Here is a 144,179-nt window from a genome sequence, read left to right as displayed (position 1 = left end):
GTGCACTGAAAACATTCATTGGGAACTCAGTGGGATTGTGGAACACTAGAGAGGCCAGCTCCAAGACAGTCGCACAAGTCATCACCAAGTGCAGAATATACCCACGCGATGGAGAGTCTGTACTGCTGTTCAGGATATGGATCGACCCCCTGAACCAGTTCCTCACTACCAGTGGATACAGATATAGATTCAGGAGTGGACCGACCATCAGCCACATCCTGTCCCTGCTGGATATCAAGCTGTATGCCAGGCACAAGCAACACATCAACTGACTGATCCACCTCACCAAGATTTACAGCAAGGACATAGACATGTCATTGTGATTGGATAAGTGTGGCCAAATGGTTGCAAAAAGAGGAAAGATCTAGACTGAATGTCAGAAGGTAGAATAGCCAAGATACAGGAAAGCTACAAGTACCTGGGTATTCCACAGACCAATAAGAATCATGGCGAACGTGTCTGTGAAGGTTCTCAGTCATCCAGGTCATCATAGTCTAAGGAGCTTGGAAAGAGAAGTGCCTGGACTTCTTCAAGTTTCCTTGAAGCTTCTTCAGTTCTAAGAGCAATTGGTGGAGAGTCCCAGATTTACACCAGCCGCCTTAGCACCCACTCACATCCTGGGCTATTTGACCTCAGTAAGTCACATGTTGGGCTAGGTTTCACAATGGGTTCACTTGGGGACACTCCCATAGGGAAGAAGCTTTTCGGATTCAAGGTGAAATGTCTTGAAGGAAGCTTAAAGAATTCCAGATGCTTTTCTTTCCAAGCTCCTTAGACCATGGCAAACATGCAAAAAGGGCAGCCACAGCCAAATTCCTCCAGAAGGCAAGGGAGATGCTGAGAAGCCATCAATGCATACACCCTCCTGGTCATCAGATATCTAGCTGGAATAATAAGCTAGCCAAAAGACGACACTGATAATTCATAAATCCCCAACACCCTTTGCACCACATGCTGGACATGTAGCTGTAACACTTTCTGGAACATCTGTATCAACATTACTGCACTCAACATTCACTGATACCAACACACTTTGATTTGTAATTGTATTGCCTGGAGCCAACTTAATACAAATGAGGAGTGAACAACCTAATTGCTAAAGAATACCGTGCATTGCTTTTTACATAGACAAGGAATGTGAAGTGAGATGACTGTCGTTGTGATTCGACCCTGTACAAATACATTTGAACTGAAACTTAATTGAATGAAAATGGTGGATCTTGTTGACATTTTGCATAAAGGTTGATGTGACCCACTTCTAAATACTATTGAATTTGATAGAGACCTGCTGTGACAAAGACTCTTCTTTATAATAAGACTTGAAGTTCGAAATCCAGAAGAAGTATTACTGCCATAAAAATCTCTTGTAATTGCTGTCAGCTGCCTAATTCTAGTATTAACATACTGCGGAATTGAATTTATTGCTGTTGCTTCAAGTGCAAATGCCCCATAAATTCTCACAAAATATTTGCCCCTGTGTGTGGCTTGGTAGTATACACTTTTTTGTTCAGTATATTTATAAATCTTTTTTTTCTTGCACCACTCTCTTCTGTGTTGTGACACATCTTGGGAGGTTTTATATTTATGGTGCTGCAAATATTTCATAAGAATGAAAGAACACAAATTCTGGCTTGGCTGTTGTGCTTTGTTTGGTAAATGTGTTAAAAAATGAAAAACAATCATGTGATGTAACAACCCAGTGTGCCTCAAACCTGCTTTTATATGATCCCCAAATAAGGACGGCCTTATTGCACCAGGGATTTGTGGCAAACTTTAGTAGATAAAGAATAAATTAAAATGGTAAAAAGTATTGCAAAAGACTGCTGGATTGGAAAGGATTGTGCACAGTGTGAGTGTTTTTAGTGTGTAGATTTGGGAGGTGACTTTGTTTTGAGAGGGTTTATATTCAAACAGCAGAGGAAGAATCACCTACCTCACGCTCTTTGGTAAAATAAGAATACAGCAATAATAAGTAAATAAATAAGTATCCAAAATAATGTTTGGTACAGAACAAGAACAAGCTTTGTTCATGTGTCTGAGTCAATGTGGGAAAGGCTGTTTGCCTTTGCAGATTACCCACATATATATAACCAGTGTTGGTCAAGTTACTTGAAAAAAGTAATCAGTAACTAATTACCGATTACTCCCCCCAAAAGTAATCCCGTTACTTTACTGATTACTTATTTTCAAGAGTAATTCATTACTTAGTTACTTAGTTACTTTTTAAAAACACGATTTACAACCTGACGAGGTGATAAAGTGATAGATCTTTCAGCCCAATTCTACTTTTTCTGCATAATCCATCATACAAAATGTAATCAGATGGAAAAATCTCTTTTTTTAAACTTGTTTTATCAGTTTTAATCTTTTAACTTTATGCATCAAGCAAAACATTTAATTATATGCAACATTCTCTGACTTGAATAAATGAGTTTAACATTTAAACCTATTTTCTGCACATTCCAGCACATAAAATAAAATATTTTTTGTGTTTACACTCACTCTTTCAAATAGATGCAAGTAAAACACAGCAGAAAATAAATAAAGTCAAAGACTCAGCGGTCCTGTTGCTCTATTTTCACCTGTAAAGCAGGAGTTGGGTAGGCGGAGGTTTACCCTGGTGCAGGTGTGCCGCGGTCAGTGGAAGAATCCGCGAGTTTCTCTGTGAGTTTCCCAACACGTCGTTGCACACTCGGTGCTTGCTCGGAAGTTTAGGGTTTTTTTTCGCTGTAAAAAGAAGTTTTCTTCCCACGCACGATGGACGCTAATGTTTTTGTCACTTTTTATGGAATCAAACTCAAAGTAAGGTCAGTACATCCACGCTTTAAACGCTGCACGCTCATACTCTCTCCTGCACTCGATATGTGATCCACTGTTGATCTGCACACAGCTGTTGTCACTAACGGCGCACTCGCTTACGTCACTGTCATGAGACATTCTTGCAAAAAAAAATCACGGTTTTAGTAACGCAGTAACGCAGCGTTCCTACGGGAAAGTAACGTAATCTAATTACCTTTTTTGCAATAGTAATCCCTTACTTTACTCGTTACCTGAAAAAAGTAATCAGATTATAATAACGCGTTACAAGTAACGCGTTACTGCCCATCTCTGTATATAACAATGGTGAACTGTCGTATTAAACATTAAATAATGAGGTCACACAAATAGGAGCACTGTTAGTGAAGTTACTCGAAAAAAGTAATTAGTTACTAAATACTGGTTACTTCTCCAAAAAGTAATTCCGTTACTTTACGGATTACTTATTTTCAAAAGCAAGTAATTACTTAGTTACTTTTTTAAAACTTGATACACAAACTGAATAAGTAATAAAGCAGCAGACCTTTCAGCCCAATTCAATTTTTTCTGCATAATCCATCATATAAAACTGAATCAAATGAAAAAGTCTGTTTTTAAAACTTGTTTTATTAGTTTTAATCTTTTAACTTCATGCGCATTGCATCAACAAAAAATTTAATTATATGCAAGAAGAAATTCATTAACATTTAAACCTATTTCCTGCAGATTCCAGCTTATAAAATAAAATAAAGTTCTGTGTTTACACTCTTTCAAATAGATGCAAGTAAAACAGCAAAAAATAAATAAAAGATTCAGCAGCACTGAGTCCTGTCGCTCTTAAATCTATTTTCACCTGTTTAGCAGGAGTGGGGCGGGTGGAGGTTTGCCCGGTGCCACAGCGTTCATGTCAGTGGGAGGATCCGGGGGTTTCTCAGTGAATGTCACATTCCCGTGGCAGCGTGCTCGGTGCTCGCTCAGACTTGAAGTTTAAGTTTTCACTGTAGAAAGAAGTTTTCTTCCCACGCAGAGTGAACAGCAGACACTAATGTTTTTGGCACTTTTTACAGACTCAAACTTAAAGTAATGTGAGTACTTCCAAGCTTTAAACGCTGCACGGTCGTACTCTCTCCTGCACACCATATTATCCATCGTTGATCTGCACACGTCTGTTGCTGCCACGGACGTCGCACGCTCGTACGTCATTGTCATGAGACACTCTTGCCAAAAAAATCACGGTTTAGTAACGTAGCGTGCTTATGGGAAAGTAACAGTAATCTAATTACTTTTTTTTTGCAAAGTAACCCCTTACTTTACTTGTTACTTGAAAAACATTACAGTAACGCGTTACTGCACATGTGTGTATGTAAATCTTATAAACTAAAAACATCCCATTTCTATTATGTCAGTGACAACATTCCTTACATGGTCTTCTTCATCATTTATCCTCACAAAGAAAAGCAGTGATACAACAACAAATTTTAAAACAGCCCATCTTGAAATATTAGAGAAGCCAGCTCCATGAGCCTTTAACCACTGCCCCTGTCTGAGGAAGTAACAAGGCTACTGCAGAAGTGCAGCCTCAGCAGCTGATGGATTTAGAACCAGCTCTACAGTGGCTGAGGAGGCGATAGAACAGGTATGATAAACTGATTATATCATTATCAGTGCTATGATTTATCAATATTGTACCTACCCTATAAGAGTTTTGCATAGACTAATGTAATGAGACTAATAATCCAAGTCATGGTGTTTTCATTATTCTGTCTAAAGGGACTAAAACCAGTGTAGCTAAAGCCAGAGAGATGAGCTCCTGGGGATACGTTTAGTTAACCTCTTACCTCAACGGTTCTAGCATTAGGCTTTTGTTTTAGCCACGTGTTAAACAGGACATGTTTGAAGAATAAGACTCTGTATTTAAATAAAGTCTGATGATTTGTTTTGGAATTTCTGCAATTCCAGATTTTTCAGCCGGGTGTTCCAAACAGACTGAGGGTCTTTAAAACTAAATCCTAATCCTGACTCTACATTTGAAATGAGAGATGTTAAAAGCTTAATAACCTTGCAGCAAAGTGCAAATTAGAGAGAATACAGTGGGGTCAACTCCAGGACTGTTAAATTCTGATTTGATCCTTGTCATCTTATTTTCCTAACTCATTGTGCATGCTGGTGACGGCTGGAGAGAAAGGTTAGTGATAGTTGTGCTGTTTACCATCTCTAACTGTAACTTCCTGCTTCCTCTCTCTGTCTTGTGTTACGTGGTTTTATACTTTTGTGTTTTTCATTTTTCTATTTTCCAGCTTGGCTTTTTTACTAAGAGCTTGAATTAATTAACTAATCCAATAAAACTGACTCAACTTTAGAAGTCTAAACATTCAAATTCTCCTGAGTTTGAGTTTGATAGTTTTTATTTCCTTTGCAGATACAAGTCTTTTATATGTAAACTCTTAAACATTCAGTTCCCAAAATGCAGGTCATCAGGTACGTTTTTTAGAAGCAAGAGTACGGTACATTTCAATAACCTCTCATGCATTTATTAGCGTGAGAGGTTATTATTTATTATTTATTAGCGTTTCATTTTCGGAAAACTGTAAATTTTATATAAAACTTGGATGTTGGGGGTTAAGCGGCTCTGAGGCTTTGCTTTTGTTGTGTTGTAATTGTTCTTGTAAATCAGCATGTGTGTTGTAAACACTAAGACCACATGAAAAAAAGAACTGTATAGTAAACACGGATCCTGATTAGATGCACTCTCTCTCACCTCTGCCTTTGATAAAACTGTGGATCTGCAGTCTGACTCGGCCCACAGTCCTGGAGCTTTGTCTGCTTTGATTCCTCTGTTCTCCTCCTCCTCTCCCGTCACCCCACTGTCACCTCGCTCTCCCAGGCATTGGTGGTTTTTCTCTTCAGCCCCTTGGCTCTGCTTCTGCTTCCAGTCTGTGCTGTCTGGCTGCCCGGGAGTCCTTACATGTTCCTGCATCTGCAGCTCCTTCTGGGCTGCACACCTCGCCAGGGAGGCTCCCTCCATAAGCCCTCCAGGAAGAAAAACAAATGAAAAAGCAGTTGTTTTCTTTAGGAACTGAATCCACAGTTTTACTGCTTATCAGTCATTCTGCATTTTTTTCAAGCAGTAGTCAGCCACACATGAACACTGAAGCGGATTGCGTTCACTGTAATTCTTCATATTATTCATGCTGGTTGTTGAAAGAAGCTTTTACTCTGATCTTCCTTCTGGTAGGTATTTAAGTTTATCTGGAGCACACATGAGGCTTCAGATGGGTCGGTTAGACAAAGTATGTATCTACAGTGGTGAGGCAGTAAACAACAGTGGGATTTTATACTAAAGAGGCAAGAATTCTGGAGGATAACAACATGAGTCTGCTACAGCCTGAGTTACATCAGGATAAACTTTGAATGGGATACTGCTTGGAACGATTTGTTCCCTTTTACTTATACTACACAAGAAATGCACAACAAAACATTCTCAAACATTCTTCTTCGACACGTCAGAAGGAACCTAATTTGCAGATACTGTTCTGGCTGCATGCGAATCAGCCACATTAACAGATTTTTTATTAAAAAACAACTTTTATATAAAACCAGGTGAACATAAAGAGGTCCCTGTTCAACATGAAGGGGGAGAGGAAGGGTTACAGCAAGTGAAAGCTGGTTCATAAGGGCACCTGAGATTTTACGATGTGAGAAGAAGCATAAATGTGGAAACCAAAGCTCTTTATTCCAGCTAAGTAAAAGCAATAAAACAAGAATTCACTGGGCGATAAAAAGATTTTTTTCCAGTGGGCGTGCCCATTCTTGTGCCACACACAGATAAATGTGCACATCTGTTATATGCATTTGAGGATATGACTACAATTGAAATGAAAATGTTTTTAACCTGGCAAGCTCTGTGGTCCACAGCTACCTTTTTTATCAGTGCCACTAGCCTGGTAGAGATGATAACAAACTACAGGAAAATCCTATTAGCGGTAAACAGATGCAGACAGCTACCATGTGTCTGAACCTCTGTGTCAGCGATACAGGACAGGTACAAACCCCTTTACCCAGGAGGCAGTAGCTGGAGGTCAATGAGTGGCAGGCATTTTGTTTATCCTCTGCTCTCTGGGGTGACCTTTAACCCTGTAGCTGTCTGAAATCCCTCAGTCCTTTCATTTAAAAAGCGTGAAAGTATGTGATCAATGCTGCGATGGTGATCAAATGACACTTTCAAACACTGTGGGACACACACGAGTTCTGCATGAAAGCCTGAGAACAGCCCACACGTCACAGCGGAAAAGGACAAAGATGATCAAAAACTGAAGCCATATCGAGTTCTGCTACAGAAACATTTCCAGATGAAACTCCACTGGATTGTTTTCCCTACAATTCAAATCCCTGCTCGCCTAAACATTTGATTCCCAGTAAGTTGTAGGTTTGGGTAATTGTGCGAGCACAGACCAGAGCTCCATATTGCAAATCTGTGAATCTTTAGTGCCACCTAGTGTTGAAAGAGAAAAAATGCAAAAACTGCAATAAAGCATGCGTATGTTCTAGTATTTGTATTTCACCGTATCAGTTCACCTTGTTTTAAAACAATTTGTCAGTTTAAGACTATGTATGACGATACATAACAGAAGGAAGTGGAATATTTTAACAGAATCTTAATTAAATATGACTGTCAAATAAAAGATACTAGTTATACTGTATCCTAATGCCAGATGTTTATCATTTGCTGAGTGTATGTCTGTCAGCTAACCTATATTTTGAATTTAATATTGACTGACATGTCAGTGTCAGCACATTACTTTAAGTTGACTTTAAAGAGATAGGGACAGGTGCAGTTTGGGGACAGCAGGCACTCCTTTCTCATTCCATGTTGTATTTAAATCCACTGTACTGCAGTACGGAGCCAAAAATGATGTCATATTCTTAAACTGCACTGTAGGAAGCAATAATAACATATATGTTACGTAATACATTTAAATAGTGAATTGTACCTGCTGTCTGGCTCTGAATACTTGCACACACAGATGTGTTGTCTTTGCATCTGTCCACCTGGATGTTCGAGGACGCTGAAGCAAAGTGAGTCGGTCTTTTTTCTGAGTGGCGTGAGCTGATTACATCCTGTGATCCATGAGGGGTGATTTCCAATAAAGTTTTGGAATCACCTACAGATCCGACTCTGTCACATCCCATGTTTGTATCTTTGGATGGATTCAAAGTCTCAGATATTGTGGGCTCCACTTGATTACTGCAGTAGATGGATGCTTGTGGGTTTGGCTGTCCCACAGCTTTGCTTTTATTGACAGAAAGTGAAGAGACCGACCCAGAATGTTTATCAGAGCATGCAGGAGAGGGAGAATGGCTGCAGTGCTCTCCACTTTCTAACCTGCTTCCTTTGTATTCGGAGGCCTTGCCCTTAGTTTTCATTATGCTGACATTACATGAGTCGCCCTGATTATTAAGCTTATGTTGGCCTTCTTTGCACAGCAGTTCACTTTTCAAGTTATTGTGATTTTCTGTGCTGGAACAGGGAGAGCTCCTGCTGAGCTTGTGTTGGCCAGAGAGAGCTTGCAAGACGGTTGCACCTTGGCTGACCCTCCGGTCCAGCAAAACCTGCTCCTCAGCACAGCGGTTCAGAGAGAGAGTCTGTTCCTCCACTGAAGTTTGTCGTCTTCCTGACTTTACACCTCCAAGCAGAGCAGAAGTTGACATTACATCACCCGCAGTGCTCTGAGTCTCTGTGACCATGTTTACATGACTGTTTTTGTGTGGGTGTAGTGGCGGAGGGAGAGATTCAGCTGATGCTGCAGCCTGAGTGGAAGTGCTTTGCTGAGCCAGGTGGGAACTTGGCTCTGCTTTCCCAAATTGCAAAGGCACAGAAGTCATTATTCTCTCAGTGGTAAGTGCAGGGAAAGACTCATTTTTGTCCATTTGTTGTCTGGGTTGTGCACTCTCTTTTGCCTCACTGTTGCTTTCAGCAGCAAAAGAGCCCAGAGTTTTGCTTTGGACACCTTCTAAGGTCCCACCTTCAGCGTCCTGTCTCTGGGAGACACTGGTACCCGATAGACGCTCTATCTGGGGTTCGATGAGGGCTAACTGCTCATCAGATATGATCTGGAGGCAGATCTGGAGGTCTGCTGTGTGCACATGGAACACGTTCTGAGCAGCTGGCTGTACCTGGTCAAACGGTACAATGTGACAAGGCACCACGGGGGTGTTTGTGCTAACGTGTGGTACGCTAACAGGATTCAGCAGGTTTGATTGTGCTGAGAGTTGTATGTGAGAGAGTGGAGGGTTAGACTGATCATATGACGCAGCTTTAACGGCAGTGGCAGATGTCTGACTGCTCGCTGTGGTTACGGTAAGTGTAGAAACAGCAGGTGCAACAGGTCTGGGTTGCTGTGCAGACGTCGTACATTTCGAAGGCTGGATCAAAGTGCTGCATAATCCTGCCTGATAATCTTGCAGGCAGCTTGTGGTTATTGTGGTTGCTGCAAATTGTTTGTGCACTACAGCTACGCTGCCTGGCAAATTCTGACTGAGTCGTGATGTTGCAGCATGACAAACTGTTGAGACAAGCTGGTCCTGCGCGGAGCTGAAAGCATTCGTCTTCTTAAGATCACAAGTTAGCCCCAGCTGTGAAGCTGTGGGGTCTTTGCAGTTCTTTACACTCGTTGTGACCGAGGTCACGCTGCGCTCGATGTGAGGAGATGACAGAACTGAGGTGAAAGTGTGGGCTTCAGTTCCTGGTGGTTTATCCACAACTTGTGGTGAAAAAGTTAAATCAGGTTCAGCAACATTGGGTAACTTGAGTTGGTACTTGGGCAGGAAGCTGTTCTTTGCAGCAGGGGGACTAGAAGCAGTTGCTGAGGTGCTAACAGAGGTTGTGTTTGCATTGATTATGCCCGACTTGAATAGAGGCCCTTTGAGCGGAGTATGTTGTGGATTGTTTTTAAGATTGATGTAAGAGAGGTTCGCTTCCTGCTGAGTGACAGAGGGTGTGGGATGAGCAAGCATTGTGTTTGGGTCAGTCTCCATCTGCAGAGGGCAAATTATTTTGTCATCAGTTCTCAGCTTTTTCCTGTCTGAAGGAATATGGGCTCCGCACAGCTGCGATGTGGAAACACTATGTTTTTTGTCTTCGTTCATCAGTCTCCCAGCTTCTGGTCTGTTCACACAGTCTGTTTTGTGACTAACCAGTGAGCCGATAGAAGGTAATGGCAGTACTGACAAAGACAGATTCCTCCTGAGTGGAGCTTTGAGAGCGAGGCAGGATGAATTAAGCGAGTTAGTTTGTAGATTAAAATCCACAGCAGGGACAAAGGAGAGATTGGCAGGAGGGCCAACTGTGGTACCGTTGCTTGTCGAACCTGTTGTCGTTACTGCCAGCGGTGCCCTTTTCTGCAGACCCTGAACAGGCTCATGCTCAGGGTTTGCTGAACATTTCCTGCCTTTGATAACACTGTTATCGCTACTTTTCTCAGCATTGTATAGCTTTTTAAATGTTCCACCCCCGTACATGTACCACTTGTTGTAGGCGAACTTCTGCGCTTTCTTCCTCCGGAACTTTCTGTTGCTCGGTTCTCCACAAATGTCACTGCCATCCCCGTCACAACTGAGGCTGCTGCTCCACGCCTCCTCCACAGATGAATTCCTGATGAGACCGTCTGTTGCGTGGTTGCAGTCTACGGCTGTCTGCCGGACCAGTGGGCGGTGGGTGGATGATTGCTGGTTCGCAGGCTTGATCGTGAAACCTGTTGGGTTGATCTGGCCAGAGCTTCCCCTTCGGACTAGCGTTACATAATCCCTCTGATTGGAGGAGGTTGGGCTGCTTCTCTCGGGCTGCAGGAGGGTGACACTGAAGGGGAGGGAATTGCTGCGAGTCAAGGGGGCATGGTCCATGGTGGAGGAGCGCTGAGTGGGCACAGAGCTGTAAATCCCTGGCTTCTTGTTTCTTTGTGACAAAACATTCTGAGTCTGACCTAATTTCATGTCAAAGTGAAACGAATCCTTGTACGTGTATGGCATGGGAAGGTCGATGCTTCCCTGCTTTGATAAAACCGTCTTGCGTGGCCTCACGTTCTCCAGCTGTTTGTCCTCCACAACAGCTGTATTGTCTGATATCAGCTTAGATATGCGCTCCTCTAGGGCCTTCTGCTCCTGCTCCCTGGCAGAGTCTTTGGACTCCTGTCTGCCGTGATCTGATTCTGTAGGTGTGCGCCTGGTGGCGGGTTCTTCAAGATGCTCTTTGGTGGATTCTGCGACTGAATCCATACTGTGATCGAGCAAAACACTGCCAGGGCTTGGATAGTGGTCACTAGTCTCGCTGAAGCCAGAGTCTGTGCTCTCGTGACTCTGCGATTTCCCTCTTGACACTGAGCTTTCCCACTGTTTGGAAAACAGCGTGGCCTCTTGTCTCTGAAGGGGAAGGTGTCTACTAACACTCGGTGGAAGCTTTTCACTTTCCTTTATTACCGTTTCGCTTCCATTTGGTTTTGAGTTTTGAACTGTGAGGCTCAGCTCGTTGTCTTCCTGCACACAGCGCTGTGTCTTCACAGAGCAGACCTTTGGAGTACTGGCTGGACCGGTGCTTTCAGCAGCAGATAGTGAGGAGTCCTTCTCTGTGCTGCCTGGCTCTTCGACGCATTCCTCCAGAGACAAACTGGAAGTGCAAGTCTCTCTTGAGCCAGACATGCTGTCTAAGCTGCTCTGCTCTGACTCCAGTGAAAGGCGTGCATGTGCCTGGGTACGTCTGTGTTTGTAGAGGTTGCTCTGAGTCTTAAATGAAACTCCACAAGTGGTGCAGGGGTAGGGCCGCTCCCCCGTGTGGCAGCGCAGATGCTTCTCCAGCACGCTGGGCTTCATGCAGTCCCGTCCGCAGTGAGGACACACGTGCTTTCCTGCAGACTTGGGTTTGGCTGCGGGAGCAGCAGCTGCCAGGCTCAATCCCGGCTGAGACTGCAACCCACCAGCAATATGGAGCGTGAGGATGGGAAATGTCTCCTTGGTGTAGAGCGGCGGCATGCCCAGATGGAGTGTGGCTGCTTCTGGAGCAGCTGCAGGCGGCTGAGGGTAAGGCTGCGCGGGCAGCGCAGGTACTGTGTGGATGTAAACAGCCGTCATGGGAGCCTGGACATCCATCCTTTTCTCTGCCTGCGCTGTGACGGAGCTGATGTGCACTGGAGCACTCGCCAATCCTGGCTTGCCAGTCTCCATGGTAACACTGCTGCTGTCGTGATGTACCAGTGGCAGGTCTCTAATTACCTGTAAGATAAGAACAGTTTGCATTAGACCTCAGTTTGCGTTAGATTAAAAGGGGGCAGGAATTTTGCTACAGCTCACTTAAAGAGGAAAATGTGATTACTCTTGGAGTATGTTTTGTTCTTTAACTGGTGACCAGCCCCAAGAAATGAGCACAGTACTGATGACAGATATGCAATATTCTCCAGGACAGATGGCTAATAAAGCAATTAATCCAGTCTGGATTTTGCCTGATAAAAATCCAGGGAGATGTGTTTTGCAATATAAAAGAAAAATGAAAACACACTTGGTTCTGAGTAATATCATTGTGATAATGAGCAATAATATCCACAGTGGGAGCAAAGGCATTTCAAGCTCTCCTTTTTCATTTCAGTGGCAGGTTAAGATGTGCACTGCGTGTGGAAATGTTAGTCGAAACCGTGGAGAGAAATGTGCACATACGCGCATGTAGTGTCACAGTGGTGTGTGTGTGTGTCTGTGTGTTGGGGCGGGCTTTTATCTCGCCAAATCAAGTATGTCTGCTGGCATTAGCTGTTACCTCTGTCACCAGTCTGCATCAATTATAAGGCAAACCTTTGATGTTCAGAGTATCATGTGGCAGCGTTCGGTCCTGACTGACTGTCATATTGGTGCAATAATCAGATCAAATCAAATCAAAGGGGAGCTGTGCATTAGAGTGAGAAAATTTCATTTCCTGTTGCTGTGATGGTGATTTTGCATAATTCACCCACAGAAGTACAGTTGGCACTCGACACGTTCTTTTGTTGGTTGTACAGCATGAGCACGCCCACGTCAGAGACTTTTTCTGGTGCTGTGAACTGAGGAAAGTTGGTCTCTGCTCACATTCGGCTGAGTGAGCGAAGAGCCCCTTGTGAGTGTGTCTTACTTTTACAACATTATTCATGGAGCTCGACCCTCCTGCTGTAATGTGCTTTCACTTCCTTACCGTTATGTAAATATGTCATATGGTGCACATGCTGCAACTTCATGTAGGAAGAGAAATGAAGGGAGCTTTCATCCTATAAGCACGCTTAGTCTAAGTGAGAGATAAAGGTTAGGGTTTAGTGAGCATCCACCTTTCTCATATCTGGAACACCAAGTGGAAAAGCTTGCAACAGCCGACTTAAAACTTGAAGAGTAACAACTTGTAATTTTTGGATATTTCCGTATTTATTATGATGTGTCAAAAAAAAATTAAATTCCAGCCCTAACCCTGGATGGGTTGTTACTGACCAAATGGTTGTTAAGAGGTTAAAGATGTGCGAGTTAGTTTTAAGAAGAAGTTGCGCTGTGCTGAAACACCAGCCTGTGCTTGCACTAAGAACAAAACATCACAAAAATCTCTCGACATGGGGACATAAAGAAGACGTATTAAATGTGTCTGTGGAAAGTGAAAATGTCATTTCCAGTTATGGATGTGACTTTATAAAATGAAAGTTTGAAAAGAGGAAATATCTGACAGTGCTGCCAGCCATCACAGTGTTTAGGTAAGAACAGCACTGCCAGAAACCAGAACTTAGTGTGTTTAACTAGGTCAAAACTCAGGCGCAACAATTGAGAGAAGAAAAAACAGCAGAAGACAATAAAGCAGAAGTCACTTACCGTCTCGCTTTGCACTCCAATCACTGATAGTTATCCAGTCTAAACAGCCGTTCACAGTGAACCGGCCCATCCTCTGTGTACCTGCTCCTTTCGTGTTGCTCTGCCATCTAGCACCTCTCCAATCTGATCTTCTCTCACGGCTCTTTGACATGAACTGTTTCTTGTCACGAGGAAGCGGAAGAAATGCAAATGAGAGAGAAGATGCACTCTGAAAGTGGTGAGGCAGAGAGGAGGGGAGTGAGGGAAGGAGAAGGGCTGGCTGGGTGTGTGTGTGTGTGTGACTGTCAAACAAAGACTTCCGGAGGACAAGTTGAAAACATAGATTATACAGAAAGAGATCAGCGGGAGTGAATGAGCGGTGAGGCCCTAAGCACAGATGGAAGGATACGAGGCTAACACAGTTGGACAGAAAAAAAAAAGTGAAAGCAACGGGCTAGGACAGAGGAAGTGCAGTGACAAAGGCAAGCTTACCTTCAGCGGCTGACTTTACCGTCAACAGTTTGAGGCAGTACCTGACTCCTGGTTCACTTATATGATCGCTGCCCCCCACCTACTTCCTCCCACACATCGTATTTCATACACCCACATACACAAGGGTGCAGCAAAGCTAATGTTGATGTGGCTGCTTGGCTGCACATGTGCTGCTCTCACTCTCTCAAGCATAGAACAAATGGATGAGTTGTGAGAGGTTGGAGTGAATTTCCCTCCTCCAACAACAGCCCCCGTCAGACAGCATGTATTATTGTGCAGAAGTACATGAGTTCACATGCACGTGCTTGTAAAGCAATGTTCGTTTATCCCATTTGGACTCACATAGGTTTGCTCCATATATTGTTACTGGTTTGCTGAGACTGACTGCATATTAAGAGACAGATTGTTGACTGTATTGATCTGTTTCAGACAGAAAATAGTGAGGACAAGGAGTTATTTTTGGCAGTAGCTCTCCTTAGCTTGAACCAGAGTACACTGGCAAAGATAGAATGTGGTGAGTTTGTTCTCAAACAATGCAGTGGAAAACAAGGAGAAATATCTAATGGTGAAATTTCTACCATCGTTAAAGACTCAGACAACAAGCAACACATTAGATCATAGCTCTTTTCCTGTGGCTACACACCTACCCTTCAAATTCCCACATGTGTATGGAAGACTAACAATGCCAAAAGTATGACTCAACGCATGCATCCTTAATTTCTATTATTTTTCATTTGAGATGCATCACTTTTATACATTTATTTATTTATATTTATTTCTGCATTTCGAATAATTAATTTCAGGGTTGGTGACAAAATGCAAAATGCAGGTGGCTTCACACTACTGTACCTATGCTAACAGCAAGAAAATGTCGTTACCATAGCTACGGCACCAGATGATGGAGATGGACACGTACTGCATTTTAAAGGAGCAGTCCAACAAGATGTTAACACAGCCTTCAGTATGCCCACACTCCCTAACAAAGCTGATATGACAGTGGCAGACTACGGACCAGTCATCATTTGGATCCAATCAAACATTTGACCTAACAATAAATGATTTATACTTTTTAACATTAGTATTTATTTACATATATATATTGCCTTAAAATGTTAATGGCAAGCTTATGTGTTCACACTGTGCATGCAAGCATTTACTAGTTCTGCCAGTGCTCTGCAACTGGGCTAACCACAAAAAACATAGGTAAAAGAGAGATGCTAGGAAATTTGCAATTGTGGGTAAAAACAAACTAAATGTGGACAGGTGAGAACAAAAACAGAGTAATGTGTAGTATTTTTAACATCCAGATATCAACAACCTTTTTTTGTATTGTGAATGCTGACAGCACAAACATCTGAATTCACTTCCCACTAAATAATAAGATGCAGCTGATCAGACTAATACATGTGATTTGAATTCATGGTTTTATATTGTTTAAACACTATTGGATGCTGTGATCGGATAAGTCAAACCTGTCCTTTATTAAAGATTGTTCACTTGTCCTCTTTTGTTTCATTCTGTCTTCACTTTACAGTTCTGTATCTTTGGTTAGGTTTAGTTAAAACAATTCAGTATAAAAATGCAAACTAATGTTGTTTTATATGTTTAAGTTGTTCTCAGGCGTCAGATTTTTATGAGTCTACTGGCCAGTTTCACAAAAAGTGACGATGCAGCCCATGTATTTAATTACAGGCCGTGTTGGGCCTTTCATGAATTTGTTACTATGACGATGAATACACACAAGCAAATCGATCCACTGTTAACACAAAACTATTAACTACACATATATTCAGTTTCTCTATTTGTATCTTAATATATATTTAAGCAACCAAAAACATCTCTAATGTTGCCAGTTTGGGCCCCGCCCAGCAGCTACTCAAACATTCTGTTTGCAAGAAGCAGCCAAACAGAACAAAGTTGGCCTTAACAAAGTGGGAGGGAAACTAAAATGGCATGTTTCATAATATATAACATAATATAAACTACATTAAGGCCTGCTATAAGACAGACACTTTTTTTTAAAAATGGGAATCTTATAGACTCCAAGAATAGAAAGATGGAGTTGGAAATTAGCAGAATATGTCCCCTTTAATGAAAATCTTTCTTTAAATGCTTTAATTTTGCTGTCAAATCCTTACTGCTGTTATTCTGAACATGATGTCATCACGTGGGATCAGCCGTGTAATTATCAGATGACATCTGCTGTTAAAAAACAAAGTGTTTTTCTATCATTCCACCGCCACAGACTCTAGCTGGTCTCCAAGGCAACTAGAGGCCAGTCTGCTAAGAGCATGGTTTGTGTCGACATGGCAACAAGACACCTCCTACCACGCATGTTTTCTACAGTCTGCACACTGCCCTGTAGGGCGGAAGCACAGTTTTAGTGCATGGTTTTAAAGCCCCAGTCAGATGAAACAAAATCACAGTGTGTGGATGTGTGCAGGAGTCTGCTGAAAAAAAGTCAGCAGATGATGTTGATAAATTGTTATTTGGCTGTGTTGCTCAGGTTACTAGGATACAAGGTTGAGTCGAGTTTTACAGCTGATGGTCAGCAGCGACAAGAGACAAACAACATGTTCCTTCTGCTCCTGCTGGCCTCTCAGCTGCCGACGCACAACATAGTTTAAGAGAGATGGTTGTTTGGTGCAATGTAGACTTTTATCCATGTGCGTCCAGCTGCTCTTGGGAGTGTCTGACACATGCTGAGTCACACTGTGGATGTTGGCATAACCACAGTAGTACTAAATACTTCTAGAAACAACATCAGTAACAAAAAATGTTCTTATGCAGCAAAACGTTAAATAGACATTTTCAGCCCCATGTCTTAGGCTACGTTCACACTGCAGGCGAAAGCGCATCAAATCCGATTTTTTGACCCTATGCGACCCATATCCGATCATGCTATGACAGTGTGAACGGCGCAAATCCGATATTTTCAAATCCGATCTGGGTCACTTTCGTATGTGGTACTGAATCCGATACATATCCGATGTTTTAGAAAGCGACTGCTGTTTGAACGGTCAAGTCGCATTAAATCCGCCTTTTACGTCACCGACACAAGACTGAAGCCAATTATCAGCGCCCGAGAAGACATCGCGAACGCTTCCTGGCCATCCAGTGTGGATGTCAGTGAAACTGTTGGGAAGACAACGTAAACATTTTATTTGTACTGTATAATCTGCAGATTCTGACAGAAATCTACAGCTATCCTTTGAAGCACCGCTCCTCTCTTAAACGGCAATAAGGATCATTATTAGGTTATTTACATTATTATGTAAATAACAAAATAACTTAAAGCAAAAATTGGGAAACGTGAAGACCGAAGTCTTTATATTAAGGGCCATCAGTCAAACAATACTGTTGCTCTGGGTCTAAACAGAGCGCGTTGTGTGTGACATCTTCTTTTGCGCATGCGGGCCGCTTTGAGCGTTCACACTAGAGCGCGTTTGCTGTCGCATTTTATTTGTAGTGTGAACGAGCAGACAAAAAAATCGGATTTGATCAAAAAATCGGAATTGAGCTTTAAGACCTGCAGTGTGAACGTAGCCTTTGTGGTTGTAAACAGCAGATCTGAACAGCAGGTAGGTGGGGCTTTTGTGCTCACAGCATGACCTTTGTGCCTGAGTTGACAATATCAGGGATACCTCCTCTCACAGCATACAGAGAGAGTAAAAAACCATCAGAAAGTGTTTCGATCAGTGTGAAGCTCAGACTTCACTCTGAGCTTTGTTATACATGCACCGATTTCATTATTTCAAGCTCTTGCCATGTTAAATATGAGCATCCACCACTGGAGCGGTATAAGAAATGACAGAAAACAATCAGCTTCCTTCAAAATGTACCCGCACTGCAAGGACTGCAAGGTATTCTGCCTATTTCATCGGTGTTTGATGGGGATCATTCAAAAAAGTCTACCTTTTCCATAGCAGGTTTCCACCATCATCCCTGTAATCTGAATGTATTACAGTGCATTTTGTCTCTTTGTTTTTGGCCAGCACTAGCAGTGATGAACCACATTACAGGAAGTGGTAACTGAGCATTAATGTGTGTGCATCTGTACGTGGGTGGGATTTGCTGCAGGCCTATAACCACTTACGTGTTCATCTTCCCAGTAGCTTAAGCACAGCAGCCTCATGTCCCACTCTTGTCCACAACCAGCTGCCATCACTGACACTTTTCTTTCCCTTTGTGTCTGAGATGGTGCTCTTTTGCGCCCTCTCCTGGATCATGGCTGACAAAAAGTCTTGAACCCATAAATAGAACGTATTTGCATTAAAAGTGTTAGAATTGTGTTAATAATATTATTGTTGTTGTTTTTGTTGTTATGCAGAGGGCGGTCAGGATTAGCCATGATGGATGACCTCTTCTCCACCACAGTTTCAAAGTGTCCAGCCAATCACAGAGCCTGCTTTTCTAATCAGTTTATCCAGTTGCCACCTTTGATGTTGCTCTCCAGCACACCAGCACAAATTAGAGACAGAAAATCTCATTTCACTGCAAATTTGGAAGAATCTCACCTTCCTTATGAAATACAGCTTGCTCACCCGTCTTGTTGTATAAAACGTGTTGGTGTTCCAGTTCAGCCTGGTGCCTGAGTGGATCATCAGGTACTTGCATCACATCAACATCCTGTCCCAGAATAGAAACAGACATGTTATGAACGTGCTCACCATCTCTCTCTGGTCTTCACTTGCACCTTCAGAAGCAATAAAAGTACTAACTATAACTTTTGATTGGCTTTTAAAATTTTGCTTTGTTTTTTTTTTTTGCAATATTTCTTTTTACTATTGGTAGTAGTGATATTTTCTCCTCTGGTTGCTCCCTTTCTCATACCAAGTCTCTGAATGTCTTCCTTCATTACATCCATTAAACTCTTCTCAGGTCTTCCTGACTCTGCATATGTCCAAACCGTCTCCGTCTTGCTTCTCTAACTTTGCCCCCAGACTGCTCAACCTGAACCTGAGCTGATATACCCAACTCTGCCACCTCCAGCTACACCTCCTGCCCTGCTGTTAGTGTAACTGTCTCCAAACCACACATAACAGCAGCTAATCTTGTGCATATTTCCTTTCAGTCTTGCTGTTATTCCTCTGTCCCAAATCACCTCTGGCACTCGTCTCTACTGACTCGTCTCTGCCTACACTCTCTTCTTCACCTCTCTTGTGTACTGTCTGTTGCTTTGAATGGTAGAAACCAGGTATTTAAACTCATCTAATTTCACTACCTCTACCCTTTGTATGCTCATCTTTCTATCTGTCTCCCCCTCATTCATACACATGTATTCTGTCTTGTTCCTACTGACTTTCAATCCTCTTCTCTCCAGAGCAGCTCCTCAGGCTCTCTTCCACTTGCTCTCACTACAGATCATGATGTCATCTGCAAACATCATAATCCACTGAGACTCCTGCCTGACCTCATCTGTCAACCTGTCCATCAGCACTGCAAACAGTTAGGGGGTGGATCAATCCCTGATATAATCCGACCACACCTTGAAACCATCTGTCACTGTTACCCCGTCTTACTGTCCTAAAATATTTGTGTAATAATTATGTTTCAAATGTATCAATTCTGCAGATGAATTTGTGAAATTCTGCCGTACAAACTGACTTTGAAATGCAAGATTACTGTCAGACTTAAAATGGCCCAATATAAACTCTTTTTTTTCATTGGCTTCTATCCACAAATGTCTTCTTTGAGAATCCTCACACAAGTCCATCTAAAGCCTATACCATAACTTTCTGATGCAACCCCAACGGGATCTTTGTCTATTAAAAACGGAGTTTGGGGTATATATAACTGTTAATGTATAAGGCATTAGTGAAATGAGAAATATTTTACAATGTGCTCATTTTAATAATTCATAATTCATTTCAATAATTTGCAGGGCACAATGTCAGATATAGTGAACTGACAAACTTAATTTTCAACATCTTTTCAATACATTACTTTATATGTTCTTTTTTATTTAACGTATTCTAATCAGCATTACCTTCATTTGGTTTCAGGGGTCAATAAACCATTAGCTTAAAAGGATTTCTAACTATGATGTATCAAATTAAACGGCTTTCACTAGCTGAACGTTATTCTATTATCATTTTCATTTGAACAACAAAAAGCAGCATAAAGCGTGGTATTTTGTATCGGAATAGGCCAAAACCTTAGCCAGAGCCCCTGAGCAAGATGGCGGCTCCAGAAACGCGTCGCGCGGATATGACGCTTTTCTGTGCGGTGACGTAGTGCGCATAATACGTATTACGTAACGGACGTTCGGATCAAGAAGCGCACTTGGAACTTTTAAGAGGGTTGGTATGTTTTATGTGTTTCAATGTTAAAAACAGATAATTTTTTACAGTTATGTTGTTAAGTAGCATGTGCCGCTTCTTTTGGACAATGCACAGGCTCATGGTTCACAATGGACACATTGTTCTTTTTTAGTTCTGTCATCGCTGTAGCAACAAAGCTAACGTTGTTAGCTGCAAGGCTAACACATTCATTCATTCCTTATAACTGCCACACTGTTAGCATACCTACAGCTAACGGTGTTCGCTAATATTGTGATTTGACATTAACCCAATCCGCTAATATAGACCTGGGGCAGGTTGTTAACATTTTGTTTTCGACTTTAGTTCACACAGTTGTCACGACCCGGTTTAGGTGACAGTGGCCCAACATGTTTCGTCCCAAACCGACTCTGAAGGACCGACAGCACCTGTACAAGCTTATCATCAGCCAGCTGCTCTACGATGGATACACTAGCATCGCCAACAGTCTCATCAATGAGGTGAAGCCACAGAGCGTTGTGTCTCCCTCTGAGCAGCTCATGCAGCTGGCAAAGATAGGTAAGAGTTGAGACCATGTTCTGATCTTGAAAACAGCATCTTGGGGTGGAGGGTGGGGGATACCTAAAAGTATTTTGTGCAATTAAAAGAAACAGCCGACGTCATAGCTTTTGCTTAATTATAAGACGAGCTGTTTTTGAAGTGAAACAAATAATGCTAATTCTGACTTGCTTGAAGAATGCACTCTTCCACTTCAGTAAGACCTTTGGGATCATCTATCAGTCACACTCTTCTCTGCTCTGCATGCGTTGCTTGTTTGCACTGGTCTTATTTTGATTGATTTGATTGAAAGTGAGAGTCATTAGTGTGTGCCATACTGCAGCACCATTTACAGTTGCAGGACTTTTCCCTTTTGCATCCTCCGAAACACTCATGTGGCATAACCACAGTTTCCAGTTAAGTTAAAACTTTTGCAAAGATATGAAAAGAGGCTGACGTAGTAGACATAGCAGTGTGAAATGCCTCCAAACTGCTGACCCTTTGCTTTTAGCTTCCTCCTAATTTTTCTGCTAGGTTAGCTCCAGTCTGCCACCTCTGACTGACATATACACGAAACATGTGCTAAAAAGTCAGCTGTGTCGTAATGGATGCAGCTCACCCTGGACACTGTCTTTTCCCCTCTGCCCTTAGGACAAAGATTCAGGACTATGAAGCTCAGACCGAACACACTAAAACAGCTTGAAAAAGAAAAACATGACTGATTATAGAGTGACTGACTTTCTTTTAGGGCAGATTTTTCAAGTCTTCTACTGGTGCTACTTTTACTGGCTTTATTTATTCTGTCTATCTAGTTATCTAATCTCCTCTATCTGGGGTTATAATCTCAGATTCTCAGGCCTTTGTAGCAGTTGTTTCATCCACATCTTGGTTTTTGTACTGTATGTCTTCAGATCCTAACTACAACCTATAATCCATTACAGGGATGGAAAATGACGATACTGCTGTTCAGTATGCGATCGGTCGCTCCGATACTGTAGCCCCGGGTGTTGGCATCGATCTGGAATTTGACGCAGACGTCCAGACCATGTCTCCAGAGGCGTCAGAGTATGAGACCTGCTACGTCACATCTCACAAGGGCCCTTGCCGCGTTGCTACATACAGTCGAGATGGTCAGCTGATCGCTACAGGCTCTGCTGACGCCTCCATCAAGATCCTGGATACTGAGCGCATGCTGGCGAAGAGTGCCATGCCCATTGAGGTGAGGCAGCTCAGACAGCACAGGCATGCTGGATGTTTTTAAGCCAGTGCACTGACATTTTTTCATTTCTACATACATCAGGTGATGATGAATGAGACGGCGCAGCAAAACATGGAGAATCACCCTGTGATTCGGACGCTGTACGACCACGTCGATGAAGTCACCTGCCTTGCCTTCCATCCCACCGAACAGATTCTGGCATCTGGCTCCAGAGATTACACCCTCAAACTGTTTGACTACTCCAAGCCCTCTGCAAAAAGAGCCTTTAAATATATACAGGTCGGACATATTCAAATCCAAAGTGCCAAAGCTGATGTATATAAATGCAAATCTTTGTAATCCAGTTGTCGCCTTTCGATTTACCCACAGGAAGCAGAAATGCTGCGTTCAATCTCCTTCCACCCCTCTGGTGACTTCCTGCTAGTGGGGACGCAGCACCCCACCCTGCGCCTCTATGATGTCAACACTTTCCAGTGCTTCGTGTCTTGCAACCCACTGGACCAGCACACAGACACCATCAGCGGGGTCAGCTACAACCCCACAGCTAATAGCTATGTCACCTGCAGCAAGGACGGCAGCATCAAGCTGTGGGACGGTATCTCTAACCGCTGCGTGACGACCTTTGAGAAGGCACATGATGGAGCGGAGGTGTGCTCCGCCATCTTTTCCAAGAACTCCAAGTACATCCTGTCCAGTGGGAAAGACTCGGTGGTCAAACTTTGGGAGATCTCAACAGGCAGGACTCTGGTCAAGTACACAGGTAGGGAGGATTTGCTGTTATTCTAAACTATGGCAGTTGAAGCATTCACAGTCACAGGTTTGCTGATGCATAACTTACCTATAGTGAGCTACTTGCAACATTTAAAACCTATAAAAAATAAATATTATAACAAGTTTATGGCAAATTCATATTTAAAATTCTAACACTCAAGAATTACATTTATCTAGTGTGCATATTAGCTGTTCATGCTGAGACATATGACCAGAAATATAGTTTATATAAATGTATTGTTTCTGTCACGAGTGTATAGACTATGAAAAGAGAAAAAAATGCAAGAAATAAAGTAAAACAACACAAACTAACCAACTAAAAAAGTCAGCTCTCTGGCTGTTTTAACAAAAGTTTATTTGGCACGTGCCTGTTGTACATCTATACAACATTCAGCATGGATGTCATTTCTGTTTTTATTCCAGCACAGAAATAAAACTTTAAAAAAAGAACTGAAAGCATCCACACAGCACACACAGCTTCTGACTGAAGCCCAGCTGTTAACACTTTGCTATGTTACTCAGCATCTATATTTCTATATTTCACACACGATTGTGTATCATATTGGCACTATTGAACAGAATTTCACATGGATCATGTGTTTGCCGTCCCTGTGTTGTTTTTTTGTAATGATTTTTAATTCTTAGTTTCATAACTGTGCTGTGGATGGAAGCAGTGGCAAAGCTTACTGTTCTCCAGCTGCTGAACAGGTGGTTTGATTAAAAATTCTTATTAGGATTTAAATGACAGAGGTTGGATAGTACTTACAGTAAGGAGCTTAGCTGACGTCAACGTAATTAAAATGCGCTTTCTCCCACATTGTGTGTGTGTGTGTGTGTGTGTGTGTGTGTGTGTGTGTGTGTGTGTGTGTGTGTGTGTGTGAGAAAATCCAAGAGTGTTATGTTTTGCATTTGTCCCTTAAAATTCCTAAATGGATATATGCAGTGTTTCATCTTGATAAGTGCTAGCGTGCCATGCTTGAGTAAAAAGGGTTTTTACTCCTATTTATCAGCTTTTAGGCACTGTTCTGTAACGTCTCCATCAAGCATGATCATAATGCAGTGGTAATAAGGATCCTATTTGTCAGTCAGCACTAGAGGTCGCCTTAGTTTAAAAAAATCACTTATGATGCCATTTTATCCGCCTTTTAATTTTTTTATAATATTGAAACATTTAATAGTGTTTAATTAAACAAATCAGAAGGAAATAATACAGAAAAAAAGAGCCACGCTCAACACTGTAAAAACCAGAGGAATGAGCTGCAGTTACAGGAGAGACACTAAGATGATACAAACATGAGCTGAATGGACTTAAGCTGGGTGTCACTTTGTCACATGGATCCACAATGCTTTGTAAATTTCACGTGTTATTCTACAGTTTTATGACTTGTGTAATGCTGTGAAAGAGACAAAGCACTTATGGTAGCAGTATTGTAGCATGGGAACTATATAATGTTACAGTAGATCCACAGTCAGTGGAAGTGAGCAAGTGTGCATGGACTTTCAAATCAATAAAAATGGCAGTTTTTTAGAAGTGGCGTCTGAAACTCTTAAGCATAAACTCTGTTTATGCTTCCATATGTGCAACAGTTCATGCTGCAACACTGCTATCTGCACACACGACCCTTTATATTTCTACATCTCCTCACTCTACTGTCATTTCTCTCAACGCACTCTGCAGATACCATCTACACGACATTATAAATATCTAATCTATAGAGGTTTTGCAGGCATGTGACCCCTTATCACTTCCCAACCATTTTAGATGCGTAACATGTCAAGTGAGTAAAAAACCCACTAAACGTCATGGAGATGAGATAAACTATGACAGTTATAAGTAAACAAACAAATGCCACACACTTTATATCATTATGTTATCAACAGTTATACTGGACGAGATCCAACATGGGTGACAGAGTCACTGGACTCTGCCTCTGCAGTCACTGCCTGAACAACTGAACCACGGTCACTGCAAATTTACCTGATGTTTATCATATTAACATATTACCATCTAACATCTGTGACAGTGATACTGAGGCAAGTTGATTGAGGATATCTTCAATTTTCCATCAGTAAGCACTGCTGATTTTACCTTTGTTCACTGCTATTCATGGATGTTACTGAAACTATATATTTATTCTCAAAATGGTCATTTTGTAAAAATGTCAATTAAAACTTCAAGTATTTTTTAAACATTTTTAAGAGATTTTAAAAAAAAAAGTGCCTTCTTGTAAGTGCTACCAGTGTCGGCATTTCAACAGGAAGTGTGTCAGCGTCCTCGTGGCTTAGTGCTGCTCTCTCTGCTGTGTTATCCTGTTGCTGTGACAGTATAACACCGTCTGTGGTGGGCTGTAACATTCTCCCTCTGATAGAGTCACAGGCTGCATGCAGCTTTATTTGGACACTTTAAAATCATGGAACGTTACAAGCATTCTGCTCCTGATTATTTTCATCAGTCAGGAGAGAGACATTTATGATAAGTTTGTGTGGTTAAGTGCGTTTAGTTGAACGTGCTACAAGCACAGTAAAAAGTGCATGAAGTGCTCCTGGATGTGGTTTATGTTGGTCATGAAAACCATTTCTGTAGCATAGAAATGATCAGTGCTGTCATCAAGGAGTTTTTATCACGAGATAAGTTATGCTTTATTTACATTTTTAAAACCACCAGTATCTGTTTCAAGTAATATTTGGCCATTTCACATTGATCATTTAGAGAATAAATATATAGTTTCAGTAAAGCAGTGAAAAGGAGCTAACAGAGGCAAAAACAGCAGAGCTTACTGATGGAAAATCAAAAAAAATCCAAAATCCTCAGTAACTCACGAGAGAAATGACAAGTACAGTGAGGAGATGTAGAAATAAAAGTGTCATCTATGGATGGTGGTGTAGCAGCATGAGCTGTTCAAGATTGTTTAGTTGACACGTGCATAGTTATACAAGTACAACACACAGTGAAATGTGAAGTGTGTGTGTTATTTATTTTTTCTCTCCTAATCTGCCGTTGTTAATGATTTGAAAGTCCATGCCACACTTGCTCCCTTACAGCCTGTTTAGGTTTGATGCTCTTTGGCTTGTGAAGACTACACTGCCCCCTAGCAGAGCAATGCTGAGTTAATGTTTCTAACTGCAGTGAAGAACTTGTTGTCAGCTGATTGGATTACATTTTACTTTATTGCAATAACCAGGTCATCGTGCCTTCACTGGTTTATTTTCTGTGATGCTACATATTACCTGCTGTTGGGACATCAGTGTGATCGAGGTCCACGCTGTGTTTTAAATATACAGTAGCTTTCAGCTGGCAGTGCTGGATCTCAGTAAAAAAAGATTTCATTCCCTACAATCTTCATCACACTGAGTCAGATTATGAGTAATCGTGACTGTTCCGTCTTCAACTGCTGTTCTGATAAAAGTTGCAAAAACTCCTGCCAAATCAAGAGCCTGATGACGCTATGCTGGAGGGTCTGCAGACGTGTTGCATTGCCACTTCCTTCCTCCTTTGTAAGAATGATCATAGTTTCAGATTTTTTTGTGAATGTTTATCTGATAAGAAAACCCTTGTGGCGTGCTTTGAGAATTCGGGGGTGGTGGGTGCAGACACAGTGATGTAGTAATGCGTTGTGCTCAAAGACTGGGGGGATTTTTTCAAAATTGTTAATGTGGTTTTGATTCTTTTCTTAAGGAACCTGTGGGCTTCAATGCCCTGCTTATTTAACAGTAATTAATAACTATAGATAAATGTGTGGCCTATGCACAGGCTACACATTTAAAAAAAGGGTTACCCAGGAAACCAGAGCTTAATTGTATAATTTAGTCTACTAAGTACTAATTGGAAGGTTTCTGTTCGATCCTTGGACAAGATAATAACCCCAAGTAGTTTTCCGATGCATCCAGTGCTGGATTTAGGTGCAGAAAAACATGCCTGTGTGAATAGTTGTGAATGAGGTGAGTTCAGTTAGACTAGACAAATGCTGTATAAGAAGAAGCAGTCCTAACTACACAGCTGCTCATTCACATGCTGGTAGTTATAGTTTTGCTGTCATATAGCAAGTATATTATCTACAATGCTGCCTGCTAACATTCAGCACTTATGCATTTGATATTAGCAGGGAATCAACAACACTGCCGTGATTGCTCTCTGTGAATGTCCTAAGTCTACAAAAAGGAGAAAATTGGGTAACCTGTATCTCAGTATGAGAGAAAAGTACTGTTATTCTTTGTGAGATTACTCTGCAGGCAAAGTTTGGACAAGTCATCACTGCTGGAGATCTTAGTGTTATAGAGATCACATTGATTTCTACTGCTAACGCTCTAGGTTGGAGATGTGTCTGCATCTGTAATGAGATCTGCAACACACATCATCCCTGCAACTTCTAATCTGACCCATAAACACGCTGTCATTTAGCCTGTGGAGAAGATTTCTCCATCTTTGTGATGTTCTTACGGGTACAGGGACAAACCAATAGCATTCATGCATGCACAAGATTGCAGTGTGGTTCATTTTTAGAGTTATGCAATCACCATTCTTATGGTGGCAAATTAACATACATCAGGCAGCTGTAGGCACACAATCAAATGCTGTACTACACGAATAGTTCCTAAAGTCACCAAGTCATCTCCACGTCCACTTCCATCAGTCACTGGAGACAAGAAGAAGAAAAGTTCCCGGCTGCTCAAAGACAAATAGCAGCTAAGTGAAAGTAAACTTTATTGCCATGTACACAGTGTACACACAGTGCAAATAACAAAACATGCTCAGATGCCAAGATTTACAAATATGAATGCAAAATAAATATGTAATCCATAAACCAACTGGAAAATATAAAATATGCAACATATAAATTACATTAGAAAAAGTGCAATAAAGAAGTGCATTAGTGAGTGTTTCTATCAGTCGGTTATTGGAGGGGTGTGGCAGTAAGGAGGATTCTGGTAGGCAGCCTGGTGTTGAGAAGCCTTTCGGCCTTGGGATAAAAGCTGTTGCATAGCCGCTTGTTAACTTTAGCCTTCTCAGGAAGTGTAGTTTCTGCAACAATTTTCTTTGTTGAGGAGATGGTGTTGTTTGTGTGAGACGTCTTCAGTTATATGGACACAGACGAACTTGATCCTCCAACAATCTCAGTTTATGATGAGTGGGTCAGGTCTTCCTGAAATCCAACATTAGCTCTTTAGTTGTGTTATGTCTGTGAAGGTTCTCAGTCACCTTGGCTCAGGCGATTAGAGGATCATCAGGGGGTCCTTTTGTCCCTCTGTGGGGGGTCACTCCCACTAGGTTTATATCTGGGACTCTCCACCATTTGACCTTAGAACTGAAGAAGCTTCTCGGATGAGAGGTGAAACATCTTCAAGTAACTTAAAGAAGTCCAGACGCCTTTCTTTGCAAGCTCCTTTGACCTTTAGTTGTGTTGACGTTGAGAGATTGTTGTCTGTGCACCAGTTTGACAGCTACTGGCTCATCGGCATCTGCGGAATCATCGTTGTTGCTTATCAGTGCTAACGCAGTCGTGTTAGCAACAAACATGATAATGTGGTTGGTGTTATGTGTTGCTGTGCAGTTGTGAGTCAGCTGAGTGAAGAGCAGAGGAATGGGTACACAGCTCAGTGTGATGATGTTAGAGGTGTTGCAACTCATCTGTACTGCCTTTTTTGTGAATGGCAGTCAATGTGACAGAATCATGGCATTCTGTGTGTTGATCACATAAATAACATGTGTACTTTACAAGCCACAGCTGATATTTTGGTGTATCCGTGCAAGCTTAATTCAGTCAGGGCCACCGTAGTCAGAGGTGATTATTAGAGAGCCGTAAAACCCACTATTCTATGTCCACAGTGGGAAAGCAAAACAGTGAAGTAGTGAGCACAGAACAGAGCAGGCATCATGAAAGGAGGAGCTACGTTTGAGGTGGGTTGCAAAGTGGCTTACGGTTATAGTCTGCGCTTTTGGTTATTATTATGCAAACTGTGTTGTCATCATAGTTTACACAACTTGAGGCAAGCTTGACTTGCTGCTCTCTTCTCCTGTGAAAGATTTAAAAAGCTTGCTGAAAAGTTTTCTCTAACTATTGCAGCTCTATTGCTCCACTTCTGCAGTGAGTCATCGTAGAAACACCTGTAGGATCCAACCTGTTCAGTCTCAACAGTTTAGCGGTTCGCAACCAACCAAAATGATAACAAAGCACACCATCCGCCAGCACTCACAGTATCACTTTTGACACTCGCCACATGCATGAGGGCAGTAGCAGTGAGCATAGACTGGCTGGAATCCAGCTCAACTGGCATAAGCTATACAATTTATCAATTACACGTGTTTTATGGTCGCATGTCTCTGAGAGCTGCCTACTCTCAGGAAGGGATGTGCTGTGCATCTAAGAAGATACATACTACAGTGTGTTACACAGATACCACACATGCACAGAGATGCTCATTATTAAAGGCCCAAAGGAAAACCTGTTTGGAATCAGTGTCTGTGATTTTAGGCTGTAATAATATTGTCTATCCTCAGTTCACTTTGTTTCACCATGACATCATTTCACCAATGAGACAGTTTTTTGTTATGTGAAAGTACTGAATTGAAACAGATTCACATCCATCTCTGTTCTAAGGGACAGAAGCTAAAGTGAGCCCAAATATCTTGTTTCTCTGTGAGCGCTTCCTCATCGGTGGTCAGGCTCTGGCTGGCATCTCTCCAACGCTTGACTTATTTTCTGTGTTTGAGTTGGACTGACTATACTTGGATGTTTGTAGAGTAACTCGCTAACACACAATCTGGCCTTCACTGTTATAATTTGAGCACTTTAGTTTTTGGGTATCGGTTGTTAGTACACATGATAGCTGATAAGCATGGGAAGTAAGGACAGCATTTATCAGCTGATATTTACTTGAAAGTACAGTGAAAATGATTACAGCATTTTTTTTTTATGCTCAGTTACTTAGACTGACCTGTCGGGCTCATCTGTTGCAGGCGCAGGGCTGAGCGGCCGTCAGATGCACCGTACGCAGGGCGTGTTCAACCACACGGAGGACTACGTGCTGCTGCCTGACGAGCGCACCATCAGCCTCTGCTGCTGGGACTCCCGCACAGCCGAGAGGAAAAACCTGCTGTCTCTGGGTCACAATAACATTGTCCGCTGCATCGTCCACTCACCAACCAACCCGGGCTTCATGACCTGCAGTGATGACTTCAGGGCCCGTTTCTGGTACCGCCGCACAACCACAGACTGAGCCACAGGAGGATGTCTGACTCTTGTGAAGCCTTCCCTGACCTCAGCAAACACTCAGTCTTCTTCAATCATTTTCAGTTCAATGGAAAGAGGACAGTGGAATCAGAGAGACAGTACTTAGGAGGAAAAATCAGTCATGTGGTTTTCTTTTTTATGACCTATTAAAGAGTGTAGAAACTTCAGTGGTAACACTCTCCTCACATTTCTTAGATATCATTCTGCAGGTTTGATTAGTTTTCCACTTTTATATTTTGTGTATGTCCTTATGTTGTAATTCTGATTTTTAATAAACAACCCAAAGGAAAAATGTCTGTCCTATGAATTTGATGGCGTAAAGTCCCCCTCAGAGCTTATAACACAGTCTCAGTGATATCCTGTCGATATTTTAAGAACACAGTTGTTGCTGCAAAAAGTGAGCAGCAACCTGTCAGGAGCACCAAATGGACACAACACGCAAACAGCCAGAGCCATTTCGCACTTTCTGTCACAGTTAAGCTTAAGAGATCCCTCTACACTTTCTTGGTCTTATCTTCAAAAACAGGAAAGAGGGAAAAAAGAAGCAAACTTCTCAAAGCTCGTGGTTTCCCTTCTCTGGTGTGGCCTTTCACCTCTGCCTGGAAGGTCAGGCTGCCCCATCGCCCCTCTGCATTCCCCGACCCCGCCGTATGTCATTCAGACAACAATAAGGAAAGTCCCAAGAATTTGTGCTTTCAACAGCCACTACCCCCGTTTTCTTGGCTAACCCAACCAAACCAATCAGTCACAAATATAGAGAAATGATCCATATTTAAACATAAAGAGGAAACGCAATAAAAGGCAATGAGAAAAATTCCCTCAGTTAGTTGGAAGGGCAGACTAGTGGTGAGCAGGGTACTTCTGCTTTACAAGAAAAATTGAGGGTAAAAGAAGTGCAGAGTGCCATGAAGATGGGTTAAAACAAAGAAAAGCAGTGGGTGGGGCACAAGTTTGTGTGAGTGTGTGCAGGAGTGTCTCTCTGACCAATGGGGCTGCGGGAAAGCAGCTGAGTTTCTCCGCCCTGTGTAAAACAGCCGGGCTCGCCGTGACAGCTCAGACAATATGCTTGTGAGGCACGGAGGAAGAGGACAGCACGCAGACTTTCCACATACACGCGCTTCACTGAAACTGCGACCCTCGGCAGACGGATTTATTTCTCTGTGTGGATGCAGCTACTTCCTTAACGATCATGGTGAGTGCTGCAGCTGCTTCTGCGCTTCAACAGTTACTCAGCTTTTACTTTGTAATGCAGCATCCACCCTGTTGTGTCCTGCCGTCAGAGGAATGTGCCTGTAGACCACCTGCTCGGCTTTCGCTTTAAGCCGCGGTGTCGGCTACCACCTATTTCTACACACACCCCTGTGACCTGCTCTACTGTAGGCTGTAACCTGAGTCCATCCTGACGCAGCTGAGAGGAAAACTCTAAGAGCCTCATTAACACAAAAGCCTTTAGAAGTTGCTCAGCCGCAGATAACTGAGGATGTGAAGCTGGATATTTTCAGAATGATAAAACCAACAGACACAAGCTCTTAATATTCAAACTATCATCTGATCACCGAAACTTTACGCACTGTGGAAAATCAACTTTCGTGGCTTGATTGCATTGCAACCTCAGCTCACTCATCAACTACGTGTTACAAAAATAGTTACTGCAGCAACTAATGCAGTGGTTTCTAGATATGTTTGTGGTTTTCAAGCCCAAACACTATGATTGTTTCGAATAGGGCTGCTGCAGCTTCAGAACTTAATGATTATCCTCATTTTAAAGAAAATCCCTATAATATTATCCTAATATCGATAGCAAATTACAGAAAATAAGTGTTAGTCAAGTTGTTGATTTGTTTGTTGTCTTTTTTGGAAACTGATTAAACTCCAAATACAAGTGAATGATGAGTCAGTAACCAGAACTGTCATACGCACAAAAAGAACAATTACACAATCATTTATTATTGTAACAGCTCAGGTTGAGCAATTTGGAGGCAAAGTTAGAGGAAAGGCTGAGATGGGTGAGGATGGAGCGGTCAGGCAGGAGGAAGACCACAGAGGAGGTTCACAATGTAGTGAAGGAGGGGATGCTGGGATAGGGTGAGAGGGACGCGGACGATCTCCTGAGAGGATCACATGTGCATTATGACACAGTGTCCTCCATTATCATTTTATTGGAGCCTTTATTTTGTGTGCCTTTATTGTGAAAGGCAGTCACTGTGACATTTGGGAATATGCTGAAAAAGTCTACAGAAATCAAACTTGGTGGAGGGCTTACGCACACTTTAATACTGTAATACCTTTTCTGACGCACACCCGTTTTCACACCTTGGCTCATGTGATTAGGTAGAGGATCAATAGGGGGTCAGTGACCCTCTTGGGGACACGCCCATAGGGCTTAAAATCTGGGGCTCTCCACCAATCGCTCTTAGAACTGAAGAAGCTTCTCGAATGAGAGGTGAAACGTCTTCAAGGAAACTTAAAGAAGTCCAGATGCTTTTCAAGCTCCTTAGACTACGATGAGCTGGATGACTGAGAACCTTCACAGTCATTAATATAGGCCACACCAGTTGGGTAATGAATCCTACCATTTCCCACCGTATCACGGTTGTTACCGTGTATTTTCACCATTCTGCCTCCAGAAACGAGTGTTTGTTGAAGCACTCTGAGAGTCGCGGATCAGGGGAGCACTGCGGCCAACAGCAGATGTGGAAAGCATTAAAGTGAGCTGAGAATTCTGCTCCAGTTGCTGCGTTGGACAGTTCTCAGGCCAGTCAGTGTGTAAGGTCGGGTGGTAGAAAAAGTTTAGAAACCTCTATATGATGAATGAAACAGCAGAGCGCAATCTTCCCAAACCCTATCTGGAGTTACCAGTGGTGGGAAAGGATATGCATCACTCTGACAATCCCCAAGCGAAGCAACCAGTTTGACTGTGCTCATCTTATTCATTTTCCCTTTAAAAATACTGTCTGGCTTGGCTGATGACTAACTCTGTTTAAGCAATCGAACCTTACATGAAGGTTGTTTTATACCCGATCCCTGCCTTTATCAGGATGCAGAAAGCTATTTTGGGCCGCCTAGTGTGTTGCTTAGTGTCTGTTTTTATCATCTGAGAGCAGTAGTCAGTGCACAGTCACAGAGGTTTACACAGCAGGAGGCTGGTGTGGAGAAGTGGCAACAACATCACCCACAAAAGGAAGCTGATCTAAGTTTCTTGAGCTAATTTAACTCCTGTGATCTTCAGTCGTGCGTTTAACTCCTGAGGACTTTTGAGGAAATCATTAATAAAGTAGGTAACCGGATCCTCCTCAAACAGACTACAGTACTTACTAATTACTACAGTAATGATAAATGAGTGGATCCAGCTCATTTAGTGGGAGGTTTATCTGAAAACCATAGCTAACAGATCAAGTTGTTCAAGTTTGTAATAGCAAAAAGGTAATTGTGAAACAAAAAGCAAAAAAACGAACCCATCAGCTACAAACACGAGGAGAATGCTCACGCTCGCTCATTCCTTACATGGCTTTTTTTTTCACATGAGAGGGAATTTTATTGTGTCTTCCAGCTTATTGCTTTGGTTTCTACTCCCATCAGTGAGGAGCAATAAATAAAAGCTTCACTGAGCGCACAGTGTGTTACTGTATGAGCTAAAGAGTTAGATGTGTTTATGAAGTCGTTTGAGGCCAAATTAAGTTTCTCTCACAGCTTGCTGAGCTCCCCCAAGTGACCAAAAAACAGCTTATGCCACTACTAAAGAGATATTATAGTAGCCAATGCAACAGCCCTACCTAGATGCACGTACTGTAAATTGCAATGTTAAAAAATAATTTAAAAATTTCCGAAATGAAGTGAAAAACAAAAGAATGTGAAGAAAAAGACGCTAAAGCAGACGCTCAGATATCAGATGTGTTAGTGTTGGGCTGTACTTTCATGTAATGGAAATTTATACCACAAGAGCGTAACTGAAGCATCCTAAGTCGGACAACAAATAGTTGTTTATATAGAGCCTGACTGATAGAGAATTTCCAAGGCCAATACCAATATTTGGTGATTTCAATATTCAGATATACTGGCCTACATTTCATTTATCTTTAAGACACAGAGAGTATAAATGTCTGCTGTCATAAATGTCAGCAGATCAGCCAACATCTAATATCAGCCTGCCGACAAAACAGCAATTTCATTTTTTAAATCAGACCTTTGAGTTTCTCTTCAAAAGTTTGTTTTGGCTTTTTGAAACATTATCATCTAATACAGGGGTCTCCAACCCCCGGACCAAGGACCAGTACCGGTCCGTTAGTGGTTTGGTACTGGGTTGAGGCTCGGGTGTGAAATTGATGGTTTTCAGGGTTTTTATCGGTTTTTATCGTTAACTCGGTTTCCCTGGGTCTTTTCACGTGTGTTATGAATAAATTTCTTTTTTTGTACCGGTACTGGTTTTATGTTGTTGTATTTATTTATCTGCAACACCCTAAAGGCCGGTCCGTGAAAATATTGTCAGACATAAACCGGTCCGTGGCACAAAAAAGGTCGGGGACCGCTGCTCTAATGAACTGAATATAATGTTAATTTCATAGAAGGTCTCATGAACTCAAGATTGTATAACCTTTGAGGTAAGTATGTCAGTAGCATAGTGAGGGCCCCCCACATGCTCCTTAAACCCTGTGGCTTCTGTGGCATAAAGCTCATGTTAAAGATATATTCTGTCATTTTAGTCCCCCGGTGGGGATTTTTGTAAATAAACTGAGCTATGTTTACTTCCCAGTGGCCATACTTGAGCTCATTCTTGATTTAGGAAACAATATTTTAGTTCCTCAGTTATCAGTGAAGTTACATATGAAGTTTACTACATTTCTGCAAATTTCACCACCAAAGCACATTTAAGTAATCCCTCTGTTTGCATGCACGTCTTTCCCTTTTCGTACTCGAGTGCAAAAAGTAAAGAAAACATGTCGATAACATGAAATGTGAATGTTTGACACCCAAGGGCTACTGCAAAAATGAGCTGATACGGTCGCCTTGCTCTTCACTACTGCAACTGCACTAACGCATCAAAATGATCCCAAAGAAAAAAATATGTTGAACAATCCCGTAGTGAATATCTGTAGTGAGAGAAAATGCAGAAGATGAGCATGAGGAAGTGTGACTATAAATAAAACCAGAGTGCAAGCAATGAGATAAGTTCCTGTCAGGGAAACAGTGGGCCTGCAGCCCGAGTGTTATCTGTAGAAATACTCCTCACTTTGACCAGTCTGTCAACCACTGTTCATGCTACACCTCTGCAGATGAAAGATGCTGTAGTGCATTTGTAAAGCGCTATACAAATACAGGCCATTTACCATTTGCAGTCTGTATCACAGGCGCGCCCTCGCTGATTTTGAGCACAGCCCCACTTTTAGCGTTTTGGTCATTTTAACACTTTGGTTTTTCAGATCCACAAGTGGTTTAGACATGAACTGCTAAGTTATCAGGTCTTTAACTTTAAGCTTTCTAATTAGAACAGTTTGCAAGGTACATCTAAAAACTGCGTCTTTAGACACAGATCGGGAAAAGCTGTTTGGTCACAAGTAAGGAAGGCGCTGCTGGAGAAGCATGATATTCTTGATAACTTTGAATCGCGTTTTAGGAAGTTGCACTCCACAGAAACGGCTCTCCTTAAAGTCACAAATGACCTTTCGATGGCCGCAGATAGCGGTGACTGCTCAGTCCTTGTTCTATTGTCCATATGAGGCTTACTGTTTGTACAGCATGTTCTTGTGTAGACCGTAGCTCAGCCTTTGATACCGGGTTTCCAGATCTGTCGTGAAATGGTTCATTTCAATTCTGGCGAATAGAACACTTTTGGTGTCAGTGGAAACCTTTTGGTCAGATGTAGCTGAATTTTCATGCAGTGTTCTGCAAGGATATGTTTAAGCCCCTTGTTATTCTCATTACATATCCTGCCATTAGGCCTTATTATTATTAGTTTTAAAATCATTTCCTATCATTTGCATGCAGATGATATCCAATTGCACCTCTCTTTTAAACCTTGTAAACTGGATAAACTATCTGTTCTAATGGACTGACAAACAGTTTTCTGCAGCTTAACACAGACAAGACTGAGTGTTGCTGCAGAGAGCATCAAGCCCCAAATTAGACAACGTCTGGGTTCTTACTCGTCCACAAACAACAACTACAGGGAGTGCAGAATTATTAGGCAAATGAGTATTTTGTCCACATCATCCTCTTCATGCATGTTGTCTTACTCCAAGCTGTATAGGCTGGAAAGCCTACTACCAATTAAGCATATTAGGTGATGTGCATCTCTGTAATGAGAAGGGGTGTGGTCTAATGACATCAACACCCTATATCAGGTGTGCATAATTATTAGGCAACGTCCTTTCCTTTGGCAAAATGGGTCAAAAGAAGGACTTGACAGGCTCAGAAAAGTCAAAAATAGTGAGATATCTTGCAGAGGGATGCAGCAGTCTCAAAATTGCAAAGCTTCTGAAGCGTGATCATCGAACAATCAAGCGTTTCATTCAAAATAGTCAACAGGGTCGCAAGAAGCGTGTGGAAAAACCAAGGTGCAAAATAACTGCCCATGAACTGAGAAAAGTCAAGCGTGCAGCTGCCAAGATGCCACTTGCCACCAGTTTGGCCATATTTCAGAGCTGCAACATCACTGGAGTGCCCAAAAGCACAAGGTGTGCAATACTCAGAGACATGGCCAAGGTAAGAAAGGCTGAAAGACGACCACCACTGAACAAGACACACAAGCTGAAACGTCAAGACTGGGCCAAGAAATATCTCAAGACTGGTTTTTCTAAGGTTTTATGGACTGATGACATGAGAGTGAGTCTTGATGGGCCAGATGGATGGGCCCGTGGCTGGATTGGTAAAGGGCAGAGAGCTCCAGTCCGACTCAGACGCCAGCAAGGTGGAGGTGGAGTACTGGTTTGGGCTGGTATCATCAAAGATGAGCTTGTGGGGCCTTTTCGGGTTGAGGATGGAGTCAAGCTCAACTCCCAGTCCTACTGCCAGTTTCTGGAAGACACCTTCTTCAAGCAGTGGTACAGGAAGAAGTCTGCATCCTTCAAGAAAAACATGATTTTCATGCAGGACAATGCTCCATCACACGCGTCCAAGTACTCCACAGCGTGGCTGCAAGAAAGGGTATAAAAGAAGGAAAACTAATGACATGGCCTCCTTGTTCACCTGATCTGAACCCCATTGAGAACCTGTGGTCCATCATCAAATGTGAGATTTACAAGGAGGGAAAACAGTACACCTCTCTGAACAGTGTCTGGGAGGCTGTGGTTGCTGCTGCACGCAATGTTGATGGTGAACAGATCAAAACACTGACAGAATCCATGGATGGCAGGCTTTTGAGTGTCCTTGCAAAGAAAGGTGGCTATATTGGTCGCTGATTTGTTTTTGAATGTCAGAAATGTATATTTGTGAATGTGGAGATGTTATATTGGTTTCACTGGTAAAAATAATTGAAATGGGTATATATTTGCTTTTTGTTAAGTTGCCTAATAATTATGCACAGTAATAGTCACCTGCACACACAGATATCCCCCTAAAATAGCTAAAACTAAAAACTACTTCCAAAAACATTCAGCTTTGATATTAATGAGTTTTTTGGGTTCATTGAGAACATGGTTGTTGTTCAATAATAACATTATTCCTCAAAAATACAACTTGCCTAATAATTCTGCACTCCCTGTAAATAAACAGATACAAGTTGTTCGGATGCGTCACCGCTTTATTGAAGACTCACACCTGATCACGCTTGAAGGGAGTCCAAAATAAATTCACACTTTCATCACCCAATTCTTGTTTAGAGTCATTTAATGGTTTATGCTGTACAAACAGTTAGCCTCATACAGACAATAGAGAAACTGCCGTTTTTGGCACTCTGGAGTTGGCTTCAATCTTCAGCCACAGACGCTGCGCTTGTCAAGTGAAGTGTAGCAGAAAAACCACATCAGCAGCATCGAATTTCCAAATGGTGTTGTTTGTTTCTTATGTATCCGCTTTTAATTTGTAAAAGGAAATGTTTTGTTTCTTACTAGTTTTAATCCTGAGATCAGGTTTAACAAAAGAGTCCAATAGTTATTCCATCAGTAGAATAAGAGTATTGAAACTTTAAATGTCTCTTTTCTTTAGTTCAGTCATAGATCCGTCCACCAAAAGCTGCTTGGAAGTTTTCATTAGTTGAGTTTTTGACATAGTTCTCACCAGTTCCCGTACAGGAAATACCAGGGCAGCTGCAGCGAGTCGGTGTCACTGCCACAGAGTCTGTGTTGACCTCCTCTTGGGTTTGTTTGGGTTGGGGGAAGGTTGACAAAAGTGATTTTCCACGAAGCACATCTGAAGATCATCTAAGATTGAAAAAGTGATTGACCAGAGACAGATTCCACACGTGTCAAATGATAATTTATGGGGATATTACACTTTGCTTTTTCCTCCTTCTGTCTCCATCTGCGCACACACACACAAACACACACAAACACACACACCGCCCCCACCAACACTGTCTTTGTTTCTGTGGGAAATTCTAATATGTCATATTTACAAGCTGACTTCCGTCACACATTAAAGACAGGAGTTGATCTCAGCTATGTCTCATCTCCGGCACTGCACTCCCACCACTCTGCCTGGGAAAAGAATTTTTGTTTCTTAAATCCTAGTGCATCTCTGGTCCTGTGTGACAGATTTGCATTGAAGGTATAATGGATGAGGCTTTGACCTGACCCCGAGTTCGTGTCTTGGTCAACCAAAAGGGGGATGTTCCCACACTAGGAACTGATCCTAAGCTTGTTCATGTTCCACTGGCTCTAAAGGTACACACTACCACATAAATACGACTTGCACGATGCTCTTTGGCTATACAGGAAGAAGAGTTCCAGTTATCTTCCCAGTTTGTAGTACAGTTACAAAATACCCGCTGAATGTGCGTCACTGGTTACAAAATACTTTGGCAGTAGAATTGTGAATAAACACAAGAAGCAACGAGTTTCTATGTGAACTCTCTCACAGCCTGTGACGGACTGCATTTTGACCACCGTGACCTCACTAACAGTTTCTAATAGTAATGAAGATTTGTATCTTCATATGTAGGAAACTTTTACAAAAAGTAAATGGATCACATGAAAACATTGGCCTTGTTAGAGAGGTGAGTTTCGAGAAGTCCAGTAATGGGGCATTGGAGAGCTCTGAGACAGGCCGGTCTTTCTGAAATCCCCTCACTGCTGCAGATGACCCGCCTTCTTTGACTTAGTTTAGCAAAAGACCACTTCCTGTTAAAAAAGAGTTTGTCCTTCCCACAGTCACCATGTGCTTGGCAGCCAAAGACTCAAAGGCCCAATCAACATGACTACAAAAATAAGCCCCTCCCTCCACATGGCACAGCTTTAAGTTCAAGTTGGACACATCATAAGAGCTTCATTATTTGTGTAACTCATGGTTCTACTTTGTGAACCTAAGCCTAACTTTATTGTGCAGTACAAATTTTCACTATGAACCAAATTTTTACCCAGTTGTTTTATACTCGGCTGATTAAAGACAGGTTTGGGTTCAGATATATGACCTGTACTTTTTGACCTAGCTGTCTGTCATTTGTGATTAATCAACCCGGTAGCATCAGCTATGCAACGAGTTGTTTTCCGCATGTGTCTTACAGAGTACTTCAATGGTGCAATGGTAGTACAAATTATGGTTAGCAAGCCAAACAGAAAAAGAAGGGAGCTAAAAAGGGGAAGGAAAGAACAGAGCCGTGTACGCCAAGACCTTTAGCAGTGTCGTCACCGACTTTGCAGAGTGCAGAGTCTGAATGATGACGTTATGATGACCGAGCAGTCTGTGCTTTCGTTGTTAGAAACGACTGAATTGTTACCACCTATGCAGTTTATATGTGCTCATATTTTAATACGTGTGTGTATACATGTAGAAGCTGGTCGATTATAAATAAATGACTGTGAAATTCTATAACTGATCTGTTTGTGAGGACTTGTGGTTTATGAGTTTCTCTCTTTTGTTCCATACTTGCAGTTGTCTTTGTTACATTAGCAAGGCTACACCTGTTTTGGGCTTTTGAACGGCATCGTTGAAGAAGAGTCTATAGCGTAAGCTAAGATCAACGTCCCCTCCCTGACCGCTGACACCGGTTGTTGTCCAAGCTCTGTGTCCATCCTAAGGCCCATCACAGAGATGTGAGCATGTAACATTTGTGTCATATATCTGTGGCGTAACATCAAGAAGTTTCCTTTCCTTGAACTACTTCAATCCTGGACACCAGGCTGTTTGCTTAAATAAATCTAACATGATACCATTTTGAGACAGTGGCACTGTATCACATTTAGTCATGATGCTTCCTGGCATGACAATGACTAAAATAAATGCGGTATTTTTGTGCATTGGTATTGCTGTTGTTGACCTTTTAAAAGAGGTACAATGACATCAGTGTTACCAATTCACTTTCACCTTTTTAACAACACATTAATCTATGCAACTAATATAATAGAAATAAACACATCATGTGAAACGTGTCAGATTTGTTTTTAATCCAGGTCGCTCCGTGAGGTGAGGTTTGGAACAAGACATTTTATCTTTAGAGCGCACGATGTACAACCGCTACAACTCGTTGGCTTCTACACCTGACTTTTAGTAGCCAGTCCTTGCGTTGGTGAGCTGATGTTAATTTGTGAACAGGACAGAGAAGAGATGGGAGAGGCAGAGGCAGCTGTCCAGCTGAAGTGCTGAAGCCCAGCTGTCCACGGGCATGATCTGCACAAGCAGGCGCGTGCAGGAATCCAAAAGAGTCACAGCTGAATCTGACTTTGTCACTATATTCGGGGATCAACACACAGACACAGAACCACGGCCACAAGGCAAGGACGGACGAGTGCATGTGCCGCCCGAGGACGAGCGACCTATAAATGTCAGACGGCGTGTCATTCAAATAAGGGCTATATATGAAATTTGGCCACCGACAATTAGGTCAGTCTTTTTACGTGCATTCATGGGTTATGGGTGTTAAATATAGAGTTTGGATAGTTTATAATGAAGCTCAGCAGTTGTCCTCTCAGGATAATGTGCATGATTATTATAAGGAGAAAGTAGATCGCAGTGCCACGGTGCCTGACTGTCATCGGACCCTGTGTATTTCACTTGCACGTCTGTAGCATGACCCCGAGGATTAAGGAGTTTGCTGAGGCTTGCTGCATGTGTCTGCGCGTGTGTGTTGACAGGAGGCCGTGGTCTGCTGTGGTCAGTGTGCAACACAGGCCCGCATCCCAACAGGTGCTGAGCGTGTTGGTCTCTGATGTTGAATGGGCTCTTTGTTTCAGAAGATTCACCCTCAGAGAGAGGGCAGAGCCAGCAGAGTACCCCTGCCCCAACCTCTCCCCGCACACAGAGTTATCAGCGGCTTTTCAGAAGCTTTTCAGTCACAAGCTAGTGGGAAATGTCTGATGCTGAGAAATTACACCACCAGAAAGACCCCAAAACTGCGCTTCCTCTAGCGGTCATCTGACTCTCAAAAAGCGAGTCGATTCCCATAGACTCTGATGTTTAAACAGCATTAAAAGGAGGTTACAGCAGTGGCAGTGGTATTTTGTGATTTTTACAGAAGGTATGAAAAATGTTCCTAATCAGTGTTAAAAGGATGAATATTACTGCTGCGTATGTTCAGATCATAAGCTCATTTTAAATACTTTAGATTCTGTTTAGTGTCCAGCATTATATTCAATAAATCATCAGTTTGTAATGACCTGTGGGCATCATGTGTCTCTGAAAATAAACAGAAACACAGGCCTGATTTACTGTTTAAAAACAGTAAATTAAAATATACAAATAAAAAAAAAAATCAGCTGAATTAAAAGGCTCGAGCAGTTTGTGACATGCTTAACTGTCGATGTCTACAGTGAATATTATTGAAAAATGAAGGTAAAGTGTGGGCTGCTTAAACGTGTTTCATTCAGTCAGCTAATCTGAAGGTGCTGCTGAGCCGTGCCTGTTTATTACACTAGACCGACAGCTTTCCTTGTTGAAATGCTAAAGAAGTTAACAACTGATCTTCTCTGCATCACATATGCTGACCGAGCTGTTAAGTGAGAGAAAAGTCATCTCTTACACATCACTGAAGCTTATCTTCTTGCTAATGCTAGCTGTGTGTCCACACAAAGCTCATATCACAGCTGATCTCAAAGTAAAGGCTGATCCAGCAGCATCCTGTCTCACCTGCTGCTCTCCCACCAGTTTACCATGGAAACCCAGAAGTTTATGCACAACCTGCATGACCACCAGAAAAAAGTTGTTCTCTATTTTTGTTTAGCACTCAAGTCAGTGTTAACTAGAGACTGATATGATGGTTAAAATATTTTAAGCACTGCTGTATATACGGCCAGTACACTTAACTGCATCAACGCTTTCCTGAGTTTATGGGCTAAATCACAAATTCTGCATGATAACATTTTAAAAAGCTTTATCTATGGTTTGATAATTAGTTAATGACTTGTGAGAGACATGTCGTTAACCAAAAACACTCCTTTTCACATGCCTTTTTAAAAAAATCTTTCAACTTAAAATCTTCGAGTCTTAAAAACATGATTTAAGACACAACCCAATAATGTCAGTAGCAATGTCCACGTCTTTGCTTACAGGCAAATAAATTAGTGGTTTGGCTCTCCATGCTCCTTTCAAAACTGTCGAAGTGAATTAAATTTATAGATGAAAAAACCTTTGATATGCACGATATTCACAAGAATTGAAAACAGAGTTATGAGCTACGTTAGTGCCTGAACTCTTTCCTCTTTTGAGTTGGTGGCTGCACACCATACCACTATTTGCTATGCATTCAACACTGCCCATTGTTTTTGGTTTAGGTGTGTGTGTGTGTGTGTGTGTGTGTGTGTGTGTGTGTGTGTGTGTGTGTGTGTGTGTGTGTGTGTGTGTGTGTGTGTGTGTGTGTGTGTGTGTGTGTGTGACATCTGTGTTCTCATACTGAATGTCTCCCCACAACACGGCTACCACAGAAAACAAGGCTTAAGCTGCAAGAAACTCTCACACACCACATGTTATATATACACATGTCACACATAGAAGAGCTGGGTACTTTTATGGAATCGAGAACTAACGATGGCTAACAATGCTTACCAATGCTTGGCAGTGGTTTAGCTACAAAACATTCACAAGACCCAGCGGCCACTCTTCTTTTAGAAATTGCAACTGGGATTCAAAACAAGTTTAGCAAAATGTATCGCCCACAGGGGAAGCTTTTCTATTTTCCTCTCGATAGGAAGTGCAATCTGGAAGTGAAAGCAAAGAAATATGTCACTGAAAGAAGTTAACAAGTTAATTTATCTCTGGAGTCTAAGTTATTACAGGTAATAATCCTGACCTTCACCATTTCCATCATAATAAGTCATCTTAGTTTCTTTTCCAACTATTGATAATCGGGAAACAAAACGCACGTATGAGTGATGCATATCAGAAGCTGTTAACAGTATTTTTTGCTCATTCCTAAAACACAGGACTATGGCTAGCGTAGGGTTTGCAGCTGGGCTTGGCATTGTTGCCACTGAAGAATTAGACCCTCAATCGGGTTATGATTTTTTTCCCCTGTGAGTCTGACGACTGAGTTCGACTCACATTTTGCAAGAGGAAATACCATTATACGTGACCACAGCCTATTTCCTGTGTGGTAGTACCACATGCAACCTTCTAACCCTTTTTTATTTGTCTCTCTTTTTTTGTTGTTGTTTAGAACCAATTAGCAAAGGCTCTGTATGACAACACAGCAGAGTGTCCAGATGAACTGGCCTTTAGAAAGGGGGACATCCTCACAGTGATAAATCCAAACGTGGCTGGAACCAGTGGGTGGTGGATGTGCTCTCTGTATGGACGACATGGCCTGGCACCTGCAAACAGACTAAAGCTCTTACCGCAGATGGTGACACCAGCAGTGCATGAAGTGCCCAGGTCAACTCATGGTAAAACTGATGACAGTGTGCAAAATATCTACCAGACACCCAGAACCACCAGCAGTCCTGCTTATGAACGCATGGACATGATCTACAAGGTCCCCTCTGCTCACTTATTGGCTTCAAAGGGTCCAGAAGCACCAGGACCCGAAGCACACAAGGTACAAGTCGTTTTTTTTCTATATTTAGAAAATTATTATTTTGCAGTTTTTGGAAAGGAGCTCGTTGTAGCTGATAGCCAGTCTGTTTGTCCGAGGTCAAAGTCATTCATGCTTCTTAGGAAGTGTTAATGCTCATGATTAGAGAAGTAGAAATGTTGTAGAAATGAAACCCCTGCTGACAAAAGAGCTTGCAGATGGAGACCAGGGGCCTCTCCATGGGGACAGGCATGCAGCACTGGGGTCTTTATGGGCCTGTAAAAGCCAAACAGACACAGACTTCAGACACTTTTAACTGCAAACAGCAGCACATGCTGACAGGGACCCCAGAAAAACAGAAGTGTCTGTGCGGCTGCCTTTGCAGCAGAAGGAGGGGGATATATTCCCGCATGTTCACCATTTCCTCTCCTGCTCCAGGGAAGTCCTGTTTCTCTCTACAGTAGCTACCTAATTGTCACTGAACAGCATGGTTTTCATTACAGAGCTGCATTAATTGGCAAGGTGTATGAATAATAGCACTTACAACAGGCTTCAGAGCAAACACTGTCCCCATAAACGTGTTAACGCATGTGTCAGTGGGGAAAAGTGGCTTTGATCAAAGCAGAGCAAATGCTGCCAGTCAACTCCAATATTACAGCCTGACTGTTTTGTCTGCAGCCTTCATCCTTCAGTACAGCATCCAGTCCAAATGGGAAGATGTACGATGTGCCGAACCAACCAAAAAAAGCTTCCTTTTACACTGTAAGAATGTCTCAAAGTCAAGATAACTTTAGATGATACTATTTGATTGGGCTTTAGTCCGACAGCTTCATTTTCTTTCTAATGTGCTATTCGCAGAAGACAACGCCTCCTACACCGATGCCACGAATGCAAGTTCTGGAGAAGGGCCTTAACTCTCCGGAGACTTTAATGTGTAGCAAACCAGAAGACTCTTATGTAAGTTTCAGATGTTTTAGAGGATTCATTTCTACAGAAGAGGATAGAATAGAATAAGCCTTTAATTGTCCCACAAGGGGAAATTTGGTTGTAACAGCAGCCAGAAAGACACATATACAAACAAACAGTACACAGGACACAGAACAGAATCATGCACAATTTATTTCATGCATATTTACATCAAGGACAATGGTTACTATAAACAGTTATTAAATTAAATAAAAGTAACTACAGATAAGAGGCAAACCCAGGTTGTAGTGTGAATCGGTTGATTAAATTATTGCAGTTACAGCGCAGATGTAAACATCTATGAATGCTGGGAGCAGTTTTGATTGTTAGGGCCACTGAGAAAAAAAGTGAGCACATCTTTTTTTTCTTTTCCAGAATTCTGAAAAGAAAAAGGTCAGAATTCCAAGATTAAAGTCAGAATTCTGACTTTTTTCTCAGAATTCTAGAAAAGGGAAAAAAAGACCTGCCCACTTTTTTCCAGTGGCCCTAATCCTCTTCCATAAATTTCTCTACCAAGTCATTCATTTCGTAATATCTTTCAAAGGTTAATATGGTTTAGATTTGGTTAATGTCCATTCTTTCTATAAAGTTTTCACCTGTTTGGAACATGAAGCCTGAGATGTAAAAATGTATGAAGATTTCTTTTGAAATCTAATATTTTGTAACATTTTTTTTTCCTTTGGCATTTGGCCAAAACAAAACTAGCACGGTAGATGTTAAGAGGTTAATGAAGCAAGGATTGGTGCCTTTTATAAATGTGGTCTGTTATTATTTTTAAATACAGAAAATCAGTCAAAACATCAAAATTAACCTGCCTGTTACTCCTTTGTCTAACAAAGTACTGCTGATTATCAGGGTAAGGACATAGATCTGACTTATGGCACTGGGATGTTACCAGCAAATTTTTGGGGTCGATGAAGTGCTAATTTGGGCCTTTATGAGTCAAGTTTGTTCCTGAACATCCAAAAGATGCTTCATTGGATCGGGTTTGGGAAACAAAAGTCCCAGGGCACTAACTCAACTGTCAGGTTTCCCGCAAAACAGATGTAGGACTTGTACTTTAAGTGTTGAACAACTTTGTTCTTGTTCACAGGTGTATCCGGTCCCACCACCCCCTTCTCAGGAGCCAAATTATGACATCCCCATTCCATCAGCCACAGAATCCCGAAATAAAACGATAGATGGATACAACACCCTTCCCAGTTCTCGCAAACCTGAGTTGATCTATGATGTGCCAGTGGGACCTGAGAAACAAAGTCCATCCCGTGGCATCTCTGATACCTTGTCCAGCAAATCAATTTCCAGGCCGATGTATGACACTCTTCCAGCACATCGAAAAGAAAGTCCACCTATATTGCTTTATGATATACCCAAACCAAAATCTCCCGATATCCAGATTAAAACAAAAGTATTACCAAAAGATTACAACAAACTTCCAACCCCGAAGCCAACAGAAGAGTCTGTATATGTGGTTCCAGCCAAGGAGGAACACCTCATCCAAGGTGTCACCGATCAGCCCAATGATCAAAACCCCATAGAGTGCAGGGGTAACTCAAGCAAGGATTTTGAACTCCAAAGAGTGCGTCTGCAGCGGATGAGGAACTTTCTGGTCTGTACAACCTTTCACGGCATTCAAGAAAGCGGGCAAACTGCATTGCGTGAAGATGAGCAAGGTCGAAACAAGCATCTGTCTGCAGCAGATAATCAAAGAATCAGCACGGCCTCCAGCTCTTCCAACAGCTCCTGTGACTCTCTGGCCCTGAGCTCCTCTTCCCCCGAGCTTCTGCGAGAAGTAACACTCGGTCAGGATGAGGCGTGCCGCAAACTGCTGGACTTGCAGGAATCTGTTTGTGAAGCTGTGCCCAAACTCATGCATTTTGTCAGCAGTCATTGGAGGTGTAAGGAACATCTGGAGAAACATCTCAAGGAGATCAAGGAAGCAGCAGAGTTGATTGTTTGTTCTCTGACAGGCTTCCTAAACTTTGCCCTAGATGTTAAAGGAAATGCCCGTCGTTTGACTGATGCCAACCTGCAGACCAGGCTCTTTAAACAGCTTTCCATCATAGAGGATTCAGGTGTGATTTTACAACAAACAGTGAGTAATCTGAATGAGGCCAAATGGCCTCTAAATAAGCTCAGTCAGGAACCGGGGAAGGTCCAGACACCTGACCAATTGGAGCGCTTTGTTATGGTGGCAAGAACTATTCCAGATGATGTAAAGCGCCTAGTATCGATCATCAACGCCAATGGCAAGCTTCTGTTCCGAACTCCTCAGAGAGATCAAGAGTCTGTAAACACCACGGACCCTCCAGAAAAAAAATGTCCTGACAAAACCAAACAAGAAGGGGACTTAGCTGAGGATGACAACGTTTACGTGGAGCTGCAGGTATCAACTTCTGCTCCTCTGTCATAATACAAAGATGACTTTTTAGCCACAAGAAACCCATGCTGAAGTCATTGTGTTTGGGCTTCCTAAAGATCCCAACTTCTCTCTTGACTTTTTGGGACCCCTAACCTCCAATTGCACTTCTTCCATTAAGAGTCTTGGTGTTATTTTTGACAATGCTTTTAAACTTGATAAACAAATCAGCTCTGTAGTTAAGGGATCTTTTTATCATTTGCGGATTTTAGCCAAAGTCAAGTCTTACCTTTGCAGGAACGATCTAGAAAGAGTGGTCCATGCTTTTATTACTTCACGGCTGGACTACTGTAATTCCCTCTATGCTGGCCTAGATCGTTCCTGTCTACATCGCCTTCAACTGGTGCAGAACGCTGCCGCTCGCCTGTTGACCGGTTCAAAAAAAAGAGACCACATCACTCCGGTTCTCTGCTCTCTCCACTGGCTCCCAGTTGCCTTTAGGATTGATTTTAAAATCTTATTGCTGGCTTTTAAGGTTTTAAATGGCACTGCACCTTCTTACCTGTCAGAACTCCTTAGTACTTATCGCCCCAGGAGATCTTTGAGGTCAGCCGATCTGATGCTTTTAGATGTTCCCAGGTATAAATTAAAGACAAAGGGAGAGAGGGCGTTTGCTGTGGCTGCACCCAGACTGTGGAACAGTTTACCTCCTCACGTCAGATTCTCCAAAAGCCTAGAAACTTTTAAAACCGCTCTTAAAACTCACCTCTTTTCATTGGCTTTTAGAAAGGTTTAATTTATTTGTTTTATGTATTTTTATTTTATTTTTATCAGCGAGGTGTTTTACGAAATTGTGTTCTATTGTATTTTTATCTGTATTTACTGTACAGCACTTTGGTCAGCCTTGGTTGTTTTTAAATGTGCTCTATAAATAAACTTGACTTGACTTGACTTATTAATATATTGGCTTTGAATTTTCCTCAGACCAAGAAAGAGGAAAACAAACAGCAGGAAGTGCAGAAGGAACCTAAAGAGAATGTCACACCAAGAACAGAGACGACGAAGGTATGTCTCCTCATTAGCTGACACAGTCCTGTACAACAGACCTTTTAATTTATAAAAGGATTTTTAGTCTGAAGCAGACAAACCAGTCTAGAAGGCATGTTTACCTTTATTCTGTTTCTCCCCTGCCCAGGCCAAGCAACACTCCTCCGACTCTGGCACCGAAGAAAAGCAATTATCTTCCATGTCAGAGCACTGTAGACTTTACTTTGGTGCTCTCCAAAAGGCCATTGGTGGATTTGTGGGAAGCCTTCAGGATGGCCAGCCACCAGAGAAATTCATCTCACAAAGTAAGCTGGTGATTATGGTGGGCCAGAGACTGGTAGACACTTTGTACAGGGAAGCCCATCGTAAAGGGTCTAACCAAAGTCTGCTGTGTAAGAGCAACCACCTGTGCGCTCTCCTGAAGCAGCTAGCTGTGGCCACCAAGAAGGCGGCACTGCACTTTCCTGATAAGCAAGCTCTTCGCGAAGCTCAAGAGTTTGCAACGCAGCTGGCCCAGAGAGCACAGCACTTTCGGCTATCGCTTGAGCTCTGAGGGTGAGCCCACGGTATCAAGCGTACAGATCTATGTGAAGAGGAAGGTTTTATTCATCAGTCATGTAGCTATTTCTTTTTTAATCATGTTTATAGTGTACAACTTCTGAGCCTAACTATGCTGTTGCTTTTGCTGATGAATGCAGGTTGCTGTTTAAATATTAACAACTGTAGAAAAAAGCCGCCGGCACAGGTTATTTCAAAAAGGTATTGCATTTGTACTAAAAGGCAGTATCAATATAAATTGCACATTCGAGATGCTGTAATTAAGCCAATGTTAAAATGCATTTTAAGTACAGAGTATAAAGTATTTTTTTCTAGACTTATGGGAAATGTATATTCTTTGAGTTTTGTTGGTTATCTGTGTTTTTCTTCATTGTTTTTTTACTATATTGTGTATGGAACATATTCTTCTGAGTAGCATGTTGTTACAGTCTACTTTTTGTTAATATCTATGTAAATATTTCAAAAAACATTTGTTATGCATTCCCAAAATTTACTTGACAAAAGACTGAGTACAACATATGTTGAAGTTCTGTTGATATTGAAATAAAAACACAGACACACACAACTGAAAACTTTATTTTTCTGCTTTGTTAATATGTTATAGAAAATAGATTTTTTTAAAAAGGGACTGGAAATGAGAACATTGCACCCCTACAAACTGTTCCGCCGGCTATCTTAGTTCTTGGTATTGAAATGATGCTTTTGCATGAGATCAAAGGGGAAGATTTGTATTCTGTTTCTACCTGTTTGCCTGGATGTTCTTTTCAGTACTTCTGTTTTATTTATTTTCACTTGCTTTCTGTGAGCCAGTTAGCCTGTTTTCTCTGTTTTAAATTTCTGTGGTATTCTGTCATTCAGTCAGCAGAAATTCATGCAGGGCCAAGCACGCAACAAAACACTGTGAGGGATTTACCGGCCATGCATTAGCCCTTTAAAGCATGAAATAAATGTCAAACAGGTTAATGGTATACAGTTAGTGTAAAGGTGAAATTAAATACATGAATATCATTTATATGTGATAAATATCATTAGCTTAAATTCAGATTCAAATATAACTCTAATCATGAGCACCACAGCCACTGAGCACCAGCCCACCACAGTTCTTTACTGAAAATGTACGCAGTACACCAAGCTAACCTGTTACTCCTTCACGAAACCGCCGAGCGTTTTCATGCGACTGCTGAGTAAGGCCTCAGTTTGTTTTCTGCAGGACAGTTCACAATGTGAAAACAACTTCACATCATATACAGATCTGTTATCTGATTTAAAACATCAGGACATTACACGTAAGCTTTAAATTTCCACTTTATCAAATGTCACTGAGCAGTCCTTACCTTACCAAATCGAACCTCTCTTCTTCCGCCCTGTCTTTCCCCTCTCTTGACTCCATCTCTGAGTGAAGTTAGCTCTCTTTCTCCTCTTTCCCTGTGAAACACAGCAGTAACACATTGTGTGACAAACTGCACACAAACAGTTTGTGTGTTTGCTGTTAGCAGATAGAAAGGTTACATTTGAAATGACCTGGCACTTACTCCATTTATGCTCTCTCCTATCTGTAGCGCTGGCTAGAAATTCTAGAAATCTGCACCAAAAACGAGGTTCGGGATCCACTTTAATCCTCAGAATGGTGTCATAAATCAGTTTGATGTTTGAAGGCTTCCAGTGATGGCAAATAAAAACGTCCTTCTAATGTGTTAAACCTAAAGTAAGAAGCTTGTTTTGAAAATGTGGGGAGTAGAAAGGAAAGATATTTGTTTAAAAATGTAGTGAGTGAAGTAAAAAAAGTTTAGAAATGAATAAAAACTCAACCAATTCAGAAAATTCTACCTAAGTACAGTAACAAAGTATTTGTACTTCATTACTTGCCCTCTCTGTGAATGTGTTACACAATCTTCCTAAAAGTATCATCCCAGCTAATTCAGCTCAAACTCAGACGCTGCAATGCTCAGAGGAACTGCAACAAACTCAAAATCAGCTACACTGCATTTAAAACGTTTTATTCCCCACTTCCTGGTTTCTTAGTTACTTTGTTTGTTTGTTTTTTGCATATTTGTCACATTTAAGTGTTTCAAATTTTAATATTAGACAAAGATAACCGGAGCAAATAAGAATTCAGTTTTTAAATGATTTCATTTATTAAAGGAAAAAGCCACCCAGACCTGCCTCATGTTAAAGGTTAAAGTTAGATAAAGACACATATGGGTTGTTTAGAACGGTTGCCAGGAGAAAGCCTTACCGAGGTCATTATTAGGGATGTGTGCAACAGGACAACTGGACTAGTCGCACATAAATGACCAAAAGCCAGTAAATTATTATTTCCTATATGTTATACAGCCATTTTCCGTTAACACTAATAAAATTCGATTATGGGTGATGGAAATGAGCTTTTTCTGAATCATGGACGGGCTCTCCCTTAGTAACAGCGTGAGGAGGTCAGTCATTTGGGAGCGACAGAGTAGAGCTGCTTCTCCTCCACATCGAAAGGAGCCGTCTGAGGCTGTCACCTCCTGGGTCAGAGATGGCATCTGTCGGATGGCCTGGGAACCACTTGATGTTTTTCCGGATAAGCTGGAGGTGGGGAGAGGGAGCTCTGTACTTCCCTGCTTTGCCTGCTGCGTGACCTGACTTCAGATAAGATAAGGAAAATGACTGGATGACGTATGTTTTGTTATTTTAAATTCAAACTTTTATTGAAGTGGTTATTATGACAACAACATGGATCATCTATAATTGACGGTAAGTAGCAAGTAAAGTTCTTTTATGTAGTGCTTTTCACAGACGTAACAGTCACGAACAATTCAAACACAATATCAAAAGAATAAAGGCCCGATTAAACAGAAAAGTTTAGTTGTTTTAAAAAGAAAAAAGACTAAGAGGCTACAAGGAAATATAAAAACATATAAACTTGTTTGAGTGTTTACCAGACAAAGTCACAAAAAATCCTACTGGCTGCATTTTAGGATAGTTGAAGCCGGTGTTTAACCCACACTGGAGATTAAACATCAGGATATTTCAGTCTCTGCTGCTTCAATACTGGACCTCATTTGAAAAATCTATTTTGAGTTTCTTTTCGTTCCGTTTGCGTTACAGTGAAATACAACCATTAATGGCGTAATTGTTCTATTTCTGTCACTGAAGCGTGAAAACATTTTTACACCCTGAAGTGATTGTTAGACATCCGAGTCATTACAGAACAGGAACTGGATTTAGGGTGGTATGCTGTCTTTCCTAACTGTGGACTGTGCACAATAGTTAACCTTTTACCACCCACTCTTCTGCTTGGGTACTACCTTTAAAACTGCTGGTAGTATATAATGTCTGCGGTGAAAAACACAGCACTGCAATGAAATGAATGAACAAAAAGACCTTTAGAGAGGCCACTGTTCAAAAGATGGGGAAGATTATTTTCAATCAATACATGTTTTACATCTCTGTAAGCTTTTGTTTTGGTTGTCTATGAAGTTGGGCGAGCAACAGTTCGGGCAGATTTTCTCACAAATTATGAGATGTTCATTCAAATTTTGCTGATTTAAATTTGATGCATAGCTACAATAATTTTTGATTCTTTTGATACCTGCTGGCTTTTCCTCTGAGGCACTTTTACCTTCTCTATTCTCTTCTCCCAGTTTGCATTGCACTTTTTCTTTTGATCATTTGGCTGGGAGTTAGCAAGCGGTTCCAGACAAGCATGAAGAACTACAGGCAACCATAGAAATCTGCTAGCAAACAAAGCAATCACTGATCAACTGATCTCACCCACCGAGTGCCAACAACCTCCAGAAACAACTGTCAAGCCGTCGGGGAATACACATTTCCCTAGAAACCAGTGGTTGTACCACGTCTAGTATATGGTGGACAAATCTAGAGCTATGTGTGCATCGTATTACACCAGAAACCTTACCAGGTTATGAAATGATTTAACCACATGCAACGCAAGACACAAACGCTTCCACTGTGTCACTGTGTAACAAAAACTAAACTAAAATGGAAAACTGAATGTAGAGCTACCTTTAGCAACAATAACTTGAAGTGTTTTGTGTCAAATGTTTTTGTGAAGGAATTTTGTCCCTCTCGTATTTACATCGTTGCTTCAGTTCATTGGAGCGTGCATGGATAAGGAGGACCTCATGGTCAGCTCAAAGGTCCTGCCTTACTAACCGCGTGCATGCACAAACCTGTGCATAAGTCATGTGTAAGAATGCAAATCAGTGATGTTGTGAGATTTTAAAGGACCACGTGAAAAGCTACAAAGGTTGCAAACATAATAACTTTGTAGTTTTTAGACTTGTGATACGCAGAAAAGACAAAAGTCTCAGCCAAACACAGAAAGGACTAGGCCTGGAATCAGTGGGGTCAATATCAAAAAGTGCTGAGCAAAAAGGAAGAGTATTTATATTCACTCTATTATAAAACTTACAACATATAATATAAAAGAATACCAGGATTACAAACCTCTTAACATCCACCAGGTCGCTGGAAACCCAGGGGTTGAGTTTAGTTAACCACCTGTTTCTACAGTATTTGAACCTTTCTGAAATGTAATGTGTAGGTTCTAATAAAATGCCTGTTTAACATGTGGCTAAAGCAGAGCCACATGTTAACCAGTTAACTTTGTAACCTCTAAGGATTATGGCCACCAAGACCCTAACCCTAACCTGTTGCTGGTCACCTGGTTAAGAGGCTAAGGGGGAGGGGGCTCACAAACGTTTCCAGCTCATCGATAAATAAATGAGTATTATTTACTTGGAAATGCAAGTGAAATTCTCATGCGTGTTTATGACATAAAAGAGTGTATTAACCACCGACAGACTGCTCACACGTGCAGTTACTGATTGGATGCCGCCCTCTGTTGACACTGAACGGAAATGACTTTAATCCCATATTTTGGCTGCTTTTTCACTCTTAACCAAGCGGATATGTTGTGAACATCTGCATTTATACATTTCCGAATCATTGCAACATCATTTAAACGCATGTAATGCTGCAAGTTCTCTGCTTCTTTTAAACCTTTGCTGTAACACCTGTGCATTCTAGAAAGATAAGGAGAAATTCGGGGTTAACTGTTAAGTTAAACCAAGTAGCTCACAAGGCTTCGTAAAACAATGCCATTAAACCCTGTTGTATCATTCATTAACACATTTATTAATGCATTGTTATAACCAGCTGGTGAGAGGGTGGTGGACTTGTCGATAATGAGCTCTGAATCAAATCAAATCACTTTTTATTGTCACATCACATGTGCAGGTACATTGGTACAGCACATGCGAGTGAAATTCTTGTGTGCGAGCTTCACAATATCGAAATAGCTGTCATTTCTAGATCGGTTGTTACTTCTAACACGTTTCCATGTAGCAGATAGAAAACTACCAAACTGCTATTAAGAACACTATTTTTTGCACATTGTACAGAGACTCAACTTTGCACCTTCGCTCACCCCCTCCCTCCACAAATCAGGAAGGAACGCTTTTACACCCAAAGAGTGAAACTTGCCAAGATAGTTCACATCCAACCTTTGCCAGACAGTTCTCAAGGCTAGCTTCTAGCTAATGGGACAGAAGTACTTACTTCTGCAGTAGGTTTTAAAAATGTGAAATTTTGATTCCCAATCTCACTGCTTCTAGCTTTTATACTAAAAAAAAAAGAAAATAATAGCCACACTCATCTACAAACTGGAGTGGTAACCTTAACATAACATCTATCTCTACGCTAAAGTCACAAGATAATGAAACAGACAAACTGCAGTCTGGAGCAACAGCCACAGAGTCATGAAATAAAACAGCCATCAATATATTTGGATTGATATCGCATCTTTTTTCTTTTTTTAAAAATAAAACAGAACTACCTTCCACATCCATATTTTTCACTTCGTGACCAAATCTGATCACAAAACTACAGAGCTAACGGTAGTTATGTTTCATATACAGTCTCTGTATAAAAGGTCTTTAATTTTCTGATTTTATTTTATTTTTTTTAATTCAGGCAAACAACAACAACAACAACAACAAACAAACAAACAGCGAAGCACCGACAGTGTACTCTCTTGCTTCTCACGTGGGCCTCTCGAGCCTACGTGCCTTGCGTCATATCGTCACGTGCTTTCCCTCTCGCTCTCCTCCGGTACAGACTAAGGATCGCAGTCATGGCTTCGTGAAGCGACACATGGCATCTTGAAGCCATGAACCAAATTAATAAACACAACAAACAACAACAACAACTCACCGGAAAGCGGACACATTTAAATAGCAGGCGTGTTTGATTTCATTTGTAATTACAGCAACTCCGGTAATATCTCCAGCTAGCAGTCAGTCACACTGGGGGAGAGGCGCACTGCAACCTCCCCCGGTTTATTTTCCTATGATAGCCAGCTTTCTTTACCGTCACTTTTAAGTTTCCGTCTTTTCTAAGAGAAGCTCGACATGGGTGTGCAAGGTTTCCTGGAGTATATTGAGAAGCACTGTCCCAGCGCTGTGGTGCCGGTGGACCTCCAGAGGTTGGCCCGGGGGAGTTTGGTTGGAGGTGGCCGGCAGAAACCCCCTCAGAGTCCGCTTAGGTTGCTGGTGGACGCCGAGAACTGCCTCCATCGACTCTACGGGGGCTTCTACACCGACTGGGTCTGCGGGGGCCAGTGGAACCACATGCTGGGCTACTTGGCCGCCCTCTCCCAGGCCTGCTTCAACGGGAACATTGAGCTCCTGGTGTGCTTCAATGGCGCCCTGGAGAAAGGCCGTCTTCACGAGTGGGTCAAGCGGCAGGTGAACGAGAGGCAGACCGCTCAGCAGATCATCAGCCACGTCCAGAATAAAGGCACCCCACCGCCCAAAGTCTGGTTCCTGCCTCCCGTGTGTATGGCCCACTGCATCCGACTTGCTCTCCTCAAGTTCCGCGTCGGGGTGAGTGGAAACTCGGCCCGGCAGTGTCTGCCTGTTGAGCTGTGGACACAGCCCGAGTTAGCCTGCTAGCTGCCCACCTTGTCACCACAGCATCCTGACCCACGATAGGATGCTGTTCCCACACTTAGACAAGTTCTAACCTGCTGTGCGAGGGTGGGCAACTGCGGTGGTTGACTAGTATCCAACAGGTTGCTGGTCTGAGTCAGATGCTGGCCCCCCTCTGTCACTGTTTGTCCTCCCATCTGACAGAAGTAAACAGAGTGAACAAAAAGATGTCCAGACAGGTTTGGCATAAACGAACAAGTCCCTGTTTCACTGGAAGAACGTAACTTCATGGCTGAGGTTTAAATGATCTCAAAACAAACAAACTACTAACTGTAAAGATACTTTCTGCTCAGTTAATAAAACGATGAGCTGATGAGATAAAGTAGAAAGTTCTGACAGCGTCTCCGCCTCAGCTGTGAGTCCCATCACACAGCTGCTCGATTTGTTGGAATCTGGTAAATTAATGCAGTACGCCACAACTTCACACTTACATTTAAGACTTGTAGTGTGTGTTCTTTTTAACACACACACCAAAAATAAAGCCCTAATTTTACCTGAGGCACAGACCTGCAGGTCATTGAGGTCAGAAACATGTTCTGTGGCTCTTCAGAGCAATGATAGTGATGTGTTGACAATATGGCTGAACTGTTTATATATTTGTACTAATCCTAATAAAGATGGCATACACAGGATCTTTCTTTTAGTAGCCTGTTCAAGCGTGACCACAAAGCAGGCAGCAAAGTGAACGTGAAAGTGGTTACAGTGATTCTGCTGTAACAGTGAATACAGACAGAAGACTCCAGTCCTACACCAGTACACGTTTATTATAAGGCTGTAACATGACAAAAAGTAATCAAGTTGTGTTTCGTATTGTAATTTTCGGTCTGCCCACAGGATGATAACAGTGAAATAATAAAAACTGAACTCCAGTGTGAAAACTTATACGGGACTTATGAGCAAGGCTCACTCACCAACAGCTCACACGAGTGTGCTCCTCGACTGTAGTTTTCTTCCTGTGCATATTCTTTGAGTGCTTTAGCGTTAGCTCAATTCTTGTCTGTGGCTCTCCTCAGGTTGTCCAGAGTGTGGAGGACCACCACCTGGAAGTGATAGCCTTATGCAGGAAGAGTGGCTTCCATGGTCTGGTGGCTTACGACTCGGATTACGCCCTGAGCAATATCCCATACTACTTCAACGCCCACATCCTCAAACTGAGCCGCAACGGCAAAAACCTCACCACCAGCCAGTACCTGATGCACGAAGTGGCACGGCAGCTCGATCTCAGCCCCAATCGTTTTGTCATTTTTGCATCGCTTTTAGGTTAGTGTTGTAGTTTGAGCAAGTAATGTTGGTGGAAGTGTTTGCCCCGGTGAGGCTGACGGATACACGTTTTCTTTTTAACAGGGAATCACTTACTGCCTGATGAAGACTTGGCTGCCTTTCACTGGAGCTTACTTGGTCCAGAGCATCCCTTAGCATCTTTGAAGGTAAGGACTTTCTCTGAGAGCTGCGAGAGCTGTCGGCCTTGTGCTTAAATATTATGGTTACTGGTCATTTGTTTGCTCGTGCAGTGCACATCCTTGACTGATGGGAAGGAAAAGTGCACATGTTTTGCATTCAAACATATAGTAGCAAGCGCCAGCGACGCCTAGACTGAAGTAGCTACCAGCAACAGCGCAGGATCTCATTGATTGACATATGACCTGGTAGAAAATAGAGGCGTTACCTAGGCAACTGGACCCTGGAATGTCTGCAGGTGACCAGCTGGCAGCTTCAGAGCGATTCAAGATGAGTGAAGTGTTTCCAGTGTGGGCGTTGCTCAGCACACAGACAACCATTCATCCTCCTAGTCACACTTGTGACCAAATTTTAATCACCAGTTATTAGTTCGTCTTTATTGGTACTCGCGTCTATGTGACATCACCCATTTGAGCGCACCCCCACTTCAGACCAGTAGATGTGTTTGCATGGACTCGTGTCCTGGTTATGATAAAGTTTTTGAAGTATGTAGTTGTTTCGTTAGCACATGTAAACATGATCAGAGTATTTAAAAACTTTAATCGTTCTTTTTTGGTTTTATTCAACCTGGATTTGGTAACGGGACTCCAGGTCCAGCCTCCGTCCCTGTAAGTCGGCTTTAATTTGAGCGTTTGGCTCTCAGATTATTGTACATACACTGACCTTTATGTTTAATGGTAAATTAACTAAAACTTCTACTACAAGTCTCATTAACCCAGTCACACACGCATTCATACATATCTAGCACTTACACTCACACCAGAGGCAATTCTGGGTTCACTGTCTTGCCTAAGTGATCAACCCGCTCTGTCACCTGAGCCACAGCCACTCGCCTTGTTTAACATCACTGCTGTCATAAGGAAAAGCACACTTAGGCTCCCTTTTATGATGCTATCCTGGTATCAGTACCAGCAAGTTTCAGCAGCTGCCCTCAGGTAATAGTTATAGGTACATCTACCTATTTGTTTGTGTTTCTCAACATATCACACCTGCCTAAACTAACATCACACAGTTACCAGGATACTAGTATTTATTATGTACACAGGACACGCAGAACCCAAACATCTGTTTTCCGTGTAAACAGCGTTTCGCGTATATGACCTCGGATAAACCTCATACCCGGGTCCATGAAAGTCACAGGAACCACAGTGCTGTGTAGAAATATCCAGAGCATTCACATCCAAAACAGGCATGTGCTTAATGGGTTTCATATCTGTTCTGTCACAAAGCTTGTTGTATTGATTCTGATGGTGTCTGTATGACCGTCCAGATCCCACAGAGTGTTTCAGAGCCATGTTTTGCAGGATTGGAGATCTTCAGTCCATGCACAGTTTGACACGGACAAAACCTCTTTGCTCAAAATAGCAGTCTTCTCTTTCATGTAGTGATGAAGCTGTCAAAATGCTCTCAAGTTGACAGCACAAGACTCAGATTCTGTTTGTGGTGCTGCGGATGGGCGAGTTCACTTGGACGTGTGTGGATGTGCACATGATAAAAGATAACATGCAAAGTTCTTTGTTTGCCGCATAAATGTAAGCAGCCTCACTTTCATTAATTCCAGCTTAAGTGAGTTCATTGTCGTGGCACCAGAGAGTCTAATGAACAAAGTTCACTTGACACTGTTACGGTGGAATGATTCACAACACGAAGCACAATCTAAGCTTTTTGTGCACGAGTGTTACAGTAGTCGACATTTCAGTTTGATGTGGACATACTGCAGACACATCCGAACATGTTCACAAACCAGCAGACACCCCTGAGCCTGAATCCTTCTCAGATACACTTTACTTACAGAGGAAGAAGACACTTTTACTTTTGACTTAAATCATTTGTGCTTGTTGATTCGTAACCTTCCCTCTTATGCAGTGAAGGGTTATATAAGCTTTGGCTGCGTTCAGGACAATCTGTCTTTCACAGGTGCGTGCCCATCAGCTCGTGCTTCCTCCCTGTGATGTTGTAATCAAGGCCGTGGCCGACTATGTCCGCAGCATCCCCGACATCACTGACCTGGAGACCATTGGCAAGGACATCTTCAAGAATTCACAGGTATGAACTTTCCAAAAGCCCTTTGAACAAAGTTTGAATGTTTTGCTCCACCCTGTCATCCCCTCTACCCTTGGTAATGCAAACAGTGAGATATTTACAGATTCAAATGATTTAGCTTCACAGTAAGTGGTTGGACCAGCTAAAACAGTATGCTTGACACTGCATTTGACTTATTTTCGCCTCAGAGCTATAGTTCTGTTACTCACCTTTTCTGAAAATCTTGTGAATGCAATAACGCAGGATTTTGACATTCCTACCATAGGTGTATCTGCTTGGAAGCTGAAGGGTAGCAGTGGCAGTTTCATATGTTTAAAATCCATCCTCATGTAGTTCGCCCTTCTTCATACACAGCCAGTGCTCGGGGGGGGAAAGAAATGATATAGATGAGATAAATGAGCAGTTCTCCCAGTGCAGTCACATTAACCTCGAACCGCCAGGCAGAAATATCATTCTTCTGTTTTCTAGTTCACATCACGTTAAAGTCTTTGTGACTTTGAATTGACTGAGCAAGAAAAAACAGCCGTGAATGGGTCATGGAGCTAGAGCCAGCTAAAGTGATCATGTGACAGTTTTCAGATGTAGTCCTGTTGATTAAAGATGCAGAACGTCCGTGCTCTAAATAAAATCTGTTGATCTGCCAGATGTGCAGGTAGACTGCATGCGCGTGCCTCCTTTAGCATACACTACACCACAAACAATAGAAAGCTTTGGGAAAATTGATTATGAAACAGGTTCTGACAGGTGGTCTCTCTTCATTATGGCTTCAGTTTGGTATTAAATCTAGTTGTATGGCCAGTTTCTGTCCTTTACTCCTTTATTTTGGTGACACCGACACATAAGGGATCAGAGTGAGCTCTGAGCTGTGGCGATAAATATGTAGTCGCAGAGGATCCAGCGGGATGCTCAGAAAATGGGAAGATGATGAAGTGGTCTAAACACATTATTGAGCGTGCAGTGATTGATTCCATTTGAGTTACCTAAGCTATGTATATTATTTTTACTGCATGTTTTAGTAGAAAGTGGTCAAAATCAGGATAAGAGGAATAAAGAATTTGCTTGTTTGAAAGTGAATTTGGAGATTTTTTTATTTTAGACAGAAATACTCTGTTCTCTCATTTTTTTCTTTTAGTCTTGCACTGATGACAAAATCTTCCGCTTCAAGAAGGCAGTGGAGTACTACTCAGTGGCCAACCAGCCCCAACATTTACCTCTACAGTTGGGTGGGTTTTCGCCTCATCTCACCATAAACTGAAAACTCTGGAGTTCGGATCAGCAGCACTGATCCGTCGAGACGCGGCGCTGAGACTCAACACTTTAATATATCATTTATGACATTAACGTGCAGAGTTTCTGCTTTAACTTGAGTTTACATCAAAATGATACTTTTTTTAAAGTTTCCATTAAACTACTTTTGGGTTCCGTCTGTTCGGAGACTCGCTGCTGTGGGGGGATGTACAGTAGATAACATTGAAAAGTATAAACTGTAAATGTTATTTATGGGGAGTTTAACACAAAGTGTTCAAAGTTTAGAGGTTAAAAAGCATAAAACTAAACTGAGTTGATTGGACATGTCACTGCTGACCGAAGCAGCAGGTCAAACGCACTGAACAAATATAAAGGAGTGTTTTCCATCTTTTTATACAGTCTGTTACTCATATTCAGATAGACGTATCAAAACTCACTGGACTAAATTTGATCATTTTAACAGTGAAAGAGCTTCTCAGAATAGACGGCCTGCAGTCCACCTGCTCAGGTGCATTTTCTTTGGCTCTGTGTTCGGTTCTATTTGAAGCTCTTCAAATGCAGTACTGCTCCTACACGGTTCTTTGCCACTTAGTAACCACTATCAAATTTCAGTGTGAATGTGATGAAGCACATAAAATATCTGCGTTTGTAAGTGTAGAAGTTACTTTTCATATGAACTAGAGGTTTTGTGTTTGTTTCACAGTTAGACCAAAACACACGGGGGTGCCAGCTGCAGTGCCATCTCCTAAACTACTCGCCATTCCACAGGCGCCGCAGCCTGACAAACACGGGGTAAGAAATCCAGCCAGTACCACGGCAACGTGCTCCAGCTGCCTCAGCTTTCCTGATGCTTCTGTGTCTCCCCTGCCTTCAGGTCCAGCACTCGCACACAGACGCCGTGGTGGAGGGCAGCCAGTCTGTGGACTCGGTTGAGAAAGCTCTCCCAGAGCAAAAGAGCTGCAGCAGCATTTCTCCTGAAGGGAGGCACACTCCCCTCTATGAGAGATCCTCTCCCATTAACCCCAGGCAAGCCGGCAGCCCCAACCACATAGAGGCTCCTTTCTTCAATGCCTCCTCCACGTCGTCTTCCTCAGAGAACGATGAGAGCTCTGGCACAACTGCCAAGTGAGTAGAGCTCAGCATGTCCTCACTGATGGTGTGCCGATTCATCAGCGGCTACACTGACTGTTTGAGATCAGCAGCAGTGGGAGAGGACAAAGGTGAAGGTAGCTGTAAGCTAGTTTGTGCTTTATTCAGTCAGGACCAATGGACCTGGCCTAGAAATACAGTAAATTTGCTTTTGGCAGCTTTTGGCTCTTTTATGTGAATATGTAGAAATTCAGTAGAACAGCAGCGTGAGCCCAGCATAGAAAGAGCATGCATCGGTGACAGCTATCACATTAAGACAGACACCAGCAGCAGCCAGGGTAGAGTTGGTTTGCAGCTTTTGAAGAACCTGCTCTACCAGTCTGGGTGTCATCTGGATCCACAAATGGGCTTAGGGTTAGAAGGTCAGGGATACAGTTGGGGTTAGAGTGACCTCATGTTTGGGTTTTGTGACCTTTATAGATGGAAGCAAAAGATTCCACAGCAGAATAATCCACAGAGCGGTGGATGGTGTCGGCTGGCTCGCTCTTTCTTCCTATAAACAATCCTGCTGCCATCAGAGAAACACAACACGATTGAGATTCATCAGCCCAGAGCAGATTGTTCGGTCGCTCAGTCCTGTTCTGACATCGATGTGTCGATTGCGGGTTCTTTTGCCAGTGGACTCTGGGCACTCTGTCGGGTCTGTGGTTAAATAGCCACAAACTGCAGTAAACAGACACATTTCAAGTTTTTGACACAGTAGCTTTTTCATGCGATCAGAACACATAAGCCTCCCTTTTGCACATATCACTGAGCCTCTGACTTTGTCACCAGCTCAGGTTTCCTCCCTGGACTGGTTCCAAGATCAAGAACCGCTACGCTCTGTTGGAAATGATGCGTAGGCAGGTAGTACGTGACAAAGTAAAGGGTCAAAGGTTTCTTAGTATGATGTTGTGCCAAAAAGATTCTAGTCATTGTGAATGGCGGTTTATTTGACTTGTGGCTGATTGCTGTAAGAGACAGTAATGTTGAACACTTACCTGTAAATGCAACAAACCTGTTTCCCTGTTCTAGTCACGTGAGCAAGCACACTGAAGAGTGGCACAAAAATGGACATGCTGCTCACGCTTCCAACACACCAGAGAGAGGTGAAGGGGCGAAAGTGAGTCTAGCTTGACCAGTACTACATATTGGTTGATGGGGAATCTGACAATAGACTTGATTGAACATCCCCACACCCCCTTGTGTCCTCAGACTGACCTGTGTGGGACCTCTGCTGTGAACCTGGGGTCACAGGATGGAGATCTCCAAGGCTCGAATGCACAAATCCCCTCCCTGCTCTCCATGCCCACCAGGAACCATATGGACATTACCATCCCACCTCTCCCTGCCCCCGCCCCCGAGGTCCTGCGGGTTGCCGAGCACAGACACAAGAAGGGCCTGATGTACCCCTACGTCTACCACGTCCTCACTAAGGTCATCTAGACTGCTTTTATCTTTGACGTGTTGTATTTGGCATATACAAACTCTGCATGTTGGTAGAATGTGAAGTGCCTGTGTTGAGCGGCCTTTGTCACTGTCCAGCACTGATCTAACAGTGTGCCTTTGCAGGGAGAGATTAAGCTGTCTGTCACCATTGAAGATGAAGCCAACAAAGACCTGCCTTCAGCAGTGCAACTGTTTCGACCTATCCGTCAGTATGTTTACGGAGTGCTCTTCAGCCTGTCAGAGGCCAGAAAGAAGGCTGAGAGACTCGCCATGAGGAAGAACTGCCTCCCTGAGTGTGAGTTATGATCAAACAGCTCCTTTATGTCTGTTTAACACTGTAGTGAAAACTCACGGGCGGGGATTTTGAGATTAGAGCAAGACTGAGAGCAGGGCTCTGCACTTCCACTGTTTTTTCTTTCTTAGGGGTACTGGTTTCAAGTTTCAAATAATGAGGCTGGTGTGAAATGTCCCAACAAACATGCCCGTGTGGGCTCACTGGGGCTGTGTGCACAAGGCAAACCCACACAGGCCCCGAGCGGGTGTGCCCACTTGGGGCCACAGCAGCCAGGGCCCTTAGAAAATAGTCACTGGGACCTTGAGAGGTAAAACTGTTGTTGGGCAGACATGGGCCAGTGAGTGTTTTTGTAGACAAACAGTATGGGTTGCACACAGAATTCCTCCTAGGAGCCCAAAAGGAGCAAAACTGCTGTGGGACACACGGGGGAAACGTTTTTTGTTCATCCACAACTATTGAGTGTGGGCATGCGTGGGGTTGTGCTGGTATCAGACAGAGTATTTTGAACTGAACCATGCAAAGCTACTCTAGTATGTGTAGTCCATAAGGAGAGAGCATTGGGCGGTCGTGGCTCAAGAGTTGGGAGGTCGCCTTGTAATCGGAAGGTTGCCGGTTCGAGCCCCGGCTTGGACAGTCTCGGTCGTTGTGTCCTTGGGCAAGACACTTCACCCGTTCCCTACTGGTGGTGGTCAGAGGGCCTGGTGGCGCCAGTGTCCGGCAGCCTCGCCTCTGTCAGTGCGCCCCAGGGTGGCTGTGGCTACAATGTAGCTTGCTATCGCCAGTGTATGAATGTGTGCGTGAATGGGTGGATGACTGGATATGTAAAGCGCTTTGGGGTCCTTAGGGACTAGTAAAGCGCTATATAAATACAGGCCATTTACCATTTAGCTCTTTTGTTGCATTAGTTTGTTATCTACAGGTGCATCAGTAGCAACTGTGTCGGACAATTCTTAATTCTGATTTGGATTTTTTTTCTGAGAACTATAACTCATAACAGATTTTCTGACTGTTCAAACCGAGGCTGCTGGCTCTGAGCTCCAAACAACTTCAGACACTTTTACTTGGTCAGCTTGTTTAGAATATCCAACGTCAGCAGCTCAAGTGTCTTGTTAAGTTTGTTGCTACAAACCATTTTGTGGTAGTTCTCTGTGACAAAGTGGGTGAGCAGCTGTCACACTTTTATAATTTCATTACAAGTTCATTTTCCACACTACAGAGGTCCTTCGTTTACTGTGGGAGTCGTGTTCCAAAAATAACCAGCGACAGGTGAAATCTGCGAAGTAGCCAGCTTTATTTTTTACAATTATTATAGATGATTTAAGGCTGTAAAACCCGTCACTACACACTTTATACACTTTTCTCAGACAGGCACGAACATTTTCACACTTTTCTCTCTTGTTTAAACTCTCAAAGTTCAAACCTTCGTAGAAAAATCAGTCCAGTATTGTAGAATGAAACCAAGGATCAAACCCTGTTTGAGGTCCAGAACATGGGAACAGAGCAGCTGCCAGAGAATTCAACATAAACGAATCAATGGTACAGAAGTGGAGGAAGCAAGAAGAATGAGCTGAGTAAAGTTTGACTTATCTGACTGTTTTGTTTCGCTCAATGCGCCTTATAATCTGAAAATTATGGTAACTTTACCTTCCTTTAACATGTCCAGAAATCCAACTTTCTGTGCGATGGTTAGCATCTTCCTCTGCCTTCTGGGTGCTACTGCAGCTGCCTTTGACAGTGCAAAACGTTTCGTTGACATTGTTGTGTCTGTTGTGGAGAAAACTTAGAAACATACAGTGCAGCACTTCAGAGTCACACTGCTAGGATCGAAGATTTATGTAAATTTGACAAGCTGAACGCATTCTGTACTGTACAGCCAATCAGGACGCAGAACACAATGCGCCGTAAAAAAATAAAATAAAAAAAAATAAAAATTGCACAAAAGAAAATCCTCAAAACAGCGTTACAGCGAGGGACCACTGTCCATCATGTTGTTTTTTCTACCATACATGTGCGTATTTGCTATAGCTTCACATACTAAACTTGGTTTGTTTGTGTTAGCATTATGTTGCAGTTAATATCAAAGCATGTACAAGTCATAATTATAGTATTATATTGTTATAAATATTGTTCATCCATTCTCTTCCAATTATCCACATCAGGGCGCGCGGGGCTGGAGCCTATCCCAGCTACCACGGGGCGAGAGGCAGGGTAAAGCCTGGACAGGTCGCAGAGCTAACGCAGAGAGACAGACAACCTTTCACACTCACATTCACACCTATGGGAAATTTAGAATCACTACTGAGCCTAACCCCACTAACTGCACGTCTTTGGACTGTGGGAGGAAGCCGGAGAGGAGCCACACAAACACGGGGACAACATACAGACTCCACACAGACAGACCGGCCTTTCTGTGTGGAGTCTGTGAGGCAACAGCGCTGACCACTTGGCATTGTGTTTGTTTGTTCTGAGCCACCATGCAGGTCATTGTTGACATCACTGCGCTAAACCAAGCAGAAGGGTGCTCTACTTGTGTATTTTTCTTTTATAGGGACCCATTTAGCTGTGTTAATGATCTGTGAGTGTTTAGTGACTGTTATGAGATTTTCATATGTACACGTTAGATTTACAGGTTTGAGCTGTTGGTACCGGCTAGACTAATTAGCTGTGAATTGACGCCCTACATAGAGTCAGTCAGAGGTTGTTTCCGGTGAGCAGATGATGTGTGCTGCTTCTTTGTTGTGTTGGTTTGTTTAATATGGAGGTCTAACTTTGTCACAGAGAACACTGTAAATAAACTCCTCACCTCAGAAAACTCTAAATATTATTTTTACCTGCCTGCCCAGACTAGCTTACATTCTGTATTGTTGACTTGGGTTTACTTTGGTGAGCTTTGTGTCTTCTTCATTCAAAGTTAAGAACTCGATTACAGCCATAGCCACATGCTAACCACATCTGGCTGTGAGTGTGTGCGAGTGACCGCTGTGCATGAAAGGGACCAGCATATAATCAGATTTGAGCGATTGACTCGTCACCGGTCTAGGCCAAGATCGGTGAAAATCATCCGATTCTGGTTTCGGTCCGTTCGACCACTGTTGATACCTGTTATGTCTTTAGGTTTGACTGGAACCTTTGAGTCATGATCAACGTGTAAATAACAGCTATTGAGCCCTAATACTGATATAAAGCTGGCTTTTAAACATTTTTTTTACATGCTATAAAAGTACGAATCGCTCACTATTTTTTGTCCTCCTGCAGACACACATGTCATGGTTAAAGAGTGGGCTGCCTACAAAGGCAAATCTCCCCACACTCCAGAGCTGGTGGAGGCTCTGTCCTTTAGGGAGTGGACATGTCCCAACCTCAAGAAGCTGTGGTTGGGGAAAGCCGTGGAGGACAAGAACCGCAGGATGAGGGCGTTCCTGGCCTGCATGCGCTCTGACACCCCGGCCATGCTGAACCCCGACAACGTCCCCACGCCCCTCTTAGTGCTGTGTTGTGTGCTCCGGTGAGTAGCCACAGTCTGACAGCTGGAAGCAGTGCGATGCTAAAGTTTAAGGGAGTGAGGATTGATGAGGACGGGCTCGATCGGTTCCCGCTTTCTGTAACACTGTTAATCTTCTGTGTTTTGCTTCAGGTTTATGTTACATTGGCCAGGAGTAAGAATTTTGCGTCGTTACGAACTTGACGCTTTCCTAGCTCAAGCACTTTCTCCTAAACTTTATGAACCTGACCAGCTGCAGGAACTTAAGGTGATTTTATAGTCTTGATTATATGAGGAGCGTCTGAGAACTGCATCCGGGAATATCTCGGCTATAATCTGCTGCTCAGTCAGCCGTTCCCTTGCTTTGTATTCCACCTCTTTCTCTTCTCTGGACACTCCTCATGTTCCTAAAAACAAGCTCTGCAAAACACTGTTTTGTAGAGCTTGTTGTTACTGAAGCTGTAGCTTTGTGTTAAGAGATGTATTTGTAGAGCTTTGCGGGATTTCAGTGACGTGTGTGGATGGTTTATAAATTCAAGAGAAGCTGGATCGATTTGACCCTTTTTAATTGAACCATCCACATGAGCTGTGCGCTTTCCTCTTTGTGGTCTCTGTGTGTGTAGCTCCCCTCAGCCTGTGTCAGAACATCTGGGTTGTGTGTGTTGGCTTTCTGTCTTGGCTCAATTAGCTTGTTCGTCGCTGTGCTTTAGCAGCTGAGTGTGAATGGGCTGCTTACACCCGCTCTGTGCTTCGCTTTGCAGTTCCCCCGTTTCAATCTGAATGGTCAGCAGGGCTGTTAGGGGTTGCTAGTTTTTTATTTTCATTTCAGCATTTTAGAAGTTTTTCATATTTTGCTTCCACAGATTGACAACCTGGACCCTAGGGGAGTCCAGCTGGCTGCTCTGTTCATGAGCGGCGTGGACATGGCTCTGTTCGCCAATGACGCATGCGGGCAGCCGATTCCCTGGGAGCACTGCTGCCCGTGGATGTACTTTGATGGCAAGCTGCTTCAGAATAAACTCGTCAGGGCCAGCAGGGAGAAGGCCCAGCTCATCGACCTCTGTGACGGTCAGGTAGATTCAGCCGCACCAGTCTCACGTCAGCAAAATACGCTCCAGTATCAAGGTTGGGATAGGGTTTTCTCATGCTTCTAGTGTATTTGAGCCTGCTGTATTTGCCATTAATATTGTTGTTGTAGCTTAATGAGTGATGCTAACTTTACACTATCAAACCTGTGCTGTAGACATTCAGGGAATCAAACAGTTGAACAAAACAAACCCTAAACTGTGTCCTGTATGGGGTTCAAAACATATATAAACAGAATACCATTTGCCCAAAACTCAACCCTCTGGGCTCTATGGTGGCCATTTGTGGCCACGAACAAGCTGAGAGGGAGTTTTTATGTTTTTGCTCTCCCTGCACAAAAATAACAATGCATTATAATCAATGTTGATGTGAATCAATTACATGCCCCAGACTCTACTATTAATAATACAAGAAATTCCAGTAGCAATGCAATTATAGAAAATTGCGAGATGTGATGTTGTCTTCCAGCTAGTGCAGTGGACAAACAAACTGGTGTTTAAAGGGTTAAAAATGTAAAACGTAATAACTATTTTATATTTATGAAAAAAACTAAAGTTAGTTAAAAGCTTTATGCAGAAAAAATGGCAACAAAACATAAAAATGATAAAACTTACAGACCTAATCTGTCGGTGGACACTTTTGGCCTCAAACAAACTGAAAGGGTCGTGATTTTGAACAAACCCAGAGGGATAAGTATATGCGTCCCCGAGTGCTGCTATTGGTTATTTACCTTCATGCTCACATTAGAGTTGGGCAATATGTTCTAGTTTTCCAGCTGAGCATCTTCAGTCCAACAACTGACTGTGGTGTGTGTGCGGAGCCATCCATCCATCCATCCATGGACCTACTTACATGTAAAAATGATTAAAAGACTTACAGTTATGGTTTGCATTAACTCATCGTGAGCAATTTGGGGCTTTAATGATTTCTTTGAACTGTTCTCTCTCCAGGGTGGAATAATTGCATAGCTGCTTTAATGACTTTAAAAAAGGTGCACAATTTAGAATTTTCTGTAATCCACACAGGGTCAAAAATATAAAGAAAAGCTCAGATATTTACATTTGCTCACTGTTTTAATAAGAGAGAAGGCCAAGGCCTATTAACTTCTCGTTAGTGATTATGATCGACTACAACAGGTTGTTTCTCTTAGCCAGCATAAATAGGGTTTGTTTGACAGCATTCATTAGATGGAGCAGTACTCAGAACAGTGGGGAAGGCCAAGGAGCTCAGCGAAGAGCTAAAAGGAGAATTGTAGAAAGGTTTCTCAGTGCCAGTTAAAAAAAACAGTCGTATGTAAGTACAAGTTATTTAAAGTTGTCACCATTATGCCAAAGAAGAAGGCCTAAACTGTGATCCTCAGATGAGAGAAAATTGGTTAGGATTTTCAGGAACAACCCACCAAGGCGTGTCCACGGTGAGTGTTACGTTGCCATGGACTGAGAGGATACAGACCGAGAAAGAATCCCCAGCTTTACATTTAGAAGAGTAAGGATGAGGCTTTCACACCCGAGAACGCTTGGGAAACTGTGTTAACATGGACACGATTGGTTGTTCTAACAGGACACACATCAAACATCATACAGTTTTAGCTTGTTGGTAACAAAAGCACCTGGATAAGGTACAACTTGGCAGAGGTGGGACCAAGTCATTGTTTTGCAAGTCTCAAGTAAGTCTCAAGTCTTTATCCTCAAGTCTCAAGTCAAGTCTCAAGTAATGTCAGGCAAGTCAGAGTCGAGTCTCAAGTCACTGGTGTAAAAGTCCGAGTCAAGTCACAAGTCTGAAACTTTGAATTTCAAGTCCTTTCGAGTCTTTAAAAAAAACAAACGAAAAAATAATGTTGCAGTTATGCTAAATGTAAATATTAGACCATGTAATTTTAAAATCTGTGTTTTTCTCAACACATACAAAATAGTGAACTTAGAAAATATACACAAATTGTGAAATTGCACCTCTTTAAAATGCAGCTCAATTAAACTTAGCTCCAAGAATAATTTTCACCGACAGTTCTGAGATAAGCTGCATGTTACTCTTGGATGCGGTTGTAGGACCGGCTTTAAAATCGCATGACAAAAATATCATACACATTAAAAAAAAAACTGCATCACCAACGTAGCCTGGACAACATTTGCTAGTTAGATGAAGTCAGCTATCTCATCGTAGCATATTTATATGCATATTTATAATCATACGGTTCTTGGAGTGAGTGCATACACTCATGAAGTTTAGTAACTTCAGGTCACTGCAACAAGCCCAGGTACAGTTTACCGCCGGATGGGTACAGGACCTTGAAATGCACCGTGTAGAACGAAAGACCATCGTACGTATCATAAGTTTACCAGTCTCACAAATCGTCGTCATAAATACACATTCGTTAACCGTTTATTAATATAACCTTTGAGCTCAACGGTAATTAATTAGCAGTGGAAATAATTTCTGGTAGCATCACAGAAATGTAGCAGTGACAATAATATTGTATGCTGTAATCGCACTGGGCAATTAGTGATACAAAAAACCTGTTTTATCCTGTGAATAAAAGTATATGTTTTTGTCAATGTACCATAATAACAGAAGCGAAACACAATATTGTGTCAGGACAATTCACTATTTATGCACAATAAACACAGGAGCATAGCGCGACAATTTCTGTTCAGCGCCAGACTTGCTTGTAACCTATATCACCAATTATGTTAAGAAAAATGACGCATTAACTACAACAGCAGACTGACCTTTGTGTAAATGCTTGGAGCAGACTAACCTGTGAGCTGGAGAGTTCTGGGACGTTATATTTGATCTTTGAATGGCTGCAATCCAGGCCACCCGTCGCCTCTTTGTTACTTCGGAAACATGGCTCGAACAATTTCTCTTCCACGACGTAATCCGATAACAACCGATCTCTTTACCCGTCGGCTTCCCGTGGCTGTCATGCGACCGGCTATTGCAGTTAATAACACAACAGCTTCTTGACATTTTTGTGTTTCTTTTTATCGCTGTGTGACTGATTTCAATTGAAAGCCTGCGTGCGCTAGTACCGCTTGCCACGAGTTCCCAGAATCCTTTGCGGTTCTACCCGTGAATGACGTCACATTTTCAATCTCCATATAATATGCGTGTTAAATTTTATATTTGGGGTGAAATATCAAGTCTTTTCAAGTAAACCGGTTCAAGTCCAATTCAAGTCCCAAGTCATTGGTGTAAAAGTCCAAGTCAAGTCACAAGTCTTAGAACATTTTTTCAAGTCAAGTCTAAAGTCATAAAATTAATGACTCGAGTCTGACTCGAGTCCAAGTCATGTGACTCGAGTCCACACCTCTGCAACTTGGTATTGGGTATTTAACTGGATATTATTGTGAAGGTCTGTATATATAATCAATTCAAACCTTTGCATTTTAATCATTAAAGATGTGTGCTGTACAGTTATTCCACCCTGGAAACAGAACAGTTCAAAAGAATCATTAAAATTGCTGTAACATTCATGCCACGAGTGTATGTAAACGTCTGACCACAACTGGAAATGAAAGAGTGTAAAAAATGGGTACAACCTGCTGTTAAACAACGGCAAAGAACAGCTAACAATATTCCAGCATCTTGCCTAGAAAAGCATTCTGCTGTATTTTATTAGCTCTGAAATGTGTCTGAGAAAGGAAGCGTGATTTCCACACTGGTGACGAAGTTCCTTAAACTGACCATAGAGGGCAGGGTCTCTTCAGCAAAGCAGTAGCTACTCAGAAGAGTAGCTACATATGTAGCGATATATGTAACTACTCAGAATGAGAAACAAAATTGTTTTAAGTGACTTCAAACAGGGTTATCAGTTCCAGGCTGGTCTTAGTTGTGTGGGAAGTTTCTGAAAACTATCTCTAGGTTTCACGGAGACTGGTCCAAAAAAGTTCTCTTGATGAAAAAGCCTTATTTATGTCTGTGGTTAGAGGAGAATGACTAGAAGGCTAAAAGCTAAAGGGAAATGTTTTCAATAAGCACTTGTCACAGACGAGGTCTGCAGGAGAACGCACAAATCTCGAAGCAGATGCACTGCAGAGACAGAGAACCACACTGGTTCACTTCTATCAGCTAACAACAGAAAACTGAGGCTCCAGTTTTCACTGGCTCATAAAAATTGGATGAGAAGATTGAGCAGCTTTTGCCTGGTTTGAGCCTCGATGTCTGTTGTGACATTTTGGATGCTAAAATCAGTATTTGGTGTTAGCAGCATGAAAGCATGGATCCATCCTGCCTGTATTAGCAGTTGAGGCAGCTGCTGGTGGTGTGTGGACATATGTTCAGCATCATTTAAATATCGCGGCCAGCCTGAGTATTGTTGCTGACTACGTTCATCCCTTTATGACCATAGTGTACGTATCTTTGATGGCTCCTTCGAGCAGCGTAAGCTCCTATAATTCCAAACTGGTTTCTTGAACATGATGATGAGTTCACTGCACTCAAACGGCCTCGACAGTCACCACAACACAGCAGCTTTAGAGTGTGGGGGTCGTCTACTGAGTGCCTGAAAATAGGGAACTGACTGAAGATGCCTGAGATTGAAGGTAGTCTGCACACATATCATTAATCTTTAAAACTGCACATTTAGTTTAACGCATTCTTAAAAATTTTAAGGCTGTTCCTGTTGTTTTGTTGAAACTACTGTTGAGCACCTGTTGTCCCAGATCTCATGAAAAGGCCAGTTTCATTTTACCGTGATTTAATCAGACACTGAACATTTTCTTGTCAGACGGCGAGCACCGCAGCTGATCTAATGAAGCTGTTAAAGGGAGGCACTGTGTTTAACTGACAGCAGTGTGATATTGATTTTATAGCTGCTGATTCAAGAGGCTGATGACTGCACAGACAAAAAGAGCTCTCTATGTTAAGCCAGTGCTTGTGTGATATCTCTCTCTTCAGGCTGAGCTGGCGGCCAGGGTGGAAAAGATGCGTCAGAGTATCCTGGAAGGCCTCAACTTTGCTCGGCCACCTCATCTGCCTCCTTTCCCCCCACCGCCACCTCTGCCTCCTCACGGGATGCCTTTCTACCCTCCCACTGGTTATTTCTACAACCCGCCTCCAATGACGCCTCCTGCAGGGAGAGGCTGGGGGGTGCCCGGTGAGTTCTGCTCTTTAAAACATGTAGCCCAGATTAAGGTCATTTCTCACAAGTCTTCAGAAACAAAGTGTGGTCTTAACATTTGATGCCAACTTCTCGCTGTTTCTGTAAGGATTGGAAGCAGTCCAAACACAAGGTGGGAAGCTGGAGATCGCCGGCACTGTGGTGGGTCAGTGGTCTGGTACACGACGCAGCCGAGGAAGAGGAGGCATCCCTCTGCAGGTGGTGTCTGTCGGTGGACCAAACAAAGGGTAACAGCAGAAAGATCGAACGTCTCGCTCATATTACTTTGAGAACAGACTTTTCCATCATTTACGTTACACGAGCAAACTAAGAAAACACCACTTTCTTCTTTTTACCACTGTAGAAAATGAGACAGTGTCATTCACATCAGCATATCGCGCCCATAGTGAAGTAATACGGCTCGATGCATGAACTCACACATTTTTCTAGACTTTTCGGATCTGAACTTTGTGTAAAACGATCAGGTTTCTTTGTAATACACTTTATGACTGGTCCTGATATATGGTCTAAGCCTTCCTGTCTATAAGCTCATGTAAAAACTACTTGTTTTTCATGTAGAGATTCAAAATGTGGCAAAAACAGCAGATTAAAATGAATCTACAGTGGAAATCTGTCTGCTTCTTGCAGTCGTCCAAGAGGCGTGATTTCTACACCGCTCATAAGGACGTTTGGTCGGGGAGGACGGTACCACGCCCGAACCTTCAAGAGCCAGGGAACGTACCTGGTAAGTCAGTCATGATTTCATTTTATTTGGAGGGACTGTGCAGAAAAAAACATTATCTATGAAAGAAACAATAACACTGCTCTGGATTTCTAATTCCATCGATGCAGACAGGATCCCCAGCACAACAGATAAACACTAACTGTTGTGCAGTTAGGTCCATATATATTGGACACTGACACAAGTTTAGTTTTTTTACCTGTTTACTGAAACATGTTCCAGATATACTATGGACACAATGTGCAGACTCTCAGCTTTCATTTGAGGGGATCCACATTCAAACTGGATGAAGGGTTTAGGAGTTTCAGCTACTTAACATGTGCCACCCTCTTTTTAAAGGGACCAAATGTAATTGGACAGTTTACTCAAAGTGCTATTTCACGGACAGGGGTGGGCATTTCCTTTGTTATGTCATTATCAGTTAAGCAGATAAAAGGCCAGGAGTTGAAGAAAAAAAAGCAAAAGTGTGGAGAAGGTGTGCAGCTCATGATCCAAAGCATGGCACAGAGGCAGTGTGATGGCTGTGAGCGGCACTGGCACACTAGTGTTTACTAGCATTAAAAAGGAAGAAGCCCAACATCTGAGTTCATCCATGAGTTCAAGACCTCAGGCTGTCATTGCCAGCAAAGAGTTTTCATACAAGTGTTAGAAATGAACTTTTTATTTTCAGTTATTCAATCTGTCCTGTTGCTTTTGAGCCCCTGAAATGAAGAGATTGTGTTCTTTTTGTTCAACCCACTGAATTAAAGCTGAAGGTCAGCACTTCATCATTGTGGTAATGTACAGAACCACAATGTCTGTCCAAATATGTATGGACCTAACTGTACCCCACTGACCTCCATACATACAGGCAGCGATTTGAGGCCAAATTTCACATTTCATTCATCGCTCTATCAGACCTGTTGCCACATCTTCAGTCCAGCTCTTGTGTGGCAAATCCCAGCATTTCATTCTGTTTTCTTTAAGAACAACAGATGAATGTGTTATTTATGAATTAGTGCCGGATGTATCTGTCAGGCCACTGCTAGATCTCTGTCTGCTTTCAGTTTTCTCATCTTTTTGAAGGACACACTGCACTACAGTCCAGTGTAAAAGCTTGTTTATGAGTTTGAAACCTGAATGCTTATATTAATAAGTAATTGTGTTGATCTAGTTTAAAATACTGACCAAAGCAATAGTGACTGTACTTTTGCCATCATTGGTTATTGACCATCATCGACCATTTGAAGCTTTAATCTTCAAGATGATCATCAGTGTCTGAAATTCTCAGTGTTTGTCACACGTGGATTTTGGTACCAGAGAAACGAATAATTCCTAAATTGAAGCTCAGCCTGTAGTTTGCTTTCCCAGGAAGGTACCTCACAAAACTCCCGATGCAGCTGTTGGTTTTTCCACTGTTTAATTACGGTGCAAAACCAGAACACAACCATTGTGTGAGCTTTCAGCATGGGAACATGAGAGGGAACTAAACAGGCTCCCTGCATGTCTCTGGGCTTCCTTTTGCTGCTAATTAACTTCTAAATAACTCTTGAGTCCTTTTGTTTGTTGGCAGGACTTCCAACCCACAAATGCATTTTTCTGTGCTGCACATGATTTTCAATGGACTTTTGTAACATGTGGGCCTTAATAAGCTCTAAATATCCTCTTCTACTGTATCACACCATTGAAAACACACAAGTTATTTTCATTGTTTCTGTGTTTCTAAATGTTTCCGACATTTTCTGACCTATGAAGGTCATCACAGTGCACAGTGCCTTCTGGGTCTTTGACTGGTTGTATCTAACATCTACTATCATCATTTCTACCAGTATAAAAATGGCTGTATTTGACTGTTATCATCTAAAAGAAACAATGAGAGTGATATTTTCTGTCTGATATTTTCTGAGTAAAGAGTAGAAAAATGCTGATATAAAATGACAATCTTCTGAAGACCCACAACTCTGTTTTCAGCACTTCTGGTGTTGAATTTTATGCATGTAGTCCAAGTACTCACAAAACCTGCTGATTTCTTTTAGATATCTTCTCTATCTTATAGTTTGCGTTTTGCTGTTGGTCTCTCTTTTGGCGGCTCCCTTTAGGGGGCGCCATAGCGGATCACCTGCTTCAGCCTGTCCTTATCGTTCTGCTCCTGTCACACCACGCTGTATGTCCTCCTTCACTGCATCCATAACTCTTCTCTGAGGTCTCCTTTGTCCAGTACATTCACTGTCCCTGTTCATGTCTAAGCCATCTCAGCCTTGCCTCTAACTTTGTCTCCATGCTGTCTTCAGCTTAGCCTCCTGTGTCTTTGTCAGTGCCACTGTCTCCAAAATCGATCTTCTTCACCTCGCTCGGTCCCTCCATATTTCTCTCTCCAGCCGTGGCAGATGGCTGTTTGTCTGCGGTCTAGTTCTGTTAGAGACCACTTTCTGTTAAAAGTGAGTTCTTCCTCCCCACTAGAGCAGGGCGATATCACCAAAAATATTTATCACGATATACATTTGAAAACTTGCGATAACGATATAACTGACGATATAATTGACACTAGACAAAAGACTTTACAACTCCACAACTTTATTAGTGCAAAAAAAATAAATCAATGTATTTTCACTTAAACAAGCAGCATTAAAGTTCTATAAAAATTTAACAGTGCAAATGCAAATTCCTCGCTGACAGTTTAACCAAGTGGAAACTGGCCGACACATCCTCAGCATAACCATGTTTAATATCCACAAAACTTGAAAAGAGGTTAAACACACACAATACGGTAATATTATGTTGAAGCACAGTACGTATCACTCCGCGAGGCTGCCTACGATAGCTGTAATGCTCCGACAATCCATCAAGCGGTGCGGCTTCGTGGCTTAGCAAAGTTGTACTAAAACGTGACAGATTTTCGAGCGCCGTGTACATAAAATCGTTTCGAGGTCAGTAAACAACCAGAATTCATACATAAGGCCATTGGATTATAAGGGGCACTGTCGATTTTCAGAAAAATCAAAGGATTGATTTTAAGTGTGACGTATTTTCCAAAAAACACGGTAATAACGACGGCCCGCTAGCATGCGCTACCAAAAATACTGCTTTGTTGTGTATCTGACGGGCGAAAGCTAAACCAGTTCCACACCACTGAAGCTGCAGCATTTTTACAAACCAATTCTGGTTCATCCGTTTCATTCAACGATCCGCTTTCGCCCTCCTCATTCGCCGCCATGCTTTTTCCGCCATGTGCATATGAAAACAAAGGCACTGCGCATGCGCGTTTTACTCATATTCTGTCGCGATATTTCATTTTCGTTGCCCAACATTACACCGGTGTTACCGTGAACGGTATGATATGGCCCAGCCCTTTGCCATGTGCAAGTGATCATTAGATTGCTGGGGCTCTCTCCCTCTCTTAATATTACAGGCTCTTCTTTAGATGACCATTGATGTGAACAGGCACTATATAAATGTAGTATAAACAACAATGGTGAGATTTTTTTTAACCTACCAAACTCAGAAATCTACAGCTTTTTAAAAATATCATATTATAACTGATGACCATCACACCACAGGCTCTACTTGCTTAATCTATTTGAAAGCAGTTTTATAGTGTTTAAACCTTTCTCAATATGGAGATGTTACACGTGGTTAGAGCCATTGGACTGTGCAAAACTTAACAGCTTGCTTCATTTCACAAGTGTCAATGTGCATCATTGACAACACATTAGGCAAAATACAGTAAATAAACAGGGGTGACTTCACTTTTGAAGCAAATTATGTCCCTCAGTTATTTCTATCTATGTAGTCTATAAGAGTCTAAAGATCAAAGAACCAAATGGGTTCTTTGATCTTTTTTCCTAAAAGATTTTAAGTCACTGTAGCCAATCGTGTTCCCTTTCGAGCTTTGCTATATTTTAGGCAAGCTACACAACTGCATGCTGCTGAGCTTTCTCTTCTAGCATAACTAGTTTAAGTAACAGACAGTGTCACCTTTGAGATGGCGTGTAATCCATGCATTTTATCCCTACACTTCACCTGTTTAGAGCTTTGCCTTTTGAACATGTTGCATAGGCACCGTGTCCAAATGGCAATAAATAGAAAAAAGTCTGCATTCTCAGGATTTCTTTGAAGAACCCTCACCGTCATTTTTTCTGTCTGTCTACCAGAGCAAGCCTGCTTACAAGCCTGCTCAAACATCTGGAAACAACCTAGTGAAGGACCAAAAGAAGCCCAAGCAGGAGGAAAAGAAACCTGCACAGCACGGTGAGAGCTTAGCCATGGAGAACGGTGTGGAGGACAAGGAGCCAGAGCAGCTGAACGGAGAGAGAGAGGAATGTGGGGCTCTCATCCAACCTGAAAGTGCCTTTAGCAGTGACTCCAAGACGTGCAATACTAATCCTCACTTAAATGCACTAAATGTAGACAGTGGCTGCCATAGAGATGAAGGTCTAGAGGTCACTGTCTCAACAGAAGATTAAACCTATTTTTCTAGAGAGGGTGAAGGATGAAACATGGAGCAAGGTTAGGAACACGAGGAAATATGGAAAGCTTACATTCATTGTACTTTTTTCTTTTCAAACAAAGAAACGAGATGTAATTCGGATCCCTCTCTCTAAACACACGAGATCCTAACACCGGTAACCTGGAGTCACTCACTCCCTTGTCACTTCAAATCAGAAGGTTACTGCTTGAAGACGCTTTAATTTGAAAATATGAGTTGATCTGTGTTTGACCTGCTTCTAGTACTTACCGTGTGCAGGTATGGATTTTGTGTTGTCATTGTAACCGCTCAGTGAAACAAGTGAGGCATAATCTTGTGCTTCCATCACCACTTTGAGTTGTGTTCATGGTTAAACAGCTCTGTCCCTCACTAGACGTGAGCTCCACGCTGTTTCGCTTATTTAACTGTAAGTAACGCCTCGAGAAACAGCTCGCGAAACAGCTTGAATTGGGGTTTTGAGCTGTACTCAAAGCTGTAGAGCTGTAGTGTTGCCACTTTGATAGAAATCTTCTGCATGGTTCGCAGTCTAACCAGTGTGTAGTTATTATGCATGCTGTCCTTTTTCTTCCATTCTTCCCGGTGCCCAATTACAAATTAATGAAACATCTAATACCAACAAAAGTCCCAAAAAGTAGTTGTTCTAACCTGGAATCTTCTTGTGATATTGACCTCTGTTGCATTAAAAAAAGGTTATTTAGCCACTTTGGAGTAGTGTATTCATGCTATATTGTTCTGTTACTGTTTCCTGTTTTAGTCAAAAAAATGAAACTCACCCTTTGTGTAGCTAAAAGGCTCCACCTTTAAATCAAAACTTTAGCCATTAACCAGTAATCATTAGGGAGATTTCCTTTAGTGTTATTTATACACTTGTAATTCCTCTTCACCAGAATCATCATTTCATGTTTTCACTTAATACTGCCAAAGCTTTTCATCTATCACTAGTGATTGGAGAGATGGTGTAATCTCCTACCCCTGTCCCCCTCGCAAGAGCTAAATGGGTTACCTTCTGTGTAAGTTGATCAGTTTCTGCCTAACTCTTGGATTGTAAAAGAATGAACTGCTGATGGGTTTGGTTGAATGTTCGTGGATTTTGGTGTGGTGTACTTGAAGGCAACTTAGCTACAATGCTTAATAAAACTATATTCTTTTAGTACACACTGTTGGTGGTTTATTGATCTGTCTTAACACTGGGACATGTAGTCATAACACTGTGGTGGGCTGCTAAGTTTACACAAATTTTTATTTTTTTATATCCAAGTGACAGTCAAAAGAAAGATTCTGCACCTACACCCATTGCCTGTCTTCCGCGAGGCTAAGCAGATACACTGCAAAAGCTAGCAAGCTACTGGCACAAGAATAGCAGTGCAATATCACACTTTTTACTCCCCCACCTCCCAACATCATAGGAGGGAAGAGAGCTGGGTACCCCAGGGAGAATGGATGATGCCCAGGATGAAGCTGCCTATTGTACTTTACCTTATTATCTATCATACATAAACTGTCCAGGAGTGGATGATCATATTAAGCATGTCCAAAGTGTCAGATAATAAATTCAGTGTATTTACCATGTGATCCAAAAATGCCCATAATATTAGAGACTGAACAGAGAGCGAGCACCTGGCAACTGTGGGGAGGAAGAACTCCCTTTTAACAGGAAGAAACCTCTGTCAGAACTACACCTGGGGAGGTGCAGCCGTATGCTGTAACTACTTGTTGGGTGAAAGAGAAGAGACCACAAACTGTGGTCCTCTCCCACACAGCTCTGTGTCAAACAAAGTTGTCATCCAGTCTTTAAGTGATGACCTGATGAACCCTGTTTCCAGGTCCAAACTACTCTGCATGTATTAAGGCTGTTGTGTTTTTAACATGTGTTAATACTTTATATCTTCTTCTATTTAATCTGAACAAGCCCCTAAAAAAAGTCAGTGATCACTGTCGGCCTCTCTCGGTTTCTATCATCACTATTCATCTGCAGCATGTTTTAAAGCTCAGTTTTTAAAACCTCACGATGTAACTACAGCCCAGCACATGCAGCAGTACATTAATAACTAACCTCGTATTGTGGATGGATTATCTCAGTTGTTCTCCTGACTGACGTTTGGCCCGTTTACAGCTTCCTGCCATGCGATTGCATTTGTCCCTAACCATCGGGAACCCTCACGTTAACAGCTGTAAGAAAAAGGACGTTTTCTTTGGACTCTATGGAAAAACCTTAGTACACATCCCGTGATTTAATAGCTCGTAGAAGCACTTTAGCAAAAACTTGAAGTAATTATTTTCTGTATGCCATTATCAGTCTCTCACATCGTTCTTGAGAAATTTTGCCCCACTCTTCATTACAACCTTGCTTCATTTCATTGACGTTTGATGGCATTCATTTATATACCGCTCTCTTAGGGTGCCATCACAGCATTTCAGTTCTTGACTTTGGGTGACTGCAACACCTTGATTCTTTTGTTTTCCAGCCATTCTGTTGCAGATTTGTGCTTGACATCACTGTATTGTTGCATGACTCAGCTTCAACCGAGCTTTAGGTGTTGGACAGATGGCCTCATATTTGATGCTCAAGCACCTTGGTAAACAGAGGAGTTTATGGTCAGCTCAATGTCTTCAAGGTACCCAGTTCCTGTGGCTGCACAACAAGCTCAAATCATCACCCCTCCCCACCACTGTGCTTTACAGATGGTATGCAGTATTTATGCTGATATGCTGTGTTGGGTTTTTGGGCAAACTTCTTCGCCTTGGTCTTGTCGATCCAAAGGACATTATTTCAGTAATCTTTTGGTTTCTTCAGATGCAACTTTGCAAACCAAAGCCATGTTGCCATGTTTTCTTTAGAGACAAAAGGCTTTCAGACAAGCCATAGTTGTTTGGTCTTTTTCTAAATGTAACATGTTTAACATGCTAACTGTAGCGTTTGCAGTTTCCCTGAAGATTACATGGTTTGATTGGGGGTGAATTTCTTCTCCTTTCATAGAGGTGAGGCTGCATAGAGAAAACTTTTTTTCACACCACTGTAAAATGGCTTGTTTAATACATAAAAAGGTGCAGACTGAGATTTGGTGTCATGGACAAAACCTCATGCTGGTTTATAATCAGTCAGCCAGGAAGGGCAGTGGACTTGTGAAGAATGCAACATGTGTCTGACAGGGAATCATCTGTTCTTGCAAGCTTATAGTTCAACTACCTTATTACAAAGTGACATTTGATTTCGATTCTGTTTTGCTGAGATGATGTTGAAATATTTTTATGATTGTATTATTATTATTATTATTATTATTATTATTATTATTATTAAATTCCAAATACATGAAATGTAGTAATAATAATAACAACAACAATAATAATAACAACTGTATTTATAGAGAGGATATCATGATGTACGGAAATAGTGTGTAATTTCGTAATAACAGATTATGTAATAATTAAGCAATCATATCTTTCCTAATGGCGGCTAAGAACGCGGCATTTAAATTGTATTCATCGATTAACAATAAACTGTCTGGGAACAGAAAGCGTTTATTTCTCGGCATTTGAGCGTTCCACCACAGGGGAAAAAAATCCGCAAGTCCATTTTAGATCGATCTTTACGCTCATTCATCGGATCTAAAGCTGCTCCCTGACGTAACTTACATTTGTTTATTTATTTACCTCGCAGCGACATCGAGACTACATTTTCTTGTGGCTCCTAATATGAGCGCTTCGGTGCCGCGCTGTCACCAGGGGGCATGCACATAGTAATAATAACAATAATAATGCATTTGAGGAAAGCCTGCTACGACGAGCCTCCATCGTTTCTAGCTCCCCGCACAAACGCCAGCCCGGCCGCGGCGTGATGGAGCTGTGCGCTTAGGTTCATGTGTCCGGCGGGACTGCCCCTGGCTTTTTTTCTGGGGAAGATCATATTGGATCATATTGTTTGCAGGACGTTGTTCCTCCTGCAGCCCCCCCAGTCTATCCCGACGTAGTTGTGAATTGAACATGGCGACTGTACCAGTATATTGCATCTGCAGATTACCTTACGACGTGACCCAGTTTATGATCGAGTGCGATGCTTGCAAGGACTGGTTCCACGGCAGGTAAGTCTCGATTGTTCGCCGTACTGTATTTTGGGGCGGTTTGCATTTGTGGGAAACAAACAAAAATGGCGAGGTCTCGGTTGCGTTTGACAGCTTTGTGGCTCTCAGTCGCCCGTCTACATCTGAAGAGAGGCCGCTTGGAGAAGAAGAAGAAGGCGGAGTTATATATAGCCGACCGGGGTTGTGACATTTTTTCGCGAATAACACAAAACAGATTTCCCTTATTGGAATAAATACGGTGGTTAATGGGAGGATTTCGGTGTGAGCTTCGGCTATTAATTGCACTTAACGGCTCTTTAACATCCCCGCATAGCCCCAGCCTGCCTTCCCGTTGTAAGGAGCGGACGACAGCGGGGGAAGCCTCCGCAAACTCGCCGCTCATTTTTGTGACAAATGCTCGTCCTTCCAGACACGTTAAGGGCAACATTTCGTGCCTATTGCCGGGAAATATTGTCACATTCGAGTCGCTCTTCCAGTTTTCACCGGCCGTGTTAACCGAGCGCGGTGGAAAATCACGACTCGAGTCCGAGCTTCCCGAACTCAGCCCCGCAGCCTTCCTGCCAGGCGGCAGCTATGGCTGACAATAGCCCGTGCTGGATGTCCTAAGCTTCAGCAGCGGAGGGGAAATAATTATTAGTATTGGTTTGACTGGTTTGTCACTAGTGTAGACTACGACTGTTAGGTCATACGTCTCCCCGAGTATAGTGCGAAACGTATCGCCCGCCGCTGCTCATCACTTTCCCTGCTGTACACACACTGTAATGGTCTCAACCAAATCCCAGTTATCATCCTTTCGTTTTTGCCTGCTGTCGTTATATCTGTTCTTACACGAGTCTGTGTCTGGACTGGCCTTTGCTTTGGGGTGTTTAGAGCTGTTCGGCTGCTCACTGCCTGTCTTTTTGTTAACCCGTCATTTGTTAATCGCGTTTCTTTCGGTGAACAAGCCCTTCAGAGCATTGAACAGTATTTACGCGCCTGAACGTTAACCCTTTAATGTTCCTCCGCCGGCCGGCTGCCCGCTGTCTGTATCACACTGTCTAAATCATTCGAGAATTAAGGCATGGCAATAGTCCAAGACCTAGAAGCCAAACCACCAGCAAAATACATGTTGTTTCTCCCCCCGAACATCGTATTTCTGCTTGTGTTATTACCTGCATCACACATTTTCACTTACCTGTCACATTCTGTAAGTTTGTGATCCTGATAAAAAATAGAGCAACTGCATTTTTCAAACCATAAGTATATTTAAAGTGGATTTGCACACACCGTACATTGGCGCTCCAATTATTCAGGCCCCTGAGGTGGACCATCATGAGGAATAAATCAGGTTACTAACATCAGGTTCCCTTAAAAAAAATTTAACAAATGTTGGACCGAGTAATGAATTTCTCCTCAAATTAATATTAGACCACTGATAAATACTTGCATTTTAAAATAATATTCATGTACATGTTCAGCTGTTAGGAGCGGATGTGTTAAGTTCACATGTATCATCAATATAATTATGATTCACAGTCTTAGCATGAGTCCACACATGATGATGTGATGTAACAGAAACGTGAACAAAATCTAATCATTATCATCTAAGTGATCACTGAATCCTCTGGGACTTATACACATGGTGATCCATACATGTATGGGTATCACATATACATTGGCTGTTAGAGTCAGAAACAATCGTTCTACAAAGAGCTGCAGCAGCCTAGCTTTGCCATGTCTGACAACACTCTACTTTCCTACAACCTTTATGCATTCGTTTTTATATCCTGTAGTCATTTTGGTTTGGGCCACAGTTGAGTCACTGCAGTGTTCAGGACAGCGCTTTGGAGATGCTGCTTGCAGTCATGGCACCCAGCTGTTGTTGATCAGGAAACAGTTCAAACGCTAACTGCTCCTAAAACCACACTGTCTGGTTTTCACTGTACATTTCTGTTTTATCTTCATGTTAAATGAACAAAACCAAGTGAGTTAGCCTCGGACTTGTTGCATTTTTAAAATGGCAACTTCTTTTAAAAATAAAAATCAACCTTATAATCAAAGTGTCTTTATTGAGGAAGGCTGCTTTAGTCTGTTTTAGTTCATTATTAATACTCGTGGGAGCTCAGTTTACCACCTGGCTTCAGTCTCACTGCACTTATCAACCTTTGATACAAAAAGCAAGCAGCTGTTTTCAGCAAATAACCTACAATAAACCCACAATTAGTGATAAAGCTAGCTGGTGATGGCTTATCCAAAAAGCAGTAGTTGGAATATTTTTCTCAGGAGGTGGTGATCAGTTGTTAGATAAAAGGGGAAAAAAGTAAAAATAAGGATTTAGAACACGTTGTTACAGTGAAAATAACTGGTTCAGACCTCAGCTAGGTCCTTTCTGCTTAGTTTGTATGTTTGCACTCTGCCCATCCATGGATCTTCTTACCCGTGGATGTGAGCTGGACGGGTGTTCACGTAGAATAAAAGAATACCAAAATTCTGAAAATGCAACATGCCCACCAGCACAGAAAAAACAACACATTGAACAGCAAAAACTATAAGCTGAAGATCGCAACTAGTGCAGCTGTCACAACAACTCTTACAGCCCTGATTTATTGATAAGAAGGGCTGTAAGAGTTATATCAGGAAGTAGTTTGTGTTGTTATCATGAAATACATTTTACCACTTTGTCTGAGACACTTGTCATTGCTGTTGTAAAATCAGTTATGATCCAAAGGCTAAAATGTTTGCAGTGGTTAACATTATATATGCTGAAGCTAACATGACGTAACTAATGTTATGTCTTATAGGATTGTCAGTAGGCTGCCTGTCAGTCATCCTAACATCTCAGTCTATGTTCTGTCAACTGAGTATAATGTTTAAACAAATGGTCTACCAACACCATGTCAGTGGCTTAAATCACATTTTAATAAATAATTATGGCTGAAATCATCTAATTCTCTTCGTACTGGCGCTGACTACAAAATGTTTGATGTTGTGACATTCTGAGTCAGCAAGACTGAAAAATGCTATACAAGGCCATTCCTTTCCAAGACAACTGATATGTTGCTTAACTACAACATTTATGTATTTAAAGTCCGTCAAATTGTAACAAAAGCTGTCTTAACCAAATATATCTGGATAATTCTTTATTAAAATACAACATGTTAATATGTATTTCAAGAGAATAGTGTTTGAACATGGCTGTGATGTGACTTGTTATCAGGTATTGGTAAATAATGTTTAAACTAATACTGTAATACATATTATATATTACCTTATTACAATTTTGAGCAATTGTTCTTCCCACTTGATGTTTGCAGTTATTTTGGCGCTGCATGAATTCACTTTATGCTTGTGGTAATTAGTAACAAAAACGTTCTTTACGTTGAATTTGTGCGTTGACCAGCAGCCACGGTGAGTTAATGCATGTGAATGAGTGAAACACTGGCATTAACCATGCTCTGCATTTTCATGGTGTAGTGAAGTTGTAAATGCGCAGAGGGAAAGTAAACAGAGGACAGCCGTCTTAACTGGCGCTATTCTATTCTACTTTAACGAACGGCTGTCAAACTGGAATAAAACCAAGCAACTGAAACCAGGTGTAACCACATTCTTCACAAAGATGTGTGGACACCAGCACTGAAGAAGCCAAGGCTAGGACTGCTAGCACTGCTGGGGTTAGCTAGCAGACAAAACTAATCTGACACTGTGTGCGTTTGCAAAGTTACACACAGCGTGAAGTGTTACATAACTGAGCGACATTTAAAACATGAATTGTTTAACAGGGAAGATAATTAGTGGTTTCATATAGCCACTAAAATGCACACAGTGTATTTGTTTGGACAATGTTGAACTTTGTCTATTTAAAGTGTGTTTAAACAAGTAGCAAAGCAATCAGCAGGAACATCCGTGACACATGTGTGTTTTTGGCCTACCAGAATTACTCCATGAGTGTATCGACAGCTCATCCAGAAGGTCAGTTACCTCAGTTAGTGTCAGTGGAGTGAAAAGACAAAAGTTCAGGTTTTAGATGTTTGGCATAAAACTAACACAGCATTTCATAAAAGAACATGGGGCGATCGTGGCTCAAAGAGTTGGCAGCTCGTCTTGTAACCGGAAGGTTCGGACAGTCTCGGTCGTTGTGTCTTTGGGCGAGACACTTCACCTGCCGCCTACTGGTGATGGCCAGGGGGGCCCATGGCACTATATGGCAGCCTCGCTTCTGTCAGTCTGCCCCAGGGCAGCTGTGGCTACAACTGTAGCTGCCTCCACCAGTATGTGAGAGTGAAGGAATAGTGGAATTGCAAAGCGCATTGCAATTCCACTATAGTGCTTTTTGAGGGCCCCAAAAAGCGTTATAAATGCAATCCATTATTATGATTATTATTAACATCATGCGAACATCCTATCAGTCATAGTGGTGGTAGTGTGATGGTCTGAAGCTGCTTCGCTGCTTCAGGATCTGGACAACTTGCCGTAATTAATAGATCCATGTGTTCTGCTCTTTACCAGAAAATCTAGAAGGAGAATGTCATCAGCTCAAGCACAACTGGGTTGTGCAGCAGGACAAAGATCCAAAATACACAGTGGCTTAGTAAAAGTCCAACTTAAGTCCTGTCGACATGCTTTGCCATGACCTTAAATAGGTCCTTTATGCTTGAAAACCCTCCAATGTGGCTGAATTAAACAAATTCTACAAAGAAAAGTGAGGCAAAGCGTTGTGAAAGACTCATTGCCAGTCAATGCAAATGCTTGATTAGAGTTCTCGCTATCAATGGTGATTAGATATATGTAAGGCATTTACTTTATCACACAGGACCTGGTAGATTTGGATATCATTTTTCCTTTAAAATGCATTTTGTATTTACTTGTGTTATCGTTGTGCGCATGTTTAAATTAGTATGACAATCTTAACAAATATGGAAAGAAATCAGGAAATCAGGAAAATCAGGAAATCATGTGTTTGTGTTTACAGTGGGGGAAACAGCTTTGCAAGTTTGGTCACTTACAAACAGTCTCAAATTTTATAGTAATGTCATTTTAATGGAAAGAGACAGACTAGCAACCAAACATCCAGAACAAACATGTCACGAAGTTATAAATCGATTTTCATGCAATTGAGTGAAATAAGTATTTGATCCCACAGGATTGGGTGTATGCCACATGGGGACACAGATTACAATCAATCAATCAATTACAGATACTCCTGATCTCAGCTGATGTGTATAAAGCACACCTGTCCACAGAATCAATTTCTTCCATTCCAACCTCTCCACCACCAGCTCAAGACCAAAGAGCTATCAAAGGACATCAGGGACAAGATGTAGACCTGCACGAGCCTGGAAGCACGACGCTTGGTGAGAAGGTGACAACTGCTGGTGCGATTATTTGACAGTGGAAGAAATATGAAATGACCCTCAGTCTGGAGTGCCATACAAGATCTTGCCTCATGAGGATGGACTGAAGTCTCTCGGTGCATGCAAGGCTCCCCTCACTCAAGAAGGCCCATGTACACACCTGTGAACCTGTGCCAGTGAACATTTCAATGATTCAGTGCTATGAATGAAGTGGTTAGATGAAACTAACTCAGCCCATCAGCTTTGGAAGAAGAGAAAAGCAGAGTATGATGTAAAGAACACTATACCTACTGTCAAGTGCTTTGGGGCTGTTTTTCTGCTTAGGGTACAGGATGACTTCACCGCATTAAGAAGTCAGTGGACGAGTCAATGTAGTATTCAGTCCTGGACGTGCACCTCCTTCCCTCTGCACTGAAGATGGGTCGTAGATGGGTACTACCAAGGCAATAAAGGAGTGGCTAAAGAAGAAGCACATTAAGGTCACAGAGTGGCGTAGCTAGTCTGCAGACCTCAATCCTATAGACAGTCTATGGAGGGAGTTGAAGCTTTGAGTTGCCAAGCAGCAGCCAAGCAACCTAAAGGATTTCGAGAGTCTAACGCAGGAGGAGAGCAGCGAAATCCTTCCACAGACGTGTAGAAGCCTGATGACCAACTACAAGACGTTCTTACTGTTGTTCTTGCCAACAATGTTTTTTTCACCAATTACTCAAATACCTTTTTCACTTAATGACATACAAATCATTTTATAACTTTTATGTAATGTGTTTTTTATGGATTTTTAAGCGGATATTTTGTCTCTCTCCATTCAAATAAAGCCACAATAAAAAGTAGACTGTTCATTTCTTTGTAAGTGAGCAAATTCACAAATTCAGCAGGACATCAAATAATTATTTCCCCACTTTTTAAAAAACATTTTCTGATTAGATCTTTATTGTCATTGAACACCGAGCATTGAAATGAGTTAGGAGCTTCAGCAGTCTTCAGCATAAAGTAACATTATAAATTAAAGAAAGAATGTATGGCAACTTGATAATTTAGCAATTATCTGGCAGCTTTTTGAAATCTGATGAATTAATAGCAATTACTTATTAGCCAACATGATTGTTTATACATGTACTTATCGTATTTAATCATTGCTCCCTGCCCTGGCACACACTGACTACACAGCCCTCCAATGCCCTTGAAAACCATCTCTTTCACTTTTTTTTAAATGATTGAAACTTTTTAATCCTTTTTTTTGGGGGGGGGGGGGGGCATTTTGCCTTTATTGGGTAGGAACAATGGAGATAGACAGGAAAGCGGAGAGAGATAGTTGGGAAGACGCAGCGCTGGGTCAGACTCTGGTCATGTGGTAGCAGCCTGCTGACCCAGTAAGCTAAACTGGTGTCCAAATTAGGGCTGAACGATTATGGAAAAGAATCTAATTGCGATTTTTTGCCCCAATATTGATATGCGATTAATTTTTAAGATCTTTGTCTTCTGTATTATTAAACAAAGACAAGCAATACATCATATAGTATGGCCAATACTATATTACATTAATTTTAAACTGTTCTTTCCTGGAAGACAGACCTCTGTTATGATGACATGAGGTGATGCATGAATTGATGACTGACATTTTTATTTAACTTCTTCAATCACAACAGTATATTTGAACATACACAATAGTTTATTTTTAGCTTACAAACATCTGAGCATAAAGTGCTGACAAGGAACCCTGGTGTAAACATTAAAATGAAAGTCAGTGCAATGTGCAGATTGCAGAAATATACATAAAAAAAATCAGTGGCTTTACCACACTCAGTTTTTCGACATCTGTGAAATACTAGACAGTCATTCAATTAAAAAATAATATTAAATAAATAAAACTAATAAATAAAAAATACACACATCTTACTGATCTCTGCAGTCAGTAACATTACACATAAAGTGCAAACATAATAGCAATTGTATAAACACACACACAAACACGCCTTTAAAATTTAAAGGCGTGAAATTGGACGGTCTAGTTCTGATTAGCGTCACCGCTGTCTCGGTGGAGTTTAATAAACTCGGCCGTCTGCTTCTTGCTATCTAAAATATAACCAGACACTGGTGTAAATTCTCGACTGTCTCATACTTCTGTTTAATAAGTTTTCTGTTTGACGTTTAGTCAGCTGTGTGAAAACCAAGGAGGAACCCACCCGGGGGATTAATAAAGTTTTATTTTATCTAATCTAATAACTTTAATCTCAGCCAAACCGATTTACTCACGAACAAACAAAACACTGAAAAAAGCCCAACAATAACATTTTTAGGTTGTCTAAGTGACTTATATATCACGTTTAACCCGAGGAGCGAAACTCCGCGGTGATCTGAAAATGATGTGCCGGGAGTTGTGCCGTTATCGCAAATGCGATATATCGTTCAGCCCTAGTCCAAATGGTTGCAATTTTCCTCAGAGCAAACAAGTCTCAACACTAAAAGCAGGTTTTGATGACTTTGAGCTTTGTTTAACTTATTGAAAACATGCCCTGCAGCAAATCTGCACTTTGTTGGACGATGTTCAGTGTGACGTATTATATGGAACAAGATACAAAACCTTTTTTTGCTTATTAGATAGATGTTATCCTCACAGCGCCAGACACTTTACCTAATAAAAATATATGTTTATATATTTTGATGTACTGTAAGAAAACAGATTCTGCGAGCTGGTGATGGAGACTTGATTTCAAGAACATGCCACCTGTAAACGTTTGCTTTATGATATAACGTCTTCTTTCACAGAATGGCTTCATCAGTGCGTCCTGGCGTTGACTGTGTTAAAGCTTTAACTAAAACCATGGTTTTGGTGTGGTCATTGCTTAGAACCACAGTTGCATTATGTGTCATTCCCACACTAGCCACAGGGGAAGGCCCCCTTTGACCACACTGGGTCCTGGGGAGTTGCTGTACAATAGGTTTATATGAACTTCTTACTGCTGGATTGACTGTGGTAAAATAAATGCACTATTAAAGCTAAACAGAGAGTTCAAACAGGACTAAAGCTCACCGGCTTTACATAGCTGGATGTATGGGGACTTGCATAGTACAGAAACAGTTGTCAGCAAGTCTTGCACATAACACAAGCCGAATTCAACACATCCTGCAACTGCTTCACAATAAAAGCCTGAGGAAATTTGCTGAGCATGCAGGTGGCAGAACATTTAAAGCTGTGCTCTGTGTGGGGAGGGAGACAGAACAAAAGACATGCTGTGGAAGAGAGCCAACGATGAATGATTAAATAATTAATTAATGTTTAAATGCAGAGAGGTGTATAAACACATAGTGAGAAAGGTGACTGGAGAAGAAACACTCAATGGAATCCCCAACAGCCTAGACCAATTCCCGCATAATAAGGGAGGATTCACAGTCACCTGATCCAGCCCTAACTATATCCTCTAGCAAAAAGGAAAGTTTTAAGCCTGATCTTAAAAGTAAAGAGACAGTGTCTGTCTCCTGAATCCAAATTGGAATCTGGAAAAGTGCTCTGACAGCTGCAAGCTATGCCTATAATTCTACCGTTAAATATAGTAGGAATCACAAGTAAAGCTGCAGTCTGAGAGCAGACTGCAGCTCTAATAGGGTGATATGGATATTAAGATAAGACGGGGCCTTCCTATTCAAGACCTTGTATGTGAGGAGCAGGATTTTGAATTCAATTCTGGATTTAACAGGAAGCCAATGAAGGGAAGCCAAAACAGGAGAAATCTGCTCTCTCCTTCTAGTCCCTGTCAGGACTCTTGCTGCAGCATTTTGGATTAATTGAAGGCTTTTCAGTGAGTTTTTAGGACTTTTGATAATAATGAATTACAGTAGTTAAAGTTGGGAGTCATCTGCATAGCAGTAGAAATGTATGCTCTGCCTTCTAATAATAGTGTCTAAGGGAATTGTGTATAATGTAAACAGAATTGGTCCTAGCACTGAACCCTGTGGAACTCCATAACTAACAAATTGGAGTCTATTAGATTGCAGCGCAGTACCTGTAATACCTACAGCGTGCTCTAATCGCTCTAATAGGATATTATGGTCGACAGTATCGAACGCAGCACTGAGGTCTAGCAGGACAAGCACAGAGATGAGTCCACTGTCAGAGGCCATAAGAAGATCATTTGTAACCTTCACTAAAGCTGTTTCTGTGCTGTGATGAGCTCTGAAACCTGACTGAAACTCTCCAAATAAGCCTCTGCAGATGATCTGTTAGCTGTTTGACAACTACTCTTTCAAGGATGTTTGATATGAAAGGAAGGTTGGAGATTGGCCTATAATTAGCTAAGACTGCTGGGTCTAGAGCTACATTCTGTATTACACATAAAGTAAGATGTCGAAAAGTTTATTGGTATTAGAAGATATATAAGACTAAGACAACAGAGAGGAAGCATTTTGTATTCAGAAAATGAATATCACTGGCTTTTTAAATATGTTCAGCTTGATTTCTTAAGGTTACTCTGCAACTCAGAAGAGCAAAGTGTGTAGAATGGGGATGTCAAACTAGTCTTGAACCACATACACCCTGCTTTGGTCTCATGTGGGCTGTATAAAACCCAGTAATGTTTCTGTTATTTAATTGTTTAAAACTTAATTACTTTCATCTTTTATGAATGGCCATGTGTCAGGTCCTTATCAGTAGGAAACATCCAAAATTTATGCCATTCATGCTCACGTTTTCCAATTCCAGTGTGCTGGATTGGAATCTGTGCCAGGACACCCCTCTTCAAGAGTGTAGTTCATTGTAAAGTAGCTCGCTTTTGTTTGTTATACTAAAAAAAAGTCATGACAAAATAATCATAAACGAATGTATTATTTTGTATTTCTTTATCTAACCGTCTTTTTCTTCTTACTAACCATTTAAATGCTTACACATTTCACTTGTCTGGGACTTTGATAACAAGTGGCTGTAGCTCAAGAGGTAGAGCACGTTGCTTCCTAGTTGGAACATTGGTGGTTTGATCCTTGACTGCATGCCAAATATCCTTGGGCAAAATACTAACCCCAAGTGAATGTGCATGAATATCAGTTTGAAAGCATAGAAAAAAGTTCTATTGTGAAAGGGTGACTGAGGCATATTGTATTGAGTGCTCAGGTAGAGTAGAAAAGCACTTTATAAGAAGCAGCTCATATAGTATTTTACTGAACCCTATGCTCATTTCCAGTTTGCTTATTGTAGGTTTTAAGGTTGGGCAATTGGACAAATATATCGACTATCGTTGATGGGCTGCCCTGTCGTTGATAGTTTTTACAAGGGCCATTTATTTATTTATTTGTCCATGAGTAATTTTTTTGATAATGTTGGTTGAAGCCAACAGAAGCAGTCAACAGAAATAAATAATAGCGCTGTTTTAACGGCACCCTCCTCGGAGTGCACTCAAATGCAGCAGTGATTCATTTACTCAAACTCATAACAGAAAAAAGAACAGCAGTAGCCTATGTTCAGAAAAAAAGCCTTTTATTTAAATAAAAACGTATCTGTCACTCGACACACACTCGACCAAACAACAAATTAGCTAAAAATCAAAATGTCTCTTCCAGCAAACATTAAAAAAAAATCTCCAACGTAAACATAAGTCTTTTGTGCGATTTGGCGCATCTCAAATAAATAAATAAATAAATAATCCAAAAAGTAGCTACATTATTACTGAAACAAACAAGAAAAGAAGGTAAAATATTCCCTCCAAACAAAATGCATGAATTCTTTGACAGGAAATCAAGCATGTTTACTTTCTCAGGTTTTAGCAGTGTGCACAGGTGGTTAACAACATTACCAGCGGTGTTGAAGACGCGTTCTGAAAGTGTGCTTGTTGCTGGTACACGCAGATATTTTGGTGCCATGTGTGACATCAATGGGAAACGTTTTTCATTTTCCACCAAACCAGTTGATTGTCTTCTCCATCTATGACCATCTCGCTGAGATAACAGTCCATTTCTCCTCCAGTGTGCAATTTGGTAATTAGTTTGTCCATGTTTGGACTTCTGTGTTCTAAACGCACAAAGTCCATGCATGATTACATTGCTCTGCCCATCGAAAAGTCTGCGCGTGCGCGACTATATGACCTATCGTCGGCTATTGGACTGACGATTGTTGGCTGCAAAATTTTACATATTGCCCAACCTTAGTAGGTTTGTACTAAAATAGCTTTGCATTAATCACACTACACAGTAGGGGTTGATGGTGTCATCAAGCTGCGCCTGTTTTTGCGCCTGTTTTGGCCGAAAGCATTGCAGCGGCTGCAAACAATATCATCTCCAAATAATGCCGGGCGACAGTAAAAGCAAAGAGACGAAACACGTTTTGGAATATGAGAAAAGCCAAAAACTGCACTTCCTCCACTTCCCTACCTTTGATTCATTAATGCTGAAATCTCTCGCAGCTGCTCTATTCCCATGTTGTTGCAGTATATTAATGACTAACCTCGTATTGTGGATGGATTATCTCAGTTGTTCTCCTGACTGAAGTTTGGTCCATTTACAACATCCTGCCATGCGATTGCATTTGTCTCTAACCATCAGGAACCCTCACGTTAACTTTTATCGAGTGGAAAAAAGTTAGTGTTCATCCTCCAGCTTCACTGTGTTTATGTTATGCTAACATAGCTGTGTTGCTAGCAATCACGTAGCACAACATTATATAGCAGCTAGCCCAACTTCAGTAACCCTAAAAAAGTCACTGCTGTTTATTTTTCTGTCTTCTTTTATGTTGGAAGTGATAGCAGAGCTGTACGTTTAATCTTTTCAGAAATCTCTCAGTCAAAACATGGTATGTCATGTTTAGGTGGAAACTAGCGAGCTAACTTCCTGCTAACTTCTAACTCTGTTAAATTTAATAAATTCTGTTTTCATGGATGCCTGGATGTTAAACTTAATTGTTAAACCTGGTAAAGCAGCAACGCTGATGATTTTATTAAAGATGAAAGAATGTAGACAGTTTTTAACTCTCAGTGATGCAGCAGTGTTCGTTAGACTTTGGGACCTGAAGTGGATGGCGTTTTGGACCCAGATTACTCTGCGAGACTGCGATAGCTGTCATGCTCTGACAATCCATCAATCGGTGCAGCTTCGTAGCTTAGCAAAGTCGTACTAAAACAGTTTTAGATAGATTTTTGAGCGCCATGTACCACATAGAGTCGGTTTGAGGTCAGTAAGCACAACCAGAATTCATAAATAAGGCGCACTGTCGATTTTTGAGAAAATTAAAGAATTGTAAGTGCGCCTTATAGTGCGGAAAATATGGTATATAGAAGAAAAGAATATATCACGATATATATCGTTACCGCACATGCTTCAAATTATACCTCAATATGGATTTTAGGCCATATCGCCCAGCCCTACTACACAGGAATCCTTGTTGTCTTATATTCTATATTAAGTATACACTTGACCACAGTGAGATACATACTGTGCACTGAATTGTGTGAACCTGTGGTAAAATGAAGAATGATATTGTAAGCATCAATGCTGTGCCTCACACAGGAGGGTAAAAGGTCAAAGTCAGTTTCAGAACTGCTCAAATACAGCACTCACAAAGAGATGAAAGAACTTTGGTGTAGCTCAGACCTGACCCAGGTTTAAAAATACATCCTGCTCTGTTACAATCACTTTGTAAACTGAGGCAGCAACAGGTAACATGAGTGTGAATTCAGTCTGTCACTGTGAGACGTGTCGATAATTTCCTTTGTTACTGAAAATTGTGCACTTTTCACATTTAGTATGGATTTAAAGCCACTGATGTGAAAATGTCATGAAGAGCCATGTGTCCCTCTGTCCAAACACACCCACCCACTCTTCTGTGTGACTTCAGTGGATGTGAGAGGGCCTGGTAGTAAAGCTGTGGAGCTCCCACAAAGAGTCAAAAGAATACATTGTGTAGAAACTCCCAGTTCACCGAGTTTGAGAACAGCGGCTCCAAACGGGAGGAATTTGGACTTGCAGGAGTTAGAGAGAGAAGGGAAGAGCTGCGCATCACTGTCATCATAACAAACCACACTAATGCTGTCTTGAAATATCTTTCAGTTTTGGTGATTTTTCCTTTGCTGCATTTGAGCTGCAAAACTCTTGTTTTTTTCTTCACTTCAAAAGTGCAACTTTTGCAACAGCAACAGTCATTTTCTCACGACTAGCAGTTTGCCCTTGTGCTAATTCAACCAACATTTCCTTTTACTACAGTCGTGCTACAAACCACAGAGCTACAATATAGACTGCGTCTGCATCTGTGTAGATGGATATTTATAGGCTACTGATACATGTTCCTGTCCTGAGGTCTTGATGGCCCTCTGCTGTCTGTCAGCGTAGACCATGCATCACTTCAAAGGACCATGCTGATGTTCTTTGGTTGGTGACCACGCTGGAGTGTAGATTTTTCTTTCCTCCTCTGTCACTACAAATTCTATTGTAGACGTATACAAAATCGATTTATATGCATATGCTGTTAAAGAGCCAGAAGAAAAGTTTTGAATATTTTTCAGTAATTTAGTAATCAGGTTTTTTCAAAAGGCAGCTTCAAATTTTTTACTTTTAACTGTTTTTTCACTTTTAGTCTTTTTACTGAAAAAGACGCCACCATGAGATGTCATGACCTCACATAGACCTAAGTATGTAATAGATAAATAATCAGGAATTCTGGCATTTTTTAATGTTAACATCTCATGAAATAGCAAAAAATTTCCTTTTTAATTTACTATTTATTTTATCCCGTCTTCTCTTTTTTTACAGTTGAAAACGCTGAAAGCTAAATTTGCTGCACAAGCAGTTTTTTATAATGTGGAAGAACAGACCAGTTGTTGAAATTGTACTTCATTTTTGGAATTAGGATGATTTAATCCTAATTCTTAAAATTTACATTTCCAAGATGAATAATCTACCCAAACTTTTTCCTCACAGCCATTGGCCACAGCCAATCACACTTTTACTTTAGTTCATGTGCAGAAGGCTGTTCCTCGCCATTAAAAAGTATTTCCTCTCTCATTTCAGCTGCGTCGATGTTGATGAAGACGATGCTCCAGACATCGATATTTATCACTGTCCAAACTGCGAGAAGACCCACGGCAAATCCACATGTGAGGAGTTGCACTGATTCAAATGATTGAAATTCGCTGTGGTGTGATCATTCCACATCTTCTCATTTGCTGGAACAATTTAGATTTGATTGCTGTCAAGTTCTGACTGATTCTTTCTGTTTGCTCTCTAGTGAAAAAGAAAAAGAACTGGACCAAACATGACACAGGCCAAAGCACCGATATCAAAGCTGTTCAGAACGGCAGTCAGGTCTTCATCAAGGAGCTCCGCAGCAGAACGTTTCCGAGGTAAAAACACAGAACAACTCCTTACATGAGAACAATCGCATTACAGTTCCTTTTTTCATGTTCTTCCTCTACAGTAAGAAAACTTTAGGCCTCTGTGAGTTCTTTTTTTGTATCTTTTAAATTTATTTTGGGTTACACTTTGTTAAACAGACAAAATGAAAAGTCAGTCTTGACAGTTCCATAAGGAGGGTTAGAAGTGAAACTGTGAAACCAGCTGGTCGACGTTAAGAGATGAAAAAGAAAATGAAAACTTAAAACCAGATGAGTCTGGTGCTGTCGGAGGTTTCTTCCTGTTAAAAGGGAGTTTTTCCTTCCCACTGTCGCCAAAGTGCTGCTCATAGGGGGTCATATGATTGTTGGGTTTTTCTCTGTATGTATTGTTGTAGGGTCTACCTTACAATATAAAGTGCCTTGAGGTGACTGTTGTTGTGATTTAGCGCTGCATAAATAAAACAGAATTGAATTGATTGCTTGACTGTATCTGGCCACACCCCTACTGACCCAGGCATTCATACTATAAAACATCACACATGGGATTTTGCAATGTGAAAAGTGTAAACAAATCAGTGTGTGTCATGTTTATTTTAACCACAGCTTCATAAGACCATCACCTGGTACAGTTTATTGTAAAGAACAAATTGACTTTCTTGCTTTAATGTGTTTGAGACCATCAGATGTGTTGTGCTCAGGTGGTGTTGTAAATATGTGGCTCGACTTAAATAATATGAGATAAAATGGTGAACGTAAAGCTTTCTTTATAATTGAAGTGATCATATTTATGACTCAAACTGATGAAGGAATATTGCGTGTATTGTTCCGGGTTTGAATAACTCCACTAGGGGGCACTGCCTGGTAACATTTCAAAGACCTGCTTTCAGATAGTGTCACATGCTGCTCACATAGAGCTCAGATGTGATTCTGTTTCTTCAGCTTAGAGCACATTAAGGATGTTCTCTCCTCATCTGGCTGTGTGTGCTTATTAGTGCTGATGACATAGTGGTGAAGCTCAGTGGCAGTCAGCTGACCATGGATTACCTGGAGGAGAACGGCTTCAATGAACCAATCCTGGTTCAGAAGAAAGACGGTTTGGGCATGTCCATGCCCGCCCCCACCTTCTACATCAGTGATGTGGAGAACTATGTTGGTAAGAACATCTGTCACCAAACCATACACACTGAAAAAAAGGGATTGGCCAGCTCTTGGATTTATGTAAGCATCTTGCGTGTATTTAACACAATTGCCTCATGGTTTAAAGTTAAGTGTAACTATATAGTGTAGAAACTACATAATATGCAGAGCGGGAAGATTAAATTGTTCATATCATGTTCGAGTGAAGTAAGTCAATAATATAGCAATGTTAAATCTTGCGACACTGCAAGGGATTTCAGTCTTGCACGCTTTGGATCGTGGTTTGAGGAAGGCATCCATCTCAGTCAAGTCGAACAGCTGCCTCTACTTTTTTTGGTAAACCGAAAGAAGTAAATTGGGTGGTTGTTACATTAAAAAAAGTCTACCTTGTAATTTGAACACAAAATTTTCATGTTTCTATCTTGAACGTAATTAAATCATGTAGGATCTGTACGAAATTCAACAACTTAATTTGTTCTTGTTGAGATGACCTGATACAATCTAGTAAGAGTGGTTAGTTGCTGGACTCATGAACATTAACAAGATCACATGAGATTTCAAACTGCAGGAAAATCACTAGAACGTCTTGATGCATTTTCAGTCATCCAGGAAAGTAAATCTCCAAAAGTTGATTCTGTTCATCTGGACGTAGCATTCTGTGGGATGAGTGACGAAATGTTTCTCCCACAAAACGCTACGTCCAGATGAACAGAATCAACTTTTGGAGAAAATCACTAGAGTTACAAGAGGCAGACAACTACACACACACACACAGAACGTGTATGCTATTGCTTTTTATTGTGTTTTAACATGTCAAGGACAAAAACGTACAGAAAATTCTGCATCAAGCCTTGAAATCATAGCTTTCCTACTTATGTCCAGCCTGGATTGGTGACATGGTGGTTAGCGCTGTTGCCTCACAGTAATAAGATCCTGGGTTCAAATCCACAATATGGCTAGTTTGCACTGATTTCTCTCTGGGTATTCTGGTGTCCTCCCACAGTTAAAAGTCATGCAGTTACAAGAGTTAGCTTAGGTTGATTGGTGATTCTAAATTCACCATAAATGTTAATGCGAACGGTTGTTTGTCTCTATGTGATTGACTGGTGAGCTGTCCAGTGTGTACCATGCCTCGTAACCTAGCCCCCCTGCAACCAGGATAATGATAGGAGGATGTTAGTTGTTGTAGACCCATTCAACTTTCATGTTAACCAGACTCTAGACCAGGGGTGTCAAACTCAAATACACAGTGGGCCAAAATTCAAAACTGGAACAAAGTCGCGGGCTAACGTTAATATTTATTGAAATATATTTATTCCTCCAGATATAAGAATGAATCTTTTCTTATGAACTCAAACACATTTTGCTGAAAAACTGAATATGGATCAACCAAAGCTTAATACTAAACAATATATATATTAGCTGTATAATACCAGTAGGCCAGCTCTAATAGGAATTTGGTATGGCTTCGCGGGCCAAATGTAATTAGGCTGCGGGCCAAATTTGGCCCACGCGCCAGAGTTTGACACCTATGCTCTAGACTTTGTTGAACATTATGTAATATGAAGTCAACATGTAGTATTTAAGAGATCAAGTAGTACTGTGGTAAAGGTTATTGAATAGTGTTGACATAAAATGACAAAATTGTGAAGGATTAAAATATTCCAAGAGCTCAACTTACTTCATCTAAACATGTTTCAATCACGTTTCATAAACACAAAATGCACAGGTTTATTGACTATGAATAAGTTGAGTTGATTTAACTCAGTTGTTTAAGTTTCTGCCAAAGCAAAACGTTTGTGTGCAACCAATGTCCACTATTGAATCAAGTAAATCCAACATGGCCTTTTTTTCAGTGCAGTACTATAACTGAAGCTAGTACTAATCCTTCTATAACAACCACTGCATTCACAGTTACTTCTACTGAGGCAGCCGCTATTGCTCTTTCTATTACTTTTCTAACGTCAGCCACTGCTGCTGGTGCATTACAACAGCATCTGTTTGTTACTACTTTATCTGCTCTTGCTGACATACTGCAGTATGTCCTGAAAGTCATATAAAAGAATTATAAGTAAAGATATCTAACAGCCCAGGACAAGTACATGCAAGTCCATGAAGGAGAACGAAAACACAAAGCTTACTGTGAGTACTTGCAAAATACTTGATTAAAACCAAATGGGAAAGAGAAACAAAACAAAAATATGCAAACAAAAAACCGTAGTGTAGTAACATTAAAGGTAATTTAACAGTAATAATGATATTGAACGTGTAGGCTGAGCGTTAACCTTTCAGCTGACACCAGGTTACACATGTCAGAATTGACATTTGAACAAGAAGGTGGACTGCTAAGTTGTCAGCTAATGTTAGCCAGCTGTCTTTGGTGTAATGAACAGCTAACTTAGCTAAGTGCTAAGTAACAGCTAAAGAATACTGGAATTTCACTCACTTTAACTGAAGAACACACGTCTTGAAGCGTAGCTCATAGCATTTGTTAGCCATTCAAACCTGCTGTTTCCAAACGTTCAAAACAGTTCACTGCATGAAACATTGTGATTATTATCTTTTGAGAAAATTTAATGTGATTTGGCTTCTTGTTGTTGGATGGAGATGCATATTATTATTGGAAGAGATCCATGTTAATATTATAAATGTTTTTTGCTGTAATTCTGCATTTTTCACTGCTGAGAAAAGTTTCGTTTGCTGACATTAGATCTTCTACTCTTAACATTTTACAAAGCGTGCAGATCCCCTGTTTTAACAGTCATAAGAGCATCTTCATTTACAAACACGATTGAAGCCAACACCAGCTGTGGCTTTAAAATGCAGCACGTGTGTGAATATGAGAGGGAAATGTTGGCACAACGAATGACTAATGTCATTTGTTTTAGTCGATGACCTAAAACTAAAACAAATGACATGATTAAACAAAAAGCTGTACAATGCTCTCTGCGCTTCAGTAGGGGGCGCGCGTGTTCTTCTTGTCTTCTCTGTGCTGCAGACATTTTCTGTTAAACAGTTTTCCGCCTAATGAAAATGTTTAGCCTGTAGGTGGTTACTCTACCTTCAGCTCGTTTTATTGTGTCTTCCTCACCCCTGGCCTTTGTCTCAGGTCCCGATGTCAGCGTGGATGTGGTGGATGTCACGAAGCAGACAGACAGCGAGATGAAGCTCAAAGAGTTTGTCGACTATTACTACAGCACAAACAGAAAGAAAGTATTAAACATCATCAACCTGGAGTTCTCTGACACGAGGTACTAGCTCTCTGCCTGAAGGCAATGTTTGAAAAATGAGATCTGGCTTCTAAAGATGCCGGCTGCATGGAAAACTCACAGTGCTAATTTCTTTTTCTGTTTGTCTGGGACAGGATGAACAGCATAGTGGAGAGTCCACAGATTGTGCGGCGGTTATCTTGGGTAGAAAACTACTGGCCCGATGACGCTCTGCTCGGGAAGCCAAAAGTCACCAAATACTGTCTAATCTGTGTTAAAGACAGCTACACAGACTTCCACATCGAGTGCGGTGGCGCCTCTGTCTGGTACCACGTTCTCAAGGTTAGAGAAGTGTGTCGGGATGATGGGAAGTCAAAATATATTCGGCACTGATTCTGAGGCTTTGACAGGAAACACGGAATTTATTTCACTCCTTTGCTCATATGATGGCGATGACGCTGGAAATTGTGATTATGTTTGCAGGGAGAAAAGATCTTCTTCCTCATTAAGCCCACCTCGGCCAACCTGTCTCTGTACGAGCGCTGGAGGTCGTCGTCCAATCACAGCGAAATGTTCTTTGCTGACCAGGTGGACAAGTGTTACAAATGCACATTGAAGCAAGGCCAGTCCCTGTTCATCCCATCAGGTCAGAGCTGGTCTCCTCTCATGAGTCTAGCTGAACATGTTTCGCTCTTTTCCTGTTCTCATGAATGAATGGGACAGACAGAAGCCTTGTTGACTCAATCACAAGCAGTAATCACACTTCCCGTGAGTCCACTTTGGTCTCAGTGATGTAAATTTTATCATCAGACGGTCAGCACGAAGGCCAATGCGGACATGCCTGCCAGTTTTTTTTCTTTCCCAAGGGTAGTTTGAGGTGTAGCTGAGCGTCAAGCAACCGACCTTCTGATCTGCTGACGACCTGCTCTTCTTCCTGAGCAGCAGCTAGAATAGAATAGAGTAGAATGCCTTTATTGTCACTATACAGATGTAAAATGAGATACAGAGCATCTCCTAATCAGTGCAAACATGTGGGAAAAGAAGCTAACTTAGCTAAGTGCTAAGTAACAGCTAATAAGATAGTCAGTATGAGCCCCTTTTTACTCATAGCTCAGCTGTTATCTTCAGCTGGTGCATCATGTATGACGTTGGCCTGATTTACACTTGTGCGGGGAATCTTTGTAGAGCCTGTATCTTCGGGGTTTTTTGTTTTTTCCCCAGAAGCAAATATAATTGTCCCTCAGGTTTTTCAGCTCTTTGTACACTCCCTCACATCTCTTCTCCCTCTAGGAATCTGCTGACAGTTGTGATTCTTGTATCGATGCTGTGATTATTGTTCTTTATACTGAAGCGATTATTGTTGTTCTCTCACTGATGAATTCAAAAAAAGTATTTGGAAATGCACAAGAGGACTCAGTGGTCCAGAACAGGCCGATCACAGTAGTTGCAGACTGTGTCAGCCCCGACGTGTAGTTACATTTCTCAGAAGGTGCACTTCCCAAAGTAAACTGCAAGCTGCTTTGCAGTCCACTTTCAGCAGCTTCTCCTTTTCACATTGTTTAGGACTTGTTACTTGGTCTGATCTGATACTGAACTGCAGTGACCGATATTTTTTCCACGTAGCCTAAAATTGGACTCTCTTATTTTAGCCTTATCTTGTCTTAAAACCAGAGAGGACAGATCGCATGTGGCTAGTCATAAAACATGCATATACTGGTGCTGTCAGCGTTAATCTCGTTAAAATGACGTTAACGCCACAGACGCATTAACGCGGCAAATCTCTGTTAGCAAGTTAACGTGGCTCGCCCCGTGCGAGGGGCTGCACGGCATCAACGCATCAGCGCGTTTAGCTCGTTAACACGTTAGCGCCATGCAGCCCCTCCCACAGGGCGATCTGCGTTAACTCACTAACAGAGATTTGCCGCGTTGATGCGGTTATGGCATTAACGTCATTTTAGCGAGATTAGCGCTGACAGCACTAGTATACAGGTAATACTTCCTTAACAATAAAAATGCAAGAAATGTTGTTGTTTGCATTCAGAATGCTGCATTGATGTTATTCTTGTAAATACTGGATGATTATCTTGTCTCATCTGGTTCCTTCAGGTTGGATCAATGCAATACTGACACCTGTCGACTGTCTGGCGTTCTCTGGACACTTTGTCCACAACCTCAGTGTGGAGATGCAGATGAGGTTTGGGCACCTTCCTTTTCACACACATTCATTCTTTACGCTTGTTTTTAGTGCACTGGGTTATAACGTGATCCACTGTGCCTCCTGCAGACATTCCTGTGGTGATCTAGTGTGACCTTAAAGGCCTCGGTTGATATTATTCAGTAGTTTCCAATTCTTTCCTGCTCCAAATTCCACCAATTCTGTTTATGAATTCTCCCTCTTTGGAAGTACTTTGTGAATTCCATCCTTTGTTAGTAATCCGTGATGATGTTTAGCTGAAACCTTTTTTTTATCTTCCTCAGGGCATATGAAATTGAAAAACGGCTAAAGGTCAAAACTCTCACTCCTTTCCCCAACTTTGAGACGGCGTGCTGGTATGTGGGGCGACACCTCCTCGAACGATTCAAAGGTGAAGTCTCAAATCGCGTCGGTGTAGTTATAGACTCCGGCTTTGCGTGTGGTACTCTAATGTAAACACTCATCCTCGTTTCACTCGATATTTCTCCAGAGGAATGCGTGGATGCGGAGAAAACACAAACACTGTCAGAAATGCATCTTTTTTTCTGGGCTGCACATTCAGCATGTGGCTGCATGTCTGCAGCGCAGATGAGGAGCTGGATGCTCTAATATTATTTCAGTCATTAAATCGGTGAATCGCAGAGTTCACAGATGATTAGCTTCAAAAGGTTTGGCCCAGCTAGAATCACTTGCTCCATTACAAGCCTGTGTTTAAACTCCCTTCAGCTGGCGTGGCCCAACTGTTTATGTTTCCAGCATTTTCTGTGTATGTTCATGTGTTAAAACCAGATTGTGATTTTGTGTGGTGCACGCCACCTCCAAACTATAAAGCTCTGTCATTAATATGCCATTATTCTTTTGAAAAGCCACCTATTATGCTTTTCCTTATTTTCTGTCATATGTAGTATACGGTTCAGTCGTGGACACACATATTGAACGTGGCTTCAAATAATGAGTTCAGTGTATTTGCATGTAATCCTTCAGACGGCTCTCTCAGGCAGTGATTTTCTGCTCTCCTCAAAGATAGGAAATACACCCCAATATGGTAATCTCAGAAGCCCCACCCACTAGTTCTTTGTTTGTGAGGGGCAGCCAGTCACAGGAAAGTCGGTTTACAGAAACGGTGGCCTTAAAGGGAGAGGCTTGTTTCACACAGAGCTGCGCTAGGCTCAGCGTGAGATAAATAGGGATTGTGAGTCATGAAAAGCTGGTCTAGTAGAAGATAATATCCAGAGTAAATCAGCAAGATGATGGTGGCTTGCACCTTAAGAGCTTTAACATGCCGCTTGGCTGTGTTGGGGTTGATCTGCACGTCTGAATTAAGGTAACAGGACAGTGTTGTCTAAACACAAAGTCGCCCTGTTGATGGGAGTCCCTCTTCTGTACACTGAGGAGTGCAGTAGCTTTATCTTCTCTCAGCTGTTCTCCTGTTGATCAAAGGCTTATTTCAGTTAGATCCTGTAAATCTCGCCACCACTGGGAATTTACACTGTCCGTTGTGCCCTTTTTAACTGCAGTAGTCCCAGCTGCTCACAGTTCAAAGGCCACGATTCACTCAGTGATAAAATTTGCATTCTTTGCTCTGTAGGTTTACATAAAGCGAATAAGCAGCCAGCTCCATACCTGATACATGGTGCCAAAATCATCAATGGAGCCTTTAGAGCCTGGACTAAAAAGCAGGTATGGAGGCAACTAAATACAAAATAGAGTGTATCTAGTGTCATGTATCTGTCTATTTTCTTAGAAACTTTTTTTGTATTTGTTTTGTTTTTTGTAACAGGCTCTCCTGGAACATGAAGATGAGCTTCCAGAGAACATGAAGCCATCACAACTCATTAAGGATCTTGCCAAAGAGATCAGATTGTCAGAGGTATTTTTATTTCTAGGTGGTAATTTCATAGTTTTTTGGCTCCAGGAGAAATTAATGTTTCATATTATGACATATAGGAAACCATAGAGGTTTGTCTAGAGGACGATGCCTTATTTTTGCTAATCAAAAAGCTTAATATTCATATTTGGTTTTTGCAAATTAACCCTTTCCACTTAGGCCTCTCCATAAACTCTCAAATGTCAGATTTGCAGAAAAATTAACATTTTATTGCCATCAAAGAAGGCTAATGTTCTGTAGATTATGAAGCCCTCGTCTTTCCGCTAATCTCAATGATAAAAAATACTTTACTAAATTTTTCTTTACTTTTAAAATTGGAACTTTCTTTTGGCAAAAAATTATTCTTTTGTTACATGTGGTAGCAACAAAAAGCAAACCAAATCTTAGCAGCTAACATTTAGCCAACAGCTAACATTTAGCTATCAGCTAGCTATCAGCTAGCTTATCTAGCATTAAATACCATGTTAGTGCTATGAATAGCTGTTGTTCAGATAACTTGTTACTAAAAGATTAGCTTGCAACACACAGTGGCATTGTGTTTGCAACCAAATGGTGAATAGAAAGAATGTGTTTTTATGTTTTGTTTGTATCTCTTAGTTGAGCATACAGTTAGCCCAGTGGTTAAAGTAGGATTTGCCAGGTGGGGGTCCCTAGGTTCAGGTGTAGCAGAGACAACTACATCCTCCTATACATATATATAAGCTCATGTTACGTTTGCCATTACAGGTGCTTTGTAACTTCTTGACAGTATAAAGCTGGAATTCTGCAGTTTTTACTAAAGAACATGATACACTTAAATCAATGACATCTTCTACAAGCGAGTCCTCCTACTTAGCAGCCATATTAAAAAGCATCTGAACACTAATATTTGCATTTACCTTGAAGCATTATTTAAATTAGCTTTCATTTTAAAGGTCAGCAAGACACACAAACTTTATGCATCGAATATTCAGAGAGTTTGCTCACTCTTCACACAGATGGGATTTTAAAAGCTTCTCCTCTGGTATTCATAAAACTTTCGTTCTATCTAAAATTCTCTCATAAGTTTCAGTTTAGACTTGAGGGTCCTATCTTTCTCTTACAGTGTCTCAGATTTTAAACCCACCAGTGACCAAGGATATCACAGTCTGCCCTGCATCAATCCAACATAGTTCATCACTGAAAACCAGAGCACAGCACTGCAAACGACCTGCTCTTAATATCTAGTAAAATATTGAGGAACATGGAATTATTGTCATTTAAAAAACATGTTGGAATATGAAACATCCCTATGTCAGCAACACATCATCTATAGATCCAGTATCTGAATAATAAAACTTTGAAATGAATTAGAACATTACATATAGACTTTAAAGTTGATCAAATGACACTTCCTGAGCACCTGGACCGCCTGGGAATCCCAGGTGCTGTAAGCTTTGGGCAGCACAGTGCTTAGGACTGTTGCCTCACAGCAAGAAGGTTCTGAGTTCAATTCCACCATCAGGCCGGGGTCTTTCTGTGTTGAGTTTGCATTTTCTCCCTGTGTTTGCGTGGGTTCTCTCTCTCCTCCCACAGTCCAAAGACATGCAGTTAGTGGAGCTGGGTTAACTGGTCACTCTAAATTGCCCATAGGTGTGTCTGTGTCGATGTTTTAGCCCTGAGACAGGTAATTTTATGTAGAAAATAAAGTGCAGTACCAGGTGACTACATTCTGAAGTGTTGTAAATGATCACACCAGTGATAAAGTTAAATAATAAAAACAAAATCCTAATTTAGGTTTAATGAACTCACAGAAGGTTTAACGGCAGGTTACAAAGTCAAAAGTTGACCTTGATTTCTTTTACAGAACACAACAAAAGCCATTAAAAGCGAAGCTCCAATTAAGGTACCAGTTGAGGAACCGTTGTCCACCCAGTCCGAGCCTGAAGAAGCCGTGTCTCCAGCACATGTCCCCTCACCCAGCAGAGAGAAGTCCAGAAAGAAAAGCTTAAAACCCCCTAAACCCCCTAAACCACCCAAGCCTCCCAAACCTTCAAAGACGCCCAAGCCTCCGAAGGTGCCAAAGGTCAAGGAAGGAGGAAAGAAGAAAGCAAAGTCAGCAAAGGAGTCATCACCACCTCCTAAACCCTCCAGTTTTGCTGCGCTGGAGTCCCATGCAAAGGACATTTTGAGTAAAATGGACCAGCCAAAAAAGCCTAAGGTGAGCATTTAGTTATGTTAGCACTTTTTTATAGAAATGATGGTTTCTAGTTTCATTGTAGGTCAACCGTTCTGTATCTGATTATGCTATGAAATGTTCAGCTGCTGCCTGCAGGCAGCTGTAAAGTGTTAGCATATATAACTGGCTGCACAGCTTCCCCTGCTAGTATGCATTAACTGGTGCACATGCTAAACAGGCTTTTTTTAATCAAAGAAGTGCGTCTATGTCTACGTAAGGGTGGCCGTTGCTCGGTCATATACCAGGTCATCGTTTTTTAACTGCAGAGGTGTAACATAACATCTGTGAAAATGATTGTATGTATAAGCATTGAATTAAGATTTTATAGATTAGACATGTGATACACAGTTCAGTTAAACTCTTTCTGCAGTTCCACTTTCTGCCTTTGCAGGGCAGAACAGTTTCACCGATTGATCGTTCTGTTATGTTTCTCTGTAATTGCTTTCATTTTCCAGGCTGTTAAGAATGTCCTGAGCATGTCTGAGAAGGAAATGTCAAAGCAGAACAATGTGGAAAAGTTTGATATCAGAGAGCAGAATAAAAACAAGACTGAAGCGAAATGGAAGTACAAGGTAAGTTTACCGGAGCTGTTATTTTAAACTAATGGTGGTGAAGACTTTCGCCTTGGCCTGCAACAGCCAATGCATTTGAAATTCTTTAGGCAATAAGCTATGAAGGTTACAAGTTGAGCAGCTGAATAGAAAAAATGCAGGACCATCCAACAATGATTTGAACACTTCACTTCAAAGCAATCAGCCAAAGTAATGATGCGGCCCAAGTCGCACATTTGAGGCCTGCACCTCATCAGGGCTTCTCCAGAAACGTCCGCCCTCCCAGAGTTTACCTAATGGAATTACGCCATGTCCATATCCAGTGCATTCCATCTAAGTATTTACATATGCCCCCATCTCCTTTTAAAGCGTGTTGTATCGTTATTGTAGAACAACAGGAGGAAGTTTTTAGCGGGGAGAAAAAGAAAGTGTAATTTTGGTGAACGGAAGACATTAGAGGGCTTTAGTTTCTTGGAAAATACAATGCCAAACTGCTGTGGAATGTATTAAACCCCTCCAAGGACCTCCATCCCACTGCTCGTTCACATCAGGCCAAACATTTACAGATGGGGAAGAGACCCCGTTAGACCTTTACCAAGGTCACTGACAACCACATCTTCACTTGTGATCACTGTTCATTTGTGCAGAGGCTCGCAGCTTCTCTGTTAGGTCTATAAAGCTCGTCGGTGTCGCACGGCAGTGTGAAATTTCTGTTTCAGATTACAGCGCGTAGGAAACAAAAACAGCTGAGGAGTGAATATTTGAAAATGTGAAAATGGATGTTCTTGGGTTGCAGTTAATTACAGTGTGATCAGTGGGGACTTTCATGGCAGTCGTTCTGCATTCCTCTATGTGGATTTGGTTTAGTGAAAATTGGGTCAGAAAATTTGACCTGTTGGGTTTAACATCATGAGGTACTCACCCTTTTAACAGCAAGGTTTATTTTAAGAGTTGATGAAACAGTTAATGACAGCGTCTTTTCTTTTCTTTTTTTAAATTCTGATTGTTTAACAGGTTTCCTAAAGTACACAAGGACTGAGAATCTTTATGTGCCAAGTTTTAGATCATTTCTTCATTTATACGATTACTTTTTTAAGTTCCAGTTAGCTACATTTACATTGAAGTGTAAAAATGAAGGCATGAGACAGAGGCCACATTTCCTTTAAACTTCAGCTAGAATCAAAACAGTGAGCTAAGAGAGGCTCAGATGCTCTGTAGAACTGAGGGAACATAGTTATATGCAATTAATCTTTCCTTTGAAATAAAAGTACAGAGTCGGTTTAAATTGGCATGAAGTGTTCTCATTAATGCAGTGAACCAGAAATAGCGACACCAAGATATCTGTCATCCTCTCTGTTCTTTAACATAACGCTGATTACTTTTAGCTTCTCTGACATTATTTTCCTTGGAATGTTGCAGAATAGTAAACCCGATTCCCTGCTGAAAATGGAGGAGGAATGCAAATTTGACAGAACACTGCTGTCAAGCAATAAAGACAGATTCAGCTTTACTATGTCTCACAGGAAACTGCTGAGGTATGTATGGAATGGCTGCGATCGCCACGTAAATGTTCGACTTCAGGTCTTTGAAGAGACGAGCACGCCAGCTTTCTCATGTGGTGTATTTTGGTGATTGTAGAGCCATGTGGCTATCAGCAGCATATCCATTAGAGCTAATTCAAGGACTTCTCGCTGCGAGCGCCTGGCTGAGCCTCGTATCACTCCCTTATTGTCCTGCGGTTTCATTTTCAGCTCCAAGACCCTGAAACCTCAGACCAACTCAAGTGTTTTTGGATCATTACAAAACCTAAAAGAGGACAAAACCAAGCCAGTGATAGACGAGTATGAGTACGTCTCAGATGAAGGCGAGCTGAAGATTGACGAATTCCCCATCAGACGGAAAAAGAACACTGTTAAGAGAGATCTTTCCTGTGAGTATTTTGGGCTTATTTGGTTCGTGTTTCAGTTTGTTTAAATTATCAAGTTAGACTGGGCAATTTTCAGAGTATCGGCTTCAATGCGTATGTATCAAAAAGTGCCAAAGATTTACTCAGCGATATACTCTTGATCTGGTATTTCCTGTTCTAAATTAAAAACATGTTTAGGGGCATGTTTTAGCTCTGTAAAATGATTTTTTAAGACAGATGCATTAAACAGTTTGGTTTATTTTTGTACATAAATAATGGTTAAACCATTCTGACATTTCAGTTTTTGCTTAACATCTGGAAAAAAAGAGCTTTGTTTGAGAGATTAAGAACTGTGACAACATCAGCCTACACGGCACAAAGCATCACTGCTGTTTTGATTGCTGACCTAACTGTAAAATGACTACTTTTTTAATGACATAGTTATCAGATGATTGACTAAATTTTCAGTAAAATTACAAAAAAGAAAGAAAATCTCGGCAATTCAAGTCGAATTACTTGCATTTACATAATGTGTTGTTAAAGAAGAGCAAGCCCTGTTTTGTCACGAGTTAGTATATACAGCTCGTTTGTGACTGTAGCTGAAGGAAATTCAGCTAAAGACGAAGTATGAATAACAAAAGTGTCCACTTTAACTCTAAAAATCTCTAACTTGTGGTAGCACGAGTTACCACAGCGTTGTTGTTAGTAGGGATGGGTATTGTTTAGGTTTTATGTTTAGCTGTTTTCCACTTTTTCTTTGGTCATTTTAGCCTTTTTGGCCAGGGTGAAGGGAGCATCTGCCATCAAACAAGAAGACAGCTGCATGTAGCCATGATGATGTTTGCTAGTTCACATTAATGTAATAACATGGTTAGCCTACTCAACGTAAATTACACACGAACAACGTTAAGCTACTCACGCGGAGAAGAACGGCTGCTGCTGCATCATCATCCTCATCATTTCTGCTACCTGGCAGGGCTAGGGGCCAGGACTCTGCTCTTCGGGTTTTTTGGGGATGTTGCTAACTCCGGGTCCGATAACAGGCACCACACCCGCAGTAGATGTGCTCGGTGTGAGGTCTCGCAGCAAGCTATCAAATACGGCGCATTTCTCGGCTTTTAAAAAAATGCTCTGCGTCGCCAGGTGTTTCATCAGATTCGAGGTGTTACCTCCTTTGCACAGTATCAGCTTGTTGCAGGCTGCTGAGTTTGCATCTTTTGCTGTGAAGTACAGCCAGACTTTTGACCGCTTTGCCTTGGTCATTTTTAATCTGCTCTAAAAGAACATACGTACCTGGCCCCGCCTACTATGCTTGCAAAGGTAAAATGATTGGCTAGAATCCAAAGTGTATGACATCTCAGGGAAAAAAAAGCATCGAAATAAAGCACCGAAATGTGCGCTGCTTTTCGGTCTGGTTACTACCGTTTATGTCAGAACCGGTGCCATAATGGTACCGGATACCGGTACCCATCCCTATTTGTTAGTCTTATTGGAAGACTAGTCTTAAAATGTTACTAATTCCGATGTTATGGTGCTGATTGTTACATTTGTTTTTCCCTAGTTTTATCAGACATCAGAGAACCTATTCAGCCAGCCAAAAAAACAAAGTTTCAACCCTCGGTGACTAAGGTATGTACGACATCACCTGTATCTGCTATTCCCAAACGTTGGAACACTGAGGCCCAGCTTGAAAATCGTCAGCCTCCCACCATTAATGAGAAAAATAATCAATACAAAATTAGTGCTTACATTTTTGTTTAGGTTGATTCTCATAAACAGTTGTCCTTTTGCAAACTGCAGTAAGATGTAAGCTCCAGTTCTGCGCCTTTGTTTTATTATATTTGATGACATTTTACACTAAGCTTTAACATATGAACATCAGTATTTATGAGACATTCAAACAGAATGACACAATGTAAAAATTTATATTTTATACTTATTTATTATTTGTAAAATAACTTTCACTGCCCACCTACAGTAAGTTCTATGTGCTGATGAAGCATACTAATAATTCCAAAAAATAATACACACGACCTGTGTGGTGGAATCACTTTGGACAGACGCGCACACTCGATAAATGTAAAGTTTTTGCACTTAACAGAGAATTTAATGTTTTGGCGTTTTATCCATAAAACTTAAGCAGTTATGACGTTAATGTGATGCATAAACAGACTGTGAAAAAATTCTGCAGTGCTCCTTTAACTCAGAGGCGGAGACTTCCTGTGCTGTGGAGCCACACACACTGATGAGAGAAAGAGCTGTGGCATGAATGGAGGAAGAGGAAGAAAAAGCCTAGACCAAGTTTACTAATGAGAGGTCACTAGAACCCATATCACAGCCTTGATCTGCAGTTTCCCCGGATATTTCAAATTCTGTGTTGTTGTGATGCCATGCCACTCATTTAAATACATATTAAAATGAAAGATTATAAATAGATGTTAAAACTGAATTTTGTCTTTTTAATGAAAAAATTATATTTTTGAATTTAACATGTTTCAAAGAAGCTGGGACGAGAAAACAGAAGACTGAAAAAAGGACAAAGAACATTTTAGCTCTAATGTGATTAATTAGGAACATTTTTATTTAATCACACTGGATATAGGTAAACATAATGACTCCATATTGTAGTGGTTCATACAACATGTGACACGACACCATCCACTGGGAGCATTTGGTATAAAAACCTGTTAAATGAAACGTGTGTATACTATTCCTGCTGTGACAGAGCCGTGCAAAGAAAGTAGCTTAAACATTTCTGGTAAAATAGAAGATATGAAGAGGTTCATCACGATGAGGAGGACATTTGATTTAAGGCTTCTTTTTGTGGTTCATGCAATTAATTATTGATTAAGAGAATATAAAATAATCTATGTAGCAAAGGGACAAGACTGAAAACCAGTGTTAGATTATCACTATCTGAAAGCCCTCAGCCAGCAAGGCTTTAAGAAGAAGTTTAAAGACCCCCACACAACGAAGGAATCAGATACTCTGCCTTCTTTTCTGCGTCTCAGCTCCAAAAGACTAAAGTAGAAAGTGTTGCTCATGCTGCCTTCTGATGGCATGAGAAGCATGAGTGCACCTGTGAAGGCACCAATAATACTAAATGATATGTTCAGGTTTAATAAAAACACATGCTGCCATTTAGGCAACAAAATATTCAGCCGAGGCCTTACATGTTTTAGCAAGACAGTATCAAACTGCTTACTGTACACACTCCAATAGAACAGAACCACAGAAGAAGAGCCCTGATGCTAAAGTGGCTGGGTGACAGTCCACATGTGTCCCCCACTAACTATTGGCATTTCATGAAATGATGTCAAAAGATAATTTAACACTAAAGCAGCTGGTGTCGTCCTAAATCTCTGTAGTGTTTTACAAAGAAAGTTGAAATTTTAAAAAAGCACGGCGGCATTAAAATAGAGCTGTTAGATAAACTGTCACTATTAACATTAAAATGTGGGTTTTTCATTCACAAATCTATTCTTCGAAACGAGGTTGTAGTTCCATACTGGATCAGCAGATGGAAAAAGTGGGCAAATATCCCAGGGGTCCAGTCCTGAGGGGCTGCAAGTGCCCTACATTTGCTTAGAGTGTCTTTGTGTGGGGTAAGGTTAGTAAATGAGAATGTAGTCGACAGCAGAAGAATCAAATGTCAATATTGCCTGTTTTTGCATCGTTCTAAAAACATTTATGCTAAAGTGAATAACTAAAAAGGGGGCTGACGGGGGCAGACGGCTCATTTGAGCCCTGGGGCCTCCTACTGAGACTTTCTGGCGGCAGTCCTATGATAAACAGTGAGACTGCAGTAAAGAAGCCATTACAAGAAAAGCGAACATGGATTTTCCTTTTTTTGCCAGAAAAGGAAAGAAACTTGAAGTCTCTCTCATATCTCTTTCCTGTACGTTCACTTCCTTCAACACCAGAGCACAGACTCCTCAGATGAAGAGACGCTGCACATAGACACGGAGGCCAAGCCTGAGGTCAAAAGTCGCAATTCCAAGGTGAAGAAAAAGAGCGGCAGCGCCGCAGGAATTCTGGACCTGTTGCAGGCCAGCAAGCAAGTGGGTGGCATCGACTACGGCACCAACAGGTAGACTAACCTAACCCCGATGTCAATTTTCTGCTGCATTCCCATCAACACCAACAGAACTTGGACTTCTAAACTCATTTGAGTTAGAGTACATGCGCAGCATTAATCTCTAAATGGCTCCCGCTGGACCCCCTTTTCCTTCAGTAAATGAATTTTAGCTCTTCTTAATGGACCGAGGCACTGACAAACAAATGGCCTACTCAGCGGCGACGTAATTGGATGAAAAAGCTGAATTTTACAGCTTCGCTCAGAGCTGAAAAATCAGCTAGCGGCTGGAGCAACAGTTTACACCGATTCTGTCAGCAGTTTGTGTTAAGTCAGTGTTTGTTTCATCCCGTGTTAATCTATCAAACGCTGCGTGGCTCCAGGCTCTTCCCTTTGCCTTTTGCTGTTTGCGAGCTCTTGATGGTCTATTTCCACCACACTGAAAGCTACAAATGAGCAATGAAAGAAAGAAAGAAAACATTGATGAAATATGTTAATTTATCACATCGTTGGTGCTTTGAAGAGGGGCTGAAGCTTCATTATAGCGGTGTGTGATAGTCGCTTTGTTTCTTGTGGCAGCTCAGCAGGTGATAGCTTAATGGGTGTGTGGATTCATTTTGGGAGCGATGTCTTAAGGAGGATATTTGTTTTTGACAGTTTTCCTTCCTCTTTGTTCCACTGAGGCACAGTTTGTAATCTAGCTTACACCGAGATCTGGTTCAGAGCCTTCTTCAGTTCTTTCTTTCTTTCTTTGACCTCTGCCAGCGTGTTGACCACCATGTAATGGCTGTGTTGTTGTGTATTTCTTATTGACATACTTACAGTCAGCCACCTGCATCTCCCAGCACACAGGAGGCCATTCAGGGCATGCTGTCCATGGCCAACCTGTCGTCTTCAGAGAGCTTGCAGCAGCCGTGGAGCAACAGCCAGGCCAAAAACAACGGCCAGTCGAAGAACAACTCGCACAGCTCGCAGGCCGGCAAGAAGGCCGGCAGAGGAGGAGGCGGAAACAACAGCAAGCGGTCGACTAAACGTCTGCCAAAGAAACCCAGGAAGAGCAGCAGTATTGAGAGTCTAGATTATGACGACGACCAAGATCACATGGATGCGTGTTTCAAGGACTCGGATTACGGTAAGCGACAAATGCCAACTTGTTGTTGTTTCCTCATTTTTCTGTCATCGTGGGCAGGGTGGGGTGACGGCGGTAGCGAGTGTCATTTTTCCATGATACTGGTGCTGGTCAAGTTCCAAAGCATTCCCTGTTTTGCCCTATTGTACCCAGGATGTGTTTTTTTCAGCTACAGTGTACTTTATGAATTTATAAGTCACACCTACCTATTGTCTGGGCAGAATCACAGGAAACCAAGAAAATGCTGAAAATGAGACAAAAACACGAACTGAAAAGATAGAGTGTGTTTCTGGATGGCTGTCTTTCTAAGCTTAGACCATCAGAGTGATGAAACTAGGTAAACATTTCATATGCTGGAGTCTTGGGATTGCATTAACCCCAAAAATGTCTCCAAAAAAACATGCATGTTTATGTGTGCTCCTCCCCCTACACACAGAGTGGAGCAGGAAGCCGTCACTCTAACAGAAAACACCTTTTAACCAAAATATTAAAACAGCTCATCCAAACAACCTCTCACTCAGCGCTACACCCGATTACACCCACCAGCTTTGAAGGGCGTAGGATGAATGACTTTGGAGAGCAGACGTAAAGAGATTTCTCTAATTAGAAGTGGGATAACTTTAATCATGGTAAAACATTCTTGTAATCAGGATCAGGAATGGGAATGTGTATCAGGATGTTGTCATTGCGTCTGTTAGCTTCAAAGAGATGGTTTGCAAAATGTAAACAAATACACGCTTTAAAAACGAGCTTCATGAAGGTTTGTACTGGAACTGTTCTGTTGTTCGCCTTCATATTAATGCACCAATAATTGTCTTTAAGCATTACATGAAAAGTAGCTCCACACAAGAGACTGAGAATTGCTTTGAACTGAATAACTGTTTGGCTAAGTGGAAAAACAGATATTCAGACATAATCAGACTTTAGTTTTGATACAAAGGATTTAGAATCAGAAGATCCTAAAAGTAACTAAAGGCACGGTGACTGTGTCCACAGACAGTAACCTGTGCAATTGTTTCAGTGAGAGAATCACATCCATGTTTACTGCAGAGCTCCCCGAGAGCCTGAAGATCACAGATATCAGCACTGATTTCTTCACATTATCCGACTCTTCTGATGACGCACGATGACATCGTCAAAGGCTTTGCATTCAGGAACATTTTTCTGAAATTGTTCAGCTATTTGAAGATGCACTTTTTTGAACTTTTTTACTATTAAGGAGCTCTGCCTCTACAAGGTGCTCTTTGTTGGACCCAATCTGACAATTTTAGGACGTGTCCGTGGCATCAAAACCAGTTGAACACTTTTAAGAGTGCAACCCTCAATCATTTTGAATCATATTTTGTAGGATTTGTTGGAAAAACGAAAAATGAAAAGACTCCCTCACTGAGATTTCTCACGTTTTGCTGTTTCTAAATGCATAAATCTAAAACACAGTAGTTGCAATGTCTTTATATTTTATCATTTATATTTATTTGGGTCTTAAAGGACCTTAAAACACATTTTTGTTACATTATTATTTTTATATATTTTTTAAATTGCAGTACTTTTAGTGGTTCACTATTATTTTATTGCGCTTTTTTGTTTCTTTTTGTTTTCTACATCAATAAAGTTGAATGTGCAGGAGGGCTGATTTATTCAAAAACTAAAAACAGTGCAGCTGATCGGAGCTCTGTGAGTTCAGTCTGGTGTCATTTTTCAAGCGCATGAATGAGAAAATAATGTATCTGCCATGTCTGATCCTCACTGCTGCTAACAGGTGCTTTAAAAACAAATTGGCCCCTTATGTATCTGCTTGTGGAGCTTAATTTCTCAATTTGGCCTGGAGCTTTTCATTACGTGTACGTGACACGGGCTTATGTTTACTTTTCGTGCGTCTCTTTGGGGTTTTTTTGCTCCAGTTTATCTTTTTTTCCTGCAAAATGCTTTCCCTGTGAAGCCCATCCAAACACAGCTGTTTGGAGCCTCCTAGCTTGTTAATAAGCGATTAACACGCGTTCCAAACGGTTATTTTACAAGCTTTTTGAACTTCTAATTGGTCCAATTAGTTGTTCTTAGCACGAACATTCTCGCTCTAAAATCCCGAAGCTTCTCCCGCAGACTGGCACTCTGCTCTGCTTTTATAAACAGGTCATTTTTTATCTTGATCATCCAATTATCAGATATTAAAAGGTCTAGATTGGAATGGCTGCACTGTGAACCGACAGTCAACAGCTGCTTTGCAGCTGCACCGCATGCTGCCACTTCCTCCGTTTTACAGAAAACTGAAGTAATTGCAGCTTTTCTTTGCAACTTCTCAGCAATGAGCTAACATGCATGACATGTGAGTAATCTGTTCCACGTTTCGATTTTAGTTTACCCCTCGCTGGAGTCCGAAGAGGATAATCCTGTGTTCAAATCGAGATCAAAGAAACGGAAAAGCAGCGACGACACTCCGTACAGCCCCACAGGTGAACACTGGCATTGTTTAAGAAGCATCTTGGCTTCAGAGTTTTATGAAAGAAATATGTTCTAAACCCCAATATGGATGTCCTGGCAGCCCGCGTAGGACCATCAGTTCCCCGACACGAGCGGCCAGCCAGAGATGGAGCCCGGGTGGCGTCCATAGAAACAGGCCTGGCTGCGGCTGCAGCAAAGCTTTCCCACCAGGTAAATTACTTACACTGTATTCTTACACAACTGTAGATATTTCTGATCATTTTGCTCAAACAAAAAATGATGTGTCAAAAGGAGGAACAACAAAAAACCAAGAAGAAGAAGAAAAGCACCAAAAAGAAGGCGCTAGTAATAGAGGAGCCCCCGAAAATCTCTCAGGACAGTAGCTCGCCGGAGCACAATCTGGACTCCCAGGACGGCAGCCTGACAGACCACGAGTTCAACACTGGAACGGTCAAGTCACCGGGAGGGCCGCAGCCCATGGCACCCGGGGTCTTCCTCAGCCAGAGACGGCCGTCCATGTCCTCTCCCAACAGCACCAACTCCACAAGCACCAACAGCAGCGGCATGGCGAAGGGTGACCGTGTGGGCTCAGCAGACGCCAAAGGTGAGCACGTGTACAGAGTGTGGAGTGTGCAGAAGAAAATACACAACGGATGGTCCCGTCATCCTCAGAGCAACTGTCACTGGTTGTTGGTTCTGCAGAAACAGACAGAACTTTGTGCCTCACAGTGATGACTTCTAAATATATTTCCCTTTAAACCATTGCAGTGTATGTTATGAGCGATTTAACGCCAATGTAACAGTGTGTTTCCGAGAGAGGAAAAAAGGAAAAGCATAATAGGTCCCCTTTAAGCACAGGCACGGCTATTTGTTCGTTAGAAAATTTCAAATGCTGCGTGTAACGTCTTTAAAGCTTTAGTAATCTGTGGGATTAAGATTTCACTTCCCGTGAATAAATTTGAATCACTCGCCTTCTTTACACAGAGATTCTTGTAGCAGCTTTTCAGTAATGGAGCAGTAATGAATGAATATCTAATGGCTTTTAAATTGAGCAGTTTTTCAGGGAAATGAATGTTTTCCATCTTGCCAAATGAAAGTTCTTTCCAGGATTTTTTTTTTTTTTACAATTTCTAAAGCTTCATCCGGACTAGTAATCAATAATAATTAGCAAATAACAGTTTGGTTTGGCGGCCGCTGCTCTTTGAGCGCGCAAAGTGCAACCTATTGTAATGAGAGACAGTTGTGTGAACTGTTGTGAACTGCCAATGATGGATACTTAGAGGGAGTGACTCCCTCCTCCAGGAAATGCGTCTCACTTAAAGGTTTTCTAGGGATCCTTTTAGGTAGCTTCTCGTTAATGCATTGCTTTTTAATTTACATTTGCATGTGGTTCTTCCCGCCAGTATTGAAATGACATTTAGACATGTTATTTAACAGAATTTTAAACGATCTGTCTTGTTCCCCTCTGCTGGCCACAACACAACATGCTATAATTTGGCATTAACTTTTAAAAGTGCTCATTTTGTCAGAATAGCAGGCGCACTGGCATTAACTAAAATTAGCCAGAAGAAAGATGCCAAAGCACAAACAGTCCCACTGCTGCAAATCCCACTTGTTGTTTACTGTAGTTATCCCCTCGTGGCCCATTCAGCCAAGTTTGGCTTGATTAGACAAACACTTAACGCAGCAGCGAGCTGCATGATCTGAGTTTGCATGCTGCCTAATGTTACTAGCAAAGTAGTAATATTACAAATGCAAATGCTTATATAGCACTTTTCTACCTGAGCACTCAGTAAAACTAGTCTCATTCATGCAGGCACTGTGTGCTACGCTTTGTGTCTAACAAGCGTCAGAGAACAGCTTGGGGTCAGTATGTTGTCAAGTATAGTTGGTATGTAGACTGCAGCACCCAGAGGTAAAGTCAACGATGACCTCTTTACCTCCTGAGCTACAGCCACTCCTGTGTGTTTAACGGTTATAATGTTTAATATAAACGTTGGCGCTGGCACGGCTGGCAGCCTTAACCCAATTTTCCTCGAGATGAATAAAGTATGCTCAATCAATCAATAATACAAACATGACATTAGTGATTGACTCCATTACTAACCCACATGTGGTCTTTTGCTGCTGTAACCATCTGTTTCAAGGTTTGACATGGCGTGGGTTCAGAGATGCTCTTCTGCTTGCCTTTCCTGTAGTGAGGGGTTATTTGAGTTGCTGCTGCTGTCCTGTCCGCTCAGAGCAGTCTGGCCATTCTGACCTCTGCCCTTAACAAGGCATTATTATCAGTATAATTGTAGGGTCTTTACCGTCAAATATAAAGCGTCTGGAAGCGATTGTGGTTGTGATCTGGCGCTATTTAAATGAGATTGAACTGAATTGCATTTTCACCCAGAGAACTGCCACCAACTGGATAGTTTCTCTGTTTTGAGCCATTCTGTGTTAGTGATGGTTGTATGCTTGTGAGGGGAAATCCCAGTAGGTCAGCAGTTTCTCAGACCAGTCCATTCAGAGGCACTTAAATCACCTTTCTTTCCCCTTTCTATTTGGACTGAACTTCAAAAGGTCATGTGGTGACATGTGACTGTGTAATTAGATATTTGTCTTTCGTAGCTGGACCGGACATTCCTAACAAAGTATGCGGTGAGCGTAAGTCTTTCCACTGTCTGTTGGACACAAGCAAAAGTCTGGAACAACATGTTCAGACAGTGTTGATGAAAAATCACTATCTTCCTGTTAAAAGGGAGTTTTTCCTTCCCACTGTCGCCAAAGTGCTTGCTCATAGTGGGTCATATGATTGTTGTATGTATTATTGTAGGGTCTACCTTACAATATAAAGCGCCTTGAGGTGCTGTTGTTGCCCTGTGGGGCTCCTGTTGGGTATGAGTATGTTAAACATGTTTTTGCTATTAGACCAATGAACATGTTCCAGCATAAAGGCCACTAAGCTAGCAAATATTGGTGCGAACATGTCAGGATGTATTACTTTGTTACATTTTTGGAAACAAAATGTTGTAAGCTGGCTCGGCATCTTACCTCTTGTCTTTTCTTGTCTTTCCTGCAGCTAAGCGGCTAAAGAAAGGCATGGCAACAGCCAAACAGAGACTTGGAAAGATTTTAAAGATCCATCGAAATGGAAAGCTCCTTCTGTAGCATGCAGCGGACTGTCGTAGGACTGGGAATTCACGAGCTGGGTCCCATCCCAACCTCACCCCCCCGTTCACCGATTAAAGCCAACGACGTGGAAAAGAGATAAAAGACTGAAACGAGATGGGAGAAGAAGAAAATCATGCATTTTTGAATTTCTAAGAAGAACATCAGTCAAATAGGTTTTTGCCTCTACTTATACTTTATAACTTTCAGATATTAAAAGTGTACAGAACCTACTATAAATATTTTTTAAGAGAACATGTCTCATTTTACTACAGCTGTGAGTTTATCAGGGGTTGCTAAAACATGAAGTAGAATTACATTGCAGTCATTCCAAGATTTGTGAAAGTATCCCTTGCATGTATTCAGTTGCATGTGCGCTTGGGTCAGGGGTTTTTTTTGTTTGTTTGTTGGTTTGTTTGTTTTTGAGGGTTATTTCCTACTAACTGGATGCGGCTTATCATTGCCACGCTCGATTGAACTGGGAAAATTCACCTCCTCCTTTCCCAACGTCCTCGTGTTTGATCAGAATCGATTAGCGCGCGTGCGTCTCTGTCGGCGGGAACCTTTGTTCGTTTGTGCCGAGCCGTGGATCGCAAATGAGGAGCGACTATAAAGCACAAAAAGCGAATCGCGGGCAGCGCCGTCCAGATGTTTGTCAAAGCGAACGCAGTCAGACGGAGGAGGACCGGCCATAGGATTACTGACACTACACGGCGCTGATGATAAGCCTCATCCACGTCACGTCTGCGGTTACATGGGGATACTTTCTCTCTTCTTTTGCTTTCCCAGGCAGCACCGACAACATAGGCGCATCTCTGCATTTTTATAGCTTCACACATCACAGTATATAGAATGTAGCTTGTACATAGCCTTTTAAATTACTACTTTTTGTATCCTTTCCCCTTAAGGCTTCATTCAGCATTTTTACCGGTTTTGCTAATAAGAATAAATGAATAAAAGTATATATATGGATATACACTATAGTCCTAATTTTTATTTGTATTTTTTTTTAATAACAGAGGTTCACTTTTATTATTATTAGTATTATGTTGTCATTAGACGTAAAGGTGTTGCCTGGAAAACAATCGAAGACACGATACATTTTATTGTCATATGGCCTTACATACACAAAGCTAATTGTATTGTGATTCTGTCTGAACGAGAGACGAAGCTTTGAGGGAAAATTACATAAAAGGATTAAAAAAAGCAACACTTAAAGTTTCTATGACCAGCCTCTTGTTCGAGTTCTAGTATCCTGAAGGGTTTTGGAGTTATTTTACTAGCACCTTGTGAAGTGTTTATGTGTCAGTGATGTAATTTATTAATGTTTGTAGCTTTTTTATACTTGTACAATTCTAAAGAGTTTTTGTTTTCTTTTGGTTTTGGATATTTCATCAAGTTGTGAATTTACCCTTTACTTTTTGTTGCTTTCTTTTTTAGGCGTTTGTGTATTTGGGGGGCGCCACGGACATTTGACACACTAGAACCCACGTTGGCAAACTTTTTTATCTACACCCTGTCTCCAACCATTTCCAATGTGACATGATTATCATTACTATTGTTGATATTATGGTTCGAAGCAGCCGCGTCCACACCTCCATCACACCTCGGGTTGTGTTTTTTTCCACGTTATTTTGGTCAGGACATTTTCGACATGGTCTCAGTGCGCTCTGCTTTCGTCTCCGAAACGCTCTGATCAAACACTCTTTTCAGGTTTTTATTTTGTACAATACGTGTGTTGCTTTGTTGTGGTTTATTTTTGTATGTCCGACCTATTAAATGCATCCACTGTGCCAGGACAGTGAATGATACCTGTTGTAGCTGTCTTCCCTTACTGTTCTTCACAGTACTACCAAGTATTTACAATCCTTTTTGACCTGAAATATATTTTTCTGTATTTAGACGATTCTGTTGGAGATCATAGCTCACTTTTCTAAGACATGGAGAAATGGCAAATTCAACTCCGAGGAACAAACATATTGTTGTTGAATGATATGATTGTCCGCCTTGTTTACTTTTGCAATACAGTTACTGTGGAAAACCTACTTTGTAATGTGTTCCTGTCCCACCTGCGTTGTGACAGTTTGTGTGGTGAACACTAAACATGGTTTCTTTTTGCTTTCCTGCTTGACACTGTCCTGCTTAAAAGTCAAATCCAGCACTACGCACATCATCGGGCTTTTGGACTCCTCCCACAGCTCTAGCCGAGTCATTAATTAAAACCAGGCCAAAGTCAACACCATTAAAACTGTATTAACTTAAAAAGCGCTCCAAAGCAGTCCGACTTTTTTCACAGCAGGTGTGGCTGCGGTTAAATGTCCTGTGGGCAAGAAGTGAAGACGCAGAATGTGCTCAGTGAAGAGAGCTACATCAAACCTTTACTGCCTCGCGACGTTTGACGTTGTTCTTAAATCTGCAGTCAGACAGTCAAGAGTGGAGCAACAGCGAGTCTGTGCCACTAGATGGAGTCAAAAAATGTGTCTATGGAGAGGAAGCTTTCAAGTCCAGCACATGGAGAAATACAAGAAATAGGTGCCGATTTTTACCAGCAGAGAGGATGTTAGTAAAAATGGTTGCGTTAATTACTCTTCAGAGTATATATATATATATATATATATATATGTAATTTTTTAAAAATATGTTTTTGTATTTTCCAAATTATAGAATATATATACAATTTTAAAAAAGGTCTAGATAATTCATAATGATAGGATTATTGATGCAATAATACTATTGTAGAATTAAAGAAATCTGAAAAAATATATATATTTATTTATTTACACTTACGTATTTATTTATACAAACATCATACATCATATATATATATGGTGTATGATGTTTGTTTCTTGAGGATGAGGATTTAAAGGTGAACTTACTGATGTCTGTGCCACATCTGAAAGTAACTGTAGACTTTTATGATTCATTGTTTTGAGATTTGAAGCTAAATGGGTTTTTTTTATTTGTTTGTTTTATTTTCAGTTTTCTGCTTGATTAAAAAAATACTTAGTTACAGTTTGTGTTGTAACTAAAAAAAAATAAAACTGTGGCTTTGCCTTCTGGAAGAAAACCCTGAAGAAAACCATGTCCTACATATGATATTTCCCCCACAGATGTGAACAAACACTAATAGTTAAGTTGTAGTGAAGCCCTGAAACAACAATGATTATTCGTGTGTAGGGCAGTAAAATGACTGGAAATGCTATCAGTTATTCTGTTATTTTCTTTTAATGTAAAATCTTAAAAAGTTGTATTGTTAAACTACAACTTAAAAGTAAGTAGAATTCTTAAACTGAGTAAAGGTCAGTAAAAATACTAGAAAAATATTGGCTGTTAGCTGATGTGATCACTGTGGCCTGGTTTTGTTTTAAGAATAAATTTGCACTGTTAAACAGAAAAGTAACTAAAACAGTCAAGTACATGTAGTGGAGTAAAATTACTGATGGAGAAATGAAGGATTCAATTAAAAACACAGCAGTGATAATTGGCAGATGACAGGATGTGCTTCATCTGAAGGCTTCACCATTCAAGGTAAACATTTTTCATTTCATTTCACATTTGGCTGACAGTGGAGTTTTGTTTTTGCTGCTGTACAGTTTTTACATTTTCTCATTTTTTAACAATGTGTTGAAAACATTCGCTGACAGCACCAGATCCTTTCTTTGGATTCTCACCGTAAACATTCTGCACCAAACTTCATATTAACCAAATTTTTCTCACCGAGAAGGAAAGAAAGCCGATCTCAAAGAGAAGGAGCGACTTAACCATGAATGAAGGCATCATAAGAAAATTAATCAGCACATTTAAAACAAGCGTCTCCAACAAAAATAAGTCAATGGACTCTTCATTTGCGTAATTACACACTGATTGCAGTAATAGGAAAGTTGGGCCCTCGTACGTTGTGTCGCTTCTTTCCTGCCGTTTTAAGCCTGGACTAATAGCACATCTGGACACAATTGATTTAATCAAAATTAAACCTTCATGGGAATCTGCATTTCCCCACACTGGTGTTTTATTGAATTTGTCCATTAGATTTGTGTGTGTGTGTGTGTGTGTGTGTGTGTGTGTGTGTGTGTGTGTGTGTGTGTGTGTGTGTGTGTGTGTGTGAGAGAGAGAAGGAGATCTGTGGGTGTAGCGAAGCAAGGCGGCTGTTAAAGGTCGTGACCCCGTTTCCACCCTGGTTAGCATCAAAGTGAGTTGTTATTGTTAGCTAATTGTTAACACAAAAATGCCAAAGTGCTCTGACAAATGAAAGCATCTCATGCACAGTTTGTCCTCTCAGGATCTTTTTCGCACACGGGAGAAGAAGAAAGTGCTGCGCCGCCGAGCATCATCGGCCCGCTGATTACGGGCCACAGCTACACACACGACAGGGCAACAAGTTGACTTTAGCATTAGGTTTTTCAAATGATTGTTTACCTGCAGTGATTATTTGCACAAAACTGAGTGAACCAAGTCAGTATTGAGTTATTATTTAGTAATTGTTAAGGGTAGCTGATACAAAAGGAAACAATTCATTTGTAGGAAATGTAGAATTAGGAAAAACAGATTTTTCAAATGCACCCAGACCATCTTTGTTCATGCTCAAAAATCTTAGTTCCCTTGTTTAATTTCGGCTCCCTTAACACCTCTCCTCACTTGTTTCTTTGCCAAAATCTGTCCCCTCCAGAGGGCAAGTGGGATCACAATTTAAATGTCAGCGTATTAAAAACAATGCCTGCAGAGTGTTACAGTGTAACTGCTCTCATGGCCGTGCCGCGGCGCCTTAGCGATCACAGATGTGCATGTGCTGCCCTGCACTGCTTTGAACACCCCCTCGGTCCTGTACGGAAGTCCCAGTTGGTCAAGACAAATGTGCCAGATGTGTAAATTACGCAGGAATGTCAGGTTAAGTTTTGTTTTTGTTTGGGCGTGCAATGGTGCAGGATCACCCCTCAAACACCACCGCGACCACACTTTTCCTCTTGCCTTTTATTCATCCCTTTCTTCCCAGTTCAGGCCTGTCATTAGCAATAATGTGCAGTCATTCTTCTACCAACACATTGGGAAAGCTTACAGAGCCTGTTTTCGTGATGAGAAGTGGCATACTCAACGCTTGCAATTTTCAGCAATTGTTTGGAGCTGCTCCCTTCTGCGTGGATTAACCGCTCTGTCAGCCAGCAAGAACTCCTCTGCTGGCAGGAAGCTTAGAGGTGCAGAGAGATGTCTGGCTTCTGCTGACACCCAAACGCACAAAGATACACCGTTTTCCTGTGTTTTCTAGGTAGCTTCCTAAAAAACAATCTGTCAAGTTAACCTTGACGGTGAAAGAACTACAACCCCCTGTGGCTGTTAACTCGAAATAAGTCCAAGACTAATATCAGCACATAACAAAGTATCAAAATTAAGCGCCTGTTCTATGTTAAGACATGGATTTTTATTTTTAATGTTATTGCAATTAAATTCACTTGTATTCATAAAGCATCACTTCATAGCAAGACTCACCTCAAGCCTCATGTTAGGGAGACAACCCCATCGAAATCAGCAAGCACTTGGCGGTGACGGTGTGGAGGAAGAACTCCCTTTTAACAGGAAGAGACCCCAACAGAAGCAGGCAGCGATCTACCTGTGGCACAGGGAGGCGAGGACAAAACACACACAAAAGTTAACAGGATGCAGCAGCGATGAACAAAGACGTGAGTAGAGGTGCTCAGTGCCTTATGTTCCCCAGCAGCCATTGTCTATTGCAGCATAGCATCCATACATTTCCAAGTTTACAGTTTGTAGCTGAAAAACAGTAACACATAATAATAGTTTTTCATATGTTAAGACGGCAAATTACAGTTATGTACAGGGGCTGAATGCTTGATTCATTTCCAGTGTGCCAGCTTAAATCTGGGAGTAAAAACCTGAATGCATTTTGTTATTCGTCACATAAACATTTGGTTTAAAAAAGGTTTTAAAGGATTTCTAAAATATTTGTGTTTTCTTGTTTTATATGACAGGTCGTCTAACAATAGCACATATTAGTGAAATTAATGTTTAGTGCTCATTTTGTATCATTTCTTTACAGTTAGACCCTCCCTATGTCCATGCATGTGTCAGGCACTACTGTTATTATTTTTATTATACTTATTTATGTATTTTTTACAAAACCTTTCAGATAATACTTATCTATCTATCTATCTATCTATCTATCTATCTATCTATCTATCTATCTATCTATCTATCTATCTATCTATCTATCTATCTATCTATCTATCTATCTATCTATCTATCTATCTATCTATCTATCTATCCTTAAATCAGATAAGTGGAAGAGAATGGATGGATCAGCCCTTCTTTATATGAGCCAACCCAAAAAGACCTAAAGACCACAGATTTAATCAATGCTTCAGATTATAATCTTTTTCTTATGTCAAATATTGTTACAAGCTTTAATTGAAAAGGATCCTGAAACTGGAAAATAAATAAAACGGTGCCTCTAACATGTCATGGATTCATACAATTCATCCCAGGAGAACTGAAAAAAACGAAAGTTGTCAAACAAAGTGTAACTATGTGAGAGCAGCCTGAGCAGATACACTTCATTACTTACCATCAGCGATTATCACGGTACATGTTTGATTCAGCAGGTGAGGCATGCTGGCATCCTTCTGCTCTAACAACAAGGCTCACACTGTAAAAGTCTTCTCCTGCAGTCGAGCACTGAGAGGAAGCTGAAACTTAAAAACCGTTGTCAAACAAAACACAGCATTGCCTCGGCAGCAGACGAATGTCCGACAGCTCGAGAAGTGCAAGAAAATGCTGCCCAGTTTCAAGACAAACACAGAGGCTCACGTTTATGGCGGCGTGTTTCCTTAACCTTTGGCAGGCCTAAAATCTTGGACCTGGAAAACAACACGTCATCGCTAATTTTTGTTGCCCATCAAGGAAATGACTGTCACAAGTGAAGCAAGAGCCCACCCAAATGAAAGTATCATTAATGTGAGCGTGATCAAGGCCTCCGCAGAAAGGCTGTTTTATTCACTAAGTGGTCACAGCGTCTATCAGCAGCCGTCTCAGTAAGACGTGACCGTTTTGGTTCATTTGGGTTTTTTGTCTCAGTCGGTGCCACATTAAAGAATCGTACTCATTAAAATATCACCACACACTCAGTGCTTGAGATATGAGTGAGATGTCATTATATAATGCAGCAGTGGGTTATTTCTATGAAAAACAACCAAGCTGAACTGCAGGTGCCACTTTTTTGATACTGAATTTGTGTGATGTTGACAGAAAGGGAAAATATTTTCTTGTCTTTATAAATTATTCAAAGATGGTTTCCCGTCAGCTGTAACAACTGACTTAAGCTCCAGGTGCAACACCAGCTCGCAGTGTGCAACAGTAATGGCCACTGATTAAATAAATAAATAAATATAATGTGCTTGTAGGGCTTGTTCAAACACAGCTGGCTGTGATTTTTATAGATATTAAAATGATTTCAATTAGGTAGAAGCTCCAGCAAATTCTGGTCAGCTCCAGTGAAAAACAGTAAATGATGTCTGTATTTATTTATTATTAAAGTATCCTACACTTTATTATCTCCAATAATCCAGAATGCCAAAGGAAAAATCCTGATCCTGTTTCTCGCTGAGGGAACCGCGGTGATGCTAATGGTAAACAAAAATATATTACAACTGCATATCTGAGGGGCTGCTTTGTGAAACAGCTACAGCTAACCATAACTAAAGATGAAATTAGATGCTCTACTCTTACTAAGCTGGTTCTGTAATTCTGTTATAACCACAATCATGACTCTGTCTGGGTGGAACTGGAGTCCTCAGGTGGGACCACACAAGCTCAACCATTAACTCCAGTTCAGTTTAATAAATATTTTTAAAATGCATAAAAATCAGTTATCTCCTTCTGAATTACAAATGGAGTTGAAATTTCTTCCTACATTTTCCTTGTTATTGCCACGTTTTGTAAATCCATATTTTGGTAGCTGCAGCACATTTACATCTTTCCACAGGACCTCGGTTAAACGCCTTTCCTTCTCTAATGAAAAGACCTCCTGCGTCTTTTTCATTCCACATTATTTGTATCCAACTCCAACCTCGGGACGCATGTAGCAGCACATGGTAAATAAATGCAAATTGCTTCAGAGGTTAACACACTTTATGTGTGTGTGTGGGATGTGGACGGGGGCGGGCGAGGTTATACGCTGTCACTGCGCCCTGTAAACAGCGGAGCCAAACAACACATGCGACATGTTTAGCTCTGAAATGTATGAATGCAAACATGTGTTAGCAAAGCTGACCAGTTGTTTTTAGAGGTTTTTTTCTTTGCTGGGAACAGCTCAGTCCAGCAGTACTTCATTATTATCCTTAGAGGTAATGACTTGTAATGCAAACAGACACAATGGTAATATTGTTGTAGTTTTAGTAGCTTTAATATAACAGATGTGTCATTATACAGAAAAAGTTATGGTGGCCCTGAGAGACCAAACGGACTGCAACATGAGAAAACACCAGCAATAAGAAAAACGCTGCAAAAGCACACAAAACACAACGGAAATAGGAAAAAACACAAGGGAAGTGTTTCTGGGGAGACAATAACCCAACGGACCAGTTGCAGGAACCCAAAACATGGTAGGTGTGTTTTATCATGATTCGTATGATACTGATGACAGATTTTTAGGCTAATATTAGGCTAACACACTTACCGCTCATCTTTTCTTTCCTCACAAAACTGACAGATCCTCCACTTCTTTTGTCTCCCAGCACAACTCTTAGAATATTTTGGTTCCTGCACCTGGTCTGTCAGGTTACTTCCCTTGTGCTTTGGAAATCTGTTTCCGTTGTGTTTTGTGTGCTTTTGCAGCGTTTTTCTTGTTGCTTGTGTTTTCTTAAGTTGCAGTTCGTTTGGCCTCTCAGGGCCACCGTAAAAATTACAGTACAGAAATATTTAAAGAAGCTTTGTTGACATTATATTTGTATTTGTGGTGTCTCTATACATGTCTTGGCTGGAGATATTTGGCCCTGGTGTTAAAAAGGAGTTCTTCCTCCCTGCTGTCGCCAAGGGTTTGGGTTTTGCTATTGCAGGATCTTTACCTTAAAATATGAACTGTCTTGAGGCATCTGAGCATGTCTCAGTGCTCTTTTTGTTTATTTTTCTTCTTCAAAAGTTCTGCTATCCAAGTATCACATGGATCTGTAATAAGAAAATTGTAGCTTATTTTACAATTTTAGTAGAAAACTAAGAAAAACCTTAAATAACACCATTACTATAAATTCTAACATAAGCAGTGGCAGCAGTACTAAGAATATTTTTGAGTGACACTGCTATTTCTATTTAAGTGGCTCTGATTTCATTGTGGATGATGTGGATTTAAATTACACTCAGCTGACAGTGGGAGTCTCCTAAGTACAATTACTCTGTTTACACGCAATAGTATGGGAGGGAAATTGCTTTTGAAAGCGCTCTTTAAGGTTATGGTTTTGCTGCTGCGGATAAGCCCAATGTTTACCAAAGTATTTTAAGGGAACTCAAAGCTCCGCCACGCATCAACAAGTGTCTTAAACGTCTGCACAAAGGCCCGGTTTTTAGCCCAAACGAAGCAAATGCTCACCTAATCCTTCCAGACAGGCTCCTGAGAGTGGCCCCCAGATAGCATGTGGCCTCTCTAACAAGGTGCTGAAGTCACTTAAGCACTGAGCAAACAAACAAACAATCCAAATCAGTCACTGCATTTCCTGGACGAGTTTCTCGAAACAACTGCGGCTGCACACTGCGCGTACAGGCGCGCCGCATCTGAAGCCGCCGTTCGGTCATCTGTGTGTAATTATTCGTCATTCTAGATGGGCATTTCAGTGGGGCGCTGGTGAAGCAGCTTTATCCTACTTTGAAACAAGTGGGGTTTATTTTCGAGCCTCTGCTTTTTCTCCACAGTCAGATTGCCCAGAGAGATTGGCTTTCTCCCGGCTGTGTAACAGATACCATCTAAACCATTAGGGCTCATTCATTGCCATGTGCCACTCTGCAGCTCAGGTTCCTGCGACCCCGAGGTCAAGCGACTGAGAGCTCCCTGACCTCCAGCACTTCCTCTGAATATTAACAGGGTAGTTATGTAGTCAGAAGTCCTGATATAGAACATTGGTTCATTTAGATAATAGCCAATCAGGCCGAGCAGTGAGGAGTGCAGCGATCTCCTCAGGATGGCTGGGCCTTTATGTGGCTTACAGAGGGCATAATGACAGCAAACAGAGGAAGCATAGGCCTCTCTGGCTGAAATTATGTGGTCACATGCCTGCTGGCTGTAATGCTTTCCTTTAGCCCGGCTAAATGGGGGACAAATCCAGCCAGGCTTTATTATGAAGATGAATGCTGTGCAGTTATCTTGCAGGCACTGGTTTAAGAGAAGAGAGGAGGCCACCATGGTTTAAGAGGCATTCAGCGTGCAACCTCGCCACGTGATGCTAGGCCAACGAGAGAAAATACATTCAAATGATTTTTAAAGGTTTGTATGAACCTGCTGACTTTGACATGGAAACGACCGAACGAGTCGTTTTTTTTCTTTTTCCAGTCGAGTGTATTTAATGAGACCTGTTTTTATAATAACAACATTGATATTTAAATTGAACGTTAACGTGACATTTAAGCTGAGAATTTGACCAAATGTTTTTCACTGGTCAAAATTTTATTTGATTTAAAAAAATCAAAGTTTAAAAAAATATTTTTATGTATTTTTCAACATGATTTCATATTTTACTACATAATAAAATTTTTTTACACTTTCTGTCTTATAATTTTAATTTTTTGCCTCAAATAATTTTTTTTATACCTTACATAGTTTACATAATATGAATCATCAAATCGTTCTACTTTTTCACGTGACAATTTTTAAAGACTGTTTTTTATTTCATAACTTTGAGTTTTGGTGTCAAAACATTTCTATTTTTTCAATTTTGCCACCGTTTTTTCATTTTATATCTCCTCCCATATTTAGAGATTTTGTTTTTTATTTTTCCTTCGTTAGGCGTTTCCATAGTTGAGTGTGAGCCCTGAGGCTCTGTGTTGCATTAGGATCACTTGTAACAACTTAGAACTCGTTGTTGTGGAAATCTGTCAAAGCGAGTGGCATCTTTGTAATCCATCTAAAGTGCAATCAGTGAAGCATCCCTTAAACATATTTGATTGTATCTGAAGGAGTCTTGGCTTCATCTTCCCATCTTGACTCCCACAGAATCAGTGACCCTGTTTGACTGCAGAGCAGTTGCTGTTCATCCACAGCCACACTATCAGGCCTTTAATCAGAACAACATTACTGCGTGTTTGTGGAGCTGAAATGGAGCGTGGCAGCCGCTGGAGGCTCTCTCGGGATGGACAGCAGCCACATTGTCACTCCTTTGTGCTTAATTGTCCGTGTGCTGGAGAAGCAGAGATGAGGCTTAGATGCAGCTGTTGTCACTGGTGGACAAATTCTTGGATAGACGTGTCAGAGAATAGACGGAGAGTAAAGAGCCTTCGAAGAAAAAGCCTCTAAAAGGTCATTTAGTCACAATGTAATCTTGTTTCACTCATTTTTAAATAAAATAAATCATAAAAAACATGTTTTTTTAAATTATCTTTTAGGAAATGTTGGACAAATAATTGAATTGGGTCAGAATAAACATTGCATTTATTTTACACAAGAACAACACAATGTTTTTCTCTTTGTTGGCTGCTTTGTGTGTGTGTGTCCATCCCTAACGTGTGCCTTTCATAGAAATGTAACTACACAGCCACAGGGGTGTAAATACTGGCACAGCTACTTATGTAGCCACAGATTCAACGAATAAGTCAAAATTAACCTTAAATGGAAGTTATTCTTTTGGCTCACTTTTGCACCATGTTTAACGCTCGAGCTCGACCGTGTTCATTAGCTGGTTACCAGCCTCGCTCTGTCTGCTGTTTAGCACAGGTCATGCTGAGGTTTCCCACCAAAAACCAGTTTTATGTGGGTGGAAGCAAGATTGATGACATGGGCAATAAAAGCAACAAAAGCAAATCAAGAAAGTACATGACATTAAAACACTTGACTGAGCAAAGGGGAAGTGCAGAATTGGGCAATATTTGAATGTGGATTCATTTTAATTTATTTTTACTTTATGTTCATGTCCACATGATAATGTTTTATTGTCATTTTAAACAGGGGCGGATCTACAGGGGAGCAAGGAGGGGTTTGCCCTCCCTCAGCTGCCCCCCCCCCCCTTTGTTTTCTTAGAAGAGATAATGATAGAATGAATATTTTAAAATATTCCACATGCTTACCTGAAGAGCTGTCTGCCACCCTGCCTAGAACTCGTGTCCCTCCTTACCCTCCCCCATGTAAAATGTTCTAAATCCACCACTGATTTTAAAGATGCCCCATGAAACATTTTTATGTTGAAGCAAATGAAATTAGATTTCAAATTTTAACATCTTTCACATTTCCCATTTTAGCACCTAAATTATATACAAAATATTGTTTGTGGCATCTTTAATTTAATAAAATATAAAACTGAACATTTTATTCTTGTCACACAGAAAATAAAAGCTGCCCAAAATAAGTTTAAAACTCAGTATCAGTGTGTAAAAACCCCCCAAAAGCAACTAATGCAGCTCAGGAGTTTTCACAGCTCAGAGTCACATGAGCTGCACACGTGGGCTTAAAGTAAAGTGTTGCAATAAATATTGTAAACTGACTGTCCTGATTAAACTCAGAGGTTCGATAAAGATCCAGTACTTAACACTACTCTGTCTGAAAGGTTCCACTAGTTTGCGTTTGTACACCAGCTCCCAAACCTGATCGCATCTGACAGTAAATGGGTTTAGAAAATGACGAGAAGCAAGATAATGAGCTTTCTATGCTTCTGTCAGACACTCCCATAGAAAGCCATAAGGGATGCCATCCCGAGCTCGAACGCATGTCAATTATAGCCGAATTCTCCTCGACCTCAGTGAGTAAATAAACACCCTGAAACCAGCGGATAATCATCACAGCTGCTTTTGTCTTATTGCAGAATTTGGATGACACATGGAATCTGCATGCAGGCGGCCCTGCGCTATATATAGTCGGCAGCAATCAAACAAAATAAATGAACTGTCAAAGCACAAGTATTTACAAGCACGACAGAATTTTAAGCAATTATAAGAAAATTTGTTGCATTTCTGAGTAAGTGGTAGCAGATAGGCCTCTGACAGGGAGGCAGTGGTGTGTGACGCGCTGATTTAGAACAGCAAAGCTGCCCGGCTCAACCCCGGCTACAAAAAAAAGAAAAAACCCAACGCAATCCACATCCCACACCAACCACATCTCAATAGGCAGGAAAGCTAAAGACATCTGCAGGACCATTACACACACACTTAGCCACACATCAAGGAGCGCTCGGCCGCTGTGTCACTCCCGTTAAACCCCCTTAGAACGGCTGTTTGTATCTTAATTATTTCTTCCCCTTTGGGCGATTTCACATCGTCCTCATCCTTCTTTTTTCTCGGCCAATCGCTTTAACGTTGTTTATGGAAACAAGCAAATTCTGAGTGACCCCAGAAAATGAAACACGTAATGGAAAATTGATAAGCATAACATTATCCCATGCTCATTTGAGCTGTCTGAAGAAAATATAGCGTTTCAGTGATTTGAGATGTTCACCACATTACCATATTTGTGCACCATATGACATGATTTATAGACAATCATGTGATAATTTACATCTTGATGGCCTCATTCATGTGGCTTACTGAGGGGGATTTGCAGAGCCCGCCTCACTGATTACAGACTAAGCTGCGCTGCTAAAACAATGTGTGCTGCAGTCAGCGTGAGCAGAGAGAAACTCTTTATAATCAAGATCTATTTTTAGGCAGGTTGAATCTTTCATTTAGAATAACAGTGGCATTTATTCAAAGTCTGTCTTTGTTGGAAATCTTAAACAAGCCAGATAAACAAAAAGCCAGGGTGAGTGGAGCAGAGAAAACATCAAGCAGGCACTTAGATGGATGTGTTACCCATACAGAGTCGCTCTGTTTAGCCAAAGAGTGTAAAGGTGGGGTTTTCCGTGGGCCGCGCGCTAACGACCTCCCGCCCCCACGCCAAGCCCCTTTGGAGCTTCTCAATGGGACAATAAGCAAATGACAGATAAGGAATGATTTGCTAAAAGCAAAACCTCAAAAATAAACAAACCATTACAGCATGCCACGGGAGAGCTGGGTTAGCGCTTCTAATTCAGGTGAATTGCAGACAAATTTCCCCCGGCTGGCACACTTACAGCTGTAATAATACAGAGAGGGCTGCAGAGCAGGCTGGACCACAGAGCAGCCTGCACAGTGTCCGCACATGGCCCAAGCCTCACGGCAACACCTCGTATGGCAGACCTAAGACTATGGAGGAAAAATAGTGCGTATATTGTCCTAGACGCCATACAACTGGACACCAAGAAAACAACTGAATGACTGAGGTCATCTCCTCAGTCAAAACTGGTCACGTGTGTAACTCTTCGTCAATCACAAAGACGTTAAAGTTGTGTACACGTACAACAGATGTGTGTCCGACCATCTCAATGCAAGTTATGTTGGTCATATTATTCCAGTAAAGAAGGCAAATGTATCTGAACCTGAATTTGTAAGTTGGCTCACTTACAATGAAATTAACAGTCATTTTTTATGGTAATTTCATTTCAATGGAGAGAGATACAATATGTAAGTTACGAATTGATTTGCATGTCATTGAGCGAAATAAGTATTTGGTGACCGAACCAGAATTCTGCCCCCCACAGACTGGATGTGGCACGCAGATTACAATCAATCAAGGTAAAAAGCGCACATGTCCACAAAATCAGTGTCTGCCTCATGAATAAGACCCTCGCAAGGCTGGAATGAGCTACCAGACCATCAGCAAGAAGCTTGGTGAGAAGGTGACAGTTGTTGGTGTTGGAAATAGTAGAAAAATAAAATGACCATCAGTCGCCCTCGGTGTGGATCTCCATACGAGATTTTGCCTAATGGGGTAAGTTCGATGAACGTGAGCTCAGTAGGAGGAGAAATGGATGTCAGCATGTTCGATCTTCACTTTGAGTCATGGTAGACTCTTCTTTGTTAGTCAGGTGAGAAGATTTCATCTTCTTTTTCTTCTATTCGATAAAAAAGTATAATACAAAAAAGTCGAAGTTCAGAAGGATTATCGGTGGTTAGTACAATTTGAAGTATTAGTTGGTTAATTTGCTAAAAAGATGTGTCTTCATGTCACAAACTGGGAACTCAAAGCACTTTTTAGTATAAGCCTCATTCACTAATATTCTGTACTCATAGACACACTCACGCACTTGGACAACTTGGGGTTGCATGGCTTGCCCAAGGGTAACTGAAACATGAAGGTCAGGGTTTGAACCACTGATCGGTAGCAAACCTGCGCTTCCTCCTGAGCCACAGCCATCTTTACTGAACACAACTTTGTCAGACATCTAAACAACATTGAGATTGGCTTAAAGCATAAAATGTTTTCTTATGTTGGAAAGACCTTTTATGTCTAAGTCTTGTCCAAAACATACTTTCGTAAACTCCCCGGGAACAGTATACAGGTGAGCTCAGCATTATTTATAATCTGTACATCAAAAACGTCTTTTGGAAAAACTGTTGGTTTGATCTGGTTGACCAAACTTTCAAAAGTTCTGGTTGTTTTTCATACTAGTCTTTGTAGTTTAAAAAGACAAGTTTCCTTCCTTTCCTTTGAGACATGAATGGGATGTCTTTTTAAAGCTTTGCTTTGGCTGCTGTCTTGATTTAACCCAGAAAACAACGTCACATCACAAACACTCAGCCCAGAGCTTCTGAGATTGTGACAAGAGATTTAACACTTTTACATCTGTAGAATCTTTAGCTCGTACTATAAAGCTCCTTGGGGTGAGTGTTGCTGTTGCTACACAAATAAAAACTGAATTATTTAAGGATGGTTTAAACGGCTTTTTTTGACTGCAATACAATGAGTGACCAGTAATAGAAGCACGGCTGAGTGCTGTAGCTACATCCATGATTACAACATACTGTAGGTGAGGAAATGTGGCTTCTTGAGTCATTTCAGCAAAAGAAATGTCCAATGACTCCCTCTTGCGACCCCCTCAGGGCGATCCGGGTGGATGGATGGGTCAATCAAATGCTGGATACCTTATACCATTATGACAAAGGTGCTTTAACCTGAACTGAGACCGTGAACTTTCCCTAAAGTTATCAAAGAGATTATTCCTGTGGGTCATCTCAAAGGGCAGAGAAAAACGGTGTGTCAAGGTTTCTCAAAATCTAACTTTGTTTTTACAAATGTGGGAAAATATGAAAATGGTAGCACTATTTCCCTCCATATCTGACCTGTATGTGCGTGCGTGGGTGAGTGGCATGTTTCTGCTGGCACAAGTGGGTGTGTTGGAGTGGGCAGCACATGGAACAATCACAGACAGAAAGACAAAGTGGGGTAAATTTGTCCGTGTTTTCTTTACCAGAAACGCTGTGTTTATTTTTTGTTTCTTCAATTTCAAAGTGTGGGTAGCAAACTACAAGGGAAACATGAATGATTAAAATTAAAGTGCTTTGATTGAACGCTGTTTTTCCAGCCTGTGGCACAAACATTTGCAGTTTTGTCCTTATGTAGGGATTTTAATGACCTGTTGGGAACGCTTGGCCCTAAATGATGTGTTACAGGAAATAAACTTCAGAGAGATGCGCCTCACCGTTGCCCTGAGTAAGATTATGTAAAGCACATTTAATGGTTCTGATGTTTACAACAGTTAGCATTCAAAGCTTTGAACACTCAAAAAGAAAAAGCAATATCCAGCAGCTCTCAGTTATAATTAAGCTGGATGTGAAAAGTACGGTTGGCAAAGTGGGAGTTCTGCAAAGAGGCCAAAAAACTCCAGGAGTAGAACAAGAACATTTTCACTCTGAATCCCCATCAGCCAAGCCGCCCACTCACGCGTTTTCACCGAGGAACAGTCTGAGGAAGCATCGCCCGTCAGTGGGCTCGAACCGGTGCTGTGTGCCAGTGCAATGACATGGTCCTGAGCACCTGATTGCAGGCATCTTGAAAAGATCTGGCTAGCTCGAGCGCACCGCAGGTCTGCTTTCAGTGGGCTGTCATTACCACCGAGGTGAGCTCTCACACGCTGACGCCCCCCTCCCTCCGTACGCTCAGGGGATGAATGCACTGAGTCCTGGGTCTGATCAAGCGAGCGGCGGCCAGGGTGTTGGTGTAAGGAAATCCTCTGGTTGGACTGTGAGAGGGCGCATTAGACTGAGCATGCCCTGTCCTTCAATCAGGCATGCTCAGTCTAATGGTGAGCACACTGAGGCAGTATGTTTGAGCAGCCGCTAAATGCAGCCACTTTAATCCCAAGACAAATATGTTAGGCAAATTGGAAAAAGAGGCTTCATTTACCTGGTTCACAAATCTTACATGGAACGAGGATTAATTACTTATGCAGATGTTAATCATCACATGGCAATGTAAGGGTGAGGTAAATACAGTGCCGAAAGGTTCAAAGCCCTCATGCCGGGGCGGACGGGCGGATCAAATTTATGAGCTTTCACTGCAGCTACTTTATTTTGATTCCACATAGGTTGTCGTTCACGTTGTGTATGTGCGTGTGTGTGCCTGTGTCCAACAGGTGTGCTGCTCCTCTGCCCCACAACACATGCAATCAGACTGTTAGTAAATAGTCTGTCGTTTCTCAAAAGTGCCTCCGAGATTTGCAGAAGGAAGTGAAATCCCTGCAAAACGGTCTCATTTGGCACCAGGCTTCAAACTTGCACGCTTGAGTGAGCGTAATTGCTGAAGTGGGTGAAAGTGTGTGTGTGTGTGAAGGGGCACCCGAATCCAATCTTGAGTTTGCTATCTCTGGGCATACCTTTCCGTAATAACCGCTGAAATCCCAGTCTGTCTTTGCTCCGAGAGGTGATTAGCCTGAGAAATTAGGATTTCAAATAGCCCTCATTGGACTCCTCTGTTTACATGAGCTGCAGATTTATCATTGAGTTTCTGATTCATTTTAAAGGGATTAGCCCCACACATTCTGTTTCACTGTAATTATGTTTAAGTGGAGCATGCACAGGAACAGATTAGTGTGGAGAGTTGGTTTTATTATTGGAATTATTTCCCATTTGCACAACAAGCAAGAGCGTATCTCCCTCCTCTCGCTGTCAGCAGACAGAGTGAGGATTCTAATGTTGGCCTGCTGTCATGTATGATGTATGTGCTGAAGCTAACACCAACCATCCTGTGCAGGCTGGAGGCTTTTGTGGTGGTTCTGAGGAGACCTGTAGAACTGTCCTCCCGCTAGAATGGTTTGATCTGTGAGGGGTGCGTGTGTGTGTTAGCAGACGTGACCTGGCCAGGCGCAGAGCTTCATGTCGGGTGTCGGGCAGCCCAAGCTGTAGCTGTCAACAGTGATGCTTTATGGGGGCATTTCCTCTGTCGTTCTGACATGTGCTGTCACCTCAGTGTGGTAGGCGCTTCCATCTGCTGGCTTAATAGCCTTTGCTGTCAGCACACACACACATGGACACAGGCAGACCCATGTTTGTTTTACTCTCTTGCACTGGCACACACACACACACACACACACACACACACACACACACACACACACACACACACACACACACACACACTCGGAACACCCACTCTCAGATATCACCAACACCCCCCCTTTGCTGTCTGCCAAGAAAACGATCAGGATGGACCGGATTCTGAATATTTCACTCGCTGACAGCTTTTCACCAGAATAATTTACAGACTTGGCTCTAAAGTCAAAGACATTTTTCATCACATATCACTATCAAATGGCAAGAGTGTGTTTTCTTTGCTGCCATGCACAGTGTATTTAGCTTTCAATATGACAGTATTATATATTTATGTTACAGTTAGTGTGTAAGCTTGTCAGTGTCTTTATATTGTTGATGAACATTTGCATGTTAAATATTAAAGAAGTAACCTGATGGGAGAGACATAATACCATCAGCCACATGACAACCCTGGAGCTGGTGTCAGCTGGCAGGTATTTACAGTATAACAGATGGCTCTGACAAGTAAAACACTGAAGTGCCTTCTTTAAGTGCATTCTTTTTAAAGGCTACCGGGGGAGGTGATACCTGTGGTTGCAAAAAGACTTGCAACCACAAACGATGATCTCACTTAGCCTTTGTAAACATTTTCCTGCTGAATTTGTAGTCTCAATCACTAATTTTGGGTCAGACTGAATAAGCAGTTTAGGCAGTTTTATCAATTTTGGTCAGTCTAGGTATCAAAACGAAAAGGATTACCCAAAATGTGCTCATGCTTGTGTTTGACACGTGATCAAAGCGGGACTTATGGGATCGTGGGTTAATCTTTAGCAAAAATATGAATCAGAATACTCCCTAAGGAAATGATGTATGCATGGCACATTAACACTAATATGTAACATTACCAAATTTATAAGTAAATAGCAGTAATAATATTAAAAAAGCATCATGCTAGCTTCAGAGTTAATTTGATTATTTGTTATGTTATGCAAACTAAATTTTCTTTGGACCCAAAAATAAATACAAACTATGTTTAAAATAGTGCAAAAGTAACACGTACATGCATGTTTCTGCATTTACCATTAGGGCCGATGCTAGCATACTTTTAGTTATTAAGTATTTAATAGCTACTGTAACAGAGCACAAAGTCCTAAAAATATTAGCATATAAACATGTACATGCTAACATAATGTGTTAACATGTTAGCATATAAACATGTACATGCTAACATAATAAGTGTTAACATGTTAGCATATAAACATGTACATTTTTACATGCTAACATGCTAAGTGCTAACATGTTAGCATACAGTACATATTTCCTCGCTAGCTTGCCAAGTCTGAAAAGCAAAATCATCTGGTGACAGCCAATATTTGAATGCCTTTGGGTAGTTATTTTATTGTTTAAAAGATTTCATTTTGAAAAGGACTAAGCTAACATCTTTGGCTTATTCTGTCTGAGCACTTAAACAATAATGTGATGATGTACATTATGGATCCTGTAAGACAAAAAAACAAAGATGCATATGTTACCATCTCTACGTGGATAATGGGACCACCACACAGCTAAAACTGTTGTGAGCACAGGTGAGTTCAACAACATGTATAGCTCATTTTTATCTTTCTTTTCTGGGCAGAACTACTTCAGCCTTTTTTATTGCCCTTATATCTTTGCTAATTGATTATTATTCTGTATTGTATTATTCTGAGAGAAACACCTCTCTCTTATATCTTCGTGATAACATCTGGAACAGCTGTACGAGAGCTTTCAACTTTTTGAACTCCCTTTAAAAAAATTGAGTCTAACGTTATGTTTACATTGTGTGTTATGTATCTGCTGTATCTTTGGAAATGAAAAGCCATCGCTTTAAATGTAGCAATAAACAAACACACATATCAACAAGCCTTACAACTCCATCACCTCCATCACTGAAAAGACATAGCAGAGGTGAACAAAGGGAGCAGATGGTTCACGCAGGGCTCTCCAAGGCCGTGAGCTGGTCGGTGTGAGCAGGCGGCGGGACCCCTCAGGAGTGACTGTTTGTTGGGAGTAATAAATCGACTGCATGCTTGAACCCAAAGGTTGGCAAATTAACAGTTAATTAGCGGTTGATAAATGACAGATTGACACAAGCCCTCCACTGCTGTACCCTCCACCGCTATCTCACTCAGGCAAGTGTTTATGTGGGGGTAACAAGTGTCTGAGCAGACTGTTATGTCTGCGTTTTGTCACATGCTGGGATTGCTCTCAGATGTGCCCAACCCCCTGTTTCCTGCACACCTAACAACCTACTCCAGACTTTTTTCAGTCTTGCCTCCATTTAACTCTGTGATCTCCTGAAGAAGGTCTGGCTTTCCTTTTCCGCTCCACAGTCCACACCTTTTGAGTCAGATTTTATATTTTAGCCAAAGCTCGGAAAAATATCCAGAAAAGCTTCAAATTCTGTGAGGTTAAAGGACTGCTGTCAGAAATCCATGTTTTTTCTCCACTTGGAATCACTCTGAGCATGATAATTGCATTTTCCCTGCTAGATCTGGTTCCTGCCATAACTGAAGGAAGCAATAATTTTAGGCCTAATGATGTAAATTAGAGGCAGGTCCTGTGCACTTGACATGTATGTAATGAGCATAAAGGAAGGCATATTTAACCTAGCAGTACTGCCTGTCACCAGCAATGGCCTGTAAATAGCAGTGTATTTAGAGGAAGTGAACAAGTAGAGTTCCATTAATGGTCCTTTAAACTTCTCCTGGTGAGTTCACAAAGAATTTATGTGAACATAAAATCTTTTCTTATTGACCTTTTAGAAAACATAAATAGAAATATAATGGATACTTTGTTATTAAGTGCAAATTAATGTCAGTTTTGGAATATAAAATCTGTTTCCTCCCCTGACATTCCCTTTACTGGAGGGTAATTTCCAGATAAAAGTGAGCGGGATTACACAATAATACTGCATTTACCTCACCGTATGTTACCCTTCTACATAAATGGCATTTGATTGATTGGTTCTGAGAGAAGGAGCGAGCTTAGTGAAATATGCGCCGAACTGCTTTTGAGTCATTCATGTTTCAACAGCAGCAGGGGAGGCAGAGGAAACAGCAGCATGTATGTACATTCATTCCTGCAGACTTGGCATGGCTGGAGAAGTAATGTGTTTGAGCTCGGTGAGTGACTGCCAGAACAAAGTACACACAGTACTGCAGCTCCACTGCTGCACGGTTGCCTCTGGTGAGCCTGTGGCTTTTGGTGGAAACGTCTGAGCAAGAGTTTTGTGTGACAAAATCATCGCGGTGTATGAATTCCCATGTCTTTTATGGGATACTTTTTGAGGATTAAGAAAACAGTTAGCAGGGAAACGTGAAGCAGCCACACCTGAGTACAGCACAACCGATTCTTTTCACATTCGCTTCATTTCTCTCGTCTTTTGAAATGGCTTATCGGGAGCGTAGCACTCATCACTTAAGAATTAGCGCCAGTGAGAAAGGGGAAAAATGAGCATCTACCCAGCAGATCTGGAAGGTGATCCTCATCGCTATGCCTGACTGATATTGTCCAGCCGCACTGGCACAGATCTGCTCGGGTGAAAATCACAGGACTGAGAGGGTCACTGCTATAGTGGCTGATGTAGGTGTCTGCTTTAGGAAGCATATAAGAATACTGTGCCACCCTGTACATGCAAACAATGTACACGTATACAGTTTAGTTGATTTGAGTTGCTGAACTTAATTAATTCTATTTTTTTTAAATTGCAGCAAAGCTGCACATTACTTGATTTGTGTGATAACACTTCTTCAATAGAAACCATAAAGTTTATCTTAAATTTTTTACTTAATGTTGTGTTAATGATTTAAAATGCATGGATGTATTTCTATAGCTTAACGTTGCTTAATCAATTTAAGACTGCTCAGAGTTGCAATGTATAAAAAAAGTTGTCTTTACTTAAAAGTAACCTTAGGTTAACTTCAGTTTAAGAATTTTATAAACAGTAATATCAGAAAACATCACTATAACTGCCTTTTTAAAAAGCTGAGTACTTATTTGTAGTATTTACCGTATGTAGTGAGACAGAAAGCTAAAAACCACGAGGCAGTCCTGTGTAAAAAACCTCAGAGTGCAGTCCATTCTGAGTGCATACTACTTAAAAGTTCATTAAGTAATTTTTTGAGGTTTATTAATAGAAAAAAAAAAGTGGTATTTAAATATACACTGATTTGTCTGTAACCCTAAATAAGATATTCTCAATAACTCATTATCGCTGTTGTTGGACACAAGTAAGCCTCAAAAAGACTCCTTTCACAAAGATTTACAAAGTAAATACATGTGAATACCTGGCATATTGGCAGTTGAGGTAAGCCTAGATTCACTACAGATTTGTTTGTCCTACACTGGCTACC

General features: G+C 41.4%; 5 protein-coding genes and 1 long non-coding RNA gene across 11 annotated transcripts in view; 5 read left to right on the top strand and 1 right to left on the bottom strand.

Moving 5' to 3' along the window:
- Positions 1 to 14,307, bottom strand: part of znf831 (zinc finger protein 831) — an 18,753-nt gene extending 4,446 nt beyond the window's left edge. The window contains exons 1-3 of one of the 2 annotated variants that reach the window (XM_026169082.2): positions 13,657 to 14,307; positions 7,788 to 12,057; positions 5,555 to 5,826 (exon numbers count right to left, since the gene is read on the bottom strand). In XM_026169082.2, the coding sequence (XP_026024867.2) occupies positions 5,555 to 5,826; positions 7,788 to 12,009 (4,494 nt within the window). In that variant the 5' untranslated portion in view covers positions 12,010 to 12,057; positions 13,657 to 14,307. Of the gene's footprint in view, positions 1 to 5,554; positions 5,827 to 7,787; positions 12,062 to 13,656 lie in introns of those variants that run through there. The other variant, XM_026169081.2, reaches the window with a different exon arrangement.
- LOC145428985 (uncharacterized) lies at positions 4,305 to 18,853 on the top strand. The gene is made up of 2 exons (XR_013909347.1): positions 4,305 to 4,432; positions 18,458 to 18,853. It is a non-coding gene; the product is annotated as an uncharacterized LOC145428985 (long non-coding RNA).
- A 1,232-nt stretch (positions 18,854 to 20,085) lies between these two features.
- On the top strand, positions 20,086 to 30,456 carry cstf1 (cleavage stimulation factor, 3' pre-RNA, subunit 1). 3 transcript variants are annotated; one of them, XM_026169079.2, is made up of 6 exons: positions 20,086 to 20,429; positions 20,782 to 20,966; positions 21,887 to 22,164; positions 22,246 to 22,443; positions 22,534 to 22,924; positions 29,891 to 30,456. In XM_026169079.2, the coding sequence occupies exons 2-6, from the start codon at positions 20,798 to 20,800 to the stop codon at positions 30,148 to 30,150; spliced, it is 1,296 nt and encodes a 431-aa protein (XP_026024864.1). In that variant the 5' UTR covers positions 20,086 to 20,429; positions 20,782 to 20,797; the 3' UTR covers positions 30,151 to 30,456. The 3 variants fall into 3 exon arrangements, with proteins under 3 accessions (XP_026024864.1, XP_026024861.1, XP_026024862.1); XM_026169076.2 differs by having other exon boundaries at positions 20,754 to 20,966; XM_026169077.2 differs by having other exon boundaries at positions 20,086 to 20,433; positions 20,754 to 20,966.
- A 749-nt stretch (positions 30,457 to 31,205) lies between these two features.
- Positions 31,206 to 49,758, top strand: cass4 (Cas scaffold protein family member 4). 2 transcript variants are annotated; one of them, XM_026169075.2, is made up of 7 exons: positions 31,206 to 31,356; positions 43,903 to 44,280; positions 44,935 to 45,018; positions 45,115 to 45,213; positions 46,316 to 47,608; positions 48,566 to 48,646; positions 48,777 to 49,758. In XM_026169075.2, the coding sequence occupies exons 1-7, from the start codon at positions 31,354 to 31,356 to the stop codon at positions 49,179 to 49,181; spliced, it is 2,343 nt and encodes a 780-aa protein (XP_026024860.2). In that variant the 5' UTR covers positions 31,206 to 31,353; the 3' UTR covers positions 49,182 to 49,758. The 2 variants fall into 2 exon arrangements, with proteins under 2 accessions (XP_026024860.2, XP_080158286.1); XM_080302160.1 differs by lacking the exons at positions 44,935 to 45,018; positions 45,115 to 45,213.
- Positions 49,759 to 55,120: 5,362 nt separating this feature from the next.
- Positions 55,121 to 79,829, top strand: LOC113023027 (constitutive coactivator of PPAR-gamma-like protein 1 homolog). Its single transcript, XM_026169072.2, has 17 exons — positions 55,121 to 56,076; positions 57,195 to 57,441; positions 57,526 to 57,608; positions 59,557 to 59,685; positions 60,815 to 60,905; positions 61,634 to 61,722; positions 61,805 to 62,055; positions 63,094 to 63,181; positions 63,274 to 63,495; positions 63,631 to 63,802; positions 67,058 to 67,307; positions 67,437 to 67,551; positions 68,147 to 68,356; positions 73,266 to 73,464; positions 73,577 to 73,715; positions 74,116 to 74,212; positions 78,340 to 79,829. Exons 1-17 carry the CDS (start codon positions 55,603 to 55,605, stop codon positions 78,649 to 78,651), a joined length of 3,168 nt encoding a protein of 1,055 aa, XP_026024857.2. The 5' UTR covers positions 55,121 to 55,602; the 3' UTR covers positions 78,652 to 79,829.
- A 2,516-nt stretch (positions 79,830 to 82,345) lies between these two features.
- phf2 (PHD finger protein 2) lies at positions 82,346 to 121,694 on the top strand. Of its 2 annotated transcripts, none has more exons than XM_026169071.2 (22): positions 82,346 to 82,753; positions 97,066 to 97,151; positions 97,283 to 97,397; positions 98,381 to 98,541; positions 101,635 to 101,776; positions 101,890 to 102,076; positions 102,218 to 102,380; positions 103,841 to 103,928; positions 104,213 to 104,319; positions 105,517 to 105,608; positions 105,709 to 105,798; positions 107,642 to 107,995; positions 108,469 to 108,585; positions 109,984 to 110,099; positions 110,316 to 110,494; positions 112,032 to 112,099; positions 114,394 to 114,560; positions 115,391 to 115,677; positions 118,029 to 118,124; positions 118,214 to 118,323; positions 118,405 to 118,717; positions 121,178 to 121,694. In XM_026169071.2, exons 1-22 carry the CDS (start codon positions 82,656 to 82,658, stop codon positions 121,264 to 121,266), a joined length of 3,225 nt encoding a protein of 1,074 aa, XP_026024856.2. In that variant the 5' UTR covers positions 82,346 to 82,655; the 3' UTR covers positions 121,267 to 121,694. The 2 variants fall into 2 exon arrangements, with proteins under 2 accessions (XP_026024856.2, XP_026024855.2); XM_026169070.2 differs by having other exon boundaries at positions 115,370 to 115,677.
- Positions 121,695 to 144,179: the final 22,485 nt, after the last annotated feature.

This window comes from Astatotilapia calliptera, chromosome 5 (genome assembly GCF_964374335.1).
Source record: "Astatotilapia calliptera chromosome 5, fAstCal68.1, whole genome shotgun sequence".
Lineage (NCBI taxonomy): Eukaryota > Metazoa > Chordata > Actinopteri > Cichliformes > Cichlidae > Astatotilapia > Astatotilapia calliptera.
This window is presented reverse-complemented; position numbering and strand designations above follow the sequence as displayed.

Coding starts and splice junctions, on each gene's coding strand:
- cstf1 (XM_026169079.2), top strand. CDS start 20,798: ATGTTTCGTCCCAAACCGACTCTGAAGGACCGACAGCACCTGTACAAG. Junction 20,967..21,886: donor CATGCAGCTGGCAAAGATAG/GTAAGAGTTGAG, acceptor AATCCATTACAG/GGATGGAAAATGACGATACT. Junction 22,165..22,245: donor AGAGTGCCATGCCCATTGAG/GTGAGGCAGCTC, acceptor TACATACATCAG/GTGATGATGAATGAGACGGC.
- cass4 (XM_026169075.2), top strand. Junction 45,019..45,114: donor AAAAAGCTTCCTTTTACACT/GTAAGAATGTCT, acceptor TGCTATTCGCAG/AAGACAACGCCTCCTACACC. Junction 48,647..48,776: donor CAAGAACAGAGACGACGAAG/GTATGTCTCCTC, acceptor TCCCCTGCCCAG/GCCAAGCAACACTCCTCCGA.
- LOC113023027 (XM_026169072.2), top strand. CDS start 55,603: ATGGGTGTGCAAGGTTTCCTGGAGTATATTGAGAAGCACTGTCCCAGC. Junction 56,077..57,194: donor TCCTCAAGTTCCGCGTCGGG/GTGAGTGGAAAC, acceptor GGCTCTCCTCAG/GTTGTCCAGAGTGTGGAGGA. Junction 63,496..63,630: donor TCTACCACGTCCTCACTAAG/GTCATCTAGACT, acceptor GTGCCTTTGCAG/GGAGAGATTAAGCTGTCTGT.
- phf2 (XM_026169070.2), top strand. CDS start 82,656: ATGGCGACTGTACCAGTATATTGCATCTGCAGATTACCTTACGACGTG. Junction 105,609..105,708: donor GAGCCTGGACTAAAAAGCAG/GTATGGAGGCAA, acceptor TTTTTGTAACAG/GCTCTCCTGGAACATGAAGA. Junction 108,586..109,983: donor AAGCGAAATGGAAGTACAAG/GTAAGTTTACCG, acceptor GGAATGTTGCAG/AATAGTAAACCCGATTCCCT.